We start from the raw sequence: 135,173 nt of genomic DNA on the forward strand, positions 1-135,173 counted from the left end.
GCGGAGAGTTACCAAACAACAATGAGTTAGAGCATGTGCAGTAGATGTTTCCGAAGAAATTACGATCGAACGTTGCCATTAAAAAAAATGCACAGAATTAATGTTAAAAATGAGGATTTGAAGTACCATCGTGTTTGTTTTAGAAATATTATATATACATGTATATATATTTTTTTTTTAATAAGAACTGTTTCTCTTGAATCAACCAAGGAGGCAGAATGGAGGAGTTACGTAATAATATTTCAGAAACGGCACAGCCCTTTAATTTTTACAGTGTAATCTGATGATTTAATGTATTCTAATAGACAATCAACAAATATACTTTTTGGAATGCACTTTTCTTTATGTATTAATCTGTTTATCTCATTCAGTGTTAAACACATATCCAGTGTACATTTGGGATTGCATCATTCTTGTACATGTTCTAATCTGAATTTCATTTATTTTGAAATAAAAACATATTTTTATATTTTTTTTTATACATTTTTGATTGCACTATACTAATGCATTTATCTGATAATCTGAATCATTCAAAAAGACTCCCATCCCATAGGCGTAAGAAGCGCGGGGGAGGGGAGGGGGGCTGGGGGGCCTCCTCCACTTTTTTTTGCAAAGTTATACATAACCATGACCAGAGACCTTTTATCATTATTTTTTTTTTTTTTTGCTTCTCAAGATATTTTTTTATCAGTCTAGCCCCCCCCCCCCCACTTAAAATTTGCTTTCGACGCCACTACATCCAATATACATTTTGAAATGATATCCACAATCCTTCATGAACATGTATTAATTTGATAATCTTATTGACACACAATATATATATATATATATATTATGGAATGCACCAACTTTCACAATGATTAACTGTTTTCAGATGTGTGTTAGAAGATAAAGCTTCAGGTCAAAAGAGTTATTACTTTCATCTCTTTTTAGCATCAAACGACAAACTCTGCTTGTAAGATATATTACCACGGCCATGACCGACATTTTCTGAACTCTTTGTTTTAAGTTTTTTGTTGTTGATTTGAAGTATTATTTGTCGTTGCTACTTCAGTAACTAACATGAGAATAATTTTGATTGAAAAAGGTTAAACGTATATATATATATAATAGATTATATCACTCCTTACAAGGTCGTTAGTTTAAATAAAATAGATGTACGCGATCAATCGAAATTGACACATTGTGTCCACAAATTCATGCACATCACATGTATTTACAGTAGCTTTCTTTATCAATGGAAGACTTTGTTAACTGGTGGCATTAAAAGGGAAACACTTTGCTCATAGAACAGGACAATGAATTATCAATCTCTATCAACAGCAAAAGTGTCGCTGCTAATGAATCTCATAGTGTCATCCCCTGCCTCAACTAACGACATGGATCTGCTAGAAACCTAAGTCTCATTACAGAATAAGACAAATATAATGCGAAGTAATTATAATAGCAAAAGTTAATTTTATCAATTAAAAAATAAGAGCCAAAATAAATAAGTATTTATATTTATATAAAGGTTAAATAAGTTTGAACCATGGTTTAATAAAAGTTGTAAAACGGCACGAAGAAAATTCCATTTAGCAAAGAAAATCCACAATAAATATAAGTCCGATGAAACCAATGCTTCTCTCAGGGTAGAAAGCAAAGAATACAAGACAACTCTAGACCGATGTATTAAAGATTACAAGGCCAATTTATCACAGAAATTAAAAAATCTTCGCAGTAAAAAATAGTAGGGACTTCTGGAAAATTTTAAATCAATCGGATCAAGTTAGTAAATGCTCTGTCAATATTGATGATATGTATCATTTCTTGCGTAGTATGAATGAAACTGAACGCACCGAGAGTTATAATATGGAGCAACCAAGTTTTGAGTGTGAGAAAACTAGTTGTGAGTTTCTTGATAGTACTATTACCGAGAAAAGAAATCCTCTCCGCAGTTAAAAAGTTAAAAAATAATAAATCTCCGAGTTGTGATCAAGTATTGAATGAACATATTGTATCAACTATTGTTATATTTTTTCCTCTATATGTGATGTTGTTTAATATTATTTACGATACAGGAATAGTACCTGATGAATGGTTAATTGGTATAGTTAAACCAGTGTATGAAAAATAAAGGTGACCCAACACAACCGGAGAATTACAGACCTATCACTTTGTTAAGCTGTCTTGGAAAACTTTTTACAAGCGTTTTAAGCAGTCGACTTGAAATGTATTCTGATGATTTAAACTTAATTAGTGGTTGTCAGTCTGGATTTAGGAAAGGATATTCTACTCTTGATAACATTATATTATTGCATTTTTTGTCACATACTTTAATGCATTGTAAAAAGAAACTGTTTTGTGCTTTTATTGATTTTAAGCAAGCATTTGACACTGTGTGGCGTGAGGGTTTATGGTTTAAAATTCATAAAAGTGGTATAACTGGCAAATGCCTTACATTCTTAAAAAACATGTACAACGGTATCAAGTCAAAAGTAAAATTGAATGATGAAACTTCCCCTTTTTTCTTTTGTAACCTTGGCATACGTCAAGGAGAAAATTTATCACCTTTTCTATTTTCCATGTATATCAACGATATAAAAACTTTATGAATGAGAGAAATGTCAATGGGTTAAGTAGTATCACAAATGGTTTTGAAGAAGAGTTGCTTGTTTACAGTAAGATTTTTATTTTGTTTTATGCTGACGACACTGTCATACTAACAGAGTCGGCTCAAGATTTACAACATGCGCTTGACGAATTTTGTATATATTGTAAATACTGGAAACTTACAGTTAATGTGAAAAAAACCAAAGTTATGATATTCTCCAAAGGACCTGCTCCTAAGTGCTCATTTATGTACAAAAATGATAAATTAGAAGTAGTTAAAGAGTATAACTACCTAGGAATATCATTTTCCCGATCTGGCTCTTTTTGTAAAGCCAAGAAACACTTGTGTACTCAATCCCAGAAAGCTATGTATGGTATTATTAGAAAAATAAGATATTTTGACATGTCCTTTGATATTCAATTAGACTTATTTGACAAGGTTGTTTTACCAGTTTTACTATACTCTTGTGAAATATGGGTTTACGAAAATATTAATGTTATCGAGCGTGTACATTTAAGGTTTCTTAAACACATACTTAACTTGAAAAGTAGTACCCCCAGTTTTATGGTTAATGGGGAGAAAGGTCGTTTTCCATTATATATAACAATTTATACGAGAATGATTGGATTTTGGGCAAAGATGATGTTATGCCAGGAGAATAAGTTATGTAAAACTATGTATATGTATCTTTACAATTGTTACATTAGAGGTGAAATCAATAATAAGTGGCTAGTTTGTATAAAAAACATTCTTGATAGATGTGGCTTATCCTTTGTATGGCACCAGCTAAATCCTGTTAGCGTAAAATGGTTAGAAAATATTGTCAAACAAAATCTTAAAGATCAATTTGTCCAAAAATGGAATAGTGAATTAGATAGTTCGTCAAAAGGTGCTATATATCGTATTTTTAAATGTAATTTTTGTTGTGAAGACTATTTATTAATACTTTCACGAAAATTAAGAAACTTGTTTGTTAAATATAGAACTACAAACCATCACCTCCCTATAGAAATTGGTAGGTGGAACAATACTCCACGTGAAGACCGCAAATGCGGCTTATGTGAAGTCAATCAAATTGGCGATGAATTTCATTATGTTTTAGAATGTAGTGCACTGTCACATGTAAGAAAAAAAAATTAGTAATTATTATCTTAAAAACCCAAACACCTTAAAATTTAGAACACTTATGACATCTTCAAATCATGTAATACTTATGAAAATGCGTACTTTAATTAGAAAAATATTTGATTTGGTCGGTCATCCTACGTAACAACTATAACTAATTCATTGTTTACTTTATTATGTTTCTTTTTGTAAATCCTGCTTTTCTTATACTTTTGTATATAATTCTTTTGCACCTCATGTAACATTTTATGTTATGAGTGAAATAAATGAACTTTAACTTGAACTATTAATGTTATATCATTGAAGAAATCAAATTTATCTATATTAAACATTAATGGCAATAATCGATTAATAACCTAAGAGAGAGAGAGAGAGAGAGAGAGAGAGAGAGAGAGAGAGAGAGAGATGCTAATATATACATTTAGCACTATAAGCAATAGTCTAAGAGTAAAGTGAAACTTTTGAAAGTGATGATTAAATTCCTTTCTGTACAAACAGGATCGGTATATTTCTTGCTTGAGAATTTATACAAATCTTTTCACATTTTCTGTTGCAGACATCTCACACGCATCTTCACGCAAAGAATAATTTATTGTTCAGTATATCCTATTACTCAAAACCTGTTACTTTTCAATAACCTTTCTGTAACCTACCATAGCTCTTAGACTGACATGTCAGAGAGTCTTATATTTGTATTTTACGCTTCATTTCTAAGTTTAAATCATCATCTGTGACTTCTTGGACGGTAAACCCCGCTTTTATAATTTGATGTTTAAAAAAAATAATTTATGGAAATTAAATTGGGGTGGGGGTGAGGGGGGGGGGTAGGGGTGGGTAGGCGATTTCAAAATTTGACAAAATTAAAATTTTCTTTTTTTTCACCATGGGGAAATCACTCTTTAAAAAATTTTAAGGTGCAAAATGACCGGCTTCTTAAATGTTGTCAGTTATGTGAATTTGGTTTATTTAATTATTATCTAGTAAAACATATTTAATTAGTTTTATAATTAAAATGATTCAAAATTGTTCAATATCCCATCATTACACATTGAATACCTTAAGGTGATGTATCGTAACAAAATAATGTTTGAATGGATTAATCAATGTATTTCAAGTAAAGATGTCTTCTATGAGCAGAATGTAAAGTAACAGATTAATGGAATGAAGATGATTCTGTTGTTGAAGAACTGCTAGGGCTTATACCGATTGTTAAATGATATGTAACGGTTTATTCCCACTTAGCCAACATTCGGAAATTCTTAATTCCCACCTGGCCAACATTTTAATTCTCACACCTGAGTGATCAGGGGGCTATAGTCTTTTATCACATGTAAATGTATTTGTTATCATTTACCTGAGAATAGTTTGAAGAAAGCAAATAAACGCGATAGCATTTTTAAAAATATTTGAATAGGATGCATTGAATTATTTAGAGATTTACTGGCAGTACTGAATATAATATTACATAAAATATTCTTTTAATGCCAAATTAAACATAAATCTTCTTTAAATTTGTTATGTTATTTATTAAAAAACCGTTTATTTTGCCTATATCAGTAAAAATAAATAAAAATACCAATAGAATATTTTGAAATAAATACAGATGATTACATAAAATCTTGTGTATGAATCAACCAATACGCGTACACGCATGATTAAAGCATTCAAGTAAATAATTATAAACTGTTTAATTGTATGTATAATCAATTAAATGAGATCAATCAGCAGTATTAAAAGAATATAGACTAGATAGATAAGCTAATTATGGTTTTAAGTTTACAGAATCAAAAGCCTGAAAAATATAAGATAGTAACTGTTTTAGTTGAAAGATATTAAAAATTCAAATCAAAATGGGTTAAATGGCCTATCTTCAGGTTCAAGTCAACTTTCTACAGAACGCAGAGGAAGATTTTATCTTCTTAACTAATTATTAGTTTATTACTCAATATAACTTTAGAATCCATAGAATATTGCAGAAAAAATTAACAAAAATAACATTTTATTTGGAAATACTTCAATAAAAAAAATATACTGGGACACAATCATATTTATTCCTCTGAAGGCAAACTCATTTTGTCCTCCCTGTTTATGTGAAAACAGACTATAGCTTACCTGTAATTAAATTCTTTTGTTCTCAATCTGCACCCCATTCCCAACACAGATCTACCTGTATTTTTTTCAAAATGTTGGCTAAGTGGGAAGACACCGTCACATCCACCTACTTTTCGTGTTATTTATCCTCCCGTCTGTAACTTGCAATTTCACTGTGTAAAGACAACACAACAGTCATAGCCGCAGGTTTCGCATTTTACTTCTGATTCTTATGTACCTAACATATGGGGCCTACATATTGCATATTGATTTCAACAAGAGACATCCCTCTAAGTAATGATAATCATTAAAAATCATTTCATGAATTTTAGCAACACTCATAAGCCTTCAAGTACAGCAATTCTCTATTTTACCCAAATATTGATGGTACTTTATCCAAAACTGTCCCTTGCTACCTAAGCTTCCATGATTTGAAAAAAACCCCGTAGACACTAGAGTCTGTCCCAATTTTAGGTTACCGTAACCATCTTTTCCTGATAATTCTAACGAAAATACACATACCTGTGAAAGAAGCCCTGTTGAAATTGGTGTTAGGGGGAAAATCTTAGGTTTCTTCATTGACATGTCTTTTCTTTCGACGATCTTTCAAGATTTCTTACAGAGATTTGGAAATCCGGCAATTTTTTCAGTTTTGAAGCCCCGCACAATTTTTCAGAGTCATCTTTACGGGCACTTTCACGTCGTTACAACTCAAAATCTCCGTAGACATTTTTTTTTTAAATTTTACAGAGGGGGTATTTCAGAAGATAAATCTTTGGATTTTGTTTTTCATTCTGGTAAATAAATATCGTTTTAACCCCTAGGTATTTATGAATATCGATTTAAGAAAGTGTGCTGCATAAACAAGACGCTACAGACGCTAGCTGTTTGGAACTGTGACAGCATTGTAATAAAATACAATACGCCTAATTGAAAATAACTTTTGAGCAGCAATGCTTGTACAGGTAACGGGACATTTGATCGACATCTGAAGGAGGACACGCCTTTGAATTATATTCTTTGATTACAGATCAAATAGTTTTGTTCATTTAATATCAAAACAAAGCCAAACTCTTGATATGCCAAAGACTATTTACACAATCTGTACGAAATAACAAAGTTGCAGAGAGTATTTACAAGGAAGACAAGCTGGATTTGCTGGATGTGCTTTTCTACTCGGGAGAGAAAGACACCAACATAACCCTAGTGGAACAACATTCATCGATCAAAAACTGTTTGATTAAAAATCAGCAGGCACGTTCACGAAACTTTCATAACATATGAACTAAGTGTGTTCCTAAGATATGACTAAGGAAAAAAGTTAAGAACATCCTAAGATCAACTTAGGACACGTCTTAAGATGTAGCTCGACGGTAACTTAGGAGCATCTGAAGTTAAGATATCCTATCCTTCTACAACCATTCTTATTTTTTAAATTTATTCATACACATCGAATTTGATAAACTTTTTTTTTTTTAGGAAATATCATTAAACATTTTGCCAGAGAAAATTGTACGTGTCCGTAGTTACCACGATATGCTTAAAACCAGTAATTTTAATGTGGAAAATTTTTATTTTAAAAAATACAAATACTTAAATATATATCAGTGTCCAATAACAATTTCGTTAAAAAAAAAACACCAAACAAACAAAACAAAACAAAAAGAAAATTTACCCCCCCCCCCAAAAAACCCAAATGACTGCTATTTCTTTTTAAGGAAAATATGTATCCAGACACATAATTATTTAAGCAGCACGTGTGCATTCTTTGACTGTGTGAATTTACCTTTGATAATCTTTATCATCAAAGTACATGTACGTACATGTAGCCTAATACATAAACACGCGCTTAGAATTTAACGTTACAATCATGTAGAAACACACACGTATAAACACAACCAATTCCCCTTTAATCTACAAAATATAGAATACACGAATATATTAGATACAAAATAAGTGGTACATGTAATGCATCTCGAAAATACATAAATACGAAATTTTTAAAGATTATTTTTTTTTTTGTCAGAATGAAGTGATAAAAATTCAGAATGATCACGCATTGCTTTCATAAACGGATGTAAAGGACTATATATGATAAAGGCCTAAAATGGCCCCCTAAAATGAACATCATCATTTTACTATCATTCTTTGTTTTCTTAGTACAGATATGTATGTGATGTGTTTACATAATATTCATTTTGGTTCAAGTGCCCACAATTTAGAAATATGACATTGTAAAGACAACCTTTTCCCGCCATTTTTGCATTTTTAGCGTAAAACAGCTTGTTTTCAAGCAGTTTTTCCTTCCGAAAACATGGAGCGCATTCTTGAAAAAATAAAATATTTTAATCAGAGATGTATCTAGCCAAGACTAATAAGTGACAAACAAATTTTCCTTGTTCAAGCATGCGCTCTTTATTTCCCATTCGTAAATAGATAAGAAAAATGTCAATTTTTGGCTGATTTTGTTTGAATTATAGAAATGGCGTCACTTCTGACGTTATATACTGCCAGTGAGTGCAAATAAATCAAATAAATAGATGAAAAATATATTTTATATCAACTCTTCTAAAAAATTAGTTAACATTTTATTGTTCCTGAAACACTTAAAAAATGGCGAATTATGGGGGCCAAAATTAACTCTTATCATATATAGTTCTTTACTTGTTAGCCAAGGGCAATTTCTACAATGTGAATATTAAAAATAAGTGAATAAATTTTTTTCGCCAAACAAAGACAGTATTTGCAATAAAAAAAAAATGCTTAATTTTTCAGATTCCAGGCAGGCCGAAGAAGGGGGTGAGAGTTTGGGGTCTATCTTCACATAATTTTGTTAAATGATGGAATAAATGACTAACCACCCCCCCCCCCCTCCCCTTTCCGGATTAGTAATTTGAGGTTTTTCGGAAATGCTGGAACTGAAGAAAATTTTGCTTTATTTTAGATAACGGTCCTAAGAAGCTTCACAACAGTCCCAGTATCTCCTAAAACGTGATTTTACAGCATTAGGATGGTCTTAGGACAAGGTAAGCGATGTCCTAAAGTTAGGACAAAGTTATGGCGGTTCCTAGATTTAGGAGAGCTTCGAGAAACAGACATAAGACTAAGACGTATCCTAAGATGTACTTAGGACACACCATAGTCCTAAGATAGCTTTATGAACATGCTTGCAGGTCCAAACCAAACACAGATTTACATATGTAGTTCATACAGACATTCTATACCAACAAAAATCCCGTTGACCCTAGGGATATGGTATGGAACTTTCTGTCTTTGCAAATGGTTTGTTCCTGCGTGACAAAATTTTGAATCAGAAGGCCATTGACGCATGACAGTATTTTTTTACAGTGGGCACCATTAACTATTTGGAGCGGTTTCGTGGCAAAGACCAATGCAAAATGCAACGAAGAAATTTTACAAGCTCAGTGTGGAGCTAGTTTTCTTTGCAGCATTTCATGGAATTGCATCACCTTCTATTTTCTGTCAAGTGTTACAACAAGTGTGAATCTAAATGCAGATTATTTTTCCAATACATGATTTTATGAGTATATCGAAAGTTGTAAATAAAAACTAAGCATTCTTTGTAGTGAAGATTTTAGGATCTTGCAGTGAAGTGCTAAATTTTCAATTTCAGAATCTACTCTTGTGTCAAAATTTTGCCTTGCTTATCGTAATTTGGTAGCTAAGTTTTAGTTGTTATTCTAAGATAATACCTAAACGGTATACAAAGGCTTTTCTTTATTAAAACATTAAAATCACACCTTTCATTGCTTATTCCAGCATGAATATGTAGTGAGTGTGGTTACATGTAGTCACAATATAGGAAAATCAAGTGCATCCTCTATTCCTCTATTCATGTACGCTGACGAAACAAAACAAATGACGAACTGTCAAGAAAAACAACAATCACTATCTTTGTGTTTTCTGGTGAGTTCAGAGTATTGGTTAGGTACTCGACACAAAATCGCTCAACAGCTTATGTATTCAGTACTCCAATGATTAATGTATATATCTTTTTCCGTTTGGCATGCAATATAAGAAGTCGGTTTCATATGACTTCGCCTTTATTGAATATACTGCGAGAAAGTATTAAATGTTAAACTTCAGCTTACAGTCTACTGTTTACAGTATCAGAAGATAAACCACCCCTTTTATTGGTACTGTACATGAATTTCATCAAAAGTAATCAAAACAGATTTCTTTTGTATCTTCATAAGATATTTCACTGAGACAAATCCAACTTCATCCAAACCAAGCTTCAGTCTCTTTATTATATATTTACAAAAGCATTTGGAAATTTGGAATTTCAATGAATCTTTATTTTTGATCCGTGAACACTTTTGAAGCCGGGTTTTATATCGGATGTGTTCGTCACGTGTTAGTTCTTTTGAATGTCTTCCTGTTCTAAACATACGTTTTCTCTCGCAAACGTATAGCGAGGGAAATTAAAATTATTAGAGCATTCATTTCCTTATTAGAGAATGGTGGGAGATATATTTTGTGAAGTTTTCTAGAATGTTGATTACTGTAGGGAGACTTGCTCTGATCTTTCTTTTAGCAACGATGATTGATAATGGTAAGTTCATATAGATGTGTTCTGTTTGTTTTGTTTTTACAGTTTGATTTGAATATATATAATATGTTGCACTCGGACATTTTTTACGACTAAGATAAAACTAGCTATGATTTTGCACGTTCACATGCTATTAAAAGCAACAATAAAAAGATCTATTTTACATTTTGAGCTTTTAAAAATATATCAAAGTGAGTTTTTATACTACAAAAATTGTATCCTTAATAGCCTACAAGATAGGCCAGTTAAAGCGTTTACTGTTTAAATGTAAAGAAGATGGGTGGATAAGGCGTGTAAAATGCCCATACACGGTCGGACAAGCCACTGAAAAATAAAATATCAATAAATCTGATATTGTTTAAAAAAATCATTTAAAACAATATATATTTAACATATTATTAATTTTTAACCTGTAAATATGTTCAATACTTGGAATATGTTGACTCAAATAGGCGTATACATATCAAAACCTGCAAATACTGTCATTTTTCAGAACTTCAAGGCATTTTCTTTTATAGAGTGGGTCTGTGCTCCATATTTTCTCACAGTCTAAATAAGGTCTAATGGAAAACAAGACGATTTCAATCAACAAAAACGTGGAGAGATGACCCACTATGCATAAAAAATATCATTTCGTATCCAAACAATTGAACGTTTTGAAAAAATAATACAAGTCCGTAAATTCGTGGCCAGTCATACATAATATATAAACAGCCTACTTTGTTGTGTCTGAAATGGCTCAGTGGTATCTGACATAAGCTAACCTTATACAGCTAGGGTTTTTATGTTATGGATTCGATACCACCAAAATTTCAGGCTATATGTGTTTTTCTTATCTTTTGTTAAATATATAAAAAAAACTGGATATGATAGTTAGAAATTGTGCTCTTGCAAACTTGTATTATAATATATTTGAAAAGATTTAATTGGGAATAAATAAATTCAAAATTGTATTTTACGACTAAACCGAATGGGCATTTGTGCCATCTTATTCCCCCATCTTCTTTACACTTTACTTTTAATCTCTTATAAATTATTCAGTGGCGTCGGAGGCAAATAAAAAGGTGAGGGGGGGGGGGGGGGGCTAGACTTATCAAATACCTTGACAAGCCAAAAAAGTCTTTGGTTATGGTTGTATGGTTGTGTATACCTTTGCGAAAAAGTAGGCCCCCGGTTTATTATGTAACTCATCCAAAGGTGAGTAAAACTACTTGAAGCAACATTATCGACGTTACATGTGCATGAATAAATTTTTCCACGCATGGAAATAATTGTATCTTTTTGGAAGCTGAGGTCCGTCCTTGCAGTCTCTGCTCTCAATATAAAGAATACAGTATAATATAAAATTAGAGTAAATATATATATATATTAGTAGGGTGTGTGTGATCATAAACAACGCTTTGGATAATAGTTTAACGTCTCCGTGACTTTAAAGTGCTATATACACGTAGCATTGGCGATTGACGCAGAATAGCCGTGCGTTAAGTGTATATATTTCAGGTCCTTGTTTCTATTTATTTCGACTAAACACAATCCAAGCATTTTCTATTCTGATCAATAAATTTTACAATAAATTATTTATAGATTTTAGGATAAATTTGGATCCATTTTAGAAAAATACACAAGGAAAAACATGGAGAACCTTGTTACTTTCCTGATTACAAACATGGAATAACTGCATATTTTTGTGAATGTTTATTTAATCACGCACTTATTTATTTAAAGGCACACAATGTTCCAATATTGCTCGCATTCAGTTCAAATTTTATATAATTATGTATATATGGTTACGTGATAACAATAAACAGGTCAGGTTCAAAGGTCCAGGTCTTGTAATTTTTGACAGAGTTAAGCCCCTTGAACTTAGAAAAACAAACAAAATCAGTTTCTGCGCTCTAACTTTTAAATGGATGTTTATATAAGGTAAAAATTGCATATACATATATTTTACTATACAATACAGTTCAAGTTTGAATTTGATCCAGGTCCATTGATTTTTGACGGAGTTGTGACCCTTGAACATAGAAAAAAAACTAAGAAATTTTCTATTTTCGGTCTTTAACTTCTGAAGGGATGTTTAACATATTAAACTGAAATTGCATATACAAATATTTTATCAGGAAATACACTCAGGTAGAGTTCGTATTTGGTCCAGGTCCAATTTTAACTTTAGGGGGAAAAAGTCCTCTGTGCAAATAAATGTAAAAGTATGGCATTTGTTTTGGCTGCCAGTGAAGGCAATCGTGGCGTTACGATACATATATACATTATATTGTACTCTGTCCCAAGAGATCCTCGATTCACATTTTGCTTAATTGCTCAATATTTGCAAATACCTCAGGGTTCCAATGATGTTCGTTCAAAAGAATGATTAATTTCCAAGAGTTCTCCTTTGAAATGCCCCCGCTAGCTTATTAAGTTTTAATACACGGCTAAAAATGTGAAGTCTACGGGGATTCGGTATTGTTACTGACCCGGATGATAACGTTGAAAAGTTATGCGAGGTATTCCGAGTGACTTCCCAATGGAGAAAAATGTCAACATTCCTCATTATAAATCTCCATAAGAAATCAGTTTGCGTTCCTGTGTCTTTTTCAAGTGGAAAATAATAATGTTTGAATGGAATTACCTTGTATATTATTCCCTTTCATCAATTTCAATTGCATTTCTTTCACAGGTGTGTGCATTTTTATAAAAAATCTCCCAAATGTGCTTCATAAATTTCATTGGACAAACTATAGTTTACTATTTTGTGTACGTTGACTAAGATCAATATGTGGACTTTGTCTTATATCATTTCTTGGAAGTATATGTCACGGTTTGATTTTCAGATAATTTGAAAACCTTTTTATAATCTGTTTCTGGAATATGCTTAATATAAAACTAAATTTTTTTCTGTTGGCTTAGAATAATAGCTATCGTTTTAATATTTATTTATAAGTATTATCTAAAACTCCCTTTTTTATTTGATGAATAACGCTGATTTTCAAACTATGACGTCAACTTCCTGTGAAATGACAACTTTGTTTATTTTTAGCCAACATTTTCAAACAAATTTTTGTCAAAGAATTCTCAGTAACTGTTTATCGCAGATGCTTGAAATTTTTACACAGTATTTGTATAGGCTTGCCATATCGGGGGATATATTTTTTTGTACCAATCAGACGTCAACTTCCTGTTAAATGACGACTTTGTTTATTTTTAGCCAAAACTTTCAAACAAATTTTTGTCGAAGAATTCTCAGCAACTATTTATCGTAGATGCTTGCAATTTTTACACAGTATTTGTATAGGCATGCCATATCGTGGGATATATTTTTGTACCAATCAGACGTCAACTTCCTGTTAAATGACGACTTTGTTTATTTTTAGCCAAAACTTTCAAACAAATTTTTGTCAAAGAATTCTCAGCAACTGTTTATCGCAAATGCTTGAAATTCTTACACAGTATTTGTATAGGCATGCCATATCGTGGGATATATTTTTGTACCAATCAGACGTCAACTTCCTGTTTAATGAGTACTTTGTTTATTTTTAGCCAAAATTTTCAAACAAATTTCCGTCAAAGATTTCTCAGCAACAATTTATTGCAGATGCTTGAAATTTTAACACACTATTTATTTTGGCATGCCATATTGTGGGATATATTTTTGTATCAATCGGATGTCAACTTCCTGTCAAATGACGACTTTGTTTATTTTTAGCCAAAATTTTCAAACATATTTTCGTCAAAGATTTCTCAGCAGCTATTTATCGCAGATGCTTGAAATTTTTACACAGTGTTTTTTAAGGCATGCCATATTGTGGGATATATTTCTGTACCAATCGGATGCCGGCTTTCTGTTAAATGTCGACTTTGCTTATTTTGCATATTCACATCAGAGCGGGGGTATCACTAGTGAGCATTGGCTCACAGATACCTTGTTTATACTGCTTTACATTGTATGGGTGTGTACGTGCGATTTTGGAGGGGATGGTCAGATAAGTGAAGTGTTTTAAAATGAAATAGAATGTGTAGAATAAAAGTTATATTAAATATTGTTACAGGTTTTTCAGGTTACATTGCCAAGCAAGTCAAAGAAGAAGTCGGACAGATTACGTCCCCGATGAAAAACTGCATCCTTGGGATCGATATAAGGGCCAGGGAAATTCTAATATGGCCATCTGGTTTTGAGATTAAACTTCAATCAAGTACTGATAATTTACGCAAGTTCTCTGTGATACCTTCATATTTTGCACCATGTTCATACAGAATATAATGAACCGCTTAATTCTTTTAATTCTAAATTTCAAAGATTTCACGGGGTCAATTTTCTTATTTATTCAAGAGATAAGAAATTATTCTTTGAGTATTCTGAAGCTATCAGATACGGTTGTGCGTGACCAAATCCAATAAAGACCACAGGACCTGATGACAAATTTGATCACGACAGACTATATTTGATAACCTCACAATATTCAACAGTTATTCCTTATAACGTATATTTATATAAGTTTTAGTTGTTGATCAATTAAATATTTTTACCTTATTTTTATTTTTGTATAAGTATGCAAATGTCCTTTTTGATATATTTCATTTTATCAAATCAAATATACAACATGACTACTTTATGTTGTATATTTGATTTGATAAAATGAAAAATATCAAAAAGGACACAAACCCCGTCTTTCGCCCGAACTGCGTCATTGATGAAATATATCGACTTTACGTTTCAAAATCGATTCGAGGTTTTATCACAAAGACACTGGAAATTGTAAATATATTGGCATGGTCATATGTCGAAGAAAAAAAAGTTTAAAAATATCAGTGTATGCAGAATTGTGATGCACTGATACATAGACATGTACTTGAATATGTAAAATTAAAAGACATACGCATATTTTTCTCGCGAAAATATCTTTTATGGCTTCACCATAATTCATTTTTAGCTCACATATTTGATATTCTACTGCAACATCCATTAAACTTAGCAAACAATCATGCTCTTCTAAGTTCAAAATTTTCATGAATGGTAAACATTTTTAAAAGCGAAAATGAAGATGTATGCCGACTCATTCATTGATTTTCTTTCTTCAGACAGTGTTTTTGTCGTCAAGTTTTGGGCAAAGGAAAAAGACAAATTTTTTCAATTTTTATGTTCAGATGGCGAAAACGTTTCAGGTTTGTATTTGTCTTCAAAATATACATGAACATATTGATAATAGTGTCAATAAAGAATATTTAATTGATAATCATTGATTATACTTACATGTATTTCGTCTAACTAATTGAAATTTGATTTTGTTAATTGTAGCGAGCTTACTAGAAGTGAACTATACTTCCATCAATAATTCTTGTTCAAAATCTAAAGAACCGGTGCAGAATGATGTCAAATACTGGATCGATGATAGTAATTACTTTTTTAAGAAATGTTCTCGTATAAAATTTTGCAAAGTTTGTTTTTACTTTGAATGATTCTCTTTCATCTATTTATTATACTACATGTATGTCTATTGTAGACTCTACAGTTCGAATACGGTTTATGGACAACAGCTTCACAAACTGCGATTTTTTTTACGAAATAAATGAAGGTAATAGTTGTTTTTAACGTGCAAATTTGGAATTTTTTTAAACCATAAATTAATCCGAGAATTTCATTTTAGGTAGTGAAGCTTTGACGTTTACATGTAGCTTGCAAGGTAAGCATAAATGGCAAGGAATTTTAAATTCAATGTTTGGTTGAGCATATACATTAAGTTGAATATATAATCATGTTAGACTTTTTAAAAAGTGTTTAAAAAAATACAAATTGAATAACGCGCTAGCGCGTTATGAAAATTTGTATGCACACACCGCTGCCGTTATGAGACTAGGCCTATATCTTTCAAAAAATAATGATTTAATGCTTATATTTACATTTTTTAAAAACTTCTTTTCTTGTCTGCAAATGTGATTTTTACGTCAAAATTTCTGTTTTATCCTAAGGGTAAGTTAAAATTAATGGAAGAGCCACTGTAACAGCCACAAGCGTGAACTTTGGTTCTCGCTTGTGACGTTGCATTTTACAGCGTTCAACGTTTGTGACGTCATAATAAAACTAGTCATTCTAACCTTTGAGTACTCTGTGTGTGTTACAGTCTTATAACTGCAGTATCTTTTCACACAATTTACATGCAAAAAATAATATTTACATTCTACTGTGTTTTTCCATTAAATTCCGTGATGTTTAAATGCCTCTAATTGCAACACCTATTCACTGCGTATGAATTTACGAGTAATTTACATAAGTAGTTCTCAAACAGTGATTTCTATGTTATCGGTTAAAAAATGTATTTCATGAATGTTGTCAAAACACCATGTTTTATAATTATTCAACAAAAAAGTTGACTTTATTGTTAAAAGCAACATTTAAAGAGTTATTTATCATGGATTATATTTTCATGTTCGTCGATCTCATCTCAACAGTCTATGTGAAAACCAGTTTAAACCGGTTTTACAAAACAGCTGTTCTTGCTGTTACTTATTCACTCCCTCTGTGACCTGCACTTTATATAGATTTATTTAAGTAAACAATTGATTTCTTCAGTAAGGGAATGTAAATATAAGCATAAAATGATTTATTTTTGACGTCCTCATGTCAATAACTGCCGCGCGTTATTCAATTTGTCTGCTCACCTGACGGCAGTTATTGACACGACGACGTCAAAAATAAATCATTCAATGCTATATCAGGCGACCGTTTCACCAACAATTCGTAGATCGTAAACGTACGAGTACACCTACGATTTCCAGACGTGCATGTATCCGAGCGTTTCACTAAACATATCGTAAACGTAGCCCTTACGATTTGCGAGTTACGTCCAACTTAGAGGAACTCTTCAGTCAACGGAGGTTTTCGGTTTGCATAGCAGACGATTTGTTTACATTGGATTCTTATCGACCTCGTGACAGATAAGGAGCGTTGGTCGATGATTAGAGGGAAGTTCGGTCTCACACTCACCGTCCAAACTAAGCACAGCGCTTGGTTGGAAGTTGCAGAGAGGTATGAAACGGGTTGTATCTCCAATGATTTTTATCGCGTATATCATCTGGGGTTGTTAAATATTTTAACAGTATAAAGTACAATGTTAAAAAGGTATGTCTTAAGACGTTTTATTTTTATTAAACAATTAAAAGTGTTAGGTAGCAACAGACATTACTTTGGCGTTCATGTCAAATGAAAAGACAAAATGGTTAAAAATCTCTATATATTTCTAATAATGATGACGATACAATTAAATACAAGTAAGCTTTTTCATCCGTGGGTTTCCTCTAAAATACATAAGGATCAGTTGTAAATGTCTTTTTTTCTTTAGCTCAAACAAAATCGGAAGACCTCATTAGTTTGTACTGTGGAGAATCGCTAAGAAAATTTCTGAATCCAGAGTCGATTTTACCTAAATCAACGGTAACATCATCAACGGGAACATCATTAGAAACGACTACAGCATCAAACTTTGTAACAGAAGAATTATCATCAGAGCAACCTACAACAACAAATAAAACGCCAAATGTTCCGGTACAAACAACCACGGAAAGGCCGGCAACAGAGAAAGTAGTGATCATAACAAGCGGTAATGTGACAACCGAACCCGAATTGATACCTGAAAAAGGCACAACAATGAAACTTACAACAACCCAAAGCACAATGAAACCCTCAATTACCAAAACCACAACGAAACCCTCAGATATCAAAACCACAGAAGAAACCAAAAGAACAATGAAACCTACAACTACCCAAACCACAATGAAATCTACAACAGCCCAAACCACAATGAAATCCTCAACAGCCCAAACTAGAATGAAATCTACAACAACCAAAACCACAATGAAATCTACAACAACCAAAACCACAATGAAATCTACAACAACCAAAACCACAATGAAACCTGCCACAACTCAAACCACAACAGCCGAACAAAATACAGTAACAACATCAAATGGAACTATATCAATCCATAGTAATAATCTATCGAAAGCTAAAATATCTACCTCTCCCGCTACCAGCAGCTCAACCTCCTCTTACCGGTTTTCTCCACACCAGTTACAGCACACATAGTTCCTTATACTTCTTCTCCAGACAAAGAGGCATTTTGTAAGTATACAGTTTGAATGCGTCTAAAGGCTGTTTTCAATTTACTTTTTCCTGAAAGCATGGCAATAATTGATCACTCATATTTTGAATATATTTACAGAGGCTCAAACTAATATTCCGATGCATTTTTGAAGTAATATTTATTATTACATGTACTTTAATAATGCATAAGAAACACAAAGAAACCAAACAAACAAACAAAACAAAAACATATTTTGAATGTTAAATGAAGGTCATATACTTTTACAATAATATCACAACTTTCTTAATTTTAAAAATCAAATAGACAGACTTAGCCAACATTCTGAAATTCTTAATTCCCACCTGGCCAACATTTTAATTCTCACACCTGAGTGATCAGGGGGCTATATTCTTTAAATACTGCTGATCGATCTCATTTAATTGATTATACATCCAATTAAACGGTTTATAATTATTTACTTGACTGTTTTAATCAGGTTTATTCCCACTTAGCCAACATTCTGAAATTCTCAATTCCAACTTATTTTTAATTTCAAGGTTTATCAACCTGGTTTGTAAGTGACCAGGGTCAACTCACGATGCGTTCATGTTTTCAAACTCCGCACTGAAAACCCATATGGAAACAAGGTATGGAATTAAATCTGAACAAAATGAATAAAATAAATAAATTTTATCAATTTGCACGTATATGTTATAAATTTCGAATTTACCGGGTGGCGGTAAATACAAAATCAATTGTCTTGTTGTAAATTCTGTTTTTACTGCCACACGATAAATTAAAAATGTACTTTATTTTAACCATGTCGAAGGCTCGTTGGATAAAAACCCTATACCATAGCAAATCATAAGAGATCTTATATTTCCATCTTTCCACAGAGTTGACGGTTGGCCCGAGCAGCCAGGCAGAGGAAAAGTACAACTATGACCACAGCAAATCAAGGGTTGTTGTTGAACGGGCTCTTTGTGTTTGCAAATCCAGATTTAGGTAATGATTACTCATGAACAACGATGACCTCTCGGGATTTAAAAATATCCAAACATTTTTTCCCTTATACAATCATACGATTTTCAAACGGGGTCAAACCCATGAATCAGCGAGGAAACTTAATTTTTTGTTTACTTTCAGGTGCATACATAAATCTGGAGGGATGCTTTTATTTACACCTGCCAAAAGTGTTCAAATAATCACAGCTGTGTTCAAGCTGCACAACCTGTGTATGGACATCAAGATGCCAGTAGATGTCATGGAGCTCAATTTCCATCCAGATCAGGGGGTTCCTGAGCCTGGAGCAAATGCTGACACTGCTGGACAGACTGTCCGACAAAGGCTCATCCAGAGATTTGCTATATAATTAGTTTATTTTATTTACAGTCCACTTGCCAGAAAAAAAAATGACAAGATTCTTCTATTTGTGATATCAATGAATTAATTAAACTACTGTTAATAAATAATAAACACATACGCATGTTCAAAACATGAACATTTAACAAATATGTATTTTTCATTTGTGATTAGTGTCAATTAAATAATCTATTAAATTGAACAAATATACATTTACATACATGTAACATGGACTTTTGACAAATATGTAATATAAATACATTTCTTTTAAAACAAAATGTCTACAAAAACCTGTAAATGAAAATAAGTATGGATATGCCAACAATTATATATCATTCTTTATATTTAACAGAAATCATGTATACGGAATTGCACATAATTATGCAAATATGTATCAATTCAGACTTTTGGCTAGTGTCAGTTTTATAAATTAGTATATTTTATATAAGTACGACTGTATTTTGAGTAAATTTTAAAAACATTCTTAATAATGAATATCTTTATAATATGTCAAACAAATAACAACAAATGAATACATTATCAATACATGTAAATATGATGTGATGTTGTACATATGATTCTTTAACAAAACATCCCAACTATGAAGCACATGAAAAAAAAATGGTAATACAAAGTTAAATTGTTACATAGTGCTTTTGTTCTAACTTATGAAAATACATGCGCACAGTTTGATTGAAATTGACCCAGTGCTTCTAGAAAAGAAGTAAACATTTGAAAAATTTGCAGACAGACATACAAATGCCAGACAAAGTGTGATCAGTTAAATTCATATTGGCTCATGTTGGCTTCAGCCAAGGGGAGCTTAACTTGCAACAAATCAATATATTTTAGGTTTGAGAATACATAAAAACAAAATGAATATGAAATGTAGATAATGGAAACCTACTTTGAAATATCATATCCCAATGTCAACTGACAAATCTCTCTATCATAGGTATGATTAACACTGAACCCTTATTCCACTATTGGAACAATTGTATCAATTTAAAAAATCTAGTTCTTGAGAAGAAAATTTTTAAAAGACCCCCCTCCCACCATGTTTTTTCATATTGCTTGAACCCCTCCTGTGGCCTTGGTGATGATTAAAGGGTAAAATAAGAAGGGTAATTTTGGTCCAGTGGTTCTGGAGAAGAAGTAAAACTGTGAGAAGTTTACAGACAGACATACAAAAGGGCATTAAACAGTTGTATCAATATAGTTTTGGGTCATGTTATAAACTTTGAACATACAGGATGGGCGTATATACAATGTGTTCACAATCTGTGTATATTTTCCCTAATGTTTCCATCAGAAATCAGTGACGCTCCATTTTCTATAAAAAGTCAAATCTGATCACAGCATATACACATACATGTACGCACAAGTAAACGCCGTCATAGGTTTTTAAGAGATTAATTAAATCATTATTCCAAGATGAAATAAAATTATATTCAAACTTACGTAGCCAAATTGATATATACTTTTGAAAAAGAATTTTACTGGCAAAGTTCCGTCTGTCCTATAACAAATCAGGCCGTGCAGACAAATTGAATACAGCGTGGTATTCAATTTGTCTGCATAGCCTGGTGTGTTAGGTAGAATCAACGATATCCAAAAATATGCATTCAATGCTTAAATAAGACCACATTGTAAATGTTGTATTTACACCCACCCAATTATGAATATATACTTAAAATTTAAAATATGGCAGACATTTTTGGTTTAAATATTTAAAATCAAGATGTAAAAAGTCCTCTTATGACTGGTGACACTGATGGTGTACTGTCTGCCCTTGACTACATCCTCCATGAGCTCCCGCTTGCGCTTCTCAACTTGCAAATTGCATCTCATGACTTCCAACCTTTCCTCCTCAATCTGTACTGCTACGTGGCTAAGTGGGAATGGGGTGCAGGTTGCAATTGAGAACAAAAGAATTTAATTACAGGTAAGCTATAATCTGTTTTCACATAAACAGGGAGGAAAATACATGTTCGCCTTCAGAAGAATGAATATGATTTGAGCTTCTGTCCCAGTATATTTTTTTTATCTAATTAATTCCAATGTAAATGTTATTTTCAAATTATGATTTTTAAGTAATTAACTATTATATATTTCCCCTCACTGTATGCTTTAAATTGAGCTATATATGTATATCTTGGATTGTCTATTTTCATCATATTTTGAATTAAATTGTATATAAGTTGAGTTAACTTATACTTAGCCTTGAAAAGTAATGTAATTATAAAAATCCCGTTTGAAATTATAGCTATGAATCATATGGGTTTTATTTCAGTTTTTTCTTCAATATTCTATGGTTTCATAATTTTTAGTATTTGAGTATTTCCAATCTACACAATATATGAAAGATTTACAAAAATCACTGAACTTTTTTTTCTGAATATTGTGATCTGTGGAAACTTCATGTAAACATTGAAAAGACTAAAGTATTAATCCTTTCCAAAGGTCGTGTTACATTAAAAAGAATTTTTTTTTATACAGAGATGTTACAGTACCTCTTGAAATTGTGAATGAATTTAAATATCTTAGTGTTATTATGTCTCGTAGTGGATCTTTTAAAAGTACGAAAAAACATTTAACTGAGCAAGCCTCAAAAGCTATGTATGGTGTATTTAGAAAAATAAGATATTTTTATTTACCAATCGACTGTCAATTTGATCTGTTTAATAGTGTTATTAGCCCAATCTTATTTTATGGTTGGGAAGTGTGGGGCTATGAAAACACAGATATTTTAGAGAAAGTTCATTTAAAATTTTTGAAATTTGTACTGCATATTAAGTCCAGTACCCCAAATTGTATGGTTTATGGGGAAACGGCGCAATATCCTTTGATAATCTTTATTAAGGTACGGATAATAACTTACTGAGCTAAACTTTTAGTGGCGCATGATTGTAAACTTCCGCATATAATGTATCATTATTTTTAAAAATGTTTACCTGAAGATTCGTTTATGCACCCATGGTTGAAATACGTTAGAGATATTATTCTTAACTCATGTCTGGATTATTCAAATTTTTTCTAGTACCAAATGGCTAAAATCTATTGTTAAAGAGACACTCATAAATCAGTTTTTACAATATTGGTACAGGAGAGTAGAAAATTCACCCAAATGTTTCAATTACAGAATCTTTAAGAAAAGCTTTGGACAGGAAATTTATCTTATGAAACTTCCAAATGATCTAAGATTCATATTTACAAAATTTAGAACCTGTAATCTTAAATTACCTATTGAAACTGGGAGATGGAATAACATAGGAAGATGTCATAGAATTTGTTCATTATGTAATAAAAACACTTTGGGTGACGAATACCACTATGTTTTGGAATGCAAGGCATTTTTTTTTATTCCGCAACAAATTAATTGAAGAAAAATATTCAACAACTGTTAATATTTATAAATTTGGGAACCTTATGAATACCAATGACATTGACTCATTAAAATAATTGTCAATATTTGATAAAAAAATATTAGCACAATTTATTTAACTCTGTACTCTTCCTAACTTGACCCTGCAAATATTATTGTTTTTAGCTCACCTGAGCTAAAAGCTCAAGTGAGCTATTCTGATCACATTTTGTCTGTCGTCCGTCTGTCCGTAAACTTTTCACATTTTCAACATCTTCTCAAGAACTACTGGGCCAATTTCAACCAAACTTGGCACAAATCATTCTTAGGCAAAGGGGATTCAAAGTTGTGAAAATTAAGGGCCACACCCGTTTTCAAGGGGAGATAATTAGAAATTAATGAAAAATTTCGAGAAATTTTCAAAAATCTTCTTCTCTAGAACCAAAAAACCAGGAAAGCTGAAACTTGTGTGGAAGCATTCTCAGGTAGTGTAGATTCAAAGTTGTGAAATTCATGACCCCCGGGGGTAGGGTGGGGCCACAATGGGGGATTGAAGTTTTACATAAGAATATATAGAGTTAATCTTTAAAAATCTTCTTCTCAGAAAGTAATCAGCCAGGAAAGCTGAAACTTGTGTGGAAGCATCCTCAAGAAGTGTAGATTCAAAGTTGTAAAAATCATGACCCCTGGATGTAGGGTGGGGCCACAATGGGGGGGGGGGGGTCGAAGTTTTACATAGGAATATATAGAGTAAATCTTTAAAAATCTTCTTTTCAGAAACTAATCAGCCAGATGACTCCTTCTAATTGTTAAGACTTTGGCGTCAGGACAATTCTTCGGCCTCACAAGAAGGTTCAGAGTTTGATGTAGCTTTATATCCCATATATAAACAATTTTTCAGGATCTTTTTGAGAACTGCAATACTCAACATGTGATATGACTATAAAATCATCCTGTTAGAAAAGGGGCTAATGATTATAAACCTAAGAATATCCAGGGTGAAAATGGATTTTATTTATACAGGATCTACATGTGTTATTGTTCATTGTCCAGATAGTTTGTATTATGACTCCATAAGCTGATTTGATCATACCTATTGTTCCTCAGGTGAGCGATGTGGCCCATGGGCCTCTTGTTTGTACCTCATGTACCATTGATATGGTTTGAGAGAAATAAACATTCATTCAACCAACAGTCCATAAAACGGTGACCCATAAAACAGTTAAGAACTTATAATTTTGAGGCTTTCGATTTTGTAAACTAATAACAATAATTATGCTTATCTATCTAGTCTACATTCTTTAAATACTGCTGATTGATCTCATCAATGTAATTATACATCCAATTTAAACAGTTTAAAATTATCTAATTAATGTTTTATCATGCATTTACGTGTATTGGTTAATTCATACAAAAGGTTTAATGTAATCATCTTGCAGAGATTTGCTTATCTATATATATATATTTTAAAAATATTTTTTTAGTTATTTTTATCTATTTTGCTGATATGGGCGAAATACTGCTTTTTATTGCATAAATAACATAACAGATTTAAAGAAGATTTATGTTTCATTTGGTATTAAAAGTATATTATATATATTATATTTAGTATTACCAGTATTTCCCTAAATGATTTTAAGCATTCTATTTTATTATTTATAAAATGCTATCGTTAATTTGTTTTTAAAACTATTCTCAGGTAATTGATAACAAATACATTTACATGTGAAAACAGACTATAGCCCCCTGATCACTCAGGTGGAAAATCAAAATGTTGGCCAAGTGGAAATTGAGAATTTCAGAATGTTGGCTAAGTGGGAATAAACCCTGTAATACTGTAGCAAAAATTGTGAACTTTTGGTAAAAGGAGACCCGCATGCCTTTAATGGTCAATGGTCAAGCGATATTCAGTTCCTTTGTTCATTTATCATGCACACACATACATACAGCTTATATTTCAACAAACGTACAATGCACAGGAAATTTGTCATGCCTCCTCCCAAAATAAGAAGTCTCAACTTCTGCCCCATTTAAGAACAAGACAGTATAAACAAAATAACAACAATGCAATAAGTTTATATCCCACGACTGTGATAGTACAGAAGATAATGTTATTTAATCAATACATTTTCACTACTAGTGTGTGCCCATATTTGACCCGCCCTAGGGCTTGAACCCCTTATCCCGAGCATCACGAATTTCACAATGTATGTAGAGGGCTTCATGAACATCATAACCCTGTATTCAGTTTATCTCTCACAATTGTGAAAGGTACATTTTTACTTTATGGACATAATTCGTGTAGCCTCGCCCTAATGCCTAAACCTTTGACACAGGGACCATTATTTTCGCAAGGTGTGTTCCCGTTTTGCACACATTTGATAATTGGGTATAGAACAATATGTGTGAAATGTTTTGTGATAGCAATTATAATCTGCTTTCAAACCAAGATTTTACCCGAAGTTTTACCTGTGTTTTATCCGCGCATAACGACGAAACAAGAAGAATATAGATACATGTATTTTGATGTGTGTTTTAGGATTAATTACTATCAGCAATTTTTCATTTGATAAAATAAAAATAATGATATTTTTATTCGTAGATATTCGCTCATTGATAAGAAAAATAATGATAATTGATTTAATTTAACTTTTACATTTTTTGTCCATTTACGTTGAATAAAAAAATGAATGAATTGATGAAAATTGTCGGCCCAATGAATGATCATATAATGAAGACAGTTATTTAGGGTACGCCGAATCTCTTTTTACAACTTAGTTGCAAAATATATAAAACGCATGTCTATAATTGGTTGTTATATATCAACAAAAAGGAGATAATATAAGGATACAAGCGTCTGTCACAAAATATTTCAATTTTTGAAGTAGCGTCTTTGACTATCGTTCTTATGACATCACTTTTTTGTATATTGCGGGTCACTTTTCAAATCAGTCAAATTTCAAATCAGTAGATAAACTGGCACAAAACACTCGGACAAAAAAAATAGTTTTGATTTTGATTCAATAGACAACAAACTGAAGAGGGTTGAAAATAAACGAATTCAAAAAAATCTTCACAGTTCTTGAAGCATATATAATATATAATTGCCGATTTATCATCATACAGTTTGTCAATTTTCTTCGATTATTGAGGACATAGGATAAAGAAAAATATCAAAAGCATTTTCAATTGACAAATGTCCTACATTAATGTCCGCAAAAAATTTAAATATTAACGTATGATATTCTGTTCTAACCTGTAACAGATAACTTATGGCTTTCGGGTAGTTTCATTTTTTAATGTTTTGTACATTGCATAGCGACACTTCAAACGGCCGAAAACAAGAAAACAAGAAACGCGATGCGATTCAATACCCACAAGATTATATCTCATTGAAGATTACTCTTCATCCAAGCTCGACATATTATCTTGTATAGAATGGCTATCCAAATGTAAATTATCATCATTTTTCATATTTTGCATCAAGTATTAAGGTGGCTACATTCTGAAGTATTAAAGCACTACATGTATCAAAGTTTTGCAGTAATCTTCATTGTTTAAAGAAATAAATGAAAATGTTTAAGACCAATTTGATGTTTGAAATTAAATTCAAGAATATAGGTTTCAATTACTAAGTAAATGGGTTTTTATGCAACTTTTATATCTCACATCAAACGCACACTACTTACATCCTTAAATTCCGATAAAATTCCGTAAATACTCTCCAAACTGAACTTTTATTCTGCAGCCACATCAACTTCTGACCAGACCGGCCATTGTGATAGAAAATGTTTAAACTCAGTTTCATTGGTTAATATTCCTGATGGTCCAATCAGAATCAGTCTTTCTCGAAGACGTCAAAATGGCCGGGCTGGTCAGAAGGATGTAAGTAGCATGCGTTTGATGTGAGATTTTAAAAGATTAGTGCGAATTTTTCTCGACATGTTGCATTACTGCTGCTGTCATAGGCAAAATCCCATCGTGAGCCCTGGACCGGTAAATGTCCGAGTAAAAATAAACTGGCGACTTCGAGAGAATAATGACGTATATCTCCGCTATTTTAAGACCCATCAACTTGAAATTCGGCATGAGTGTATCTTAGACATTACTTTTCTGAAAAATATATGCATATTGCAAGTGTTGTAAAAAATAATTGATTTATTAGGCTTTTGAAGCGAGCTGGTAGTTTTTTATCTGGGTCGGAGTTCGACCCCTTTCTTTATTTATGGTTACATTGAAATTAATGTTAAAACGGGCTTGGCCCCTGTGCCCAAAACAAAAAATCAAACATTCGCGACGTTATTGCTTTTGACAAGGTAAATAATAATTAGAAGGGAATGTTTTTGTACATATTAACCTCGACCTGGCCTTAATGAAAATTAAAACAATCAAAAATTAAAATGATACTATCATTTTGTAATATTTTGGCAATATTTCCTGTTTGATTTTGGAAATTAATGAATTTCTCAATATAAAAAGTATTTCTGATAACGGAAAGACTCCTTCCTTGAAATATCAAATATGTGTTGTACCAGGAACTATTTGGATTTGGTTAATAATTTATTTTTGTTCAAATGCTAGTCATTGCATAATCTAGTGTTTAACTTATTCAAATTTTGACAATAACGGTAGACCCAATTGTTGCTTTGCAAGAGCTTTGTAATCGTAAATGTTATTTTTCCAGTTACATTTCGATACAGGCGATTATCGAAAACTATCCAACCGATTCTGATCATTTTTCAGGTATGTTCAGAAATTATTTGCATTTGATAGGATTTTTAAATTCTTAACACTTGTTCAACAAAATGTGTTTGAAACATATAAAGAAAGTTCTTTTAAACATTTTTACCCATAGAGTGTACCTCTTAATGTTAAATTATATACTTTTTCCAGGGATTTGTTACTGATTAACTACTACTTTGACAAGATTTCTTGCAAAAAAGGAGTACCTTACCAGGCATTTGTGCGAGGTATACAAGAGTATAATATAATTTTCTTTGTAATCGTTTTAAAATTACTTTATCTCCAATCGTAGATGAGCACAGAAAGGGGCATAATCAAATATAATATTTAAAACCAATTTTTGTTAAAATCAGGATTATTTTTATTGGAACTCTTTATTACGAGGAGATAAAAAAAGATGCTCGAGGAACTTAAGGTATCCCACTCCTCAATGTTGTTGTATCAAGATTTTCTTGAGAAGTATATCATTAAAAACTGTAGACAAAACAAACTTAAAAAATACAAAGATAATGGGGGATCAGTATCCATCCCTCTGAGTTATGGCCCATTTAATTTGACCTTTTTGCACCTAAAATGCAATTTCATCCTGATTAGGATTTGTTGTCAGAATTTTTGATTAAGCAAACTTATTTCTTCAAATATTGTTTTTAATTACGCACAATGGTCACACTGAATAGAGGGATTACGAAAAAAAATTTGTACAAAGCTGCATAAATTTTTTTGTGACCTTTTTGCACTGAAAATAACAATTTCTATAATAGTTACAATTTGATTTGAAATAAAAACTTTTTGAATATCAAGAATTTTATAAGATTAATCCAGTTTGCCTAAATATGTATTCAGTATCATTTTGACATAATATAACATGGGGGTCAGTGATGTCAAATTTTAGATATAGGGCTTCAAAGGTAAAATTCTCGCAAAATTTGGGTTTAAAAAATTCAGACATGTTCTATATATATGCATGATTTTATGCTAAACGGCTATCACATTCTCAAGATTTGATTTTGTACATGTCACACAGAACCTACATGTATAAAATATGTTACAAACCTATCAAATGTTAAAAATGTGAATAATGAATAAAGTATAATAAAAAGAAAAGTATATTGAAAATTCATAAAATTGCTTGTTTCTGTCATTTTCGTCTAAAAAGCCTTCTGCACGAAAAAATACTTCCCCAAAAAACTTGCTTGTTTCTTGAAATCAAATGGATTTTCTTTATGAATGTTGTGTAATTATGAAATAATAATCTATCTGTGATGATTAAATAAATAAAATCATATTCATTTTAACTATAATGATCATCTGCGCAATGAAATCAAAACATGAGGAGTGAGATACCTTAAATGATAAATATTTTGTTACACATTATTGAGGAGAAGTTATTCACATATATTTGAAATTTGTGTAGCTTGACCCACCCGTTGTTCACAACGAGATTGCATCTAGTCGTCCAAGTGTGTTTGCGATAAATATTTCGTGTTAACAAAATGAAAAAAAGACTTAGTCAACGGTCAATTCTTGGTGCAAATATGCATTCCAGGTAAAACTTGCTTTTGGCGGCTCCTTTTTTCTTGAACTTCGTCTACTAAACTGATTTACATAGTTTAAGATATTATAATCAATGTTGAATTGACGTGTTAGATAGATATATTCAAGATACCAGTGCAAACTCGTGGTTTGTGTTAAGAGACACCTTTTATAGAAGTTGACTGTGATGATACTGATGACTACATTGTGCAACCGATCGCGAGTCATCAATATTGTAAAAGGTTTGTCTACCATATTTTCATTTATCTCTATTGTGTCTGGGATGATCTTGTGATAAAATTGTTTCTGGTACCCAATTTGGAATAAAAAAGCTGAATATAGTATATGAGATATATTTCTCTATTCAATAATAAGCTTAAAAGGAAGCTCCTGTTAAAATTACTATACAAGAGCGGAAACCGGGAGGAACAAGCACTATAAATAAGAGTTCTTCCGATACAATGCACCAGTTAAGCTTTAATTTGTCAGTACAATGGCATCGCTTCATCTGAAGCCATGGACAATAAACAAAGCTTTGATTTGGCACGCGGTGGTAATTAGCACGCGCTTCAGAAAAAAAGATAGAGTCTGAAAACATTTAATTGACATTTTGCAAAATAAGAGAACAAAATATTTTCATCAAAATATATTTTAGAAGCTCATAAAAATAACAGAAAAAGTAACAAGGAATGTCTTCACAGATTTGCTCCCCATAGGGTAATGGTGACTTCATTATTGTTTTCACTGGCAAAGTGAGTCGTTGATTTTATTGTTCTCGCATTGCATTTCTAGCCCTTGTATTGGTTCCAAGTTTAATTACTACCTTTTGAGCCCTTTCCATTCTATCTATCTCTTTCAAAAGCACATCAATGAGATTTTCTTTTGTATCTGAAAGAAATAACTGGCTATTAATCACATGTTGTTTGGTACAGGTTTAACATGTAGATATTTCTATTCAGGTCCTACTTGAATCATCAATTCATTATGTGTTTAGTATGCCCTGTTGTTTATTAGTCCCCTTCCGGTTTTCACCGGAGGGGACTATAGCTTTCCTCTGCGTCCGTCAGTCCGTCTGTCCGTCTGTCTGTCCGTCTGTCTGTCCTACTTCAGTTTTCCACACTTTTTTTCTTTATGCGTTTGAGGAATAATATGAAATTTGCTGAACAGCTTCAAAATATCAAACTACAGTTCAAGTTTACACTTTTATAGCATCTGGTTGACATATTTTCGAGAACATTAATTTTTTATATTCCAATTTTTTAATGTTCGGGTTCGATATTCTGCATAACAGTGCATTGTTTTCACAATATTTCCACAAACCGGTAGGGGACGTGTATTGCTAATGCAATACTCTCAGAATGCTTGTTATTTTTGCTATACATGCAGCAATCGGATATCGCCACGCCCTATGTAACCTATTTTACATTAATACTAGAATCCAGATGGAAAAACACGCCCAAACATGCATGAACATGTCATAATTATGTACATAATTATTATATACAACCTAGGATTAGTTCTCTTTGGTTTTACCTGTACGTGCATATTGTTTATACTTATTGCACTGATAATTAAGTTGTACAGCTTAAAGTTGATTAAGAACTGAACTGGTTATACATTTTAAATTATATATTACACTTATGACACGGATTGGTAAGATTAAAGCTATTGGTTTTTTATATAGGCCTATAAAAAGTGGCTGAAGCTTTTACACCTCTTATCCAGCACACATGCATGCACAAGCATCCATAACATCTAAATTGGATATTCTTCAATATTTTGAGATATCTTGATTCACACATGATTTAACCAAGTAGGTTTCTTTTTCTATCTATATTTTCCGGATTGCGTCACTCTTGCAGACCCTAATAGCGAGTGCATGTACCAACAACAAACAACAACTGAGTCAAAACACGGGGGATTCCATATTCTTAACCAGAACTTACCGTCATACAAAAGATGCTTGCAATTTTCACTGACGTAACGGAGATGGTTTTCGTCAGTGGTCACTTGTGACAGTATATAATCCATTTCTTCCCTAAACTGTTTTATTTGTTCCGCCAGTTGCTGGTTGTTCAACCCTGCAAAAAGTTCGTGCATCGATCGTAAAGTTCGCAGTGGAGCTGCAAATTCTCCCATAAAATATTTCACGTATTCTCTAGGTTCTTTGGAATAAGTTTTCTGAAAGACAAAATATTGCTGAAGTTATTAAAAATGAAAATAAAAATTGATAAAGAGGTGAAATTTTGTAAAAAAGAATCATTTTGGGATTAAATTCAAGAGTGTAGTCTGAAGCATAATTCCTAGCTGTCAAGAAAACGACAAAACACATCAGTACCTTGTAGATTCCATACATATTCACATCGAATTTTCGCAAGACGCCAGACACCATCAATTCTATTGGTCCGACAGATCCGAAGTTTTCTATGCCGTATTTAGACGTTTCTATTTCATCCAACTTATTAATTGTTTTTCCAGACATCGGTATGAATTCAAACAAAGTAGCAAGACATTTCCTGGGGTCTGCACTGATTTGTTTCAATTTGGCTTCACTTCTGTTTCTGAGATCTTTAAGGAGAAACGGCAGTATTATATATATTAATGACAATTATTAATGGAGTTCAATTAAACAGATTGGCTAAAAATATAAACACCAATCTTTATAAGTAAAAAAAATTCCAATACACTTGTACGATTAACTAGATCAAATAACGTAATATTCACAACATTGGTTTGCTGCTAAGTATATGGAATTTTGTTTTCTGCAATGGCTAGTTTGGTTACAACAACTGTCATGTTACTTTCGTGGTTCAAAGCTTAAAATTTGATACTCCTCGATTAATGTGATTTTCTTTTGGCGCAAGACTTGCAAATTTTTTATTCAATAATGATCAAATTAATTAATAGCTTTTTTTTTTTTTTTTTTTTTTTACATGCATGCATGTTGCTGTCTCATATACCTTGATTAGAAAATAAAGTGTTTTCTTAGTCCTCTGTCTCTATAATTTATGAATATAAATTTCAAATAATCGTAAGAATCATTTTCCAACATGCACCTTCCAAATTGCATGTTCTTAACAGTCTGTTGATATCTGACCCAAAGTTTTTAAAACAAAGTTATTCGACTTGTTCGTTGGATTTTATTTAGCTCTCCTGCTTATAATATACAGTAGCATATACGCATGAACTCGCACACATTCAAATGTAAAGAGCCAAACCTGTTAACGCGTGCTTCAAGTAATTCATGAAGAAAGCCCAAGCCAGACCGTAGGCAACATTACCAACCGGGGATAATGCTTTCATCGAAATTGCCTTTCCTACAGAAAAACAAATAAACATGTAGTACATGTATTAAAAGTCAGAAGCAAAATTAAAGTGGGGAGGGGGGGTTATATCTATGAAATATGTAGGCAAGCTATAAAATACGATTTAGTTATGCGCCAATGTGAACGATTTTAAACAAGGATTCTTTTAAATGAATGCGTCTTGATACATTTATCAGGAAATCCTTCTATATAATGCCGAAAGTAAAATATGCTCTAATGCTCATAATATACGTAAAATACATGTAGTAAACTGCACTGTTTTGTTATTTTTCAAAATAGCATGGAAAGAATTAACATTACTTCTAGTAGGCTAAGTGTACTTCAGAATGAAATTCTTAAGCACGTTTGGAAAAAAATGTGGTTCGTATTGTTTATAAATGCTAGAGTCCCGAGGCAAATGCATCACACAACTCGAAACCAAAAAACCATTAAAAAGATTTAAATGTTGCCGGTAGTCTCAAATGATATAACTGTGATCAGCCGAAGCCGATCAAAAGAACGCAATGAACAGAACGGATTTGACTGAATTACCATTAATGATATCCAGAATCCTGTCTTGATATCCATCCTCCTCGACACTGATGTACGTCACCCAGCGTATGAAGTCCGGTATTCCACTTGGGTTGGCGTCTATTAACACGGGTATGACGCGTAGCTCGTTGTCTTCAAGGCTAACGCTCAGCAAGTTGGCCATCCACAGGGGCATGCACTCTGACTTGGACATGGACATAGCATTGGTCGACATAAAGAGCACCACCCACGCTGATGACGCCACCCTCTGTTCGGTCTCGTGGAGACTCTGGTCAGGCAGCTCCACTTTTGCGACTCTTTTCCCTTTGCTTTGTAAAGCTACTCTAACATTAAAGGCATATTTTGAATCGCATTCAGCGTACAACAGACACACGTCATTTTTGATGTTCTTCTTTTCCAGTTTTGGTGTTGGTGGCAACTGTAAGAGAAAAAAAAAAACCCATGGCGAGTTTCTTTCTACTGCTTTAAATATCAACAAGTACATGTTGTGAAATTAAGTTACGAATAATCAAATTGTAATAGACGTTGAGTATTGAAAACAATATAATCTACATGTTTGTGAACATAATAACGTGAAATTTTTCTTCTCGGGAAAAATTCAATCACTGAATCATTCAAATAATTGTGACGACCATGTGTGAACATGACCGTCAGTTTCTGACGATGGTTTATGCATGCACATCGATTGAATGTAAAGGCAGCATTTAACATATACCAATTATTTTCAATTGTTCGTATTAAATTATTCATGAATAGTAGAAACTGTATGAATATTTTGATGTTTCATATATAAAAATAGTTGTTTTAGAAGGTCAATATTGCAAAATATACATGAATACGTGATTGGCTGGCCAATACGGTTCAAAGAATTAAACAGTAGAAATTTAGAGTTGTAGACATTTGAATTCGCCGATTCTTACGTCGGAAGTGGCGCCTGTTCTGGAGAAGCGCTTGAGAAGCTGATGGGACGCCGTGGCGCTGTCATCTTTTGTCTCATCTGTTATTGAAGAAGGAAGCAAAGTGAAACAGAAATCAACCCGACAAGTAAATTATTTCATAAAGATAAGTAAGTACATTGTACATGCCTAAATATCAGCTATCTCATTACGTAATACGTTGGCTAAAAGGTTTAAAAGGAATTAGTATTACAATAACATCAAACCAGCATTCGTTTATTTATCCCACTCCTGAATCTACAAATTAAGGTACATGTACTTATAAGTTACAAAAAAATAAACTTATGAGACATAGACATAGGAGAACATTCTTAATTAGAAAACCCGTAACCTCCTACAATTTAGGTTATTTTTCCTGTCCAAATTTGAAATAAACTGATTGCAATCGATATAAGTATTCAATAGTAAGGAACAAGTAGAGAAGAGAAGATGCAATAACCATGCTGTGGAGGATATTTTTTACTTGCCGTCATACAAGATGACTTCCACTGTATCACCAAGCCTGTCATTCAGTTGGTAGTTCAATATTTCTTGTAGTTTGTAGTAGAATCGCTCGACTTCATTCGCTCTCTGTTGAGGCGTAATGTGTTCTAAAATTTCTTCAAACACTTTACCAATCGTGTCAAACGCACTCGGGATTTCTGCACAACAGAAATGGTGCTGGAATTGAAAATAATTCGGACGTTATCATTTTTCAGCAACTGTAATTACTGTGACGTGTAACTCAGTTATTAATACTAGTAATTAAATTTTTAAACAGAAAAGGAAACGTATGCTCTAAGGTGTTGCTCATTTATTCAATATCTAACAAGCTTTAACAAAAGTATTACGAAATCAGTATAAACATGTTCCTTACGCAATTTTGAAGGAATATTATTTCTGTTTAAGGGGGATATCCGGCCATTTTGAATAGTTGAGGATAAAAAATTTAACATTTCTTGAACTGACTTTGCGATTTTTCAATTTCTTCCTACATTACGGGCAAATGGGAGGTGTTTTAACTGTGATGAAGGCCTGTCCCGAAACACAGTTAGATAATTTTAACTAAGCAGAGTGTAGTGAAATTATTAGCATTATTGTAGGCTTCAAGCTAGGTTATGTAAATGTCAACAATACGGTGTGTCGATGTATCTATTTCGTAAATGTCCGATATCATATACACCGTCTCGAAGTAGGTCAAAGTGGGTCAAAGAAAGAAATCATCAGTCGGCACGAAATATATTTGTCCGTGTTTATGGAGGTACACTGAAGTTATATTTTCACTGAAAAATGTGAATATTTTTTATTTAAAACAATTAATTTTTTAGACCCCTAACCCACTTCCTACATAAAAATCTGAAAAAAATCTTGGGGCTGGTATAGAAATGTCTGTCATATTTACACACATATTGGTTTGAATTGACATATTATATTTTTTTCTATGAAATTTGGTTGTAGAGTGAATACGAATGACAACTTTTCATACTTTTCATATTTTAAAAGCATTTCTGGGAGTTGATTTTAATCAACTCTCCTATGCAGTTACTCAGACAAACCGAAAGTGAAACAGTGTTTGGATCTCAGCACAAATTATCGCTGCTGACAAGACTTAGTTCTTGAAAATAATTGATAAATTCGATGTAATGTATGCTAAAGTATTGTTTTCCAAGGAAACTTATTTATAAATACCTTGAAAACAGATTTTAAATGGTACGAACAATTTAGATATTTTTTGTAGTCGTATGTATTTCTACGCCAGAGTTCCAAATAGTCTCGTTCAACTCGACGCTCGACTGTCTCCGTAAATCTCCGACAAACAGAGTCTCTTTGCTTGTCGGAGATTTTTTTTTATCTTTAAATATTATTTAACACGATTCATATGAGGGTTTCTCGTCATTTTGTCGAAAAATCCATATTATAAAAATGTGCGTAATTCAAATACAAATTAGAAACTACGTGTACTTATCATGCAAAATAACATATCATTGATTTTAAATTAATAAACATCGACAAAATCAACTCCCGTCAGTTCTTCAGTACTTTGATTTAAGGTTGATATTGTTGTGCAGTTCTCAGTAATTAACAAATGCATTGTTCTGTTCTTGCGTAAGCAATAAATTACTTGCGGGTAAAAAAAAAAGAGGCCCATGGGGCCACATAGCTCACCTGAGCAACAATGGCTTTATATGGGTGTTCAAAGGATATTGTGCCAAATGGCCCCTCGGTAGAAAAACAAAAAAAGAATACCATAAAATAAACTGTATCAAAATTTTACACTTATTTTCCGACACTTAATCTATGACATTATACCCTTATGAAATACCATTTTTACCAAAAATAAGATCCTCTGCAAGATAGAAAACAAAATTTTGTAGGGGTAAACTCTTAACTTCCAATTCTCTTTATTTTAGTTCTGCCCCCTCACTTTATCAAACGATCAAATTATATATGAGAATAATTTATGCATATAGGTACATATTCATCTTCAACTACATTGTACTAGCTAGTTAAGTATTTTATTTAAAAAGTTTCCTATATGTGAAAGAAAGAAAATTGGACCTCAAGGTGCTCAAATTAAAAACATTCAAATATTTAATTGGTCTTCCACATTATAAACGATTGTTGTTTACCAGGCGTGAACTCGTGCTACGTTTTATAACCTTACTCACTTGATCGATGAATACACTCGAATGAAAAATGTTGTCCTGAATATGTTAAAGAGCTATTACATGTATAATAAATGCATAGGCGTCGGAACTGGGTGGAGGGGGAGGGGTCCCCCCCCCCCCCACTTTTTTTTGCAAAGTTAGACATAGCCATACTCAAAATCTTTTTTTTTTTTGCTTGTCAGTCTACCCCCCCCCCCCCTCTATTTTACTAAGGCCCAGACTTTATTTTCATCTTTATTCAAAATCAACGTTAAAAAATGGCTACAAATCAAGATGATTTTTCGCTGTAATTTTTTGTTAAAGCTGCTTGGTCCGATTTTATATCAAATTTTATGCACGCTTTTAAACGATGGCTATGCTTAGTATATGTATAATAATAGACATTGTAGAAGTTTTACCCGTCAATTATGCCAAATTTCAATGAAGAAAAATACGTACAAAATTTGCTTACAAAACAACGACATTAAAAGGTACCGCGTTATTTCGCCTCATGTTAAATTTTACCCCTGATGACGAGACGGGTATGGTTGTATTACGACTTTGACATCGCTTTAAATAAAAGTCGAAATGATCAGACAAATTACAAATAAACATGTGTACGTTTTGTTCGCTATTATTTCCACAGTCTGTTTTCTTTACAATCGATGCATAGCATGCGGGTTGAATAACCCCAATTATTCGGGGGACGAAACCAAGCGGTTTCCTTTTCTAAACATTCACGTGATGCATTTTGGTTTGTTTTTTCGTTTGCCCAAAGAGAAATTATTTTTATTTACTTTGAATATTTCTAACTTTGAAAGGAGACTGATTCTGCTGGTGTAAATAGGAGAAAGTCCATAACTTTCTAAGATAAATGATTTGTATGGAAAAAAAAATGATACAGTAACTGTAATTACAAAAAAAAAATCGGATCAAGCAGCTTTAAGAATAGCGATAATAAATTTATCCCCGTAACAGTAATGTTTTAAACTGTTTTAAAGAGGTCGTTTTAATTTAATTAATATTGTGTCTGAAAAAACCATCAGAGTTGGTGTAAATTCATCGTATAAGGAGGGGGCCCCAAAAAGTTGTTATAGCATATCATCCTTTTAATTTTTCTGTACAAGTATTTAAGGTTTAGTGAGACATTTCTTGTGATAAATCAAAATTTCAGCGTCAATCGTAGAATTAAAAGCAAGATACAGAACTCACAATTCTGCCTAGTTTGAGTCAACTTTTTTTTCACAAGAGTTAATTACATTCAACTTAAGATTTTTAAACTTGTTATTTCCTATTCAGAATGAACAAAAGCATGGCCTCAGTTCTGGGAGCAAAGCTCAGTATCTTGCTTATAATTCGAAACTTGACTCAGCTGAAAATGATTAGTAAAGAGAAAATTGTAAATAAACAATTAAAACAGAAAAAACATGCACTAAAACAAAGAAAGAGCACAATCTATTTTTCATAATATACATATAACTATATATTTCTAGCAGCAAAAACAATCTCCGTTTAGACTGAAAATGCAGAGCATCTTAACAAAACACGTTGCATTATAATCAACCATAACGTATAGATCGTACCGAATTACCAATAAAATGTATAGTATTTATAATATGATATGCTGTTAGTGCATCAGATTATGCTAATTTTGCGCAGGTAAAATATTAACTGTCTGATTTACCGAAGTCATTATTTGATTCGATACGTAAAAATCCCAAAATACAGGCAATATTTCCTCTCAAGTTAAAAAGCATAAACGAAATTCAAAACAACCTAAAACCACGGTCATGAGTGAAACGGTCAACGCATCGAAAGATTGAATCTCAATTGTTTCAAGTATCCCTCCGTATGTAAACTGTTGCACAACAAGCAAAATCAACTTTGTCAGTTTTACCCGTTTGCCATGCTTCAACATTCAAACTTGGCTGCCTTACACAATGAACTTTCGTTTTCGATATAGAATACCGAACCCGAAGTTATAAACTGATTGACAGCGATTATCTCTTTATTTTTATTTTCGTTAATTACTCAAAATTGAAACAGAGTTCGCCAATAATTTTTGCAATTTATGTTCTCCTTTCCAAAAGGATTATTTCTGCAAAATTACGTTGAATTTGACTGAATAGTTCTTGAGAAGAAGATTTTTTAAAATGCACCCCCGTTTTTCTACAGTTTCGAAGTTTACTCCGTTTTAAATAAAGATCGGTCTTTTATTTCTGCAATTTATAATCACCTTTCTATAGGAATGCTTTGTACCAAATTTGGTTGAAATTGGCGAAGAGGTTTTAGAGAAGAAGTTTAAAATGTGAAAAGTTTACAGACGGGCGGACGGACAGACGGATGACGGACAAAAGGTGATCAGAAAAGCTCACTTGAGCTTTCAGCTCAGGTGAGCTAAAAACATGTAAAACACATCTTTATTGGTTTTGTATCTCTTGACAACAGTTTCGGTCAGTTTTTGGCAAAAACAAGTCATTTTCAGAAATGAAATGCTTATATTTTGGTGCACAAGATGGCCGAACACACCCCCTCTACATCTTCAGGAGTTATAGTACTTTAATTTTATAAGATATGTCTGTGAGAGAGCAACGGCTTACCTGTCCGTTGTCGGCCGATATTCTATAAACCACGGGCGAGTATCTCCTCGGCGCGCCATTCACGGTCTTCTTCAGTAACAATTCTTCGTCTTCCTTGGAAATCCTCGTGTCTTCTGTCAGAGGGAAAGCTCTGCCAGACCTTGGAACCAGGATGAAGAACTTCTCCACAAACCGGCCCGGATTTTCTCTGTACGTCTTGGACTCGCGGATGAGTCGGGGTATATCTGCATGTACGAATTATCGATATGTATCTTACCCATAACATTGTTCTTTGATATATATAGTCTGTCTACCTTTTTAACCTATCCTTTAAATATTATTGTAGCAATATCTAACTACTTAAACTTTCCTATAGGCTATTTTAGGCTGTATAATCATAGGCGTCGGATCGGGGGGGGGGGGGGGGGGGTTGAGGGGGGGGGGGGGGTTGAGGGGGGATAGGGCTAATGAATGCTTAGACCCCCAACTTTTTTGGCAAAGTTGTACATTACCATAATCTTGTCTTTTTTTGTCATTTTTTTTGCTTGTCAATATACCGATATGTCTCCCCCCCCCCAACTTTAAATTTGCTTCCGACGTCACTGATTTTAAAAGGAATAAATTTATCAATTATATCAAGTCTGATGATATGTTTCAATATATACAAAAGCTAAATATAAAACGTATATAGTTATTTCACATTTTAGGAAAAATGTGGAAACAGATTCTAAAGAGGATCAATACCAGGAAGGATTATTTTTAGATAGCCGGTGAAGTGGCTCCAAGCCAAGCCTGTCGCGAAATTTCCTGCTGGAATCACGCTCTTCAGCGTAACATCCTGCTCTGGGAAGTAAAAAAAAAAGGTCAAGATATACATATAAAAATGAAGACAATCAACATTTAAAATGAATAGAATATATATATATATACATATCTATCTCTTTCTCCCCTAACCTTTTATATGTTTAACGACAGCCTCCAAACAAATCTCTTGACGATTATAATCCAGCTCTACAATGGTTGCGTTCTGCAGCATGGGAATGTGCGCAATGTTCGTGCGTTCGAATCCACGGAGTGTCAAAATGGTCAGACAAAGCTGATCGTGTTTGACACATTTCTCCAAAGCAAGGAAAGTTTCAAGCGAGAATTTAGCGTTGTTACTATTCTGGGAGAGGATAAGCAGTACTTTCTTGGCATTCTCTATGGCTTTGCTCGTGGATGGCATCACATTTCCCCCCGGGTACTCAATCTGCGGTAAGGCGTACGTCAGACCATGGGAATCAAAGTACTGAAGCACCGTTTTGAAAACCTCGTACTCATCGTCCTGTTCGTACACTACCAGGGCGTCACATTCCCTGATCCTCTCCAGCCACGAGTCCAACCCGCCTTCGTCATCTGAATCTCGAGAGCGTCCGTAGGCCATTTAACGTCATAGATTGTCTCAAATGAAAGCCTGGTTACATATCCCTAAAATGGTATTCACCATTCGTAAAATCCTTTAACAAGGGTTTCACGAAAAAAACTTATTTCTTTTGTAAATACTGATATAATCAGCATTCTAAGTATATTTTTTGATACAAAATAATAGTGTTAGATTTCTGCATTTTTAATCTCGTAATTTTCCTATTATATACATGTTTAAGTATCGTCAACATTAAAAAGAACGTTCGTATGGAGTGGTAAACAAAAGGACGGGAACAATAGGTATATAAACATCGATGGTACCAATAAACTAGTATTTAAATTGATTAACAATTAGTAAATTCATTTGAATATACCTTTTAATGGTTGTCAGTTCAGGTATTCCTTTATAAATCTTCAACAAGTACATGAATGTATCCTAAGAACTTTTTCGCTATTTTTAAGAAAATTTTCACAATCCCAAAATATTATCAAAAACGAAAGTAGACATATTATGACAAGGTAAATCAATTTTACAAAACAATACTGTATTATTCATTCAATTTTACAAATTAATTATTTAAAGATTTATTATCATTGTATTAAATGTAAATACTGGTACCTCATCATCGCTTACATTTTCGCTGGATTCAGTTGGACATTCAACGGATGTGTGACATAAGTTACAAACTGTATTTAACTATATATATCTCCACCTTTTCCTGGTTATTCCGTGTACATATATGTTACTTTCGGTTTGATCGTTCGTGAATATATTTATCGAATTGAACTGTACCGATCTATTTATAGCACTCTCACTACATTATAATTTTCAGAACATCTAACTATTTTGGAGTATTTCTCCATAATTTTTCCAAAGCACACATCCATGTATTTAGGACCTGTGGGAGAATTGTAGGTTTTTTGAAGTATTTTAGCATCCATGGACCTGTTTCTACATGTACTGTAATATTATTCACACAGAGAATCAGAATACTACTACTGATATCATACATATAGTCGGCCATGGTATGCATGGTATGAGTGGCTGTGAGGCACGATGTAGTTGGTTTGGGTGGGTCCTAGGCTGTTTCTATGCACTGCTTCTTTTGGGGCTATGTTCTGCAATAAAAATAATGCGTAAATTATGTACTACATTATTTCTATGATTACTTAAGTTAAATTATCATAAATGTAATTGCTTGATTTACACCTTTTTCGTAAAGTACTTTGCATTTTGTATTGTATATTTATTTATTAATGAGTATTATGAAGTGAGCATTATGGTCGAGGCGCAATCAACTCATATAAAAAAAAAATGATTCCTCATTACTTATATTTGTATAATTTTACGATTTAATATCATTCGTTACATTATTTCATTTCCTATAATTATGAAACGTTGACCCCGCTTGCGCCCCAACATTGCGTCATTAATGAAATTATACTAATATTGTATATCGTTAAATGATTCGGAATGTTACCCTCTCCCATTTTTATGATAATCATTAAAAAAAGAAAACTTTAAAAAATATCCAAATAAAATAAAACACAAGTATGCATATGTTTGGTTGTTGAAACATGTCATGAGACTTCCGGTCCTTCTAAATCATTTATTTGATAATCAATGGGTCCAAGATTTTAGACTTCCGATGAGTAACATTTAATTCGTCAGTTACCACGAATTACTTTCCAAAGGCAGACACATTCTATAAATCACAATGGAATATCTAAGTTTGGAAGACATGGGTTTTATTTGTTTAGATGACAGTGATTTCTCCTTATTAGTAAATATATAGCAATTGCGCATCATCTGCGCAACTGTGGCAGTGCAATCTACCACAAATTATAATAATTTTACATAATGCACAGTGGATATTTTACAGATTTGTTATTTGTATTTAAAATATGTGGAACTTGACAGTCGCATAACATAACTCATAGCTAGTGTCGAGTGCATGCCCTTACATACGGTATCATTTGTGGCATTTAAAAGCGTGCCGTGTTTTTATGGTTACTGTGATAAAGAGTGGACAGCTTGTTTTACAGGGGATTATGAAGTTTACAAATGCAGTGCTGTTTCTGTTCATCCTCTGTCCGCTTTCACGTGCGGCCCAGGATTACATTCCCGTGTCACTGTGTCCCCCGGGAGCCAGGGAATGGCAGATTGAAGCAGACAGGAAAAACTGCCAAGAACCCACACCCAATTACCTGTGTGCAGCCATTGAAAACTTGCCGGGACATTTCGGATCAATCTGTACCCAAATCGGACTCTCACCGTCAGGTATAACCAATGAAAATAAAATGTTCATTGAATGTACATGTATAAAATAAGTTTGCTTGCTGAAATAATACTATTAAACATATTGAAAGTTTTAACCTAGTTTTCAGATTGGCCTGTGGGACATTCTTTCATATATGGTAGGCCAGAAATGTCACTTTTAGAGGACAGCGAGTTCAACTTTCGTTTTGATAAATAACATATCTCATATCAGCTCTCAAAACAAGTGAACAAGTGAATATTGATCTCTTTGGTGTAGACTTTTATACGTTTATCATGAATTTGAGCGCCTTTGAAAGAGGAAATGGTAGCTGAACTACATGTATGAGCGGCAGTCTCAGTCAAATAAAATATCTGAGTTTTTGTTAATCGTGAACTGTGAAAACTGTATCTTGTGCAAAGTTTTTGACTTTTCCTCTAATATATTTTACCGATGGTGAACAAATCCATATGATTTAATACTTCAAAATCAATGAATATTGGTGTTTTTTTTAATGGAAACTTGATTTGTTCACTTAATAATATCCAACAATATTAAATACACCGTTAATTCTTTTACTGAAAAACTTTTGCTCTGTTATGTTGATAAGTGGTTTAATTTTTAAAGTGAATCTCAATTTTTCATTTTAAGATAATATTTTTAGGAATGTGTGCTGTTTTGAATAGCCAGACACACAATTTGGATTCTGTGCCCTGTAAAGCCAAAGAAGGATGTCCAGACAAGCCATATAGTCCAAGGGAACTGTACAAATGTAAGTGTCCACAGGAATAGTATACTAGTATCACATAGTTGGAGATAAAAATCTTGCTGACATCTACAAATTGTCTTAATGTTTGACTGCTGTTGATTTAACACTAGTAAAGCTATATAATATTTATATTTCGGTCGTAAAACATATTAATATTTATACACACTGCGATAAACTTTTATTAGCATGATTAATTTTGTATAGCATACATCTACGTACTATGCCATAAAATTTATGAACATACAATTGTTTTCACCCATAAAACCCCCCGACTACTCTCAGCTTGAACTAGCGTGATTAAATAGATTATCGGATACATATGTATGAGTCCGACGCTTTAAAGGAACGTATGGTTATGACCAAGACTGAATGATTTCTAATCCTGCAAATCATCGACAATTGCAGTCTGATTAAAATCAAATCTTCCACTAGTTCCTTTTATTTTGATAAAGGAGCTAGTGGAAGGTTTGATTTTTATCAGACTGTAACAATTACCGCCATTATAAAAATAAAAAAAGGGGGGGGGGTCGACATTTTTTTTGGTATAAATAGTCGTATTAATATTTCATCAGCTCTTGCACAATATTACATGATTTTACACTTTTCTTGAAATCCTTTATACATATGTAATATCAATCATAGTTGCTAAGAAAAGTGCACCACAACAACAGGGCATCGAGTTCATGGCAGACATGACTGCAATTACAATATGTAGTTGAGTTGATTTTAAGACAACGTTAATGTTGTACCAGAGTAAAACACTATTAATTTGTCCTTAAATAGTGGTTTTCGACATAGAAACGTTACAGGAACCGGCTTGTATAAAACTTTGAAATTTCCCAAGATGTTTTTTGTCTTCAAAAAATCTTGTGAGCAAGCCTTCTAGTTACATGTTTGTCTGATGATACTTTTATTTCACTTTAAACGCGCCTTACATTTCTTTTTTTTTTTTTTTATAATCGCAGGGCCAATTTGTTTTGGAAATTTCTATGGAAGTGAAAGGTAATTCAGCATTTTACTATGCCACATATATATTTACACGTGGGGAATAAATCTATACGTGACTGCATGCATGTATACACATTAGTTACTTTGTTTTGTTTTATGATATGTAGATCTACAATTGGTAAGATATTTTTATAATAATATAAGTATAATTAAAATCATTTTGTGATTAATTTTGGCTTGCATTTTCTTTCAATTCCATAAATCATATCACAAATATTCCCATCAACACGTACGAATTTCTCTTTTATCATAAGGACAACACATATAAACCTGTGTTGCATTGTTCATTAGAAGACACAATACAGAGTTGATGCGTTTACAAATGGTTAAAATTTTTGCGTTCTGTTTGTGTGTGTAGGACACATACTGACAAAAAATTGATAAGAAACAAGTTCTGGCAAATTACAAGCTCTTGTACACTGCACAAACTCACAGAACTATTGCCATGGAAAGCACGAAGAGTTGCGCTTTGTTACTTAAAAAATGCACTTGTACCAAACATAAAGTTGGTCAACTTGTAGAATAGTTTTCATCTTCCTCCGTCTTATTTTATCATGCTTCAGAGTTCAGAATAAAGATATAGACATTACAAATAACAATCGCAACTTCTCGGGCCTTTCCGGCAAGCTCGGAAAAACACCTCGAATGTATTACTTAGGCGTCCATGACAACCCCCTTTTTATAAAACTTGATATAAATACAACACATTTTACAATCTGTTGAGATGTGAGCTAAACTTTATTAAAGTAAACGATATACACTAAATTATAACACAGAAGCGACATACAAGACTGTCTAGCCGATACTTATTTTAATGGGAAGCGACTCCATTTTGTATAAAATTCTAACATCCGGTGATGTTAATACATTCGAGGTGTTTTTCCGAGCTTGCCGGAAAGGCCCGAGAAGTTCCGATTGTACAAATAAGAGTTATTAAGGAGGCTGGATGGCCACCAAATTAACCACCAGATCTACCTCAAATTTTAAGCTATGATCTGTTTAGCTATAAACTATCATTTAAAAAAGAAAAGTTCCATTTATTATAGCTTTTAATTTTGAGTGCATTACTATATCTTTATATAGAGCTCTTCTTTTCAAGGAGATCATTAAGGATTAAAAATTGTCACGACTATCTAGCCGTTTTAATGAAGCAATCAGTAATTTACACAGATTGTTGTTAATTTATGAATACATGTATACTATCAAAGTTTCGATAAAAAGCATGGAAAAATTTTCTTTCAGAAGAAATACAGTCTTGTATTTGCACACTGTTAAAGATTAATTAAATTGTTTTTTTTTTAAAAAAAGGTCAATAATGTGTTGTCTAATATTGATATATAATTTTTGTTATATTTAAATAAATGCAAAGCATTATATAACACATTGTCAAATTGTTTATGAAGGACGAAGTGAATATTTTATGCTACATATGTAATTGAGTATGATTATTTGTACAACTTAAAAAGAACATTGTTGCTACAATGAACATGTTCTAATGATGTGACGATAATACAATATTTTTACATGTAGCCTACATGTTGAAATGTAATGGCAGTTTTAACCAAGCGGGAATTTATATGTAGCCTGTATAATAGCATCGCTCAATAATCTATCAATTTCAGAACTACATCATCCCCGAAAACAACAGTAGGGGATGAACATGTAAACACAACGGCAATGCTGTAAGTATTATCATTTTAGTAAAATTATTAAATATATTGACGCACAATATGTTATATTTTATTATGATTATAATAATAATTAAAATAATAATCTCTCTCTTTTTCTTTCTAACATTATATATATATATCGGATAGTAACGTCTTGCATCAATGAAGACACGTTCAATTTTATGCTTTGCATCTGATAAAAAAATATCTTGTGTTCAGTGAAGCAGTGGCAGAGTCTGGGGATCCTGGGCTGTTAGCTGGTATCATTATATTTATTGTGATAACTCTCGTCCTCATTGGCTCGCTGGTGATTGTCTACATCCTGGATAAGCGGTTCAATTGGGGACTCAGGGATTCATTACGAACACGTACAAGAGGTTGGTTGCAGCAACGTCATGAAACGCTTGAAATACGTAGCATCGATCACTATGTATTTCAAGCGATTCATTACGTTGATGAAATTTGTTAGTCAGGATAAAAATTTAACAGTTACCCTTTGTGCGTCAAAATGTACACGAACCAACGTCCTTTTCTCTGAATTCATCTTTTGTACAAATGCAATGACAATATTTAGCTGTATAATATCAGTCAATAAGCCATGTCTATACGAAATAGTTATACATGTATACTTAAATTTTAACTCTTCAATCAAAATGTCATAAAAACAATAAATATTAAACTTTCTATTTTTCTTAAACTTCGGATTTTTTGCCTACTTTTGATCCTAGCGCCGTAGCGGGAACATTTCATGCTTTTACAGTTTGTTAGTTGCAATTACGTGTAATTTTACATGCAATCATTATGGATGACTGTGTTCGTTTTTACGTGAACAAGTATATTATTTCATTTTAAACAGCTGTCTACAATGGAATGAACAAACGAATCAGAAGTTTAAGAAACGACAGAAGTGATCGTGGTACAGGTAAATAAACCGTTTTCTTTCCTCTTAAATCAGACTGTTATACATGGTGTTAAAATAATCCAACCAACCTTAGGTATTCATAAGTTGAGTTCTTACTTCAATAAAATTCCATCGATTATGAACTTTGCTGAAAGCTGAGAAGAAAGGTTTTTTGTTTTCAGTGGGTGTGCAAAATTGATAAGCTTTCTAGTTTAATTCATGAAAATAATTAAAAAGATAAAAGTTCAGAAGTTATGGACTTTTATGCTTTTTTTTAAATGATAAAGGTTAGATGGCTCAGAAATACTGGTACATGCACAGGACAGACATGTGTACTATACACGTACTTAATTTAGCAGATATCATGTTTTTGCAGTATTTCTTGGCCTCATATCAAAGAAAGAATTATTATCTAATTCAAATAGATAATGTGAAACCAAAATTCGAACCCTAATTAAAAAAAAAATACTTGTATCGATTCAGAAAGGGAACACCGCATAAAATTTCCTCTTCGCAAATATATGATTGTGCACGGTGTCCTTTGCTGTTCAAACTGTTAAACTGTTGATACATGTATATTCAACTCACTACCAAAATGTTTCTATAAACGTTAGCGAATAATACTAATTACAACTATAACGGCAAAGCATGCAAATGCAAATCATGATGCTTTAATCACTGTAAGTTTATTTTCCTCTTGTTCTTAATTAATATCTACTTGACCAACCATTTTGTGATTAAAGAGGTAGCAAATAAAAGTATATCTAGCAATATGCAGTGGGTCCGTTTATTGTTTGCTTTTGATGTACAGCGTTAATATATGAGACAAGAAGTAAATGTGTACATGTAAGTATTTGCGGCTAAATTAATAAGCAATGCTTAATTATATTTCAGTTGGAAAGAAAGACGATAACGAAGATAGTGCTCTAATGAATGTAACAACAGGTAATTGGTTAACTTATTTTGTATTATTTGATTTTCATTTCCAATTAGATAAATTATATATGTATATTATCATTAATACATAACAAAACGTATTGTTGTCCTTAGTCATTCTCTGAACGTCAGTCTTTTTTAACTGTCTATATGGTTGTAAGATTAAAATAGCATCCAGGACAAGACACATTTTGGCGAATCACAATCTAGACAGTGCTTGAAGTCAGTAAACATCAGAATTTCCAGCTTATTTGCTCATTGAACTAACAATGATGAATAGAAAAGTGTTATGAGTTGAGCAACGGGAAATTAGCCCAATAGGCAAGACTTTTGCGAGAGTTTAAGCTTCAAATGATGTTTAAATAGTATTTCCGTTTTATCATTATGGCTTAAACAATATTTTCAATGACTTTTGCAAGGCACAATTATTCATGTAAAAAAAATTCATACAGAAGTAGTTCCAATTCCAATACTAATGCATGTAACTTGTCTTTAATAGACAGACAGACTCCTGTGGTATGCCCCATACACACATCTATTGTTGTTTGCCTCATAGTTATTATCAGTAGCAGTTTAAAATGTTATAAGAAATTGTTTAACTACCTAGGTTAATAATGTTTTATGGAACATAACTCGGTGTATGAACACTGGGTGAAAATAGATGTTTAGAGAAGTAGCTTTGTAAGAGATACCTGAATTATTGGTCTTTGTCTTTTATCTTAAACATCCGCCATTAGAGATGATAATACAGCAGTTTCTGTGAAATAAGTGGACAAAGAACGAACGAAATTTACGGTTTTAATTTTGGAAATTTATTATTTTAATGACATAAAAGTCAGTTTTATGTGAAACTTTTATGAATTATATCATAGACATTAGTCATTTCAAAAGAAAGTTAAGGGAACTTTTGTGGTTTTAAACAAACTTAAATTATCACAATTGTATCTTAACAAGACTCAAAAAATTATGCAGGAACCAGAACTATTTCTCTCAAAAAAAAATATGATGTGTGTAATAAATGATGTTTTTATGATTTAAGATTCAAATCAACAGTGTAACCTCATTTTATGCAGATTTTGATTATCATTTAGGTACAGATGGAGGTTCTGCATTTGAGGCTAATGGTAAGGGTTCACGTGATTGTTTTGATCTTTTGATTATTAAGATTACCCGATTGCATTGCTATTTGTTTCATTCATTACATAGATACATGTAGTTTGTTTTGGTGAATAACAATATTACATCTTGTGAAAATTGAACTTCACTGATTGACAATTCTTTAGTACTAGGATTTGGGGTATGGCTTTACATTGATGGATATATCATTTTCCTGATCTTAACGCACTTTTAGCCCATGTATGATCCCTGAACTAATTTAAATGGGATACTAGACAACTTACATTGATAAAATGTATTCCCTGTTGATTGCATTTATTTAGTATAGTTATGAGTATATCGATGATAATTCTTTTGAGGAAATAAATGACAAGTAAAACAATAACTATTTTGTAATACAAAATGTTTGCGTTTTGAAAAAGTTATAATAGTTTAAAAATATTTTTAAACGACATTTATTCTTTCACATGTACGATGGAAATTGTACAGGAATCCACTGAATGAAAGTGGAGTAGAGATGGCGTATTATCTCCTCGCAAGTTTTGGAAAAGTAATTCATACCAGTCATTTTGTAAACCATCCCCATGTAACCGTCCAAATAATTTTATAATTTAAAAACAGTCATGATAGCGTGTGCCAATATCAGAAATCCATGCTAATGTTTACATTGTGTGCATCATGGTTTTATTGGATTTATGGCAGAACTTTGTATATGCCACCTTAATTTTTTTTACATGTTTATATTAAGGGAGATCACCCTGCCATTGTTGTTGACTATTTTTGTTTATATATATTTGTTCAGGTGTTTTTTAACTAATAAGGGAGATCCCACAGTACCTGTTACATAAGTCATTTTAATAAGTTTAAGTATTGACTTTGTCAGGGATCTCCCTGTTTGTGATGTGGTTTATTTGTACAAATTTTTGATTTGTCATTAATAAATGACATTATTTCGTCAATGACTATTTAGTTGTTTTTTAAGGTAAAAAATTAACAAGCTGCAGTTCATAGATGGAACGAAAGATTTAAGTCTATTAATGGAATAAGCTTTATTGGTAACTGTTAAGATCAATGTATGGGCATAAAAGTCATTTTGTAATTGCATTACTTCCTAAAATGTAGACAAAAAATGTATATAAATACCATATTTTTTTTGTCTTTGACATTGTGTGTTTTTAATCCTTTATCTAAACCTTTGTCTGGAATATCAGAGCCGATGCTTTTTTTCTTTTCTGCAGAATTCTGATTTTATGCAACTGATTTTTTTGCTTCATAAAAGATAAAAAGTCTGTTGAACTTTTTCAGAATTTGATAATACATGTACTTAGAAAAAAAAGAAACAAGTCATTTTAAAATTAATCATTTTTAATGCCATACATAGTTGTTCAAAATACAATTTTCAAAAGAATTTTTTTTCATATCCGAGTTTTGGTTGTTTTAGATACCTACATGGAACCCTTTCACAGAGTTCAAGTACTGAATGGTAAGGATTTATTCTTTTACTTTTAAGAAATTTAGATATTATAAGAACCAAATTTTCTATCAATATAAAACTGCTACGCGCATAAAGGTTTTTTAAATTTTAATTTACACAAAAGAGCCAAAAATGTTAAGATTAAAAATAAGTTTTTATTCCCCTCCTCCTCTACCATTCATAAAAAAACCCGCTATTGGCTAGTTGTTGTAGCAAATCTCTATTAATGATACTGATCTTTTATGAGCACGAAGACAACAGTCATTTGCTAAACCCTTTTCAAGGAAAATATTTCAATATGAGAGGAAAAAATGTTATATAAAGAAACCGTGGTAATCATTGATTGATTGATTGATTGATTGAAAACAAAACCATGCCCCTGACCATAGATCATTGATATTGAAAGTCACAAAATCAAACTATTTATTAGATGTAAAACACAATTTTCATTATATTAAACCATCATACTAAATTAATAAAATGTTGCTACTGTTTTCAGAACAATTCTCATGGAACAATAAGGATGTGGTCTGGAAATTGACGGCTTTAAGATACTACCTTATGGTAACTTTAAAGCACTACATTGGAATTGATGAACTTAAAGATGTCAAAGTTTTATTCAAAAAATCTCTTCTCCAACATTTTAAAGAATCAATATTAAAAGAATTATACGATATAAACTCTTGGGATGACTACGCAAAACTGGATATATCCCTCGTGTACAACCTCCTTCGTAATGTTTGCAAACATATACCTTCACCTACTCGAGGCTGGGGGTATGACCCTCCTTCTGATGATGTGAATCTTGGTGCTGATATTGAAAGAATCCGTTCAATATGGAATAGATACTGTGATTCAGAGACTGAATTTATGCACTTAGACGACATATTTGTTAGAATGTTTGATAGATTTGGAAGAATATCTGAAGATGTTGAAGTACAAGACTCTGGTAGTGAAAAAATAATGAGTAAGTGTATTGTATTTATAATTTCCATATTCACGTATCTTTTGTACTAACACGTATTGTCAAGTAAATTGACATTTCATATGAACTTATTTCTGTCTCTTTACAGGTGTTGAGCTAAAACCTGAATGTTCTGTAAATGACAGGGTTGTTGTAACAAAGGCCATAAAACTTGTTCTAAGCAGTCTTAAGAAAGAAACCTTTGTAATAGTTAAAGGAGCTATAGGGTCAGGAAAAACAACTTGTTTGAAATACGTTGATGAACACTACAGAGGAAATCAATGGGAGGTGAAGTGGAAGGAAGAGATTATAACCTCGAGCGACCTTTATGTGCAAGAAAACAAAAAACTTCTTTTATGTTGTGATAACCTCTTTGGTGCGTATAATAGAGGCCAGTTTGCTTCAACCTCTGAAATCATAAAAGCTTTGGAAAATCTAGAAAAGGGAGGTTATGGGGAATTGAAAGTTGTCTTAGCTATACATGATCATGTATATGACGAGTTACAGAAATGTCCAAATGTCAAAGCTCTGCAAAACAAGCGTGTTGTCGTTGACTTCAACGAATTCTCAGATGCAGAAATGTTGCTGATTTTTAATGACCAAAGGAAACAAGGGCATTGTACAAGAGACCGAAGATGTCCGTTTAGAAATGTTGACTTTCGATCTATTCAGGACACTCTCAAAGTGAATTCAGGACAAATAGGGGACCCGCTTCTTACCTTGTTATATTCCAACTTACATGATTTATTTAACAAAAAAGAAGCAACGCAAAATATAGTGAGGGAACTGTGTATTATATATCAGAATATGTCAGAAGAAAGCCCTGAACTTTTTCACATATTATTTTATATAATGATGGTGGGAATTCACAAACTTAAAAACCAATTGCCAGATTGGGCATTTGAACTTGTAGGAATCAGCAATGAAAAGGTGGAACAAAATGTCTGCCATCTGGACGCGTTTCTGGTCGGTCGCATAGACGGACAAGGATTACAAATGAAACATGATCTCTTTAATTTTGCTTTATTTAAATTCTGTGCCGATCATACGAAGTACCAATCTATTCTCCTGCAGCACTGTCAATTTCAAATGATTGAGGAGATAATGCGACCAGTTTCCTCTTCAACACAGAGCGATTTTTGTGTAGTCTTAAAGGAAGAAATGATCCCAGTTCTTGTTTCAAGGGTTGTAGGACAAAACCTGCATATGTACATGAAAAGTCATCCACTAATGTATCAGTCTGAATTTACAGATGATTTAAGAAATAAGACTCTACCTAATGTGTGGAAAAAGATCACAAATTAATTATGTCTAAAGTTACATTTTTTCATTTTTGTTCTACTTCTTTTTTTTCTTCAAATCATTAATGTTACCTGCATCCAAACTTGTGTTTATATGATATGGTATCTTATCATTTTTTTGTTTATACGTCCCTTTATTACAAATTTTTAAAGGTAAATGTTATAAAAATGAAATAAATAAGTTGAAGTTAAAATAGGAAGTTTTGGCTGTAAATATGTTTCAATGTACAACCTTTGCATGTAACGTCAACCATCATGGTACATGTAATTTAGCCTCCAACAAAGCATTTACTAGAATCTGAAATAAAGAGTTATCATGTTCTAATTTATTTTGCGTGATAATCATACATGTATATAATATATTGTCAAATTCATTAATTGAGAAGTCTGAAGTCTAATTTTAAAAAAAACCTCATAAATTTCTTCAATAAGAGCATTGCCACAAACCCCACAAAAGATCATCACTTGCATTTGACTACATATACTTGTAATGATTTTATAGCTGCACAAATTAATCTTAATGGAATCATTATATTTCTCATATTTTTTTTTTATTTTTTTTAATTTTTTCTATATATATATGAGCAGTGCTGCAGAATTTGCAAACAAACGGGTCATTTTCCGGGATCGCCAAAATGTAGGCTATACGTCTCTGAGCAGGATGATATCGTCTGCTTCTCTGGAAAAGACAACCCTCTATCAAATTTTTTTCCATCGGATCTCAAAGTCTTCGGACAGACGTTTCCCTTAGCTGAACTTGCTTTCCAGCATGTGAAATCGCTAAGGTCAGGAGACCTTAGCCGTGCGGAGGCTATACGCAAATCGGAAACCGCTTTGGACGCCAAACGCTTGGGAAGCCAGGTACTAGAATCTGATGCTTGGATTTCGTCTAAGGATACTGTGATGCGTGAAATTCTGGAAGCGAAACTACAGCAGTGTGCCAAATTTAAAGATGCGTTAGCTAATGTTAAAAAAACCGACATCCTAGTGGAATCCACGTGGGACAGCTACTGGGGTAGCGGTCTCAACCTCACCGGAACATCCAATACCGTGATGCAACACTGGCCGGGACAGAATAGGCTCGGACGCTTACTCGCTGGCATTGCATCCCAGTTGCAGCGCACGGAACCCACGTCTGACCCTAAGTCAGGACCAAGCAACAGCTCCAGGACATCGGCGAGGAAAAACAAAAAGAACTGAGCTATAGTAAGCTTTAGCAGTATGCTTCTTTTAACGTAATGGACAAGCTTAACTGTTTATCTGTTAACTGCAGAGGGATAAATACTGCAGAAAAGCGTCTAAAATTTTATACCTGGATAAATGATAGTAATTTTGATATCATATTTATACAAGAAACACACTATACCGAAAATAACATTGTAAATTATGATGCACGATGGTCGGGTATATCTGTGCACTGTTTTTCAGACTCCCCTTTTAGCAGGGGTGTTTCAATTTTATTTAGAAATAACTTGTCATGTAAAATTATTAATACTCATAAAACAAACGATGGTAGAAAGCTTATGGTAAATATAGAGTTTGACCAAAAAATTATTACAATTGTAAATATATATGCACCAAACGATGTAAATAATAGATGCGATTTTTTAAAGAAAACTTTAGACTGGATAAAAAAATATGCTCAGAGTTTTGATAATATTTTGATATGCGGAGACTTTAACTGCTTATCAGATAATCTAAATCCAGATAAAAGTGTACATCTGTTTAGATCTTTGTTGAACAAACTCGATTTATGTGATTTATGGAAATATATGAAAGGAAACAAGCAAGGTTATACGTGGTGTAATGGGGCAAATGTCCCAGCAAGTAGAATTGACTATATTCTAAAATCTAATGCTTTTTGTTATGCGTGTGAAAGTATAAGAATTCAAAACATTCCAGGGTCTCATTCAAATGGTACGAGAATGTCCGATCATAAATGTTTAATTTTTTCTCTAACTACAAATGAAAATTTAAGAGGACCAGGATATTGGAAATTCAATACTTCGTTACTTGAAAACAAAAACTTCATAGGTGAAATGAATATTCTCCTTAAGCAATTTGCCTTTGATAAAGAAAAGCCTCTCGATTCATGGGATATCTTGAAAAGAAGGATAAAAACTTTCTGTATAAATTTCTCAAAAAAGTTATCTAAATCATATAAAAGCAAAATAAGCTCAATCCAAAAAGAAATGAATATTATTGAAAACTTGCCTTATGAAAATATTGATATGAATAGAAAAAGAGAATTAAAAACAGAATTGTCAGAGTTGATAACTAAAAAAGCAAAAGGTGCTCAAATAAGGTCGAGAGCAAACTGGATAGAAAATGGAGAGAAAAATACCGCTTACTTCTTAAGTTTAGAAAAGAAAAGACAATTATCAAATGTGATTAAATCTTTAAGAAACGGAAATGATTATATATCTGATGAAGACCAAATTTTACAATCTCTTTGCGAATTTTATGAGAAATTATATAAATCATGCAACACAAACAACAGTACAGTAGATGAATATCTCGAAAATCTAAATTTAGAATATATATTAAACGACAAAGACAGAATAGAACTAGACAACTTTCCAACGATTTCGGAATGTACAGAAGCTATACTAAGTATGAAAAAAAATAAGTCCCCGGGACTTGATGGATTACCATCAGAATTTTACCAAACATTTTGGGAAAGCTTAAAAGAAAATTATTATTGTACTATTCAAGAAATTTATGGAAAGGAAACTATGGCATATTCGCAGAGGCTCTCTCTAATCACTCTATTATTTAAAAAAGGAGATCCACAAAACTTAAATAATTATAGACCTATTAGCCTGACAAACACCGATTATAAAATTATTGCTTTTATTTTTGCTAACAGACTTCAAAATATACTTGATAAAACAATACATATAAATCAATCAGCTTATATTAAAGGACGAAATATAGCGTTAAACGCAAGATTAATTGTTGATATTTTTGATTATTATGAGGAGAATGACTTGGAATCAATTTTGTTGTTCCTTGACTTTCAAAAAGCGTTTGATTCTGTAGAGTGGAATTTTATGTTAAAAGTTCTTAAAAAATTCAATTTTGGAGAAAACTTTTTAAAATGGATTAACATATTGTATAACAAACCTATATTCAGAATAAAAAACAATGGGTGGATATCTAAGACATGTAGTATGTATAGAGGCATAAGACAGGGGTGTCCGGTATCAGCAATATTATTTCTTTTTGTTGTTGAAATTCTAGCAATCGTCATAAGGTCTAATCCAAATATAATAGGCTTTCAAAAACCTGGAATGGTTCAGAGTATAAAGATTATACAACATGCAGATGACTGTACTCTCCCTTTAAAAGACGAAGCTTCATTGAAAAATTGCCTAGAGATAATACAAAGTTTTTGTAATGTATCAGGTATGAAATTAAATATGTCTAAAACAGAATGTCTCTTAACAGGTCCCTGGAAAAATGTTTTACAAGAAATAGAAAATGTAAGAGTAAACAAGACATGTATAAAAACTCTTGGAATCTTTATAGGTCAAAACAAAGAGATGTGTTACAATAAAAATTGGACAAAAATTGTTGACGATTTAGAAAAACTATTTGAGTCATGGAAAACAAGAAAATTAACAATATTTGGTAAAGTTTGTGTAATAAATAGTTTGGCAATACCAAAATTCTTATACACTGGATCAATTTTAAACCTCCCAGATGAAGGTATACTGAACAAAATACAGAGTATTTTATATAATTTTATTTGGAATAAAAAAGACAGAATCAAAAGAAATACTGAGATAGGAAAAATTGAAGATGGAGGCATAGGTATTGTTGATATACTGATGAAACTTAAATCAATAAAAGTGTCCTGGATAAATCACATTTCCAAAAAAAAACAGTTCCTTATCACTTTTTGTAGACAGTCTGTGTAAAGAAATGTTTTTTGATTTTGAGTATCTCTGTAAAACCAATGTAACATGTTTACATGATTATCAAATGATAAAACATTTTCCCCTGTTTTACAAAGAAATTTTTGTCTTTTTTAACGAATGTAAAAAATCTAAATCAGACATGAGTCTAAACGCACTATTAAAAGAACCGCTATGGTGTAATAAAATTTTTGTGTTAAAAAACAAACCAGTATTTTTTAAAGAGTGGTTAAAAAGTGGTATTAAGTACTTAAACGATATTGTAAACGAAAATGGTTTGAAACCTGCAGAATGGTTTAATGACCATCTTGTCTGTAAAAGAAACTGGATATGTGAATATGTAATTATAAAAACGATCTTTTCAAAATGTTTTCAAAAATATGATTGTTCAGATATTCAATATGAAAACATTGTATTCGGAAAAACGTCTTTTGAACTGTGTTTTAAAAACCATGTATACATCTGTGATATTAATTCAAAGCTAATTTATGACATTTTTCGTCAAAAACAATTTGTAGCACCATTACATCAACTTTACTATAAAAATGTTTTTGAAATTTCCAAGGAATCATGGAAATCTATTTATGAACAAAAAATCTTAGCCATTAAAGACAAAAAAATATCTGACTTTAATTACAGACTACTTAACAATTTATTATGTAATAGAGAAATGATGAAAAGATGGAAAATTGTTGAAAATGATATGTGTGTCTTTTGTAAAGATGTAAAGGAAAACAACGAGCATCTCATTCTGAGATGTAAGAATGTAAGTCAAATATGGGACACTGTTCAAAAATGTTTAAATTTTGATGTATCATGGAAAACAGTAGTAATAGGTTTTTATTTTGAAAAGAATGAGAAAACACTATTTCTTAACAGTTTGATTTCTTTGATTGCCTGTAAGATATATAAGTATAAAATGTATTGTAGAATTGAAAACAAAGAGGAAAAACCTCAAGAAATATGTAATCATATAAAATATGTACTAACTTTTTTCTCTGAGGTCTACAAATCGTTGTCACAAAGGAGTTTTGCAATCCTTTTAAAACGTATTAGAAGCAATTTATAATTCATATAATAGGATACATAATTTATTTTTATTTTATATATATTTATATATCTTTTCTATATCTGTATTTTTATACAAATAGGCGCCAACAGGTCCACATACCAGGTGTGGTCGCTGTCTTGCTAACATGGGGCATTAGAGACTTGTAGTTAGTAGATTGTGGCCCTTCATGTTAGCATAGGCAATATCTTGCTGTACTAAAAGTGAAATATACATGTATGTTTGAACAATTCTGAAACCTTTTATCGTTACCTTTTTGTCAATCATTTTTTTTATGTTTTTTTTTTCAAATATCTTTTTTTACTTATAAGACCTACGTCGAATACTCTGTATGAAAATGTGCATATCTACTTATATTTAAAGATCCTATACATCTATGTTGAAAAATTATGTAGTAAGTACTTTTGCTATTGTATTAAGAACAAATGTAAATAAACAATAAAAACTTCAAAAAAAAAAAAAAAAATGGAATCATTTTTGACAAATATATTAAACATAATTATGGTTTTGAATTCTGGTATTTTAGCATTATTGCTTGCATTGAGACACAATTCATTTGAACTCACATTTCTAATTTAAGAACGGATTTGCATGATATATTTACGATTGTACTTGTAAATTGTTATCTAAGCACTTGTCAGTTTACGTAATATGTATAATAACGTAAATGATGCATGATAAAGTACTTTGTTCAACATCATAATAATTTCGAATCTAAGCAACCAAACCAGACTATAAGAAGATCCTGGAGAAACAATGGGAAAAACCGATGAACACTTCTTGAGTGTGTTAAAATTAAGAGTTTTTTTTATGTATTGAAGAACGTGAATACAAAATCCTTAATAAAGTCTAAATCTACGGCATATTTAGACAAATAGAGATACTTTGCTTAATACATGCATGTGGATGTATATATGTGTGAGATTATGTTTTTAATCATCACTTTGCATTTTAAATGTAAAGTGTTAGTATGTAGAAGAAATACATGTATTACATGTAAAATGCAGAAATACTCCATTAAAACGATGTACATGTACAAATAGTAAAAATGAATATGAATTCTCTCTTTTCTGATTTGTTTTGAATTGAATGCTTCTGATTTGCATTTGTTTCCTTAATCATGCTAAATATGCTGCATACACTTTTATAAGGCAATTGCCAAATACATGTAGTCAGAGTTTTGTTAATTAGTTACATGTAACTAAATTAAAATCAACATGACACGTGAGACTGCAAAAATCTGATTGATATCTACAGTTTGCTCATAAATTCGTTAGACACACACATTGATATAGATTCAATTGTTTGTCATTGTTGTTTAACCTTTTTACTTGAATGTTATTTTTAACTCGGCAGTCTATATATGTATAAAAAGAAATACGAAGAACGACCCTAAAATAGCTTTTCTTACAGAAGGAGTTGTTGAATGTATTACTCTTATTGAATCATTGAATTTGTCAACTGATATTCATCTTATTTGTAAATTGGTTAACATTTGAAAACGATCGTTTCAAATCATATTCATGCAGCTTAAGACTAAGAGGTTCTGACTTTGTGTCAAGGAATTTTTAATCCGAGTCAATTGTTACTTTCTTGTTCTAAGGGAAAGGGCAGAGAAGTAACGAAATTATTTTTCGAAATTTAATGAAATCAGAGACATTTTCTTTCTTTTTCTTTTGCCAAAAAATCTTTCAGACGTGCCATGATATAACACATAATAAAAAAAATTATATTAAGCTTTTGGTGATATCGAACAAAAACCGTGGATTTTATTATTTAATTAAACACAAAAATACCATCAACGATTATCATGAAATTATTACATATCCAACTTGCAGGATAGCAACAAACTTTAAAACATCAGATTCATTCAATGATACTACTTCTCTCAGTCTACTTGGCGTGAATAGCTGTACATTTATCGGAAAATTTCGTAAATTCTAAAAAAGTAATTAAGGTTTTCAAAATGATTAATAGGTTTTGAAGTGTAAGAATACACTTGTATTTTTTTTAATCGAATTGGTTTGATTTTTACAGTTTAGAAGATTTATAGCTGAGTACATGTATTAGCTTTTAGTGTAAATTCAATGATTTGAATATTATGTGACAAAAGAGTCGGAAACTTCGATATTTTTGTCGATAATTCTAACTCATATTTTTAAATGACACTCATATAAAACATATATCAGAGAATCCCATTTTAAAAAAGGAATTTGAATAAAAAAAAAGTACAAAATTTGAAGAAAAAAAATAATTTTATTGTAAGTAAAAACATTTTCGGCAACAAATTTTGTAATAATATTCTTGTGTGTGTTTTATTAATATCTCTTTGTAAGTCAAGCTTTTTAAATAATAATAATTTATTGTGCATATGAAGGGAATTTATTGACAACCATGGCCAAATACTTTGTCATGTTACAGATGGTAATTTCCATTTGTGCACAGCAGGGTCACTGGGGGTTAGGTTTCAAGGTTGTTAAACATAACATAATAGATCAATTAACATGTTCAGCATCGAATCATCCAATTTTTTGATGAACTTTGTTCTACCCACCAATTGAAATATAAAAGGAAATATTTAAAAAAACAATTCTAAACCGAAATCAACATAAGTCATAGGGAACAGTCATAAAACTTTGTTATTTGGATATTTTTGTAAAACCTACTGCTACCGGTTTTAGTCCAAGTTACCACATCGTTTCTACAAATTTGATTGCTATTAAAAAAACAACCAAAAAATGTGTACAAGAGAGCAGCTGTATTGCTATTGATTTTCTGAATACACGTTTTCTGTTTGGTCAAAACAATAGTTCACAACAGTTCAAAACCTTTGTAATCTTACTGGATGGGGCAATTGTGAACCCGCATATGTTTTGTGTGTACTGTTAAGAATTATGTAGCGCTGTGCGGATTATAAAAATCCTTAAATTAGGAATTACTAGTAAGCATATGTAAGCTATGGGATCTTTCATTTGTAATTTTAAAAAACCCAACAAAATTCACATACACGTGAAATACTACAAAAATTATTAATATACAATTAGCATAGCTTTCTTAAGTTTTTAAGTTAGGAAATTTTCAGGAATACTTATTGTCAGACATTTCGGTGATGAAATAATTTATTTTTGGTGCTTTAGATAATCATATGGTTTTGAAAGTTTGATAAGGGTATTCTTATTTTTTTTTTTTTTATATCTTAATGAAATTTGTGTGTACAATATATTATTATTATATTTTATTTATTTATTCAGTAATGCTGTCAGTGAGAAAGGATTCATAAAACATGAATTATTAAAGTTAGAGCAACTATATAGAAATTCCAGAATTTTTTTTTTATACTCCAATGATATGATTCCTCGATATTTTGAGAGTTAAATGCAAGAAAAAGTACAATATTAATGTCTCAATCAATTATCATCCCTTATCATATGTCATTTTAAGTATAAAATCGGATATGCAGTGCAATATAAGTACATTGGGGAACGTTTATAATTTCTGTAGAAAGTATCTTGTGATGTTAACGTTCAAATCATTCTCCGTTGATTTCTGAATGAATCATTAACTTTGATAAAAGTTTATTTTCTTAATCTGCTGATGCTCTTTTCTCTACATTATTATTGCGCTTTAAGGTGCTCGTATCTCACCTGTCGTAAATTGGGAATTCCAATTACTCAAACTGAAAGTTGCGATAGGATTACAGGGCAAGTTTCGATACTCGACACGGTCATCATTGACTAAGATATAATGTAACGTTCTCCAATTATTTCTCAAAGATATCTTTGTAAATATGAAACAAGGCTTTGAGTTATATTTATAATATTGTCTTTTACTAATTAACAATTTTTAATTGTCAATGAGTCCATGACTAATTATAATTAGTCATGGACTCATTGACAATTTAAAATTGTTAATTAGTAAAAGACAATATTACAAATATAAAATATTTTCGCTTTTTTGTTTTATTGACTATTTGTTATTTGAATCTTAAGGTTTACCACACACCGAGCCGATATTTTAGGTGTAGACTCTTATTTACTATATAAAATATACGATACGCTTTCATTAACTATGATTTATGTTTCTTTTCTTATGAAGTGTAAAGTCGACTAAGTGTCATATGACTTAAATGCGAAAAGCCTCTGACATGACATACCCTCAAAATAAAAGAAATGCGTCAGAAAATGCCATGGAAAACACATGTTGTTTTGCCGTTGTGATGGCCAATTTTTTCATAGCTCTCAAATGATTAAAACGATGTTGCGATCTTCACAGGTTGCAAAACGAGACCTTATCCTGTGTGAATATGACTTTCGTTAAATATTTCTCCTAGACCTTTCGGATTTTCCTTGGTTGCCGATGAAAAAGGTATTTCACTTTTTGCAGAGGAAAATTTTCTTAATTATAACTTTTTATACATATTGCGAAGTAATTAGAGCAAGAAAAAATTACCACCAAATTAAAGGTAAGTATATCCTATCGTAAGAACACCGGTAAACATTACGAAGGCTCTTTCTGCAATAGTTAATATGACCATTTCATGTATTTTACATTGGAGACTGTTACTAAAGAACAATATTATCAATCTCAAAACAAAGCACGTGCTGCACAATACAGAAATCGTGTTTTTAGGGTTTTGTCACGGGTAAATGATTTCAATCTTTTTTTTGTGACATGTAAATGTTACCTTTGCTATTCTTAAAAAGACACATCGTTTATAAATCTGGTAAATGTTATTATACTATTCATTACAATTGTACATCGCAATTATTTTTAAAATGTTATTATTATCATTTCATTTTTTTTTAATAAGGTTAAATAATTAGAAGTTTTGTTATGTGTACATCTTTTTATTTGATATCAAATTCTAAAATTATAATATTAAATTTTAAAATACTGCCATTTGAATATTGTATGAAAAATTAGAATTTTAAAGACTACACGCCTGAATGTCAAGTATGTTTTTATCATTCCTAGTCGCATATTGTATAAGCAAATATAGTTTTAAACACTATGATTCTTTGAATAATTTTCTAAAAAAAACTGGTTAAATTGACCTCGTTTTCTATAATACGTACATGTACATCACTATCGTATATTTGAATACTAGTAGATATTTTATGATATCTTCATTTGAAAACCATAATCAATACATAATAGTAACTTATCATAAACTATGAATTTTTTCTTCTGATCATATTATTTCTTTTAAAATTATTAGTTAAATTCTCTTTTATTAAAAAGTAAACTTGATATGCACAATTTAGTCCACGTAGCAGATGTAATACAGGATGAACCTCTGCCATTCAGTCAACTGAAATGTGGCTGAATGGAATACAATGTAGCTATGCCATTCAGTCACCTTTCCAGACCATTCAGTTAACATTCGGTTGACTGAATGGCAGAGCTTCATCCTGTGCAATTTACACTTATTTGTGTGCATTGTATAAACGATTTATGTTTGAAATGCACAGCAAACACAATGGCACTGACAGTCATTAAATAATTGTTCGATTCAAGTCTGGAATAAACGCCTCGATGATTTTTCTCTTAAAGTTGGAGACAATTGTAAAGTGGCTTAGAAATAAATAATCAAATATTTTTCCCTTATTATTCAATTTTCTCTCCATTGAAAATTGTGCGTGACTTTTCTCACAAACATTGTTGCAATTAGCTGAAATCTTGACCTGGGTTCTAAAAGTCACAAAAGATGTTTCGAGATTTCACATTTTCTCTCTAAATTGGTAATCTACAGTTCTTCTTTCGAGTGCTATATGATTTAACTGGTATCACAAACAAGATATTTATAATGATAAAAACATAAACTGTATACATGTATATACAGAGCTCATTTGTTTTATACTTTCATGTTGATAGAATATATACAAATGCAATTGGTATTTTAAGTAAGTCTATACCAATTTTACCGATTTTAGTGCGCGACACTAAATGTTGATTGAAAAAAAACCCGGTTGACTATGTCATAAATATGATTTTTTACATCTTTGTACACGTTGTTAGTCTTTGATTTGTTATTGATGACAATCATCATACGAATCTACATGTATCTGTTTTTCCAATCAAACAAAATTTTCGCAAATTGAACAAGCTGGATAAATAGAAGGAAATTAGGAGAGTGATATTGTTTAGCTTTGTCTTAGTTTTTTTTTGTTTGGTTTAACTTTAAATGGAACATTTTTCAATCGTTGAATTTGGCATGCTTACTAACATATACAAAAAAAAAAAATTCTTATTTTTCTGAAATTATAACAAATTATACAATACAGTACTGATCAGACCTAACATAACAGAAAATAAACCCAAAGTAAACCCAGTGTTTACATTCTAGGTTTATTTTGAGTTTACTAGAGTGGACCCTGAAAAAAAATATAATTGCAAAGTAAACACAGAATGGACACGGAGAGTAAACCCCGATTAGATGCATACCCCTTAAACAGGCGCTACACGTGTATTAGGAATATACAATGGACAGGAAGTACAGGCAGTAAGATAGTAAGATAAAACACAGGTCTGCTTAACACTTCAGTGCATACAGTTGACGCAAAAAGCGATTCCCAAGTAAACCAAAAGTAAAACCCCGAGTTTACCCGAAGTAAACACTAAAAGGAAAACCCTGGGTTTAGTGTGGGTTTACTTTGGTGTTAGGTTGGGTCTGATCGGTACTGTATAGCAAAAAAGAAAGAAACTGGAGATTCTGGTTAAAATAGCCTCTTAACGCCTTTGTGCATATTTGATATATAGCCTCTAAAATTTTAGGTATTTTTTTTTTGAATGTGCTGTTACGCTTCAAAGAATATTATGTATAAAGGTAAAAACGATATCTGTAACACGATTCAAGTTTAGATAACAATTGCATTCTTTAAGATACAATTGGGTTCTCCATTTTTCAAAAGATGGCGTATTACAATATAGTGCTGTTTCTGTCCATCCTCTGTCCATTGATACGGGCGGCCCAGGATTACATCCCCGTGTCCGTGTGTCCCCCAGGAGCCAGGGAGTGGCAGATTGAAGCAGGGAGGAAAAAATGTCAACAGCCCTCGCCCGATTACCTGTGTGCAGCAATTGAAAACTGGCCAGGACATTTCGGCGAAATCTGCACTAAATTTGGACTATCACCCTCAGGTATCTATATTAACAATCAAAATATCATTAAAAGAGTTAAAGGGGCATGATCACGATTTTGGTCAAATTCAATTATACTATTTATCTTATTCGCAATGCTTTAGGTATGTATTTCTAATGATCAAGTGAAATTTGAGATTTAGTCGTAAAGTAATGAGCAAGATACGAGGCTCACAACTCTTTGTCCTGTATGTACACAAGGCTCGTGCCTTGTTTTTGTTTACATAGGTTGAATATACCAGTAAAAAATATTTTTTAAGCTGAGGTGTCGAACTTTTTATTCATTTGTAGCATAAATAAACAGTTTCTAACGTTTGACACATTCATTTTAGGTCTAAAACTGGAATTTTCACCTCAACATTCAAGATTTGTTTACATAGCAAGAATTATAAGCTCTGTGACTCGCTTAAAACTCAACAAATGATACTCAAATTTTGGTTGCCTATCAAAAATGACTTACCGAAGCATAGTAAACATTAAAATCGGAAAAAAATTGTTTGACCAAAATCGTAACCTGGCATGCCCCTTTAATATGTAGGTCCTAGATAAAGTATTTATATTAAATTAAATGGACTTCATATGTGTAGGAGACCAGAAGCATCAACACCTTTAAAATAATACAGATGATACTACGCTATATATATACATTTTCTTTCAATTACATCTCTGCCTTTCCGTCTGCTTGTCGGCTGTATCGTTTAGGCTGTCCCTCGAACAACGTCATCAGAGTTTAAAAAAAGCAAGATTAAATTATTGAATTTTATTTTGAACGATAGTGCGTCACAAAATTAAAGAGTACTTTTACTTATTCATTCTATTGCATATCCATTTATCCAAGTATTCAATCACTGAATTATTTTTAGGAACATGCGTAATCCTAAATAACCTGACCCATAACGTTGATTCAGTGCCCTGTAAGGCTCAAGAAGGATGTCCAGATAAGCCATACAGTCCAAGGGAATTGTACAATTGTAAGTTTATATGTTCATAACAAAATCATAAGTACTGTCTCGTAATCTTATTTGATATTTAATTTACACTTTTCTTGCTTTATTCTTTAGGGCCTGTTTGTTATGGTGATTTTTACGGAAAGGACAGGTACATATTTATTTTTTTGCTGACACATGCTTACCGCCTTTGGATTGAAAAACGTAATTCACTAACTCACCCCTGCGAACGTTAATGTAATTTAAATTTAGATCACGTGGTTTTATTTGACCCTTTCAGTTTCGCAGTAAACATCATGCCTCGTGTTTATAGTCTGTTTCCTAGAATCTAGGTACTTGTAGTCAAATATAAAATCTAGACATTTATTGATTTTAAACTTTATCTCCATTTATTGGTGGATAAAATGTGTTTTAGAAATAAATGTGACAATAGAAAATATAGGTTTTTTTGTTCTTGCAACAATTAAAATGCTTAGTAACGATACCCCCTAAAGTTTAATGTTCGATCCACGCCTGAGATAGTAATAGCATCAATAGTGAAAAAGTAAATACTATTTTATGCAGAATGTTCCTTGAAATTGGCTCGATATAATAAGTTTTAATTCAAAACAGACACCCATTCAGTTTTTTAAAGCATGGTAATGCACACCAAAAATATCAAACATGGCTTTGTTTTTATTAAACAACCCGATGTTTTTATTTTCAACTACGTGCAGAGTGGTTGAACACGAACGATAACTCTGTTCTGAATATCATCGTTTAGTTTATATAACGGCTAAATGATGGAATACGACATATATCTTATTATATGTCTATGTTTTAACATAAATCAAAGCAGGATATGGTATGAAAAAAGAACAGTACTTACTTATTATGAGAATATTATCCGAACACTAATACTTCTGTTCGCATGAACTAAACAAATCTCGGGGAAGTGTCGTGAACTTTCATTCGAGCACCTCTGGATTTATAACACACTTAGGACTGATAAAGAAACCATTCCGAACACATTAGCAGGGGTGTAGCTTGTATAATCGTGTTATAACCTACTTTTAACCGGGTTTTCCAACGGAAAAATCCGGTTATAAAAATGGTGAAAATGGCGGGCGGGCGGGCGGCTGCCAAAAGGGTACCCTCATTGTACGGATAACTCCTCCTACAGTTTTCAAGATAGGAAGTTGTTCTTTTGCAGATCAATTGTACATATATCAGAGGTGTGCATATTGCTAGGATTTAGATTTCCGATAACCTATGAAAAAAAGCAGCTTTTGAACTTAGTCATTTTTTGGCAAAAATATTGCATATAGGGTACCCTCATTGTACGGATAACTCCTCCTACAGTTTTCAAGATACGAAGTTGTTCTTTTGCAGATCAATTGTACATATATCAGAGGTGTGCATATTGCTAGGATTTAGATTTCCGATAATTTATGAAAAAAATACCAGCTTTTGAACTTAGTCATTTTTTGACAAAAATATTGCATATAGGGTACCCTCATTGTACGGATAACTCCTCCTACAGTTTTCAAGATAAAAGTTGTTCTTTTGCAGATCAATTGTAGATATATTAGAGGTGTGCATATTGCTAGGATTTGGATTTCCGATAATTTATGAAAAAATACCAGCTTTTGAACTTAGTCATTTATTGGCAAAATATTGCATATAGGGTAACCTCATTGTACGGATAACTCCTCCTACAGTTTTCAAGATAGGAAGTTGTTCTTTTGCAGATCAATTGTACATATATTAGAAGTGTGCATATTGCTAGGATTTTGATTTCTAATTATTTATGAAAAAAATACCAGCTTTTGAACTTAGTCATTTTTAAGCAAAATATTGCATATAGGATACCCTTTCACCTTATCCATTTCACTGGATACGGGTTGACATGGATTATGGATACAGTTCACATAAAAGAAAACCCTGTTTGCTGTCACATTGACAGCTTTTCACTTGTTAAACATTGTTCGGGTTACAATATATTATATTTATGAAGTTTGTACAAGATTATCTACATCAGTTTCATCAGAAATGAGTAATTCATCATTTTAAATTTCAAGGGAATGAACTTTTGTAACTATTCTTTCATGCAATATAATTTAATAATTAACAATCCGAGGTCAAAAATTGGTGAATTGGTGGGATTAACGTAAATATTTCTTAATGTCATTCTGTTGTTCTGATCAGAAACTTTAACGATAACATTTCTAAAAATAAATGATGTGGCACTAATTGAAAAAATCTGACTGAGATGACAAATGCAAAAATATTTAATTTTTCATAGTTTCATTTTTTTTTTAAATCAATATTTATATTACCTTTACGCTTGTACAGTCATTATCAATATTATTTTCTTTAAGAAGCACATCAACCCAGATAAAGACAAATGTGCAAGAAAATACGACATTGATTTTGTTGTAAGTATCATAAAGACAACATCGATTATTTTGTTAGTATCATAAATACAACATCGATTATTTTAAAGTATTATTAATAAAACATCGATTATTTTGCAAATATCATAAATATAACATCAATTACTTTGTTAGTATGATAAAATCCACATCAATTATTTTGTAATTATTATAAATGCAACATTGATTATTTTATAAGTATCATAAAATAGTTAAATATAGACTATGCAGAATTTGAAGTGTTTTAATGCATCCAAAAGGTCCTAGTCACTTTGCTGCGATTTTTCTGCGAACTTTCTCCTTGCGTATGGCTTACCTTGGGGGCAACCACAATACAAGCCGCAGACAAACTTTAATGTCAAAAACTAAAGTTAGAAATTACAGATTTTAAGTGTTTTAGGTAAGAAACATATTGTCTCTTTCAAAAGATGGCGACCAAGGAAATAAACATATAGATACAACAACTATTAGGAGCTATTGCTATTTGACTTACATCATTCCTTAATGTATTGAATAGAAAGCCAAATAAGTAGAAAGCTGAACATGCTAAGAGAAGTGTTTGTTCGCTGAATTCAAACCGTATTGTGTTTATTGCATCAATTTTGAACATGAATATTTAAAACAAATTATAGTATACTAGTACATGGAATGCGTTTGTGAAATTTTGTTGGTAACGGCCACAACTGATGTTCGCTATTTAAACAGGAGCAAAGGTGGAAGGAGTAAGAGATGTCAAATATGTGTAATATGATTTTAAAAACATTGATGGTTTCTTTTGTTCATCAATATTGTAAGCATTCTTTTTATTTTCGGCCTATTTTAAACTCATATTATTGTGTCCAGTGAACCAGACGCGGAACCTGGGGATTCCGGATTGATAATTGGTGTTGTTTTGGCGATTTCTCTTATCCTCATTTGCTCGCTGGTTGTTGTGTTCATCTTGGATAAACGATTCAAATGGGAACTAACGACACGACTATGGTCTTGTGTACCAGGTAAGCACATTGCTTATTTTAAGGATACACGTGCAACGCCTTTGTTTCCCAAAATATCGGTATGCATCATAACTCTATAAATCTGACTTGATGACGTGTAACAGGGATTTTTAACTTATTTTGATAATTATCTGTCCTGAAAAAGATTAATGATAACTCGCTTAAACTTTAATTTACAATTTTTCTAATTCAACCAACTAATACTATCTCTGATGTATACGAAGTTAACTATTCTAAGTTTAAAAAAAAACCTAATAAGACGCAGGATATGACTGTATATTTGGGTAACGGATGTTTAGATATCTCGATCATTTTAATAAATACGAGGGTTGTCAGAAAAGTGACTGTCATTTGAAAATTAGTATGCAAAAGTCATATGAATTTGCCTTAATAAAAAGAGGAAAGATTATTACCTTGCATGAATTGGATTTACGAAGCACTATTTGTTATTTCAACGACGTCAGGTGACGTCAAACAATCCTGTTACTATTTCAGTTCCACACACTTTTCAAGTCATTTAATCCATTTTAAACCATTTATATAATGCACGTTCATATCATTATCTGTCAAGTTTTTGTACAATGTCGTTTGTGGTATATCGTAGATCATTTAGGTCCAAAAATCTTTGTCCACACAGTTTAGACTTTAGATTTAAGGGAAAATATCGAAATCCATTAGTGCATGATCCGGGTTGTAAGGGGGTTGGTCTGCTGCAAGAGCTCAAAATATCAGTCCTCCCATCTTTAAACGTATGTGATTCTAAGTGTAAACCTTTGTTCTAAAAAACAAATAACAGCATCTAAGAACCTTTTGGTCTCCATCATTCCTGCGTGCACACATAACTAAATGAAGTCCCGGTGCTCCAAGATGTCCATTAACGTAAACGTTTTTAACAAATTTTTCAAGCTTTGGTCGCCCAAAGTCGGCGATAAAATGGTCCGAAATTCTTCCATTTAATTAAAACTTTTACAAAATAACCTTCAGAATTCATTGTAATGTCATATAAAATATCGTTTATTTTAATGCGCTTAAACGGTACATTTTCTTGATAAGGACATCAATTGCGAACAAAATATAAGAAATAAAAATCTGACATGCTCCGGGAAGCATAACTATCTTATCAAAATAATAAAGCTGTATATTTTTATGGTGCATTTAAAACATACAAATCTTGACATATTTCTTTGAAAATACGCCTGAAAAGTTTCGCTGGTATCATGCAAATAGTCCGCTCACAATCGAAATTGTCCGCTAATATTTCTAACAACGTTAACTCTCGTAGATGTTAAAGAGTTAGTACGTATTGCAGTATCTCAACTCGCGATCGGGGCTAGGTTGAAGACCTTGTCAAATATATTAATATGTTCTTTAAGTGAACGAACTACTCGGCCTTGTTATAGGTTTCCCGTTTTAAAACAGAAATGCTTCATAGTCATGATTGAATTGATTGTTAACAAAAATAAAAATATCGTTTAATAAAACTAGCACTTACTTTTAGTTTCCTATAGCAAAAGATAATGTTCCGCCATATATAATTCAAGATCCCTATTCTGTCTGTGTGCTACACTTTCGTTTCGAGACGATATCTTAAAAAGCCCTCAAGCTTTTGCAATTGAATTTTAATATCACAACTCCTATTGGCCTTGAATTGACCACTATTGATTTTAAGAGGAAAACGTTGAACATTATGGATAAAATCTCACCCCAACGTCCCCGTCCCTTTTCCATATCGCTTTGCCTTAAGCTATACATGTTTAGATATATTCATACTTAAGTATTTTCTCAAAAATAATTTCAGGTAGATGATTGTTTTCGCGCATTAAACTTGTATGGATATTAAACATTTTTTTTCTCATTTTTAAATACATGTAGATTAATGCACGTATGTATAGCTAGATAAAAGTGATATAAACCAAATTCACACGAATTATACTTTGTAAGAAACTAGTCATTTTGCAACGTTTTGAAAAGATATCTTTCTTTGCTTAAAAACGAAAAATCTAAAATGAATGCACCGAAAGTCAGCTTTTCTTTTTAAGTCGTCAGCAAAATTGGCATGAAAAATCTTTTCAAATGTTTTATTAGAAAAAAAATTGAATTGAAAATACTAATATGACTGCTGAGGTTTTTACCAAATATTTTAATTTACTGTGCAAATAATAGTACATTTGTTAAAATCTTTTAGAATTTTACATAATTAAAACTGCCCATTTTTAACAGGCATAAACCATTCCAGTACCGAACAAACAAGGAATAGAGGTAAAGATTTCAGAAGAAATATCTATCATGTTGGTAATGTATTTACTTTTTTAAGTCTCTTTGGTTTAACATGGTTTGTTTGCAAAACTTTGAATAAACGTTGTGAAAAAACACTTCGCCAAATAAAACACCATAATATAACACACCATTATGCCGCTCCTACAAAACATTGTTGCGTTATCACTACGCCATTACGCAACAAAAAGTTCATACATTATTACACCACTCGCTACGAAAGTTATTGGGTATATAGGAATCACCATGTCCGTCCGTGTGTGCAATCGTGTCCAGTCCATATATTTCTCTTGGAGACACATTGGAAGTTCTTACTTCAAACAAAGATTGCTTATGACCTGAGGTTGTTTTTTGGCCAAAGGTCATGTGAGCAAGTCACTGGAAAGAAAAAGTTAATAAATCATACTCGGTCTAATCCTATTGAGAAACAGTATATGTTCCTTCTCTACATAAAGATTTCCTATGAACCGAGGGTGTGTCATGATTTTGACCCAAGGTCATTTGGACAAGTTGAATGTACACAAAGATTGCCTATGATTCGAGGTTTTGGTCACGATTTTGACCATAGCTCTTTCTGATGGAGAAACATTGGACGTTCTTACTTCATATTAAGACTGCATATGACCTAAGGGTGTGGCATGAATTTGACCAGGTTGAGTTGGGGTCAAGATCATTGTTTAAAAATGCATAATTCCTGTATAGGTCACATCTTGTAACGGAAATTAAAATGATTAGAGGGTAACATTTAACATAAAGATGCTTGTGATCTATAAATATGTCCCTGGCTTTGGTCATATTTGCAAGTTCAAGGTCACTATAAGAATGTAGAGCATCCGTCATTTTCCAGTAGAAAAATACCGGGTACCTGTAGTTGAATTATCATATTTTCTTAGTGGGGGAGAGGGATCATTTTAGAGCTTGTTCACAGTACCTCTAGTAAAATCACTGTTGCACTTCGGCGTGCTAACAACACTTCATATGATGTTCGATTGCGTTCCCACAACATCATACATCATCGCCATAAGACAGCTTTATAAAAATCTCCATGTCGTCGCACGTCATTGAGAAAAAAAAGACAGCTGGACGACGCAGTGACATATTTTGTTAATGGGAGTAAGTTTGTTTTTAATAATGTTGCGAATTTTATTTTGGTTTTTATTTTACAATTGTTTTACTCAAAGGATTGTGCAAAAGTGAGAGAAAATAGGATTTTTTTTAGAACTGCTATACAAATAGCATGATGACGTGTTGTGCGACGGAATATTTCTTTTTAAAACGCTGTCGGGATTTTTGCAACTAGAGCAATCCCGATAGAAAGCATGAAGTTTTAAATATCATACATGGTTTTTGTACATTAAGACAGTTAATTTTCCATATAACTTTATACCTGATACAGGGGTCAAAATTAATAAAAGATAAGTTCTAATTTTTGTTAAATTGCTTCTAACTTGTTGCATTATTATCAAATTGAACACATGATAAGTTAAATGCACCTTAATAAACGCAAACAATAATCATAAAACAAAATACGCCGTCTTTTATACTAGAAGCAATCCAGAGGTTAAAATATATTGACGACGAACATTAATAATCAAATTTTATTTTGTTTTATCACAGAGAGACAAGAAGATGATACGGAGAATTCTTTGCTAGACACGACAGGTTAGTTCTTAAATTTAACTTTTAACGCTTAGTCAAATTGCTCTAAAATGTTTATATCGCATAAAGAATGTTGTTTTTTTTTAATTATAAGATAAGCGTTTAAAACGTATAAATCTGCTGATCTTTTCATGTGTAACCTTTCTTGTTAAAATAATTATCAATTACGGATAATTACGTGACATAAAAAAAAATAACCGTTTTTATCTGACTTAAATAGATTGCCATGACAACGCTTTTCAATTATATATGACATAACGCTGTGTTTTTGGGCAATTCAATGTTTTAGTATTTCTTAGATAGTACACGTTGTGTAGAAAATTTGAGATGACAAGAACGAGTAGGACCGATGGAAACATTTCACTGCATTTCTATAATATTTCTTTTAAAGGCATAAGCATACTGACAAAATATGTCAGTATGAAAAACAATTAATGAGACATGTAACTCTCTTAAACTTTAATTTACAATTTTTCTCACTCATCCAACCAACAACTATCTCTGGTACATACGGGATTAACTATTCTAAGTACTAAAAACTAATAAAACACGGGACATGACTGTGTATTTGGGCAACGAATGTTTAGATTTCTGAATCAGTTTAATAAATACGAGGGTTGTCAGAAGAGTTCGCGAACAAATTAAAGTGATTTACGACAAAATTACTGTGTACTTTAAAAGATGGCGTACGTTTTATTGAATGACTATCAATTGAAAATAAGTATAAATAAGATAATCGATATATATATTCTAAACAAATCATATAAATTTGATTTAAAAAAAAAGATACAGTTATTATTACTTTGCATGAATAAAATTTACGGAGCACCATTTCATACTTCCACGACGTTAGGTGACGTCAAACAACTGAAAGTCAAACCTGTTACTCTTTTTTAAAGTAAACACCTTTCAGTTCCAAACACTTTTCAAGTCAATTATCCCATTTATAAGACGCAGGTTCATATCATCATTTGTCAATTTTTTGTACTTTGTCTTTTGTGGTATATCGTAGATCATTTAGGTCCAAAAATCTTTGTCCACGCAGTTTCGACTTTATATTTTAGAAAAAAGCGAAATCCATGGGTGCAAGATCCGGTTTGTAAGGGTAGGTCTGCCGCAAGAGCTCAAAATATATCAGTTTTTCCATTTTTAAACGTATATGATTCTAAGTGTAAACCTATGTTCTAAAAAACATAACAGCATCTCATAACTTTTTGGTCTCCATCGGAGATTTTTCTGCGTGCACAAAATTAAATGAAGGCCCGGTGCTTGTTTTGACGGATTTTTCAAGCTTTGTTCGCCTAAAGTCAGTGATAAAATGGTCTGAAATTCTTCAATTTTATTAAATATTTTACAAAATGACCTTCAGAAGTCATTGTAATGTCATATGAAATATCGTTTATTTTTATGCACTTAAACGGTACATTATCTTAGTAAGGACAAATGCGTATACAAAATATAAAAAAATAATAATCTGACATGATCTGGGAAGCAGAATAATTAAGCTGTATATTTTTATGGTGCATTTAAACCATACAAATCTTAACATATATCTTAGAAAATACGTCAAGCTTTAATCTGAAAAGTTTTGCTGGTATCATGCGAATAGTCCGCTCACAATCGAAATTTTCCGCAAACTTTTCTAACAACTCTCATAGATGGCAGAGTTAGTAAGCATTGCATTTATCTCAACCCGCGATCGTGGCTAGGTTGAGGACCTAGTCAAATATATTTATATGTTTTCGAAGTGAACGTACTGCTCGGCCTTGTTATAGGTCTCCCGTTCTAAAAAAGAAATGCTTCATAGTCATGATTGAATTGATTGTTTACAAAACGTCAATTACTAAAATTATCGTTTAATAAAACTACATGTAGCACTTACTGTTTGCTTCCTATAGCAAGAGATTATGTTCCGCCATATATAATTCAAGATCCCTATTCTGTTTGCGTGCTACACTTTCGTTTCAATGCGATATCTTAAAAAGCCTTCAAGTTTTTGCAATTGAATTTTAATATCAAAACTCTTATTGGCCTTGAATTGACCACTATTGATTTTGAGAGGAAAAAGCTGAACATTATGGATAAAATCTCACCGCAACGTTCCCGTCCCTTTCCCTAACGCTTTGCCTAAAGCTATATTTATTTTAAATATTTTCATACTTGAGTAGATCATCAATTTCAGAAATAATTTTCGGTAGATAATTGTTTTTGCGCATTCAATTTGTATGGATATTAAACATTTTTTAATCATTTTTAAGTTCATGTAGATTAATGCATGTATGTGTAGCTAGATAAAAAGGAAATAAACCAAATTCACAGGAATTATACTTTATAAGAAACTAGTCATTTCGCAATGTTTTGAAAAGATATCTTTCTATGCTTAAAAACGAAAAATCTAAAATGAATGCACCGAAAGTCAGCTTTTCTTTTAAAGGGAAAGGTCAGGTATAACACATCTCTAGTGAAATAGATAAACAAAAGTTTGTTTAAAACATCCACCATAAACTTTATCTCATGATCTCATCTTAAGCCATCAAACTTGGTTTAATTATCTGGTCAGTGTTAAATCTCCTGCAAGCGCATGGAGGCTGCCATGATAGCATCTCTGTGACGTCAGCATACCACTTCGATAAACTGACCCACTTATTGTATAACATAACTCTGCAAGAATGGCGCAAGAAAATATATTTGGGATAGTACCTTATGCATTTAAACCTGAAACTACTGAAGAAGTTGAAAATCTGCCTGCCAAAAATAAATCATTAAGTCCAATTTATTCCAATATTAGAGGAATGGTGTTCCTGTAGACAGTTTGAGGTCATTCCCACTGCCGAGGAATGCATGTGTTGTAAACATTGCGATTATACAATAGGAAATATGGGAGATATAGGTTGTATAACTGACCATGACCAATTTGATCTTCTAATTCTTAATCCAGATGTTCTTTCCATTACTATTATTCAATTTATGATGTTTAAGAAACAACAAGGATGTGTAACTTCCCTAGACACTGACCACACATGTGAACTGATAAGAACTGTGAATGGGGTATGCTGACATCACAGAACATTTGGAAGTTATCGGGATGCTGGGATAAAACCCGATGATAAGCCACAACATATTTAACTCTAAACAGTGGAGAGCATCAAAATGGCAGCTCCCATGACTTTGTCAAACTTTGATATTCAATCAGTGATTGTTGCTGAATTATGATCATGCTAAGAAGAATTTAGTGGTTGACATTATTTTTATGGTAAATATAAATATTTTAACTCTTGTTTACTTTTGCCTGACCTTTCCCTTTAAGTCGTCAGCAAAATTGGCATGAATTTTTTTTCATATGTATTACTAGATTAAAAATTGAATTGAAAATACTAACATGACTGACTGCTGAGGTTTTTACCTAATATTTTAATTTATTTTGCAAATAATAGTACATTTGTTAAGAATTTTACATAATTAAAACTGCCCATTTTTAACAGGCATAAACCATTCCAGTACCGAACAAACAAGGAATAGAGGTAAAGATTTCAGAAGAAATATCTATCATGTTGGTAATGTATTTACTTTTTTAGCTCACCTGAGCCAAAGGCTCAAGTGAGCTTTTCTGATCACAATTTGTCCGTTGTCTGTCGTTGTCGTCGTTGTCGTTGTCGTCGTTGTTAACTTTTCACATTTTCATCTTCTTCTCAAGAACCACTGGACAGATTTCAACCAAATTTGGCACAAAGCACCACTAGGTGAAGAGGATTCAAGTTTGTCCAAATGAAGTGCCACGCCCTTTTTAAAGGGGAGATAATTGAGAATTATTAAAAATTTGTTGGTATTTTTCAAAAATCTTCTTCTCAAAAACTATTCAGCTGGAAAAGCTTAAACTTGTGTGGAGGCATCCTCAGGTAGTGTAGATTCAAAATTGTTCAAATCATGGTCCCCGGGGGTAGGGAGGGGCCACAAGAGGGGGATCAAGTTTTACATAGGAATATATAGAGAAAATCTTCAAAAATCTTCTTCTCAAAAACTATCAGGCCAGAAAAGCTCAAATTTAAATGGGAGCATCCTCAGGTAGTGTAGATTCAAGTTTGTTCAAATCATGGTTCCCGGGGGTAGGGTGGGGCCACAATTGGGGGATCAAGTTTTCCATAGAAATATATGGAGAAAATCTCTAAAAATCTTCTTCTCAAAACGTATTAGGCCAGAAAAGCTCAAATTTAAATGGAAGCATCCTCAGGAAGTGTAGATTCAAAATTGTTCAAATCATGGTCCCCGGGGGTAGGGTGGGGCCACAATTGGGGGATCAAGTTGTACATAGGAATATATGGAGAAAATCTTTAAAAATCTTCTTCTCAAAAACTATTAGGCCAGAAAAGCTCAAATTTGAATGGAAGCATCCTCAGGAAGTGTAGATTCAAAATTGTTCAAATCATGGTCCCCGGGGGTAAGATGGGGCCACAATTGGTGGATCAAGTTGTACATAGGAATATATGGAGAAAATCTTTAAAAATCTTTTTCTCAAAAACTATTAGACCAGATAAGCTCAAATTAAAATGGAAGCATCCTCAGGTAGTGTAGATTTAAGTCTGTTCAAATCATGATCCCCGGGGGTAGGGTGGGGCCACAATTGGGGGATCAAGTTTTACATTGAAATATATATAGAGAAAATCTTTAAAAATCTTATTCTCAAAATCTATTATGCCAGATAAGCTCAAATTAAAATGGAAGCATCCTCAGGTAGTGTAGATTCACGTTTCTTCAAATCATAGTCCCCAAGGGGTAGGGTGGGGCCACAATTGGGGGATCAAGTTTTACATTGAAATATATATAGAGAAAATCTTTAAAAATCTTATTCTCAAAATCTATTATGCCAGATAAGCTCAAATTAAAATGGAAGCATCCTCAGGTAGTGTAGATTCACGTTTCTTCAAATCATAGTCCCCAAGGGGTAGGGTGGGGCCACAATTGGGGGATCTATTTTTACATAAGAGTATATAGAGAAAATCTTTTAAAAAATTTCTTTTAATAACTATTTGGCCAAGAAATCTTAAATTGGCGTGTAACCATCCTCAGATAATGTAGATTCAAGTTTGTTCAAATCATGGTCCCTGGGGGTAGGGCGGGGCCACAATGGGGGATACATTTTTATATATAGAGAAAATCTTTAAAAGTCTTCTTCTCAAAAGTATTAGGCCAGGAAAGCCCAAATTTGAGTGGAGGCATCCCCAGATCATATAGATTCAAGTTTGTTTAAATAATAGTCCAGGGGTAGGGTGAGGCCACAATGGGGGATGAAATTTTACTTAGGAATGTATAGAGAAAATCTATCAAAATCTTCTTTTTAAAGACTATTTGGCCAGAAAAGCTTAAACTTGTGTAGAGGCATCCTCGGAAAGTGTAAATTCAAGTTTGCAAAATCACAGTCCCTAGTGGTAGGGCGGGACCTTGATGGCGGTTTGAATTTTTACATAGATATATATAGAGAAAATCTTTAAAAATATTCTGGGAAAGTTTTTGGTCCAAAACTCAGTACTTAGTGTGAAAGCACAGGTTATGAGATTAAAGTTAGATTTAAGTTTGATGAAACCATGATTCCCTAGAGAATAGTAGGGCCACGAAATGGGGGGGGGGGTAAATAGGAATAGAGAAAAATCTTAGAGGTACAACAACAAAAGGGGCTTGGTATTTACCAGAAAATAACAGGTGGATAAAAATTGGCAGATTTTCAATTTTTTTTTAGCAAGATCTACTGTACTCAGTTGTCAAGATATTTTGATACTGTAATGCTAATTTGATCAGAAATAAGGCAATTGTTGCTCAGGTGAGCGATGTGGCCCCTGGGCCTCTTGTTAAGTCTCTTTGGTTTAACATGGTTTGTTTGCAAAACTTTGAATAAACGTTGTGAAAAAACACTTCACCAAATAAAACACCATAATGTAACACACCATAATATGCCGCTCCTACAAAACATTGTTGCGTTATCACTACGCCATTACGCAACAAAAAGTTCATACATTATTACACCACTCGCTACGAAACAACAATTATGTTAATAATTGTATTTATGTGTTGAATGCTATAATTTTATTTGCTTATTTATTGTATTTTTCATGTTTATGTTTGATTAGATAAGTTGCATTTCTTTCCCAGGCCTTGTAGAGGTCGTTGGCCATATTATGTAATTTCCCTGCAGTGGTCACTGTCCATGTCTATTTTTAGCTCAAATTCCTTGTCTAAAAACCTCCCAGTGACCTATTATGTAATTGTTAAAAATTTCATGGTGTAATTCTCCCCAAATTTAAATTAATAGCCAATCAAATTAAGCGATACGGTCACGTGGTTTGATGCGGTCAGTATATGACCAGTGAGAGTAGGGTCATTCTGTCTTCATCTCTGAGAGTGTTAGCACGAGTAATGTTTCGTCATTTTTAATAAATGACATATTTCATCATGCACAAGTGTTGAGTTCATTTATCAGACAGCAAAAACGGAGCTGCGGTGAGGTTGTGCAGCATGAGAAAACATAAAAGTTTTTGGGTATATAGGAATCACCATGACCGTCAGTGTGTGCAATCGTGTCCAGTCCATATATTTCTCTTGGAGACACATTGGAAGTTCTTACTTCAAAAAAAGATTGCTTATGACCTGAGGATGTTTTTTGGCCAAAGGTCATGTGAGCAAGTCACTGGAAAGAAAAAGTTCATAAATCATACTCGGTCTAATCCCTCCTTATTGAGAAACATTATATGTTCCTCCTCTACATAAAGATTTCCTATGAACCGAGGGTGTGTCATGATTTTGACCCAAGGTCATTTGGACAAGTTGAATTTACACAAAGATTGCCTATGATTCGAGGTTTTGTCACGATTTTGACCATAGCTCTTTCTGATGGAGAAACATTGGACGTTCTTACTTCATATTAAGACTTCATGTGACCTAAGGGTGTGGCATGAATTTGACCAGGTTTAGTTGGGGTCAAGATCATTGTTTAAAAATGCATAATTCCTGTATAGGTCACATCTTGTAACGGAAATTCAAATGATTAGAGGGTAACATTTAACATAAAGATGCTTGTGATCTATAAATATGTCCCTGGCTTTGGTCATATTTGCAAGTTCAAGGTCACTATAAGAATGTAGAGCATCCATTATTTTCCAGTAGAGAAATACCTGTACTTGAATTATTATATTTTCTTAGTGGGGGAGAGGGATCATTTGAGAGCTTGTTCACAGTACCTCTAGTGATATCACTGTTGCACTTCGGCGTGCTAACAACACTTCATATAATGTTCGATTGCGTTCCCACAACATCATACATCGTCGCCATAAGACAGCTTTATAAAAATCTCCATGTCGTCGCACGTCATTGAGAAAAAAAAGACAGCTGGACGACGCGGTGACATATTTTGTTAATGGGAGTAAGTTTGTTTTTAATAATGTTGCGAATTTTATTTTGGTTTTTTTTACAATTGTTTTACTCAAAGGATTGTGCAAAAGTGAGAGAAAATAGGATTTTTTTTAGAACTGCTATACAAATAGCATGATGACGTGTTTTGCGAAGGAATATTTCTTTTTAAAACGCTGTCGGGATTTTTGCAACTAGAGCAATTCCGATAGAAAGCATGAAGTTTTAAATATCATACATGGTTTTTGTACCTTAAGACAGTTAATTTTCCATATAACTTTATACCTGATACAGGGGTCAAAATTAATAAAAGATAAGTTCTAATTTTTGTTAAATTGCTTCTAACTTGTTGTATTATTATCAAATTTAACAAATGATAAGTTAAATGCACCTGAATAAACGCAAACCATAATCATAAAACAAAATACACCGTCTATTATACTAGAAGCAGTCCAGAGGTTAAAATATTTTGACGACGAACATTAATAATCAAATTTAATTTTGTTTTTATCACAGAGAGACAAGAAGATGATACGGAGAATTCTTTGCTAGACACGAACGGTTAGTTCTTAAATTAAACTTTTAACGCTTAGTCAAATTGCTCTAAAATGTATATATCTCATAAAAAATGTTTTTTTTTTAATTATAAGGTAAGCGTTTAAAACGTATGAATCTGCTGATCTTTTCATGTGTAACCTTTCTTGTTTAAATAATTATCAATTACTGATAATTAAGTGATATAAAAAAGAATGACCGTTTTATCTTACTTAAATAGATTGCCATGACAACGCTTTTCATTTATATATGTCATAACGCTGTGTTTTGCGGTCATTGCATTATTTTACAATGAAATGCCTTATTATTTCTTAGATAGTACACCTTGTGTAAAATAAAAGAATTGAAATGACTAGAACGAATAGGACCGATGAAAAAATTTCACTGCATTTCTAAAATGTTTTTTTTAAAAGCATGAGCATGCTGACAAAATATGTCCATAATTTTGAAATTGGCAAAGAAACTTCCATTCGTTCCTAGAGTACTAGAGTCATTTTATCTCACAATAGCGATAATTTTGAGACGATAGACACGATCAATGATAAGCCACCTTAATATATTCTTGCAGTGTATTATGCAAGGATGTTTTGCAGCGTGTTATTAAAAGCCATTTTACAACTGGTGCAAGAACACTTTACAACAATTTGCGATCAGAATGTTTCAGTTTTGCTCGAGCTTTCGCTTATGTTTCTTGATGTTTCGCATTCGTTGCACGCGTTTTATTGGTCACATCAAGTCTCTTTAGAAAATGGGCATACACACTATTCATCAACAGGTCAGACGCGACCGAATGCAAACCACGTTTTTTTTAATTTATAAAATACAACATACGAACATCAGTACATTGTACAAAAGTCCTACAATGTTCTGTGTAATACACGATTTTTAAAAGGTAGTTTGATAAATCGCAGTTGTCTCTGTCTTTGTTTTGCAACCATGAAACTGTTGCTTAAAAATCCCCTTTCACAATTTGCGCACGAACAGAAGCGACAAAACATTCATGAACATTAGATATGGTTCGTAAATTGTTGTCAAAATAAATGCATATGAAAACGTAAAAGTACGAAACTCGCACGATTCAGAGCGACCTTCGCGCGATGTAAACCCATTAAATCTTGCGATATATTTTGAATCTATATGCGACTGTTGTACAATTTAAGCTTGTGTTGTAAGATATTGCGATAGGATAGTACGAAAAACCAGATGATCGGACGGTTGATCGTGCACCAATGCGACTGGATGAGCGACACTGTTTTACTGTTCGTACGAGTCAGAGGTGATACACATGTATATTCCGCCCGTACGGACACTCTTCAGTAGACATAGTTGAATGCAAGAGAAGATACCACCCAGGAAGATGAGAAAAGCAAAAACCAAAATCAGGATTATTTGTGGCCTGAAACAAGTTTTAACGGGATGTTTCGCACCTAAACATGTTTCGCCTTGAGATGTTTTGTTCCTATTCTCATTCGTCCTTAGATGGTTCGCACCGCAATGTTTGGCATCGATTACATGCGTAAATATGAATGGTGTATGAAACATATACAAGTAAATTTGAAGTAAAGGATCCAAAACCCGTTTGTGTTTTATTTTGATTTTAAAATAGGCTTGTCGGCATTTTGTTTATGGTCAACTGCAAATGTTAATTATGTTAACTGCAATTAAACAACACTTGACTTTTAACTGATCTACTACCGCACAATTATGGTTTGTAATACACATAAAAAGACTGGACATTTAGGTCCGAGATGTTAGCTGCACAGTAATAGCTATTACATATAAGTAAGTTAGTAATTTGGACAAAGTTTACACTTTTTAATGAAATGATTGTTTGAGATAACAATGCACGCATTAATGTCTATTTTGATGATAAAAATGTATACAAAATAGTACTTTCAATTGTAACTTTCCCTTTCCGGCAGGCTAAGGCAAAGCTAGATATGACAAACCAAATGTTAACGTTGGCGCATTTTGTACATGTATTACTTTTCTTTTTACTCGGTGGAAGTAAATGCAAACTTTACCATATTTAGAAGACATGTACGAGTTTAAACATATTATTTATAATTAATAATTAGTCATATTTAATGAATATATAGGAAGAGAGATAATATTAAACCCCACTTAACCATAAGAATAAAATCGTGGTTGAATGGTGGATGCACAGGGGTAAAGTAAAGTTTAAGCAGATACTTTATGTAATTAAATAAGCTACACCATGCCAACTACAGTAAAACACGGTTATAACGAAGTCGCAGGGACGGGCAATTTAACTTCGTTATAAGCGTAATTCGTTATATCCGTCAAGTTTACAACATGAAATAGAGACTTGGGGGAATGTAATTTTTATGCCCCCCTTCGAAGAAGGGAGGGCATATTGCTTTGCTGCTGTCTGTCTGTCGGTCGGTCCATCAACAATCTCCGTTCATTGTCTTCGCAGAAGATGAACATATTGAAATGAAATTTGCTATTCAAGTTTATCATGATAATATCTAGGTCAAGTTCGATATTGGGTACGATCGAGCCATTTTCGACAGAGTTATACCCCTTGTACGTAAAAAAAATTCCAGTTATTTGCAGTTTCCACTCATTTTCTTTCCAGAGGATGAACATATTGAAATGAAATTTGGTATACAGGTTTATCATGATAATATCTAGGTCAATTTCGATATTGGGTACGATCGAGCCATTTTTGAAATAAGTTATGCCCCTTGGACATAGAAAAAATCCAGTTATTTGCAGTTCCGCTCATTTTCTTTCCAGAGGATAAACATATTGAAATTGAATTTGGTACTCAGGTTTATCATAATAATATCTAGGTCAAGTTCGATATTGCTAGGTCAAGTTCGATATTGGGTACGATCGAGCCATTTTCGACAGAGATTTACAGGTAAATCCCTTGGACATAGAAAAATTCCAGTTACTTGCAGTTTCTACTCATTTTCTCAGCAGAGGATGAACATATTAAAATGAAATTTGCTATTCAAGTTTATCATAATAATATCTAGGTCAAGTTTGATATTGGGTACGATCGAGCCATTTTCGACAGAGTTATGCCCCTTGGATATAGAAAAATTCCACTTATTTGCAGTATCCGCTCATTTTCTTCGCAGAGGATGGACATATTGAAATGAAATTTGGTATACAAGTTTATCATGATAATATTAGGTCATTTTTGATATTAGGTACGTACGATCGAGCCATTTTTGACATAAGTTATGCCCCTTGGACATAGAAAAATTCCAGTTATTTGCAGTTTCCGCCCATTTTCTTCGCAGAGGATGAACATATTGAACTGAAATTTGGTATACAGGTTTATTATGATAATATCTAGGTCAAGTTCGATATTGGGTACGATCAAGCCATTTTCGACATAGTTATGCCCCATGGACGTAGAAAAAATTCTAAATATTTGCAGTTTATGTTTATTGTCTTTGTGGATGTTCTCCAGGGAGGGGAGCATAAGTGTTTCACAAACATCTCTTGTTCATAAAAAAAATACAGGTAAATCTCAAGTGAATAACAGGCTATAATTGTTATCACAACACAATTTATATCTCTTTTTATAAACCTAATAAAACGACATGCATATATATGGCTATGGCTTCATAAAATGGATAAATAAACATTCCAAAGAACCAAGCACGCTATCGTGCATTGTCGGAACTAATGCTATCTTTACGGTTCATGTTTAAAGCAAACACTGCTTCAATATATATATATATATATATATATATATATATATATATATATATATATATATATATATATATATATATATATATATATATATACAAACATTTTTAAATCCTAATATTGGTGATAATTAATTTCACAGGATTAATTACACGAGGAAAATATTTAAATAGAGCGAGATGTTTTGCTCCGAGGCAGTAAGAAACATCGAAGTACGAACCATCTTAGGACAAAACAGAATAGGTGCAAACCATCAAAGATTCAAACATACTTACACAGTGTATACTGTAAAAGTGAACTATTCGTTCCTTTATTTTCAATCTTTTTGCTCCTTGTATCAGTTAGCGAATAAAGAAGATTAAGCAGTTTCCAGTGTCTCACATTTTCTCACGTCTATGACAACATTGCTGGGGCGAATTTAAAACGAGGTAAAACCGTTAGTAAAAGCGGAAATATCATGGGGCGAAAATTACCCTGTATCCAGTATATACTAGTGACAAATCATGGAAACTGAAACCGCTAAATCTTGCAATGGTAGTGAAAAGTTGCAAGATTACATGAGACAGGTTAACTACATGTAACAGTGTCATGATCGTACAACACACGCTTAAACAGCTGTGATTTATCTTACGACCTTTAAGAATCGTGCATGGCCACTATTTTGAAGATACTTGATACAACAACAATAATGCATGCTAAGAATGCGAAAGCTCGTGTTACGTATCTCGTGCGTTGCCAAAAGAATTCCGATCGCAAAGTGTTTTAAGTGCTTGTGTGACGATTGTGAAAGAAGCTTAATATGTAATTCTCATGTAATTATCGTACAACGTTTTATATCATTGCCCGATTAACCAGGCAGGCCTTGGACCTCCTCTTGCTTCTGGATATTCCTTCTACGGTTTATCACCTTGTCTTTGGCTGGTATTCTGTCATCTTTTTGTGCGGAATCTTCTCTCGTATTCAAATTCATCTACTGAAGAAGGACTCGAACGAGCATTCATACCATTGAACGTCTAATTGCACTAGCGCAGCACGTCCAATCGCATTGGCTCATGTTCATTGTCCGATTACCTAATCACTCACCCGACCCTATCGCATTATACCTTACAAGACTTGCTTTCATTGTGCAACAGTCGCATATACCTGCAAAATATATCAAAGGATTGAATATTTTTGCATCATACAACGGTCGGTTAAGATCGTATGGGTACTTTTTTTTAATTTTTCTTGCGACTATTTTAGCAATATTTTCCGATCCAAATCAAAATTTTTGATCGCACTAATATTTAGTCGTTTCTATTCGTGCGCTAATTTTGAAAAGGATCTAAAAATGCCTTCAAAATGCAAAGAAAAAACTCCTCAGTATGGTTTTATACAAAATTAGTCTAATATATTTTTTTTCAAGTATTAAAGACCCGATAAAGTTCCTATACAATGTTTTTTTTTCCTTTCAGATACATATCTCGAACCTTATAGCACTCTTCAGATTGGTAAGATGAAAATAAGACAGTATCTTAGAAAGAAACATCCAAATGTTTTCCAAAAAAACCTGACAAAAATATTTAAAACGCAACGAATAATAGATTTGATTAAACTGGTGGAATGTTTCGGACAGTTTGATCACCATAAGATAGCACTACTTATATACAATCCTCTATTTAGTAGTATCACTTAGTTGACCAATTGGATTTTAAACTTCTTCCTGAAAACTGCATGACCAATTGTTTGGCCCGAAGCATCTCTATGATTAAAGGAATCCAAATTGTGAAAATCATTACTTTACCAACCCTGGGGCTTTATGGCCGGAGCCAAATATGAAAAAACTCACATTTTCAAATCTTTTCTCTATTCCAAAACATGTTAAAAAACTACATGCATGGTTGTGATGCCCATGAAAGCTTCAAACAAAATTTTTACGTTCATAGCCTCTTGTTCTGTGGTTCAGGCCCTAGGGTTATCGCAGTATGGTCATATAATGAACATGTTTCAAATCATAGGAAATTTAAATCTGCTTTATCCCCATATACATTGTATGATTTGAAAAAAACCCATCTATATGCTTGTTTATACTGTCCGTGAACACGTCTACTAGAAATCTAAAATTTATGGCCTCTCTATCAGGAGGACAGGCCATAAGGCGGTGCCAATTTGATTGTTAGTGAAATGCCCTAAGACGGTGCCAATATAATTGATAGTGAAATGCCCTAAGGCGGTGCCAATATGACTGATAGTGAAATGCCCTAAGGCGGTGCCAAATTGATTGTTAGTGAATGCCGTATAGATCTTAGAACATCTTCTCTACTCCAATATACTTAAGGAAATCTAAATGCGTGGTCATGAAGCCCTCTACCAAGATTGTGAAATTGATAACCCCTGCGTCAGGGGTATAGGCCCTAGGGCAGACCAATATGGCGACATAGTGAACATGTATTAAAACACCGTATTTGCTAAATTTGGCCCCTTGGTCAGGGATTCAGGCCCTATAGGTAGGAACAATACAGCAACATAGTAAAACTTATTAAAATTTTAATCGCACTGTATTTTTCAGTACTTTTAAAGGCATTGTTATTATGTTCATAATTTCTTCTATTTCAAAAATCAAGCTTTACTTCCCATGGGGCAGGATTTGAGGAATTTTATTTGTTTTATTTGAAGAGGTTTAAGTAACAATGAGGCTATATGGTAAAAATATATTATTTTAGTTGTAGTTATTTTAGGAAATCTACTGTAATTTACTGTGCATTGTGTGCTTGTATCTCTTTTAAATGCAACTGTGATTATCATAAAGAACGACCATCTAATGCATATTACCATATGTTTACAATATTTGGCCATCGACGCAAGAGTTTTGGTAATCAGATGTTTTCTCCCCAACCCCAATGTATAAATGCTTTTAAAATACAAATTTATAAATGGCAGCGGTAACAGTCAGAGACGTTTTGGATAAGGGTTTATATTCCCTCTGGGATCCCGAAATGCAAATATGACACCCTCTGACATGTCAGTCTACGTGTTATGGTACTCAGGAGACAACCAAGGCCGGTAACATCTTGTTTTCAAAAATAACTACATTCAATGTACTTGTTCAGTGCATAAACAATATGTTTTAATGATTTAAGCAAAAGAATCTTTGGATTAAAATCTCATTTATATCTTCATAGGTAGTTCACGAAGCAAGGTAATACAATGTAATTGGGAAAAAAACTATGACCTAAAGGATTCATATACCATTTAAAAAGTTCAAGATACAAATATGAAATATATTGTATTTGGGTCTTTTATGTTTAGATATTTTTGCCCATCATTAAGCATATTAAAACGATGATATTGCAACGGCATTTTTACATATCTTCTCGCTTCTGTGTTTTAAACACCTTATATACGAATAGAAAACATGAACTGTTCTTTTTTTTCATCTTTTCTTTTTATTTCAATAGTTACAACCGCATGCTTTTTTATTTTTTGATATTTCTTCCCAAAAGTCAACTTACAGCGAAACGTTTCTTACATTCATTCTGTATATATCTTAAAAATGTTGAAGTAAGTTTGTATGTAAAAAGTACTTGATATTTAGACCCCTTTTATTAATTCTAGTTAAATAATCAGTAAATAAATTCACGGAAGCTTTCGAACCATTTCCATCGTGTAGTTTTTTAAACCAATATCTTGACCAGGAAAGGTCTTTTCCGAAATTCCCACCAATTTGATGTATTTTCGATGCGCAGCCTTCACATCAAAATATCATAAACAGTCGCAGTCAGAATTCTGTTGTTTGGTACATATTTTCAAACTCTCCGTCGTTTTTCAAATCGAACAGTAGTGAAACGCATAAAGGTTTGCCTCAATGAATAACAAAATAAACATACATAATTTGATTTTTTTTATATAATTCATTGCAGATCTACCAACATCTCAAATGTAGATCTTTAAAGTTGTTTAAACTCCGAGTTTGGACTGCTCCGGGTACCCCGACCACCGACTTGTTTATGTACTGTCGTAAACAAACTATTATTTTTTATATAACTTTGCTCAATCATTTGTTAAGGCTTTATTAATGTTTATGCCAATATTCACTAACATTTGTTAATAAGGAAGGGGAATTTTGTGTTGATAAGGCTTACTTAGTGATTCTGAACATTTTTATGATCCATGATCTAGGATATAAAGTCAATTTTCCTCTTATTAGTTTTAGGATAAAAAACGTATTAAGACCTTGTCCCAAAGTGTTTGTTTGACGCAATAATGAGCATTATAGTAAACTAATTTTTAAATGGGTTTACATTTGGATTAATGTGATAAATAGTAAATACACAAGGCTAATAACTCTACATAGTTATCATTTTACATAAATTCTCTGTAAATACCAAAATATTACTATAGGGTCATTGCACACACCATCTCAGATTTTCATGAAACTTTCTCGAGTGATTGATACTCATTAATTATGATATTACCCACCATCAAAAAAATGCCTTTTACCTTGGTTGCCATGGTAATCAATTTCATTCATTTAGGGCCAAAATACACAGTTTTTAAGTTGGAAAATAAGGTAAACTCAAAGTCACAGGACAGGCTTATTTGTAAATATTCAATATTTCACACATAATATACATAGTACAAATATAGATGTACATGATGTAAGAGAGAAACAATCTCAATGTCATTCTTTATTTTAAAGCTGGTAGCTCAAAATTTTTAAATTGTGATATTTAAATTTTCACCCTGTATATTTGAAAGTCTCTCAAAAATTGCAGGGAGAGAAAAAATAAATCATTTGTAAATTTTAAAACATCATTTTTATATAAAATATTATTTATAAAAACCAGAGCGAGTATCTTTTTCGTTTTTGTTTATTTTACTTCCAAAATTTGGTAATTTGACACCTTCCCATCCCCCTTAAAAAAATTATAAAATATTTTTTTTTACAATAAGTTGATCATAAAACACCTATAAAAATGTTTTTTCTGCATAAGTAGATGAGAAACTGATTAAATATTTCAAAATAGTTTAAATTCAATGTATCAGTATAATTTAATTTGGCTTTATAAGAATTGTTTCTATAGATTTTTGCAAAGTGCAGATAACTCGAAGCAAGAAAACCCTATCAAATAAGTCTTAACAAATAATGATAGCATGAAATTCTGGTTTTAGATATTTTCCATTAATGAAATAAGTCAACTGCTTGAATAAATAACAACATTAATGATTTTTACCACTTTAAGAAGGCTTGAATTGATTTTTTTGTATGATAAGGGTAGATAACTCCAAATATCAGCACAAGGGGAAAATGATATATTTTTTAAATGCGACTCCAGGAATAAAAATCAACACTTATAAACTAGCTAATAAATAATTCTTCAAATAAATTCAAAATATATTCCAAATCATGAAAATAAAATAAAAATACACAAGAAAGTGACAATTAATTGATGTTGAATTGCTCAATATTTTAGCGAATTCAGTTTGTTCATTATTTGTTCATCTAGCATTGTATGTCTGACTGTCTTGCTTGTCTAGGTATTAACTGGACTGTTGTCATTGTCCTCAACACTCTGCAATGTTGAAAAAGTAATATATTACATGTATGGATTATTAAATAAAATCATTTACATGTACTTATTTCGCATAGAATGCCTCAACAGGCATGTTCAAATGTGACTGAATGTTGGTTTTTTTTTTCAAAGTAGAAACAGAATTCTGATGTGTTTATGTTAACATGTACAAAATTTTAAAAGTGAAAAAGAGGAAATGGCTTTTAATTAATATCTCAAGTTATACTGATTATTGTTATTTTCACTTGGAGTATTAGTCTATAGCTGCATGCACTAATTAACAGCTGTAACTGAATTAGATATAGCATAAGAGGGCTCAACATTAGCTAAAATAGTAACCTGTTCTTCGGGAAAGTTGCTTACCTGTGTAAATGCTATTATCAATTGTAATTTCTCTTGAAAGGTATGGACAATTATGAATGGCATTTTAAATAAATGATAGAAATTGATAAGAGTATGATTGGTCTCCACATTTTTTATTGTCGAAAAATATTTAATCAAAAATTATCTTAATTGTTGTTGTTATCAATTACAGTGTTTATCAGTACTGGGTCAGTATAAAAAAATCTTCTAAATATTAAAAATATCTTACTATTGTATATAACTCCAGAAAGAATATTCTACCCAATCTACCGGTGTGTTCTAGTGATATGACACTGACAAGTAGATTTAGTACATTTATTTTAGTAACTTAGCTACTATATAGTTTGGATATAAGTTTTCAACGTTCTCTGAAATTGCATAATTTTTTTATACATAAAATTTGATTTGAAAGTTTGATCTTCTTTCTGTTCCATTTCTGTACAGTGAAAAAAAATGTTAAATTTTTCAAGATATTGTATGAGGTCTATCATCATAATGATATCACAATTGTTCGAGAAAAATTAATTGTAAACTAGACAAGTGTTTATGTAGATTGACTTGTCCAATCGGCTGGACACAGCAACTGGACAAGTGTTACTGTTGAGCCCTGCATAATAGATTAAATATAATATCAGCTGATTGGAATATCTACATGTGACACCACTTTTTGATTAAATTTGTTTAAAATCATCAACTTACATTTTCTGTTCAATCTATGTCTTCGTTTCGACTCTGTTGTGATGATAAAAGCCACATTTTTATATTTCTGCAGCATACACATAATCCTAAAATTGTATTTTAATATATTTACAGCAAATTTATAACAGAATGAATCATTTTCAACTTTCCCAAATTACCTTTACATTTACTTTAATGCTGTTAACTTTACATGTATATTATTTTGATTACATAATCGAAATAAGCAGTAGTATTTCCATCACTGTTTGCTTAATTAAGATGGCTCAAATCAGCAAAGAAATTAAATAAAACAACTTGGGTATGAAATATAACATGATGCAAAAAAAGTATACAAATCAAAAAGGTGAAAAACATTTTTTCTAGGGGGGTGGTGGTTATTTTCTATTACTTTAAGTATCAATATACAGATAACCTAAAATTGTCAATTAAAAAAATAATAACCACTGAGATTTCGCTTTGCATGAAGGACCTGGATATACTGTCAATTGGAGAGGACTTTCTTTTTTTTTTTTTGGGGGGGGGGGGGTGATGCCTGATTTTTAAAATTTACTCAGTACATTTAGACCTGAGGTGTATTCATTGGGAAAATCAACAAGCGACGGAAGCTGGAACAGACTATAAGATTGGTTGAAAATTATTTGATTTCGATGTGAATATACATACCTTGGCCAATTGGAATAAGGACTGCTTTGGATTGCTTGAACATCTCATCGACTGCCTTTTTATGATCATATTTTACATTGTTCATGAGGGTTCTCAAAATTAGTAAATCCTACATAATGGGGATATAGGTCTGGTATTTTATAAACATATATACCAGTATTCCAGAAAATTTGGGTCAATTTAAATTAAACCACATCACTGACACCAGATCTGACTTCCACATAAAATGCACCGCAATGATGGATTTCTGTGGGTACGAAAAAGTATATCCTCGGAACTATGCTCAGTGCTCAGGCCATTGCAAGTATTTTCTTTGTTTAGCGTCCACCCAAAACTCAAAAACCTATCTTTCTATTAGGAAAAAAAACCTTAGATAAAACACACAACTTTAAAGGTTCAACAAAATAAAATTTATTATATATTTTGAAATATTTTCTTCATTTTGTAACAAAAATAACAAATAATATAATAAAAAAAAATCCATATCTTTTGCACAAAACTTCATATAAGAAATAAAAAAAAAAAAATTCCCTGCATTATAGTATAATTGACTCTTTGCATTTTGAATGTTGTTTATATATATTTATTTTCCGATCCCGATTTAAAAATGCGATCCCGAGCCCAATATACAAAACATACACCCCAACAAACCCGATCGAATTGTATGAACAACCATTGTGGTGGTTTTTTTATTTTTATTTTAACATCTGAAAACCAATCCGTCCGCGGACGCTAAACATAAAAAAACTTGGAATGGCCTCATCATGGGTTGACACTCTGGAAGAGTACACACTGGAAGAGTACACACTGCGATTCTTTCCATCTTCCACACCATCATTCCGGGGTGGGGGTGTTTAGTTGTGTAACGGGATGGGAGAAATAATGACGGACCAGACCGGGATTCGAACCCAGGCCCCCTGAAACACTAGTCATGTGCTCTACCAACTGAGCTATCTGGCGCCGGTATTCGAACCGGGCTGGCCGTCACAGTTGTATTGCATTCTTATATAAGTGTTGCAGGTTGGTACATGTAGCTCAATAGCTTCCTTGGTTGAGTGCTGGATTCGTATGTCAGATTACCGAAACTTAAGTAGAGGAAATCTCTGTCTGTATCATTTGATCAAGATTGTTTTATTTGTACAAGACAGTCACATGTTTACAAAAGGTTTGAATACAGCACAGGCCGGTAATTAAGCTAATCCCAATAGAGCATGGCTCATTTCATATTCACCAATTCATTAGAGACTTACTCTAAATACACCAAAATTTAAATCACTTTTTTGTCCACTCAATTTTATTTATGTTTTTCAACGTCTGCTTTTGCCATGTTGTTGTGACGTCTTTTTTGTACTTCAATACAGAAGAGTCAACAAAGGGAAGTAACTTTAAGTTGGATTTTATGGAAAAGCGATAACTTCAAATAGTTGTATATGAAAGCCAGTGAATATACCCAAGCTAATTTTGGTTGTATTTATTAGAAAAAAATATTTATTCCAACTTTCAATTGCCTGCTTAAAATTAAATTGATATAATTTAATGTGCCTGTTTTTCACTATTTTATAAGCTAAATCTATGAAACACAAACCGATGGTATTGTTATCTGTACATTTCACTGAAACCAATGTATGTGTACAAGTACATTGATTACTTGCTTATAAAATTAAACCAATGTTATGATCAAACCTTCATGCGTTTAGGGAGCATACGAGTTACTTATATAATAGTACTCTATATGTCATTTTGGCCAGAAGCAAAATGTTTTAATGTCGTTGCTATGGAAACTGAGTATGAACTGTCAAAAATATACCCACAGAGAGTCTTCATATGTAACATTCTTTCAAGTCAGAGAGATAAAATTCAATTCCATGATAGCGCGTGGCCACGTATTTTGGGTATTTACAGAGAATTGATGTTAAAACAATGATACGTTTGTCTAATGTTTTGGGTTTTGTTTTGACTTTTTTTTACTGTTTATTTTTATCAACTCTCTTATGCAGTTACTCTTGATATAGCAAACTGGAAGTGAAACCTAGTCAAAAAAATAGTCATACTTATAGATTAAGGCATTTTGCAAAAAAACTATAAAATGATTACAACTCGCGATCGTGTGAAGTGATGTCAGTAAGCTATGATTGAAGTTGAAATGATAAGTAAATATTATGTTATTTATCAAAACCTACTTTCATTTTTGATAAACAAGAAATATAGCAAAAATGAGAATGATGTGGTGGACACGTTTTAACGTATCCAAGTCAGGGGTAGTTATCATTAATATATATACTTGCAATGAAATGATTTTACATGATACTGTAAAGAACGAATATATTTACTGGCAACTAATTTAAAGTTTACAAAGAAGTTAAGATTTGATAAATGTTGAACAAACATTTCTTGAATGCGTGGTTTTAGTTTTGATGGATAAAACGCTTGCGAAGCACGACTCCTGGTTACATGTAGGTGGAATTTCATTATCCCACACGATTTTATAATGAATGATTATTTTTCTCGCATTATGTTACCTTAAAAAATGATGTTTGACAACTTTCTGTTATGACGTTCAAAAGATTACTTGCAGTTTATCCCTTCGCGTGCTTCAAATAGTGCAAGTCAAAATGAGAGCATTCGACAGTTTTTTAAATTAAAAATATGATAAATTGTAATTATTAAGCAACACAACTACTTAATAGATAATCTACTTGCACCATTTTGCATTTCCCTACAGCAGACAACGTTTAAATTTGTTTACTTTTTATAACGGCGTAGTAATACAAAGTGTAAGACAGAAAAATCTCACACTGCTGTCTCAAACCGGACAAACCGATCTCACACCGGTGATAATGCGAGAAAAAAATTTCCAGAACGGGTTAGCCAAGTACGCCTGTTGACTGGCTAATTAACATAATGGCGAAAAGTTTAGAACGAGTTCATCATGCATCGCGAATATATACCTTGGGTCGGACATCTAAATCACTGGTTATACAGAAAAAGTTAATAAGGAAATGATATAATTTAAAACCATTTTAGTTTTGATGGAAAAAAAACATTAATTTCACTTCAGATTTTCCACCCTTGCCCGCTCCCTAAATATCGAGCAATGCAGCTAATTTTTTGTTTATTATGTTTAAACTCAAGGGAATCATATCCAATCTAAATAAAGATTGCAGATCTGCAGCTCTGTTTTGCTGCTATATACTTAGATTAAGAAAAAACCATGGCTTGTTGGAAGAACATTTATTAAAAATGCCAGATTTAGTTATAATGATTATTAACGTGAAAATGTGAGACTTCATATATATATCTTTAGTAATTTACCAAAAATGCAGTAGAAGGTGGGCCCAAAAATATACCATAAATTTACCAAAAGAAAACTATGCATTCAACTCAAACATACATATACTGTGGAATCATCATTGTTCGTGGGTGACCAATGTTCGTGGCATTCGTAGATAATCCTTGTCCACGAATTAACAGCCCCAAGAACAATCATTTGTTTAATAATAATTAAGAATTTTTCCGATTATATTACCAACGAAATTCCTTTCCTATGAACCTGGAAAATTTTGGCTACCCACGAACATTGACGAATTAAAATGATTTCACAGTAATTAATTGTAAGGAGGATAGAAGAGGTGGGCAAAACTTGCATAGCACACCGTTATGTAGCCAAATTAGATATATTGATGATCAGGATAATAGCCTTCAAACGCTCCTAGTGCGAATAATGTTAATAAAAACAAAAAGACCCTCGAAGTCTACATACCATCATAATGAGTAATTAGTAAAAACATAACTACGCGATACATAATACCTGTAAGCACATGAAATTCCTTTATATACATGTACATGCACATAAATATCATAGGGATATGTTGATTTTAATACAAATGGCAGAATGAAGTTTGATCACAAGAGATTGCAATTTTTTTTCAAATTATTATAAATAAATGAGTTGCAAACAATTAAAAATCGTACGAGCGAGCTTTGCAAGCTTAGTGACGAAAACTATTTGCAATCTTGATACAGGAAAGTACATGTGTATTACTAGGAACAGAAATTTTGTTCGCCATGCTCGCGAACCATTATGAATGTGTCTCATTCATTTACAACCGTGGTTTGATGACGTTAACTCTATTTTTAGACACACGATAAGACCCGTCTTTAGCTCAAAATGTTTGTAAAAAAAAAACCCGAGAATTTATATTGGATTAAAATGTTTGAAAAAATTATAACATAACTGAAAAAACTATTTCCGAACAAAAATACATATAAATGTTATCGTTGATTTCAATAGCCTATAGTTTATGGAAATGATATTTTCATACTATATATATGTTACACGTACATGTAACATTTGTTGAAATCATCACTAGTGAAAAAGATGCCTTATAACGTTCAGCTCTTTTTGCAAATTTCAAGTTTCATGCTGACATATAATTCCTTTCTCACCAAAATAAAAAAAACCCAAAATTTCTATAGTTTATTGCGTTAACTGAATTCTCCTTTGTGTTTTTCCATATTATTTTGAGTGCATTTATTTATTCAATACCATATGCATTAACCTTATTATTAAAGACAACGAAAGTAAATAAAGTTATATATTAGTTTATTGTTGGCAAGAGAGGCCACGGCCTCAATTTGGACCACCTTACACAGAAGGATGGTCCCATTACATTATAGTTATGAATTACATTACATTATATTTCAATAAAATAGTTAAATGAATGTAAATCGTTGAACATTCATTATCATTATAAAACATTACATTACATTAATTGTCCATAACATTACATTAAATTGTTCGTGAGGACTAATCCAAATATTAGACCTCCATTAAACATTATGTCTTTCAGATTTGCCCAAAGCAAATCTTTCATTATCATTAAATGACATGACATTACATAACATTACATTACATTGTACATGGCCTTGTATTCTTAGATTTGCTGGTACTGGGTGAACAGATACTCAGCAAAATCTTGTTTTAATAGTATGAAGCAACGCAATATTCGCCACATGGTTGGACATAAATTCTTAAGACTTTTATGGACAACCACCGCCAATAAAATTGGGGGAGCGTTGCTTCAGGCCATGGGCGTGGCCCACTCTCGCCAAACATTATTTTTGTTCAATAAATTATCTAAATGACATTGTGCAAAAATAAATCATTCCCAAGCTGAGACAGATGTAAACCATCCTTCATAAAGAGATTTTTTCGAATTCCATAAAATTTGTTGATGTTGGATGAAACTATCCCAATTGACCATGAATAGGTTACACATGTAGTTGTTTATTCTTTTCACGGCATAATTCATAGCTTTAGTGTTTTTACTATATCTCCAATTTGTTTCTGGCAGAATGCTTGACCAACAAAACCAAGTGTTTGGTAACATACTCTTTAGCCTGTAGTATGTTAATTTCATAGTTTCTCTAAGATCTTTAATTTTGATTTTCCCGATGTCATTTCCCCCACAATGCATTATTAAGATGTTTGGAGTTTGTTCGTATTTTGATCTAAAATAAAAGATAAATCAAAAATTCAATTTCTAATGTAACGCTTATAAACTTCCGAATTCCACCTACCCTTTCTTTTAATTTCTAATTCTGAAATTCCCATATTAAAACTGTCTGAAGCTGCCCCAATTTTAAAAGAATGAGACTTATTAGTGGATTTAGGCAAACCAACTAATTTCAAAATTTTGTTTAATACTGAAACACATTGATAACGCGTGAGGGGACTGGTATCAACATGTATAAAAAATTGACCGTTTGCTTTTGGACGAACTGCCATGTACGAGTATGTTGCAATAAGATTAACAGTGCAGTCTGTACAATAAACAGTTTGCAACCCTTGCCCAGTTGTTCAACTTTAGAGCTTGGTATAGTTAACTCAATAGCCATTTCCTTTGATTTACTACACTTGGTAAGCTTAATATCATGTAAAGAAATGATGTGATGCGATTGATTAACGTTGCTATAAGTAAATTCACCAACTCTCAAAAAAGCATAATAAGCTAAAGAAAATGACGCCGAAAACAAACTGGCTTCAAAATCGGTATTATTGCAAACTGCCGACGTTGTAGTAATAATTTTACATAACAAATCTTTTGTAATCGGAAGCCGCCAGTCTTCTTTCCCTTTAGTTCTTTTGATACCTTTCAGCATTTTTCTCAATAAAAAAATTGTGTTGTGTCCATTACATCCATTAATTTACACTGAAAACCCACAGCAGATAAATAACAAGAAACTGTACTGTGAGATGAATTTCCAAGAGACAAATGAGCAACAAATGAACATAATTGGTCAATAGGGGGAGGCCAAATTGACTCTAAATTATATTGATTTCTAAAATTGTTAAACGCATTCAAACCGTTTGAATACACCAGCTTTGTATTAGGGGCTATGGAACTGAGTGTTAAGTGCTCAATTTCAGCTCGGATACAATCTCTAGAAAATCTTTTGGAATTGTCAACGGGTTTACGTCTGCTTCCGGAACAAGTGTCCAAAACCTTTCCCACTGTTTTCGAGAAATAGAATCTGCTATTGAATTCTTATAACCTTCAATGTGAAATGCTTTGAAATGAGTTTTGTTTAGCATTGCCATTAAAATTAAAGGGCGAACCAATTGCATCACCTGTTTTGATTTTGAAGAATTTCAATCAGTGTGAAAAAGTATTTTCTTATCACAAAATTGTGTTTTAAAAAGGCACATAGCTAAACCTATAGGCACTAGCTCTAAGAAAGTAATATCAGTCATTAGAGAAGAACTCTGCCACTTTTCTGGCCAACCAAAGTAAGCCCAGTGGCCTTGTAAATAAACACCGCAACCTAGATTTTTATTACCCGTACTATCTGTATATAAATGTAGATCCTCATTCGAAGACCAGTTTAATTCCATAAATTTTAATGTTCCATTGAACTGTTCTATGAAATTCAACCAAACTCTTATGTCACTCTTTTCCTAACAGGATGCAAATCTGACAGTACATAAACTATACTAACGGCGGACGATATGACGTCACAAATAAGTTTGATTGACGTCACATATACTATGGTGCATAATTTTTTTTTCCCGAAGTTTTTAACACTGATCTTAAGGAGTGGATTCAGGGTAAATGCGGTGTGAGCCGTTACTTTAATAATCGGATTTATTCTGTACGTGAATAAATCCTATTAACTGCACAGTAGGCGATTATTTAACTCCTTGAACCAGAAGTTTTTTTAATTCCTCACTTCTGAATAAAATTCAACTCTCGTCAGTACTTTCAAATCTTTGATTTATATATCTTTCTTGTTGTTTCCTTTCAGCGTTTCATACAAAAGATCTGACTTGGAATTTGGCTGCTTTAAAGCACTATCTTGTAGTTATTTTAAAGCAGGAAAGCAAAAAGGAGGATCTGAAACATGTCACAGTTCTTTTCAAAACAACTATTATTGAACACTTTGGTGAAGCGTTGCTAAAGTCCTTTTGTAATCTAAATTCATTGGATGACAATCAAAACCTGGACATATCTCTTGTGTACAACCTTCTAAGGAACGTGTGCAAAAATGTAACTCCCCCAAAACGGGGCTGGGGTTATGAACCTTCTGATGATGATGCAAGTCTGGGTGCTGATATTGAAAGAATCCGTTCAATATGGAATAGATATTGCGATGAAGACACGGAATTTTTGTACCTTAGAGAGATATTTGTCAGAATGGTTAATCGATATGGAAATATTTCCGATGAAGTTAAACTTCAAGACACTGATAAGAAAAAAATATTGAGTAAGTGCATAATTTGTGAAATAAAAATGTGTATTTTTCATATTTATAACAAAATTTAATTTACGTTACATTTTTTTTATAATGCGCGAACTAATTATGTATCCATTAACAGGTTTTGAGCTGAATCCTGAATGTCAAATAGAGGATGGGGTTGTTTTGACAAAAGCGATAAAATCAGTTCTAGAAATTCTGGGAAGAGAACATATTGTTGTGGTTATAGGGGCATTAGGAACTGGAAAATCAACATGTCTGAAGTACATTGAAAACCACTACAGAAGAAATCAATGGGAAGTATGTAGGAAGGAAAAGAGTATAACCCATTTGGACTTAAATGTTGATGGAATAAAAAAGCTTTTTTGCTGCGATAACCTCTTTGGGGTGTATAATAGAGGTAACTTTGCTGAAACCGATGAAATTATTAAAGTCCTGGAAAATATAGAACAGAAAGTAAATCATGAACTGAAAGTTGTCTTTGCTATACATGACCATGTATATGAAGAGTTGCAAAAAATCCATCCTATCAGAGTTTTCAAAAACAAACGTGTTGTCGTAGACTTTAACGAACTTTCAGACGCAGAAATGTTACTGATCTTGAATGACCAAAGAGAGCATGGACATTGCGCAAATGACCCAACATGTTGGTTTCGAAACGTTGATTTTGAATTGGTAAAGAATACTCTCCAAGAAAATCCAGGAAAATTAGGAGATCCAATTCTTACTCTTTTATATTCAAATCGTCATGATATTTTTATCAAAAGAGAGGCCACACATAATATAGTTAAGGAATTGTGCACTATATTTCAAAAAATGTTGGAGAACACCCCTGATATGTTCAACGTATTGCTGTATGTTATGTTCGTCAAAACTCACAGCTTGGATAAAAACGTGGAAGAATGGGCGTCTGAACTTGGAGGTCTCAACTCCATAACGGTGAAGAAGAATGTCAGCCAACTTGATGCATTTCTTTTCGTTGAAGCTGATGGAAGCAGAATAGAGATAAAACATGAATTATTAAGTTTTGCGTTATTTAAGTGTTGTGCCAGTAGTATGAAGTATGTGTTTCTTCTTCTAAAGCACTGTCGATTCGAAATGATTGAGGAAATCATACGACCGGTTTCCACTACCAACCCCGGTGAATTTTGTGTCATTCTAGAAAGAGAAATGAACGATTGTCTTTCTTCTAGGATTATAGAAGAGAATTTATTTGAGCACTTAAAAGAACACCCACTATTGAAGGAAAAAACCCATTTCAGGTATATATTCTTTTCAATGTCGAATGAAATTGGTCGGAAAGTTAGAGCTGTTAAAAGGAAGAATTTCAAAGACATATTTTCGACGTAAAAATTAAAAAGCTGCTATCACATAAAATTCGAATTTTACTTTTATATTTTATATGATATTCAAATGTATGAACATTCTTCTTACGTCGCTGTGTCACTAGGTCGCGATGAAATCAAAGGGTTTTTTGTACTTTTTAAAGTCACGTTTTAAGAAACAGTGCTGCTACGTGCATGGAGTTTTTATTTTTTTTTTATTTCAATTTTATAACTTAAATAAAAGATTTCATGATACTTACATGTAGTGTTTAATTTTTATTTTACTTTTTTTGCTTTATGATCCGTTTTGTCAAATACCACATATTCATGTAAAAACGTACATTCATTATAGATGTATTATATTTTGTAAATGCCAATCAAATTTTTTTTAGTTTTTGTTTTTTGTTTTCTGTTTTGGTATTACATGACTGTAGATACTAGTATACACTCCTAGGATAGGTTTAAATATTATTTACAAAATTCTAATCTAATGTTCGTTCAAATTAATTTTTTTACCAAATGTCACTGTTAAATTTGGATGTTTTCTTTTCTCAGTGTGTTAATAAAATGGTTCTAAAACATAGTGATTAAATTTAAACCAATACGGGATTGATTCCGATGGAGCGTTTTCTTTTATAGCATTACAGAATATTGATTTATGATAAAAATAATTTTTTTATTAAGAAAATGATTTTCAAAAGTTAATTCAATATTCCTTAGTATTAATTTACGAATCAAATGCCGTTAATTTACAGTAACTGTCATTTTGGATATTTTAAAATTTTGACTCACCCAGCGTTTTGCTGAATGCGTTGTACAAACCACCAATAAATGAAAGTATCCAACAGTCATCATCAGTAATTAATAAGATTTTTTCATTCAAAATTTTAAGGAGGTAATGAAATAATTTAATTTATGTACTCGCTATCCCCCGTAAAGGAAATTTGCTTGGTAAAAACGCTGTTCAATGTTTAACAATTACGTTGAGCCTTAATAATCAAAGGAAATAAAGTAGTAATAAGTCGTTTAACTTAAGAAATATAACGTTCAAATATATTATTTTCAATAAAATTATTTCAAATTATTTCAAGAATGTATAGCTTGTAAGTGAAATGAAAAACAGATTTACATGTTATATGGCATGCATAAAGATAGCAAGATTCTAGGCCTTTCCAATATTTCCAAGTAAAGGACTCTGAAAACAAGAATATAAACCCAATGAAAACTGCATGCATGGTATGCTCCAAAGTACTAATATTCAATTTGTATGAAAGATCTCTCACACGTTCCTATTTTAGACTCGTCCACTATAATGGTGCGTAAAAAAATATGAATGAGATATTCTGGCGAGAAGTCCAGTTTTACCTTTCGTATTTATTTAATAAAATCTCCATTGGTAAGAATGGATTCTTTCATTGGTGGTGGGGGAAGTCAAATCAATTCAATCGTTCTAAGTTTTGAATATATAAGATCGAATGCTAAAGAAAGGATTTTTAAATCAAACAGACACTTTTATTTTTTAATCGGCTGAAGTGTAAGTGTGTAAATTTAATAAGATACGCAAGGTAAACATTATTTAATGAAATCGTCCAGCAGATTGAGAAAACTTGGCTTATGAAACAAAATACAATGGCAGATCTTCCTGTTAACATTCTAGGACATATGTCAATCTTAACTTGTGATATATTTTTATTAAAAATAATTCAACAGCAACTATTAACAATGTACATTCTACCATAGTACAAAATAAGTACCATCTTGTTCCGATGATCCCCTTATAATATCTATTTTTGAATCAGGATTACACACGTGCATGCGTATGGCAGAAGACAAGCTATATGTAGAACTCGATGTAAACTATAAGCTACTGATATTTTCTCTTTGAAAATGGATTTGTTACTTTATAAGTAGTAACTGATAATTGTGAAAGCCATAGAAGAATGCGTGACTTGTGCATAAGAACTATAGATACTATATTTCTTTTTTCAAGTGTGCATTTGGCCTATGATAATAGGACAATATGAAAGTTGGGACTGAAAATTTTACATTTTCTGTAACCTCTTTTTCAACAAATAAAACAAACAATCATTCAAATTTGACAACATTATCAAAAACTAAACTTTCAAAACAAATAAACTACAAATTCATTCTACAACCGCAATATTGCCTTTTCGATCTTTGTAATTAATGTTGATACATATTTAATTTTACCATGATTAGAATATCTTAACACTATTTCTAAAATTATGCGAAGGATGACGTTTAATCAGAATGAAAAAAAAGTCCACTGATGATAATAAAAAACCATTTATAGCATGTTATATACCTTTGATTATAGTGTTATTTCTTACTTTCAAAACAGTGGGTCAATGACCTACATTTTGAGTCAATGGCCATTGAATTTTTTTTTTTGAAAAATTATGGAAAATCACATAGAATTTTTCACTACGATTGAGTTTTTCTTGATTGTAAAAATATTACAAAAAATAAAACATTTTAAAAATGAAGTACATTTTATGAATGGAAATGGCACTAAAAAGATATAAGGCATTAAAATTCAGCGCAATTTAAAAAAAATATTTCTGTTCGAATTTCCTCTATCAGTTTTTAAATCTATCTATTTTTTATCCAATTTTAATTTTAAAAAAAATGAATGATGATAATACCAAAACATTTATATCATTAAACTTCTTATATTGACCTTATTCTGTTGGTATAAAATCTATATGAGGTCAATGATCAAAGTTTTGAGATTTGATGTCTTTTATCATTTTTAAGAATTTTTCATTATTTTTTGCAATTCATGCCATACGATTATTTAATAAATAAGTGAGGTAAAATCAACAGAAAACATGCCAAATTATATAGATTAAAATATAAAATCTTAACATTTGATATTATAGTACTGCATAATATGTATAAGTGGAAAACAAAATTTGCAAAATTTAGTTCGAATTTCCTCTGTTTGGTTAAAAGTCTATTTTTGTTTAAGCCTAATTCCATAATAAAGTAAAAATATCGAATGTTATGTCAATAATATTTTATTTCATAATTACCTTTTGTGTTTAGAACAAATTTTACTTATTAAATTCAACTTTATCACAATCCGAATTGGAGAACTCAAATCCCGAGTAAACAACACCTTTATAAATGTATACTTGTATACGCAAGACTTATGCTCATTTAGACTTGCCTGGTCAACTTGTCGTATCTTTAGTCTAAGCATCTTTTTACGAGATAGAGAGAGAGAGAGAGAGAGAGAGAGAGGTTCTCTGTGCATTTTACATTGATATAACAGCATCGATAACACTGAAAAATGTGACCGATGTCTAGCTTTTTTAAATAGGAAAATCCTCACTGTTGTACAAACATGCCTCATTGAAACAAAGTTAATTTGAAATAATCAATAAGAGCCATACAATTTCCTGAATATTACAATTACTTTCATACGTTTATGCAGGTGGCCGAATACTCACCGAGACCAATTGGTTGATATTTTTAATATAAAATTTAGTTGCATTAAAAGGTTATACCGGTATTCCGATAAGAAAATGCTTAATGTTGAAATATGTGCCTATTTTTGTTTTAACATAACAGACCCACACACAGACATCTGACATTATATATTTTTCTCATAATAAAAGTATTACACTATACCTAATACAAGGTACACATCACCGCCATCTTGCATTTATTTAAAACTGTCACATCAGCTCATCACCTGGAGGTTTTGCTTGAAACTCATCGGAAATATTATTTTGCGATCCTTTGCGTCTTCCGATCAGTTCTTCAACATTTATGGCTAACCGATTTAATCAAATTAGCGCATCACATTTGTCTATATTAAATACCCCCCCCCCCCCCATCAGCATCTACATATACTGCGTCATACTTTGGGTATTCCCTCTAAATATAGCACTGATATGCTTATTTAAAAGTCGTCGATTTTTAATTCGATCACCATACAAGTTAAAACTATGGACGTGGATAATATATACTGTCAATTGAACTTTTTACACGAAGTTTAAACATAAACATGTTTATAAATGCATATATTTTGAAATGTGGACACAAACACCCAGTGCAGAGAAATGTTATTTACATAAAGGTAACAACTTCCGTCTACTCTACAGACATTTAAAACATATCTAAGGCAAAAGATGCAAATTAAAGGGTGATTTTATAATAATGACAGGTATAATACTCGTTTTGGTTGAATCCGTTGTAAGGCAATTTGTTTAAGGACCGATGTGAAGACAGAGAGGATCGTAAAATAATTTTACCGTTGTGTTTGAAGCAAACATTTCAGCCGATGTGACAGTTAAATAGTTATAGTTATTATCACGAGAAAAATATATGATGTCAGGTTCCTGTGCCACTGTATAAATATAGTCGTTTATTGTCGCTATGTGATTCTGTCTGTATTTAGACAATCATGATGGTTAAAATTTTTCCGTAAAATAAACTGCAGATGCAAAAATTTTATGCGGAGAATTAAATAACCACTTTTTAAAAATCTCTATTCGCTTATAGTGTATAGTGCACTTAGTTGAAATGTTCTTTCTATATAAACGCCTTAGTAGAAGAAGTGAATAAAATAAGTACGATGTTCTTCTTTCAAAAAACGGGGGAGGGGGGGGGGTTCAGAAGTTAGACAATGTCTATACAGTAGGGCCTGATATCCGGACCCCAGATAACGCTTCAGCTTACGCCGATTTGATTTGGGTACAGATTATTTTATACGTAATTTTGTTTCATTTATCCAGAATTCCGCGTTCCGTATCCGGACGGTCTGTTTTACCACAGAACACAGTTTTACTATCAATCGTGCTTCATTTAACCGAACGGAAAAATTCGATGATATCCCGCTTAATACAATATCCTCACAGCACGTGGCTATGGGTATTTTTACATTTGCGCCTCTCAGGTGTCATCGCTTTTTTAAACATTCTTTTATTACAAATAAATAATGTGCTTATTAAATAAAGATAACTAGAAAGTCTTAAATAGTTTTGTGGTTTATCTATCGTTTTCAATAGTTATTTAAAACGAATTGTGCTTTGTTAGATTAGGTCAAAACCAGAAGTACAGGTAGAAAACAAAACGAAGCATGCATGTCAACTCATGTGAGCCTAGCAATTTTCTGATGTTAATTTTAACAATAAAATTGAATTTCCTTTAAGAATAAAAAATTAATTTTTGAAATTAACCAATTATTAGGGAAATTGACATTAGGGAATTGAGCTCTATTCTGTTATTATTTTCCAGTAAATATCTCCTGACAAAATAACATATAAAGCCGGGTTCTTTATATTTGAAAACCTACATTTAAACGGACAACTCTTATGTTTAGCTGTTTAGTATTGAAAGCCATGAAAACAGTATCCGGAGGCCATTATAAACAAATACATTATCATTATTGACAACAATAGACACATTTTAGATATTCGGACGCTTCAGCTATCCGGATGATTGGACATTGGAACAAAAACGTCCGGGGGTTCCACTGTAGTAGTAATACAAGAAAAAGACATAATAAAGAGATTTAGATCCAATCAAGTGATGTTGCTTTAGAATTAAACAAAATGGTACCGATATGTTTACACATTATATACGATGAACACAATGAATTACATTTTTCAGCATGTATCGCTAAAGAGTAAGATACTGTGGAATCATATAATTTCGCCGGGACAATTTTCGGGGAATATTTGCTTACTCGTTTGAATGTAATTTCATGGATGCGTCGGTTTTCAGTTTCAGTAGGGATCTAAATCTTTTATAATTAGTTTTCATCGAGGATGTTAATTTGTGGTTCAGGGCTACCCGCGAATACCACGAAAATTGAGCCTTCACAAATTCTAGTGATTCGACAGTAGTTGCGCGAAAAAAACGACCGATAAAAGTTTTATTTAATTAAAAGTTCCAGACAACCCCCAAACAATGGATAACAATGATTAAATAAGCCTTAAAAGGTAACAGTCCTGGGTACAAGACATTATTTTCATCCAATCAAAAACTAAAAGTACATGTATTACGCTTTATGCACAATAAGGAATATAGTAAAAACTATATGATAGTATATCAAATAACCTTAATGTACAATCATCACAACTTGGCTCGAGAGTAATTGTATTTCACAATCAAATCATCATTAAACAAGTTAAACTCTTATGTATATCGAAAGCATTTGTCTCTTTTACTAAGAGTCTATACATCTAACATTGTATCGTGGTCAGGTTATCAATTTTGTATCACGTCAAGAGAATGACGCAGCTACAACGGAAAACCTAATCGTTGATTTGCAAAGAGCTTGTCTCTAGTTTTATTTTTTATCAAGCGTGGGAGGATTTTTTTTACAGTTCTTTGATCTGTAAAAAAGGTTTATTAATAGTGATTTCATGTTTAAAATTCATAATGATGAAAATGACTTCTTAATAAACTTCTCACTGGTAAGGTTTTATGAGTTTCTACTTACTTCTTCTGTAACATGAAGATTTAATTTTCATGGTTTTGCATACCTTAAGAATCTTAATTTTTTTATAATTTTTTTTTTATATCTAACAAGTTCTAATTTTTGTTGAATTGCATTTTAATTGTTGTACTATTGTCAATTTAAACACAGTATAAGTGAAAAACTCCTGGATAAAACGTTAACAAGTAATCATAAAACCATATACACAGTCTTTTTTATTATAGCTGTATCACAAAGGTTTAAATTGACGGGTAACATTAATAGTATAAATAAATTATGATTTTGCTGCAGAGAGACAGGAAGAATATACAGAGATTTTTTTTCTAAACTCACAAGGTTCTGGTAGCATTTTATTCAAACTCCGAAGGCTTAATAAGAATGGCTGTAGAAATATGATTATATTGCATAAAGAATGTTGCTTTTTTCACAATGAGATTAACGTTTAAAACTTATTAACCCGCTTGACTTTTCATGTGTAAACTTTCTCATTTTAATAACTGATCCTGTGACTGTCAAGATTTTTTATTTTAGTTTATATCTTACATTTTGTTTTGGTGTGCAAAGGACTATATATGGTTTGAGCCTAAAATGGCCCCCTTAAATGAACGTTGTCATTTTACTGCAATTCTTTGTTTTATTTGTACACATATACATTTGAAGTTTTTTCATAATTTTCATTTTGAATTTAGTGCCCACAATTTAAAAATATGACATCATAAAATTTACCTTTTCCCGCCATTTTCTCATTTTTAGCATAAAACGGCTTGTTTTGAGGCAGTTTTTCTTTAAGGAACCATTGAGCGACTACTTGAACAAACAAAATATTTTCATTAAAGATGTGTCTTTCTACGAAAGCCCATTGAGCTCATTTTCGTAGGTAAAAAAAATATTTTTTTCGCGAATAAACGCGTAACTTTCGCGAATATACGCGAAACTTTCGCGATATAACGCGTTACTTTCGCGAATAAACGCGAAACTTTCGCGAATAAACGCGTAACTTTCGCGAATAAACGCGAAACTTTCGCGATATAACGCGTAATTTTCGCGATATAACATTAAACTTTCGCGATATAACGCAAAACTTTCGCGAATAAACGCGTTACTTCCGCGAATAAACGCGTTACTTTCGCGAATAAACGCGTTACTTTCGCGAATAAACGCGTAACTTTCGCGAATAAACGCGAACCTTTCGCGATATAACGCGTAACTTTCGCGAATAAACGCGTAACTTTCGCGATATAACGCGTTACTTTCGCGAATACACGCGTAACTTTCGTGATATAACGCGTACGATAAATATATATTTTCTATTCTCAAACAGGATCCTTTAATCAGAAAAAAATGAACGAAGACTTCGATCTTTTTAAATTCATTTGCGACGTTTCTTCAGATGAAGTTGCATATAAACTTGTACGGGAAAAGGTATAACAAGACTTTATTAACTGTTTTGTGGTTTAGATATAATTTTTTGAATTTCTTCTTAGTTTTATTTGTTGCATATAATGTACACATTTGAGGTTAATTTAACAAAATTATAATTCTTCTTCTAATATAATTTATTGAACATATGGAGACAACAACCACATCGGCGTTTTTGGTAGACACTCAGCTTATTCTGATTTATTACATACTTAGTTAAAAATACAAGTATTTTTGCATATGTGATACAGGTGACAATACAAATCTCGTATCGGCCTCCGGGGCTGATACAGGTTATCAGCCCTCTAGGGCTGATGCAGATCCGTATCACACCCCTTGCGGAACTCCTCTGCCATTTTTCGTTTTGGCATTAGTGCATGTTTACAGAAGAAAATAAAACATTTGTAGCAGTCGTCATTTTTTAAGTGCAGTTGAAAACTTCATATGCTAACAAATGTTTTGGAGCAGTTATTAAAACCTAAGGAAATTGCTGGTCCTGTAGCTACATGACTGTTTGTTAAAACCTCATTTTTTTATTCAATACATGTACAAAATACTTTCAAATAATATTTAAAATCAATTTGTTCAAGTCGGTGGTTTTTTTAAATTTTATTACCAAGTATGTAATAAATATAATAATAAATACCCGTTTTCCATATCACAGCCTGTGTCAGCCCTCGACCAATTTCATCCCTTTGGCCTTCAGCCCTCGGGCTGATATTGAAGTCTCTGGCTGTGATATGGAAAAGGGAATGTGCTGTTCTCTATTTATTGTTCAACATATTGAATTTAAGTTTATTTGCGGAGTTCATTTCATAAATAATAGGACATGTATTTAGATATGATATTGCTAATAAGTAAATAAAAGAATTCTAAAATCGTTATAAACACATAAGCAATAATGCACTACAGCTAAGCAAAAAAAAAAAAGAAAAAAAAGAAGAGAAAAACTGTATGGCATGCGTTTAGGTGATAATGTTCTTAAAACCATCCTTTATAGGCATGTAGCATTGGGAGGGGGCACCACCCACTTTTGCTCAACATTCACAATGACATTTTTCTTAAATATATTAAAGAGCTGCTTCTCCCTTTTGGGGGGAACATGTAAAAAAAATGATGTTATAGTTACTCGTATTCTACGCTAACCCCGTCCTCCACGGATTAGGATTGATTTTTTTCTGTCTCTTTGCTCGTCAAGATTTTTTTATGAGTCCCCCCCCCCCCCCCCCCGACTTTAAAAACAATTCTATATTTGCCTGTTTCACTTTTTAAATTGTAAACCAATTAAGAAATGCACGCAAAGCAATATACACATACATATATATAATCACACGACAAGCATATCGAAGGCCATTTGGTTGTAATTATTTGCTCATATTTGATTTAACTTATTATCATTTTAGATTGGACCAGATTTAATAGCTCTGATGACGGACGAGGAACTAACTAAATATGTTCCTCTGCACGGGGATAGACTGCGAATCAGAAAATTTCTGAGAGATCGGGAGACTTCAAAGAAAAGAGGGAGACGATCCACTATCTTTCAAGCTCTCCGTGAAAAAATAGAAAGCAGAGAATCTTCAGGGTCAACAGACGGGGAAGGTAGTAGTAAAGGAAAGGATATGAGGGAGTCAAACAGAAGATTCGGCAATAAAAATGCAGAGAAAGAGAGAAGAAGAATCGAGTTGGGATGGATACACAAATGTGGCAGTAAAAGTGTTCAGATTAGAAGCAAAAAGGGAGGGGGACACGAAAATTGACTCTTAAGCAAAGACGCAACAAAAAAAGATCTGTTAGATATTGGGATAATGCTATTCTTTCCGAATGGACAATCGTCTAAAGGTAGTCAGAACGATTTCGAATTTGATGTTTGGGATTACCAAGATAGGAGTATGGATGAAAACTCAACAGTTGGCCAAATGTATAAAGACACAAACATGTCCATCCTTCGATTTTATTTAGCATCGATAGAAAACGAAGATGACGGAGCAAGTCCACAACTAAGTGGTGATATGGATACAGATTCACTTCCCAAACTCAATATTTCATCCATACAACCAACATCTCCGAAAATTTCAGAAGAAACCCCTTTTAATGATATATTATCAGAGGCTATACAAATAGCAGGAATTGAAAACGATCAGGAATATGGACTTGACGATTTACCTGATTTACTCGACACCCATGCCGAAAACTTAAATCATTCATTTGGATTGGTTGATAACCACGCAAACACTACAAATGATGATACGGTAAATTTTCAACCCACAGAACATCTGCTGAAATTACACAGAGGTCAAGTAATGAGAGAAATGATCGAAGCTTTCGTAACAGAAAGTTACACACTGAATAGCGTGATCAAGCCTCAGATGATAATGCCAAATGGGGAAATGGCGGTAGCGGAAGATGCTGGGGGAGTAACCAGGGATGTATTAACTGAGTTTTGGACCTCGTTTTACACATAATGCACTCTTGGCAATGCGAAAAAGGTTCCATGTTTGAGGCACGATTTTGGTGAAGAACAGTGGAAAGCTGTAGCCAAAATTATCATTTTTGGTTGGAAAACTGTCAGTTATTTTCCGGTTCAAATTTCTCCTGTTTTTATGCATGTTTGGATCAAGTGAAGATGACTTATTAGACGCTTTTATGCAGTACATTCCCAAAACTGATGCAGAAACGCTGCAAGCAGCAATAAAGGATGTCAATTCGGTGGATCAATCAGACCTGGATGATATTTTTACCCAGCATGAGCTTAAGCGAGTACCAAGGCAGGCGAATATGGAACGCATATTAAGGGAAATGGCCCATAAGGAGTTGGTACAGGCTGCGATGTTTGTAATTGACTGCTGGAGTCCTATCTTGAAAGAGATGCATTTGCCATTGGCTAAAATGCAGTCGCTGTACAAAGACTTAATACCGACTCCAAGACGTGTAATAAGCCTTCTTAAATTTCCTGAAAATATGTGCGAGGATACCACATCCACATCACACCACCTGAAACGATTCATAAGAGAGATGGATTCTGATCTCCTGACACGCTTTCTGAGATTCTGCCATGTTGAACTAAAATCTGAAATCTGTTTTAAAATCAGACGATGCATTGCAGAGTTATTGGGGATTAAAAATCGATTTTTCCCAAAAATTTTGATTCCGCGCTCTAGGTTTAAAAAATAGCGTAAATTAACTCGTACCAAAATTAATTAGATTTTTGTTTAGTATTACTTGCAGAAGGATAAAACGTACGCTCAACTAGGACCTTAGGTCACCCGAAAATAGTTCTCCAAATTGAGTGTATTAATGAGCACTTATAGAACTCTTTTACAAGTAAAGATATGAATGTAAATCTACTTTCTTTTTTTCTATATCCATAGGGAGACCACAGGTCACCTTACGTCCTAAAACAATGTCGTAATCATTTTGTTAATCAATACGGAAACAAAAGTTACCTAACATCTGCCTAGTGTCAGTTTTACAATATTGAGATTCATCAGAAGTGATCCTCTGTAGGGAGACCAGGGGTCACCTAATGTGTAATATCAATGGGGAGATATCATCCGGTTATCTTATGACAATTTACAAGATTAATATTTACTGGAAGTCAGTCATTTTAGAGAGACCGGGGGTTAAATTTAGTGGAATGTTCGTTTGAGACCAGAGGTTACCTTAGGTCCTAAATATGAAGAGAGAAACATAATTTTTGTAATTAATAGAGCAGGTGTCACTTTAGGTGAAACATTCATAATATGCCTAGATGTCATATTATATTAGGACCTATTAATCTATAGGGATATTAGAGGCCCAGGCACGTAGCATCCCCCCTAGTCCCCCACGGATTAGGATTTTGAAGACTTTGGGTAATTTTTTTTTGCTTGTCACGATTTTCAAGATTTTTTGGATGAGTCTGCCCCCCCCCCCCACTTTCAAAAACGATGCTACGTGCCTAAGGTCACCTTTATAGATTTTTAAGGATACAGATTCACCAGAAGCCATTCACTGTAGAGAAACAAGGGATCATTATAAATACAATATCAATAGAGATCACCTTAGGTCCTGAATCAAGTGTTGTTATAATTTTGGTAATATATAAGTTCACTAAATGCCATTTTTAAAGATGGATAATCACTAAAAGTTCGCCACTGTAGGAGACTACCTTAACCATAAGTGGAACTTCAATAAGGAGACCCAACGTCACCTAACGTCCTAAATCAATGAAATGAAACTGTTTATGTATGCTTAAATATTGAACCTATGTAAACAAAAACAGGGCACGGGCGTTGTTAACATTACAAAGAATTATCAGCTCTATATCTTGCTTTCAACTCCACGAATGACTCTCAAATTTCAGTTTATCATTGGAAATGCATGTCTAAAGCATTCTAAAAAATAAAAATAGAATTTGACCAAAGTCGTGACCATCCCCCTTTAATTGAAATATGCCTAGGGGGACCAGAGGTAACCTAAGTTTTTTTTATCACTGTTGTATTAATTCTTTATATCAATACGGAGACCTCGTGTCACCTTATGTCATTTACAGGATGGAGAGTCACCAGTTATCCACTGCAGAGTGCCCACAGGTCACCTTATATCATTTTACACAATGGAGAGTCACTCACCGGTTACCCGCTGTAGGGTGACTAGGGGTCCCCGTATGTCGTTTTACACAATGAATAATTGAAATATGCCTGGGGGGACCAGAGGTAACCTAAGTTTTTTTTATCGCTGTTGTATTAATTCTTTATATCAATACGGAGACCTCCGGTCATATAACAGGATGGAGAGTCACCAGTAATCCACTGCAGGGTGCCCACAGGTCATCTTATAACATTTTACACAATGGAGAGTGAACGGTCAACCACTGTAGGGTGACCAGGGGTCCCCGTATGTCAATTTACACAATGAATAATTGAAATATGCCTAGTGGGACCAGAGGTAACCTAAGTTGTTTTATTTACTGTTGTTTTAATTCTTTATATCAATACGGAGTTCTCGGGTCACCTTATGTCATATAACAGGATGGAGAGTCACCAGTTATCCACTTTAGGGTGCCAACAGGTCACCTTATATCATTTTACACAATGGAGAGTCACTCACCGGTCAACCACTGTAGGGTCATTTTACACAATGAATAATTGAAATATGCCTAGGAGGACCAGAGGTAACATAAGTTTATTTATCACTGTTGTATTAATTCTTTATATCAATACGAAGATCTCGGGTTACCTATGTCATATAACAGGATGGAGGGTCACCAGTTATCCATTGAAAGGTGCCCACAGGTCACCTTATATTATTTTTGGAGGGTCACCGGTCAACCACTGTAGGGTGACCAGGGGTCCCCGTATATCATTTTACACAATGGAGAGTCACTGATCATCCTCAAGAGGATGACCGATGACTCTCCATGGCGTAAAATGACATAAGGTGACAACTGGTCATCCTACAGAGGATGACCGGTGACTCTCCATCGTGTAAAATGACATAAGGTGACCCCTGTTCACCTTACAGTGGATGACCAGTGTTTTTCCATCGTGTAAAATGACATAAGATGACCCACGGGCACTCTCCAGTGGATGAATGGTGACTCTCCATCATGTAAAATGACATACGGGGACCCCTGGTCACCCTACAAAGGATGACCGATGACTCTGCATCGTGTTAAATGACATACGGAGACCCCTGGTCATCCTGCAGTGGATGACCGTTGACTCTCCATTGTGTAAAATGACATAAGGTGACCCCTGGTCACCTTACAAAGGATGAACGGTGACTTTCCTTCGTGATATATGATATAAGGTTACTCTTGGTCACCCTACAGAGGATGACCGGTGACTCTTCATTGTGTAAAATGACATAAGGTGACCCCTGGACACCTACAGTGAATTACCGGTGACTCTCAACCGTGTAAAATGACATACGGGGACCCCTGGTCACTCTGCAGTGGATGACCGGTGACTCTCAACCGTGTAAAATGACATACGGGGACCCCTGGTCACTCTGCAGTGGATGACCGGTGACTCTCCAACGTGTTAAATGATAAGGTGACCCCTGGTCATCCTACAGTGAATGACCGGTGACTGTCCATCGTGTAAAATGATATACGGGGACCCCTGGTCACCATACAGAGGATGACCGGTGACTCTCCAAAATGATATAAGGTGACCTGTGAGCACCCTACTGTGGATTACTGGTAACTCTCCATCATGTTATATGACATAAGGTGAGAGTCACCGGTCATCTACTCTAGGGTGACCAGGGGTTACCTTATGTCACTTTACAGGATGGTGAGTCGTTAGTCATCCACTGAAATCGAAGGCTGTCCACGGGTCACTTTATGTCATTTTGCACAATGGAGAGTTACCGGTCTTCCACAGAAGGGTGACCAGGGGTCACCTTATGTCATTTTACACTATGGGGAGTTGTCGGTCTTCCACAGTAGGGTGACCAGGGGTCACCTTAATAGAAATATCATGAGAGAAAGAGAAGTCACCTCCTTACATGTATTTCCCACACAAATGTCGTTATGATTATGTGAACCTTATGTCATTTTACACGATGGAGAGGGACCGGTCATCCACTGTAGGGTGACTAGGGGTCCCCTTATGTCATTTTACAATATAGAGATTCACCGGTCATTTACTGTAGGGTGACCAGGGGTCACCTTATGTCATTTTACAGAAGTCACCAGTCGTCCATTGAAGGGTGCCCATGGGTCACCTTATGTTATTTTGCACAATGGAGAGTTACCGTTTATCCACTGTAGGGTGGCCAGGGGTCTACTTATGTCATTTTACACTATTGGGAGTTACCGGTCATTCACTATTGGATGATCAGGGGTCACCTTAACAGAAATATCATGAGAGAAAGAGAAGTCACCTCCTTACATGTATTTCCCACACAAATGTCGTTATAATTTTGTGAAACTTATGTCATTTTACACGATGGAAAGTGACCGGTCATCCACTGTAGGGTGACCAGGGGTCACCTTAAGTGGAATATCATGAGAGAAAGAGAAGTCACCTCCTTACATGTATTTCCTACGCAAATGTCGTGATGATTTTGTAAATCAATATATATGGAAACTGGAAGTCGGCTGATGCATTTTGCAGATGGAGATTAATCAGTCTTCATCCATTCTTTGACTACCTGGTGTTACCTCTGATCATTTCACAAGATGAAGATTCACTAAAGTTATTTACTGTAGGATCACTGTATTACATCATTGTGAAAAATGACATACGGGGACCCCTGGTCACCCTACAGTGGTTGACCGGTGACTGACCATTGCGTAAAATGACAAAAGGTGACCTGTGGGCACCCTGCAGTGGATAACTGGTGACTCTCCATCCTGTTATATGACATAAGGTGACCTGAGGTCTCCGTATTGATATAAAGAATTAATAAAACAGTGTTAAAAAAAACTTAGGTTACCTCTGGTCCCCCTAGGCATATTTCAATTATTCATTGTGTAAAATGACATACGGGGACCCCTGGTCACCCTACAGTAGTTGACCGGTGAGTGACTCTCCATTGTTTAAAATGATATAAGGTGACCTGTGGGCCCCCTGCAGTGGATAACTGGTGACTCTCCATCCTGTAATATTACATAAGATGACCCGAGATCTCCGTATTGATATAAAGAATTAATACAACAGTGAATAAAACAACCTAAGTTACCTCTGGTCCCCCTAGGCATATTTCAATTATTCATTGTGTAAAATGACATACGGGTACCCCTGGTCACCCTACAGTGGTTGACCGTTGACTCTCCATTGTGTAAAATGATATAAGGTGACCTGTGGGCACCCTGCAGTGGATTACTGGTGACTCTCCATCCTGTAATATGACATAAGATGACCCAAGATCTCCGTATTGATATAAAGATTTAATACAATAGTGAATAAAACAACCTAAGTTACCTCTGGTCCCCGTAGGCATATTTCAATTATTCATTGTGTAAAATGACATACGGGGACCCCTGGTCACCCTACAGTGGTTGACCGTTGACTCTCCATTGCGTAAAATGATATAAGGTGACCTGTGAGCACCCTACTGTGGATTACTGGTAACTCTCCATCATGTTATATGACATAAGGTGAGAGTCACCGGTCATCTACTCTAGGGTGACCAGGGGTTACCTTATGTCACTTTACAGGATGGTGAGTCGTTAGTCATCCACTGAAATCGAAGGCTGTCCACGGGTCACTTTATGTCAACTTGCACAATGGAGAGTTACCGGTCTTCCACAGAAGGGTGACCAGGGGTCACCTTATGTCATTTTACACTATGGGGAGTTGTCGGTCTTCCACAGTAGGGTGACCAGGGGTCACCTTAATAGAAATATCATGAGAGAAAGAGAAGTCACCTCCTTACATGTATTTCCCACATAAATGTCGTTATGATTATGTGAACCTTATGTCATTTTACACGATGGAGAGGGACCGGTCATCCACTGTAGGGTGACTAGGGGTCCCCTTATGTCATTTTACAATATAGAGATTCACCGGTCATTTACTGTAGGGTGACCAGGGGTCACCTTATGTCATTTTACAGAAGTCACCAGTCGTCCATTGAAGGGTGCCCATGGGTCACCTTATGTTATTTTGCACAATGGAGAGTTACCGTTTATCCACTGTAGGGTGGCCAGGGGTCTACTTATGTCATTTTACACTATTGGGAGTTACCGGTCATTCACTGTAGGATGATCAGGGGTCACCTTAACAGAAATATCATGAGAGAAAGAGAAGTCACCTCCTTACATGTATTTCCCACACAAATGTCGTTATAATTTTGTGAAACTTATGTCATTTTACACGATCGAAAGTGACCGGTCATCCACTGTAGGGTGACCAGGGGTCACCTTAAGTGGAATATCATGAGAGAAAGAGAAGTCACCTCCTTACATGTATTTCCTACGCAAATGTCGTGATGATTTTGTAAATCAATATATATGGAAACTGGAAGTCGGCTGATGCATTTTGCAGATGGAGATTAATCAGTCTTCATCCATTCTTTGACTACCTGGTGTTACCTCTGATCATTTCACAAGATGAAGATTCACTAAAGTTATTTACTGTAGGATCACTGTATTACATCATTGTGAAAAATGACATACGGGGACCCCTGGTCACCCTACAGTGGTTGACCGGTGACTGACCATTGCGTAAAATGACAAAAGGTGACCTGTGGGCACCCTGCAGTGGATAACTGGTGACTCTCCATCCTGTTATATGACATAAGGTGACCTGAGGTCTCCGTATTGATATAAAGAATTAATAAAACAGTGTTAAAAAAACTTAGGTTACCTCTGGTCCCCCTAGGCATATTTCAATTATTCATTGTGTAAAATGACATACGGGGACCCCTGGTCACCCTACAGTAGTTGACCGGTGAGTGACTCTCCATTGTTTAAAATGATATAAGGTGACCTGTGGGCCCCCTGCAGTGGATAACTGGTGACTCTCCATCCTGTAATATTACATAAGATGACCCGAGATCTCCGTATTGATATAAAGAATTAATACAACAGTGAATAAAACAACCTAAGTTACCTTTGGTCCCCCTAGGCATATTTCAATTATTCATTGTGTAAAATGACATACGGGGACCCCTGGTCACCCTACAGTGGTTGACCGTTGACTCTCCATTGTGTAAAATGACAAAAGGTGACCTGTGGGCACCCTTCAGTGGATTACTGGTGACTCTCCATCCTGTAATATGACATAAGATGACCCAAGATCTCCGTATTGATATAAAGATTTAATACAATAGTGAATAAAACAACCTAAGTTCCCTCTGGTCCCCCTAGACATATTTCAATTATTCATTGTGTAAAATGACATACGGGGACCCCTGGTCACCCTACAGTGGTTGACCGTTGACTCTCCATTGCGTAAAATGATATAAGGTGACCTGTGGGCACCCTGCAGTGGATTACTGGTCACTCTCGATCCTGTAATATGACATAAGGTGACCCGAGGTCTCCATATTGATATAAAGAATAAATACAATAGTGATTAAAAAAACCGTAGGTTACCTCTGGTCCCCCTAGGCATATTTCAATTATTCATTGTGTAAAATGACATACGGGGACCCCTGGTCACCCTACAGTGGTTGACCGTTGACTCTCCATTGTGTAAAATGATATAAGGTGACCTGTGGGCACCCTTCAGTGGATTACTGGTGACTTTCCATCCTCTAATATGACATAAGATGACCCAAGATCTCCGTATTGATATAAAGATTTAATACAATAGTGAATAAAACAACCTAAGTTACCTGTGGTCCCCCTAGGCATATTTCAATTATTCATTGTGTAAAATGACATACGGGGACCCCTGGTCACCCTACAGTGGTTGACCGTTGACTCTCCATTGCGTAAAATGATATAAGGTGACCTGTGGGCACCCTGCAGTGGATTACTGGTCACTCTCGATCCTGTAATATGACATAAGGTGACCCGAGGTCTCCATATTGATATAAAGAATAAATACAATAGTGATTAAAAAAAACCGTAGGTTACCTCTGGTCCCCCTAGGCATATTTCAATTATTCATTGTGTAAAATGACATACGGGGACCCCTGGTCACCCTACAGTGGTTGACCGGTGACTTTCTATTGTGTAAAATGATATAAGGTGACCTGTGGGCACCCTTCAGTGGATTACTGGTGACTCTCCATCCTGTTATATGACATAAGGTGACCCGAGATCTCCGTAATGATATAAATAATTAATACAACAGTGATAAAATAGCTTAGGTTACCTCAGGTCCCCCTAGGCATATTTCAATTATTCATTGTGTAAAATGACATACGGGGACCCCTGGTCACCCTACAGTGGTTGACCGTTGGCTCTCCATTGTGTAAAATGATATAAGGTGACCTGTGGGCACCCTGCAGTGGATTACTGGTGACTCTCCATCCTGTAATATGACATAAGATGACCCAAGATCTCCGTATTGATATAAAGATTTAATACAATAGTGAATAAAACAACCTAAGTTACCTCTGGTCCCCCTAGGCATATTTCAATTATTCATTGTGTAAAATGACATACGGGGACCCCTGGTCACCCTACAGTGGTTGACCGTTGACTCTCCATTGCGTAAAATGATATACGGTAACTCTCCATTGTGCAAAATAACATAGGGTGACCCGTGGGTACCATTCAATGGATGACTGGTGACTCCCCATTCTGTAAAATGACATAAAGTGACCCACGGTCACCCTACAGTAAATGACCGGTGACTCTCTATATTTTAAAATGACATACGGGGACCCTAGTCAGTTTACACGATGGAGAGTCACCGTTCATCCTTTGAAGGTAACCAGGGGTCCCCGTATGTCATTTAACATGATGGAGAGTCACCAGCCATTCACTGTAGGATGACCAGGGGTTACCTTATATTATTTTACACAATGGAGAGTCATCGGTTATCCTCTGCAGGGTGGCCAGGAGTCACTTTATGTCATTTTACACTTTGGAGAGTCACCGGCCGTCCACTGCAGGGTGACAAGTGGTCACCTTATGTCATTTTACACAATGGAGATTCAACGGTCATCCACTGCAGGGTGACCAGGGGTCTCCGTATGTCATTTAACACGATGCAGAGTCACTGGTCATCCTTTATAGGGTGACCAGGGGTCCCCGTATGTCATTTTACAATATAGAGAGTCACCGGTCATTACTGTAGGATGACCAGGGGTCACCTTATGTCGTTTTACATGATAGAGAGTCACCAGTCATCCACTGAAGGGTGCCCAGGTGTCACCTTATGTCATTTTACACGATGGAGAGTGAACGGTTATCCATTGTAGGGTGACTAGGGGTCCCCTAATGTCATTTTACAATATAGAGAGTCACCAGTCATCCACTGAAGGGTGACCACGGGTCACCTTATGTTATTTTACACTATGGAGAGTCATTGGTCATCCATTGTAGGGTGACCAGGGGTCCACTTATGTCATTTTACAAGATTGAGAGCTACCGGTCATCCACTGTAGTTATTGAAATATCATGAGAGAAAGAGAAGTCACCTCCTTACATGTATTTCCTACACAAATGTCGTAGTGATTTTGTAAATCAATACGGAGACTGGAGGTCGGCAGATGCATTTTGCAGATGGAGATTAATCAGTCTTTATCCATTCTTTGACTACCTGGTGTTACCTCTGATCATTTCACAAGATGGAGATTCACTAAGGTTATTCACGGTAGGGTGACCAGGGGTCACCTTAAGTAAAAAATCGACATGGGGACCAGAGGTCACCACTAGTTTTAGATTGACGTTGCAATTCTTTGATTCAATATGGAGACCTGAGTTTTAACAAAATATCAATATACAAGGTAAAGATTTACCAAAACCATCTACAGTGGGAAGACTAGGGATCACCCTTAGTGAATATCTAAAAGGTTACCAGACGTCAACCTAGGTCTAAAGACAATGTAGTTTTAATTTTCTTAAAATGACATGAAGTCCAGACGTCAACGTATGTCATTTACAGAAACACCCATAAGGAGACCAGAGGTCATTTCATGTCCCCTATTGATTATTTTCCTTATCTATAGGGAGACCAGAGGTCACCTTATGTCATTTACATGATAGGTACTCAGCCATGGTAGGGAGATCAGGGGTCACCTGAAGTGAAAATATGCACAAGGAGACCAGAGGTCACCTCAGGTCCTTCATCAATAAAATAATTTTAATATAGAAACGGTCAGCTTATGTCATAACAAGATGGATATCCCTAGAAGCCATCCACTAAAGGTCAACTTTGGAAATCGATGTCTGTCGTTATAATTTTGTCCATTAATAACGGAAATCAGGGGTCACCTAATGTCATTTTACAAGATGTAGATTCAAATAAGTCATTTACAGTAGGGAGAGCAGAGGTCACATTTAGTAAAATATCCATGAGGAGCCCTGAGGTCCCCTTATGTCCTACAATAATGTAGCAATAATTTTGTTTATCAATAGGAGACTAGAGGTCCCCAAATGTCATTAAACAAGATGTATACTCACTAGATGTCATCAATTTGTTAGATCATGGGTCAGCTTGAATGGAATTTCAAGATGATAGATCCCGATATGTCCTAAATCAATGTAATAGTTTGTTGATAAATACGAACACCAGATGTCACCTTCTTTTCCAAGATAGACATTTACCTGACGTCATTTACTGTAGAGAAACCAAGTGGTAATTATAAGAGTACTATCTAAAAGGAATTTAGAGGTCACCTTAGCTTCAAAAAGGTTTAGATTTAATTCAAAGATTAATACGTTAACTAGAGGTCAGAAAATGTCATTTTAAAAGATGGAGATTCCCAACAAGCCATCCACTGTAGGAAAACCAAAGGTCACCTTTGGTATTCGATCAATGTCGTTATATTTTTGTTAACTAATAACGAAGACCAGAGGTTACTTAATGTCATTTTACAAGATGGAGATTCAAAAAAGTCATCTACTGTAGGTGACCCAAGGGTTACCTTAAGTGAAATATCCAAAAGGAGACCATAGGTCACCTTATGATCTAAATTGATGTAGTAATTATTAATTCTGTAAATTAATACGGTGATCAAAGATCCGTTAATGTTATTTTACAAGATGAAGAATCATAAAATATCATCTATTGTAGGTAAACCATAGTTTGTTTTAGGTCTCGGATATGTGTCGTAATAATTTTGTTAATTAAGAAGGAGATCAGAGGTCACCTTATTTCATTTTATAAGGTGGAGATACAAAAGTAATCCACTGCATGTAGAGAGACCAAAGTAATCCACGGTAGAGAGACTAGGGATAAAATTTTATGAATTATCAATAAGGAGATGAGAGGTCACCTTTAGACCTAAATTATTGTAGTAAATTGTTCATCAATACAAAGACCAGATGCCACTTTCTTTTACAAGATGGAGAATTACCATGCAGAATTCATCCACTGTAAAGAAACCAATGTCTATTAGGAGACCAGAGGTCAACTTAGCTTCTAAATCAATGTAATATTTTGAAAATCAATACGGATACCAGAGGTTATCTTATGGCTTTTTAAAAGACGAAAATCATGCACTATATTTATATTGTTTATTAGGAAGAACATAATTGTTAGAGGGAACAGGTGTCACATAAAGATGATTATAAATACGTAAACCAGAGTTCGCCATATATTGTACATCATTGGGGAGACCAGAGATTGCATAACTTATAAGGAGACAACAAGTTAAAAATGTGGTGTGTGAAAAATTATACTCTAATCTACTGAACACAAAAGTTCAGACTTTAATTGATTTTATAAATAAGCAAAAACGGTACACATTTCGATCACATTTATTCCTTATTTTTTGTCGTCAAAGGAAGTTAGGGGGGGTTAAAGGGGTGACGATTTGCTCGTCTTCATTTTTTTCTCAGATGCAATTCACAGTAGGTGAATCAGACTGTCTCAGGTAAATCAACAATGAAATTCAATAGCAGTGTTGTAAGTACGATGTATGCCGAAAACAGCTCTGTATGGAAAAAAAAATATCACACAGTTCTCATCACTAACGGGCTCGAAAATGTCAGATATTTTTTTTTATACAAAACTGTTTTGGCATGCATCCATTGCGGAAACCAGAGGTCATCTAATGTAAATTATTATCAAATCATTTTACCATTATATTAAAGTATCAGTTAAAAGTCTATGGGTGGGTGGCTGGGGGGGGGGGGGGGGGGGGGGGCGGCAAAACTACATCTTTCTACAGGCTAAACCTACGTATACAGAGTAAGAAGGTGAAGTACTTTGATATTTTAATGAGGAGGATTTTGTGTTACATTTAACTTATATATCCTGAGGGGGACCACAGGTCACCTTATGTCTATATAACGTATATCATATATCTTTCAAATAACAGTCAATGTTGAATTTTTTATCCTCTATAGTGCATTTCCAATACTTAGAGGGTTATTCTTTTAAAAAAAAATACATTTCTGCCTGTTGTATATTATTTCTAAAGGCTAAGTAGTGGTACTAGTTATTTTACTTTCACTTTGCGGTTGTAATGCACTACATTTTGTAGCGGAGTGCACAGATTTGGTAGTTGTGAATAAGCAGGTGACCTGGGGTCCTAGTTGAGCGTACGTTTTATCCTCCTGCGTATTACTTTGACACATTCAGATTTTTTTGTTAAGTCGTTCTTGAAATCGTAAAAGTTTTTGTTTATTCGTACTCAGAATCATTCGCATTTTGTTAAGTCGTACCAACGATTATTCCGGTTTTTTTTAATTTTTATTTTGTTTAAGTTACCCTTTTTATTTGTTTAAGAACTCTGCTTCTTTCAGGAATATCTAGCTTTACTCTCAACATTAACCGTAGACCCACTTGTTGCTTTGCAACGAGCTTTGCTCTAATTAGCTATTCTTATTATAATTACGAATTCATTAAACAGCTCTAACGAATAACGGATATAGCGAAGTAAATCCATTGTTCCCTACGAGTTCGCTATAACCGAGTTTTACTGTATGTATGATACAGTAGTGTGAGAGAATATTAGATTTAACTTGAATTTAAAAAGAAATTAAAGTGCATTAGAAAATAAAATTAATATCAATTAGCCATGCACATTAAAACCCTGAGTTAGAAAAATGGAATGAACTATTTAAATATAAACATGAAAGGTGTCGATCAAAATTGTACCGCAACCTTAAATGAAAACAGGCAAATCATATCACTGCGAAAATTTACTCAAAAGTTAGGTTGTAAATGGGTTTTTTTCCATTATCACTTACCATAATGATGAAATTGGATTTAGTCATTTATTAATGTAAATGAAATCTATCAAGAGGGAGTATAGTGATCCGCCAATGGTCAGTGCAGGTATGGTGCCTACTTTATATATGCCTACTGATAAAGTGAAATATTCTTTTTAGAGCTGTATAGACAAAATCTTCTTTTTGTTTATTATAGCTTTGCCTGTCCACTTCTTTGGATAAACGATGTACACATGTCAGCGGTGCTCTCCTGAAATCACGCACAAAATGATTATAGTAGATGCTACAGTTAAACTCGCTTGTCAACTCTCTCTAATGTTTATTTGTAGTATTACAGGATCTTTTAATTGCACAATGAACTTTTAACATTGCCATCAACAACCGATTTAACAAAACTAATAGTTAATCATTCATTATAACGATCGAGTGTGGGTTAGTGAAATTCCACTGAGGGGACAAGATTCACGGTCTAGAACGGTCGAGGCTTTGCCAAGTTCTGACCGTGAGTCTTAGCCCCAAGTTTGGCGGGTATCTAGTACATTTTGACACGATGCGTTTATTCTGCGGCACTTAGATGTAGTCAGATGATAGGGATAAGTAATATGATCATATTCCAACCTAGATTTCGTTTAATATTTTGTATACACTATATGTATGTAATACCGATAAGCCCATTGGCTCGAAGTTCAAATAAATTATTTGAGACAATGTTTTAAAATTATAACAAATATAACATAAAGATCAAATTTAAGGAAAAAGACACGACGCAATACCCCCCCCCCCCCCATTTGGAGATCAAAGCCTTATGCATGTGCGTGTCATTAAGGGTTAATACAATAAATAATGCCCAAAAATTAATATTTCCAGTTGCAATAATAAACTGTTTACCCTGTGCAATTGGCAATGTTTTTTTTCATTGAAGATCCTTAAACAAAGACTTATGTATCCGCTATATTAAATAATGCTTTATTATTTTATATGGGTTTTTGTTGGGGTTTTTTTTGGGGATGGGGGGGGGTCTCCTTTTTCTTGGAAAATAGTCGTTAGCATAAATAGTTCACTAATAGATTGCAATCGTTTGAAATAAGCTTTCAATATTTTTGATAATGTTTTTGTGTACACAATACTAATGAAGTTCATCTTATATTACGTGTTTACTTTCTATTGTTTTCTTTATCCAAAAAAACAACAACCCCGAAGGACATGTGCATTGTGTACATTATTATAATAACAAGTATTAAACAAACACCACCACTGTTGCTTAATAATACATTCCACGTTATTTATCATTTGTCAATAACTTAAATCATGTTGATTCTCGCTCAACTTTTATTAATTACTTTTGTAATATTGAAAATCAAAATACAAAATCGAAAGTAGATGCTAATTGATTTGGAAAACACCACTGATGAAAAGATGAATGGTCAGTTCAAAAATCATAATAAAAATCCTATTTTCTATTGAAATCAAAGTACTGAAGAACTGACGGGAGTTGATTTTGTCGATGTTTATTTATTTTAAAATCAATGATATGTTATTTTGCATGACAAGTACATGTATACGTAGTTTCTAATTTGAATTACGCATATTTTTATAATACGAATTTTTGAACTTTTTCGACTAAAATGTCGAGAAACCTCCATATGAATCATGTTAAATAATATTTAAAGATAAAATTAATTAAATCAAACTATGTATCAGTGGTAGAAATATTTCTCGAAAATTGTATGGATCCAAGCAATTATTTTTAATTATATTGAACTCTAGTCTCGTTCAACCAAACGCTCGGCAGAGACCGTAAATCTCCGACAAGGGTTTACGGAGACAGCCGAGCGTCGAGTTGAACGAGACTATATTGAACTCTGGCGTAGGAATACACACGACTACAAAAAATATTTAAATTGTTCGTACCATTTAAAATCTGACTATTTTTAAGGTATTTAAAATAGGTTTCCTTGAAAAACAATGCTTTAGCATACATTACATCGAATTCATCAATTATTTTGAAGAACTAAGTCTTGTCAGGAGCAATGATTTGTGCTGAGGTCCAAACACTGTTTCACTTTCGGTTTGTCCGCGTGACTGCATAGGAGAGTTGATTAAAAATCAACTCCCAAAAAGCAATTGCTTTTCAGGATATCTAAATTGCAATAACTGAATAAAACACGAAAAAATAGCGATATTTGGTGTCTTGGTTTACAATGACTTGTTAACTATTGCATTTACCTAATGCATATCTTGCAATATTGTATGAACACTTCATATGATATCCATAATCCAGATATTTGCATTCAAAATTGATATGAACTCAGTTCGGAACTTCAAGAAATTTTCATATTGTGTTGGCAATTCCAACAAAGATGAACAAGTGTGGGCTATAGGACGACGTGCAAGGCCTTCGACTTTTACAAACGAAACTTCAATACATTTTTCGGTTAGAAGATCGGCACCGGTGCAGAATCTCAGAAAGCGTGTCAGGAGATCAGAATCCATCTCTCTTATGAATCGTTTCAGGTGGTGTGATGTGGATGTGGTATCCTCGCACATATTTTCAGGAAATTTAAGAAGGCTTATTACACGTCTTGGAGTCGGTATTAAGTCTTTGTACAGCGACTGCATTTTAGCCAATGGCAAATGCATCTCTTTCAAGATAGAACTCCAGCAGTCAATTACAAACATCGCAGCCTGTACCAACTCCTTATGGGCCATTTCCCTTAATATGCGTTCCATATTCGCCTGCCTTGGTACTCGCTTAAGCTCATGCTGGGTAAAAATATCATCCAGGTCTGATTGATCCACCGAATTGACATCCTTTATTGCTGCTTGGAGCGTTTCTGCATCAGTTTTGGGAATGTACTGCATAAAAGCGTCTAATAAGTCATCTTCACTTGATCCAAACATGCATAAAAACAGGAGAAATTTGAACCGGAAAATAACTGACAGTTTTCCAACCAAAAATGATAATTTTGGCTACAGCTTTCCACTGTTCTTCACCAAAATCGTGCCTCAAACATGGAACCTTTTTCGCATTGCCAAGAGTGCATTATTTGTAAAACGAGGTCCAAAACTCAGTTAATACATCCCTGGTTACTCCCCCAGCATCTTCCGCTACCGCCATTTCCCCATTTGGCATTATCATCTGAGGCTTGATCACGCTATTCAGTGTGTAACTTTCTGTTACGAAAGCTTCGATCATTTCTCTCATTACTTGACCTCTGTGTAATTTCAGCAGATGTTCTGTGGGTTGAAAATTTACCGTATCATCATTTGTAGTGTTTGCGTGGTTATCAACCAATCCAAATGAATGATTTAAGTTTTCGGCATGGGTGTCGAGTAAATCAGGTAAATCGTCAAGTCCATATTCCTGATCGTTTTCAATTCCTGCTATTTGTATAGCCTCTGATAATATATCATTAAAAGGGGTTTCTTCTGAAATTTTCGGAGATGTTGGTTGTATGGATGAAATATTGAGTTTGGGAAGTGAATCTGTATCCATATCACCACTTAGTTGTGGACTTGCTCCGTCATCTTCGTTTTCTATCGATGCTAAATAAAATCGAAGGATGGACATGTTTGTGTCTTTATACATTTGGCCAACTGTTGAGTTTTCATCCATACTCCTATCTTGGTAATCCCAAACATCAAATTCGAAATCGTTCTGACTACCTTTAGACGATTGTCCATTCGGAAAGAATAGCATTATCCCAATATCTAACAGATCTTTTTTTGTTGCGTCTTTGCTTAAGAGTCAATTTTCGTGTCCCCCTCCCTTTTTGCTTCTAATCTGAACACTTTTACTGCCACATTTGTGTATCCATCCCAACTCGATTCTTCTTCTCTCTTTCTCTGCATTTTTATTGCCGAATCTTCTGTTTGACTCCCTCATATCCTTTCCTTTACTACTACCTTCCCCGTCTGTTGACCCTGAAGATTCTCTGCTTTCTATTTTTTCACGGAGAACTTGAAAGATAGTGGATCGTCTCCCTCTTTTCTTTGAAGTCTCCCGATCTCTCAGAAATTTTCTGATTCGCAGTCTATCCCCGTGCAAATTTTTGGAAAAATCGATTTTTAATCCCCAATAACTCTGCAATGCATCGTCCGATTTTAAAACAGATTTCAGATTTTAGTTCACCATGGCAAATTCTATAACACTCACATTGACTTCTGACAGGGACAGGCATTTTGAGGTCTTCGAGAAAGACTGATTGGACCATCAGGAATCTTAACCCATGAAATTGAGTTTAACATTAGCTATCATAATGGCTGGTCTGGTCAGAAGTTAAGGCGGTTGCAGAATAAAAGTTCAGTATGGAGAGTATTTAAGGAATTTTATCGGAATTTAAAGATGTAAGTAGCGTGCGTTTGATGTAATATTTTAAAAAATAAGTGCAATTGTTTCTCGACTTGTTGCAATAATGCTGTTGTCATAGGTAGAATCCCATCTTGATCCCTGGACCGGTAAATGACCGAGTAAAAATAAACTGGCGACTTCCAGAGAATAATGACATATATCTCCGTTTTTTTTAAAACCCATCAACTTGAAATTTGGCATGAGAGTATCACAGACATTACTCTTCTGCAAAACACATGCATATTGCGAGTGTTTAAAAAATTAATTGATTTATTAGGCTTTTGAAGCGACCTGGTAGTTTTTTATCTGGGTCAGAAGTTAAGGCCCCTTTATTTATTTATGGTTACATTGAAATTAATGTTAAAACGGGGTTGGCCCCTGGGCCCTGTATAAGTATCTCTGTTTCAGAACAAAGTTTACAATATACATTTATTGCATGATGGTGAGGGAAAGACATGTATGAAGATTTATTCCCTCAAGAAAAAATCAATCTTCCCGAGGGATTCGCCCGAGAGAAATTTGTTTTCGGCAACAATTGACGATTCATGTCTAATTTTTTCGGCCGCACGAATATTTGGTCGCTTCTGCTCGTACGCCAATTGTGAAAGGAGCTTTAATTGTTGCCAAAGTAATCGCATATGAAAAAAGTATTCGTACGAATTTCGCACGATCTAAGCGAGCATTGTGCGATGTAAATACATTGAATCTTGCGAGATATTTTGCGTCTGTATGCGACTGTTGTACAATGAAAGCAACTGTTGAAAGATAATACGATAGGAACGCGCGAGAGACTAAATGATCCGACGATTGAACGTGCGCCAATGTGATTATGTGCGATTATGCGTTCCATGGTACGAATGATCGTGCAAGTCAGAGGGTATATACACCGCCCATATTCAGTAGACATAGTTGAAAACGAGAAAAGATGCCACCCAAGAAGATACAGATACATGTATGAAGCAGGATTTATTATTACACCTCAATATGATTATTCTAACATATCTGATTGGTCTAGAAAGTCACGTGATAGTGCGATGTCATAGGAAAGAAAAAGCTGATATGAGCATACGATGTAAACAAATATAATTAAATCAAAAATATTTTATCATTATGATTCTCTTTATATTTCAGAACCAACTTAACTATCTATGATTTATGAAAGAAAAGTGAGACAATTACATAAGAAATCAAACAATCACGACGTTAATGTTGCGACTGTTGAAAAGTCAAACATTAGAAATCAACGTATTTTATGTAATCATATGTTGCTTGGTATAATAAAACGTTAATTGCATTAATGTTCAGGGAATATGAAGATTTATTCTCCAGAAAAAACAAATTTCACTTGGGCGAAGCCCTTGGGAAATATGATTTTTCTTGAGGGAATAAATCTTTATGCATGTATTTCCCTCATCATCATGCAATAAATGTATATTGTAAATTTTGTTCTGAAACATAAATACTTATACAGGGTATATATACTAGTAGCAATACATGGCATATTAAGGCTGATAAGTCGTGCAATGATCGATAGTAAAACGTTGCAAGATTACATGAGACCCGTTGAGCAACAGTCTCACGGTCGCAAAACAGACGCATAAACACCAGCGATTTATCTTACGATCTTTATAAATCGGGTATCACTCTTGCGAGTACACAAAACGTTGTAAAACGTTCGTACTAATGTCCATGCGTTGCACTGCGATAACTTGGATCGCGTTCGGTCGCGTCTGGATAGTGTGCATGTCCACTATTCAGAGGAGACTTGATGCGACCAGTAAAACGTATGCAACGAATGCGAGAGCTCATGCAACGTAAGCGAGAGGACGTGCGAAGCGAAGCTAAAACATTTCGATCGCAAAGTGGTGTAAAGTGGTCGTGCGCCACTTGTGAAAGGGGCACTCAAGTCTACGACAGTACTTAAGTAGGACTTAGGTACATTCTTAGAGGTAAGTCCATTACTGGAAGAGCTATAACAATTTACCAAAAACTTAGACCGCCGATAGAGGTCACTTAAAAAAGTAAATGATTCCATAGTGTAATTTTGGTGCTAGAACCATAATGGCGTCATAATTGATTTGAAGAATTTTTCCCCGTTCTTAACGGCTTTAAAGAAATTATGTAGAAAAGTAAATTGCATTGTTTCTTGATTTTCTATATTAAACCATGGGAAAAGTAATCCCGATACCTATATTCAATTTGGCATCATTTTAAAGAGGAGGTCAAGAGCTTATTTAATTCTGTTTTTGGAGAGAATGTAGGCATTTTAGGTATATTCTATTAGTCGAAAATGAACAAAACTCTGAATTTTATTCCTTATTTTCTTCATATTGCATTGAAAATGACAGTAAAAAACATGATTTTTCATTGTGTTTACCAACATTTTAAGCCCCGGTACACTATATCAAACAAAGCTATTGTTATGAGGCATCATTGAAAGAATTTATATCATAAATCTTATAAACCTGTAGGCACCTTTCATTTACTAGATCTTGACCTTAAGTTTTGTTTGCACACAAGTTTTATTGTTAATCATTGCAATTTAGCAATACATTGTATTAATCACACAATTTAACACAAAATTCATATCTTTTTATTCACCAATATCAAATATTTGGTTTAATTGATGTAGATATCTACAATGGTCGTAATGAGCTGTTTTATATATTTTACATAGTATGCAAGTAGGCTATTGAATAGATTGTAAACACTTAATACTCAGTTTACAAGAAGTACTTGTGACTATATTTTTTTACAAGAAGTAACTATGCATGTAAACTCGCATGTATGTAAAAGTTGAGAAAATTAAAGAAGGGCGTTTAGATACAGAAAATCCCTCAATGATTTTGAAGATATCGACTTGATGAAGAAATTATGGTAAATGTTACTCCGCCATAATCCTTTTTATGATCCTACTTAATTCAAAATCTTAGCATGCTTTAAGTTATGAGACCCGGATCACTCGCGCGATCTTATCGCATTATCTTAAAAGACTCGCTTTCATTGTACAACAGTCACATAAAGATATTTCGCAGAATTTAATGGGTTTGCGTCGCACAACGGTGAACAGTTTTCGGTCTCACGAATGTTTTGTCGTTTCTGCTCCTGCGTAAATTGTAAAAGCAACTTGAAAAATGGAGAAGGCAATGTTCCTCTGTATGTAGTATTATTCATTATTCGGCGAATATTCTATTTATTTGGGATTAAAAATCCGATAAAGTTCTTATAAAATGTTATCTTTTTTTAGATACATAATTATATTGAACTTTCTAGCAGACTACAGATTATTGATGGTTAGATGAAAATAAGACAGTATCTTTAAAAAGTAAAACAAAAATCAAATGTTTCCCAAAATGAACTCCGAAAGGAGTTTATCTGAAAAAAACCTTTGAAACAAAACGAACATTAATTTTATTTAACTGATGGTATCTTTTAAACGGTTTTGTTCACAATAGGATAGCAATGCTTAAATGCATCCCTCCATCTAGTAGTATGTGCGTCAAATTTTGTGCTGTCTTTTCGAGAAGCATTTCTTGACTTCCAAGAAACAAAAGCCCAAATGTACCTCTAAGGTGGAATAACCTTCTGATGAGAGAAACACGTTCAGTAGAAAAAAGTCCTCCTTTGGTTTTGTTATCTCAGAGTTTATCGCAAGTATGTGGCAACATTGAGGGTGGAGCTCGACCCAAATATATTTTTAAAAAAGCTACATTTTCTCAAATTTACATATCTAGTGATTGCTGTGCTCTCGATTATTGATTGAATACCGAATTGCCCATGGTGTTTTCTCTGTTTTTCCCGATTATGATATTTTCCCCAAATTACGACATTTTCCCCGATAATTACATGTTTACCGATATAACATTGGGCGCATGGCGGATGTGACCGGTCAGCAGAGGACACTTATTCCTCCTAGGCACCTGGGGCTCGTAACATAAAGGGTACTTAAGTTTTAGACAGTGCTTAAGCAGGACTTATGTTCATTCCTAGACTTAAGTCCATACCTAAAAGAGTGCTTAGCTAGCTATAGGACAATTTACCTAAAACTTAGTCGGCCGGTATTTAGGCGGTCATTGCATTAAGGTTTTATTTTATTAATATAGCTTTATACTTACTAAACATGTTTCTAATCCCCGAAAATATCGACTAACTTTAAGAAAAATCAACAATAATTGCAGATTTCACTTTGAGTACAAAAAGGTCACACGTACTAAACTACAATGTTTTGGTAAAAAAAATGCAAATTGTTCACAAAATATCAACTTTAAATAAAGTTCAAAGTATTTACTTCTGGCTATAATAACTGTAAAATCATTTACCGCATGTAACTAAATTGGTGTCATGTTGAACAACCCACCCCCCCCCCCCTTTTCATTAACATTTCAAATTCAGAATATCTTATCTATATGCATTTAAATTTGCCCCAAAAAATCAATATATGCATAAAAAAGTTATATAATCATAAAATTGATTGCTGGCGAATTCAAATTATCTACTGATTATCCAGTGACCTTGACCTGATCTACAAATATCAATAAATATCAATACATTTTCATGATTATATCAGGACAATTTGAGCAAATTTCTAGAAAACAAAGGTTTTGTTTGTGCAAACTTCTATATGCATGACAGGGGTTTGGATAAAACTTAAACAAGCGTACAATGCTTGGTGACAAAACATACAAATTAGGTAGATTACGAGTATATATTCCCCATATTTCTTACTGATATTTCCAAGTTTCCGTATTTCTATCAAACAAGGTAGATGATGGAAGGCTTACACATTTAATACAGCGCAAATGTTTTATCTTGTCATTTGCAAAATTTAGAGGATAAATATATAAAGAAGATTAATGTTATTACATGTAAAATCAAATAAACATACTTGTATTTCAAAAACAGTTTTAACAATTACCATTATTCCATCCTCAATAATAATACAATTTCTTCAATATATTTCAAACGTTTGCATGAAGTCAACTTATGAACAATTGAAACTTGAGATACCACTGCGCATTAAAATGCTGCGTATAAGTGATCGGGTATCGGGGCACAATATCCAGGTTAGAAAAGGTAAATGTATTTTAAAATTTATATTTTTATCGCTTACACTCTTTCAGCAATAGTAGTTCATCCTTTCTTGTCCTTTTCTACCAAAACAATGATAAAAATTTAATTAATTTATAATCTAGTAGGGTTAGTTTGTATGATTTCAAGTTGAATGCAATGCACAATGTTTCCTTTAGCACGTTTCTCTTGAAAACGATAAGTACGGGAAAATTAAATTAAAAAGAAATACCTTAAAAAGAGTTACATGTATTGTAATTTATATCACTCTCTGTATTCCTGCAATTTAAATAGAAATTAGACAATATCATCGCTATATATTCGGCTAAATTTGGTTCGTTAAGGCCATTGTAAGTTTTTTCTTTGTTTAGCGTCCACCCAATACTCAAAAACCTATCTTTCTATCAGGAAAAAAACACAAACCT

At 33.2% G+C, this 135,173-nt stretch overlaps 3 protein-coding genes, 2 long non-coding RNA genes and 2 pseudogenes across 15 annotated transcripts; 5 read left to right on the forward strand and 2 right to left on the reverse strand.

The window, feature by feature from the left end:
- Positions 1-10,210: 10,210 nt before the first annotated feature.
- On the forward strand, positions 10,211-15,986 carry LOC117692807 (uncharacterized). The gene is made up of 5 exons (XR_010711787.1): positions 10,211-10,385; positions 14,429-14,572; positions 15,459-15,542; positions 15,676-15,771; positions 15,881-15,986. It is a non-coding gene; the product is annotated as an uncharacterized lncRNA (long non-coding RNA).
- A 66-nt stretch (positions 15,987-16,052) lies between these two features.
- Positions 16,053-19,949, forward strand: LOC136273621 (uncharacterized). Of its 2 annotated transcripts, XR_010711789.1 has the most exons (5): positions 16,062-17,403; positions 17,717-18,495; positions 19,015-19,104; positions 19,354-19,462; positions 19,604-19,949. It is a non-coding gene; the product is annotated as an uncharacterized lncRNA (long non-coding RNA). The 2 variants fall into 2 exon arrangements; XR_010711788.1 differs by having other exon boundaries at positions 16,053-18,495.
- A 10,094-nt stretch (positions 19,950-30,043) lies between these two features.
- LOC117692804 (uncharacterized) lies at positions 30,044-41,661 on the reverse strand. Of its 3 annotated transcripts, XM_034481894.2 has the most exons (12): positions 41,502-41,578; positions 41,257-41,333; positions 40,433-40,945; positions 40,223-40,321; positions 39,500-39,723; positions 34,740-34,932; positions 34,237-34,313; positions 33,317-33,734; positions 32,678-32,776; positions 31,798-32,027; positions 31,406-31,640; positions 30,044-30,347 (listed from the first exon to the last, which is right to left on the reverse strand). In XM_034481894.2, exons 3-12 carry the CDS (start codon positions 40,899-40,901, stop codon positions 30,226-30,228), a joined length of 2,166 nt encoding a protein of 721 aa, XP_034337785.2. In that variant the 5' UTR covers positions 40,902-40,945; positions 41,257-41,333; positions 41,502-41,578; the 3' UTR covers positions 30,044-30,225. The 3 variants fall into 3 exon arrangements, with proteins under 3 accessions (XP_034337785.2, XP_034337786.2, XP_034337784.2); XM_034481895.2 differs by lacking the exon at positions 41,257-41,333 and having other exon boundaries at positions 41,517-41,661; XM_034481893.2 differs by lacking the exon at positions 41,257-41,333 and having other exon boundaries at positions 41,502-41,654.
- A 1,019-nt stretch (positions 41,662-42,680) lies between these two features.
- Positions 42,681-53,806, forward strand: LOC105324422 (uncharacterized). Of its 2 annotated transcripts, XM_034481879.2 has the most exons (11): positions 42,682-43,163; positions 43,805-43,912; positions 44,875-44,911; positions 46,540-46,599; positions 46,807-46,964; positions 47,444-47,509; positions 48,383-48,433; positions 49,516-49,548; positions 50,982-51,023; positions 51,514-51,981; positions 52,088-53,806. In XM_034481879.2, exons 1-11 carry the CDS (start codon positions 42,890-42,892, stop codon positions 53,281-53,283), a joined length of 2,493 nt encoding a protein of 830 aa, XP_034337770.2. In that variant the 5' UTR covers positions 42,682-42,889; the 3' UTR covers positions 53,284-53,806. The 2 variants fall into 2 exon arrangements, with proteins under 2 accessions (XP_034337772.2, XP_034337770.2); XM_034481881.2 differs by lacking the exon at positions 49,516-49,548 and having other exon boundaries at positions 42,681-43,163.
- Positions 53,807-65,124: 11,318 nt separating this feature from the next.
- On the forward strand, positions 65,125-102,056 carry LOC117692803 (uncharacterized). Of its 7 annotated transcripts, none has more exons than XM_066078455.1 (12): positions 65,125-65,408; positions 66,272-66,379; positions 66,470-66,506; positions 68,719-68,772; positions 69,613-69,764; positions 71,985-72,056; positions 73,656-73,700; positions 77,180-77,251; positions 81,609-81,653; positions 86,798-86,833; positions 99,926-100,384; positions 100,497-102,056. In XM_066078455.1, the coding sequence occupies exons 1-12, from the start codon at positions 65,180-65,182 to the stop codon at positions 101,723-101,725; spliced, it is 2,538 nt and encodes an 845-aa protein (XP_065934527.1). In that variant the 5' UTR covers positions 65,125-65,179; the 3' UTR covers positions 101,726-102,056. The 7 variants fall into 7 exon arrangements, with proteins under 7 accessions (XP_065934527.1, XP_065934526.1, XP_065934528.1 ...); XM_066078454.1 differs by having other exon boundaries at positions 65,126-65,408; positions 68,716-68,772; XM_066078456.1 differs by having other exon boundaries at positions 65,126-65,408; positions 68,716-68,772; positions 77,180-77,218.
- An 8,044-nt stretch (positions 102,057-110,100) lies between these two features.
- Positions 110,101-112,768, forward strand: LOC136273296 (uncharacterized; annotated as a pseudogene).
- A 14,821-nt stretch (positions 112,769-127,589) lies between these two features.
- Positions 127,590-129,370, reverse strand: LOC136273623 (uncharacterized; annotated as a pseudogene).
- Between the last annotated feature and the right edge of the window lie 5,803 nt (positions 129,371-135,173).

Source organism: Magallana gigas, chromosome 3 (genome assembly GCF_963853765.1).
Source record: "Magallana gigas chromosome 3, xbMagGiga1.1, whole genome shotgun sequence".
Lineage (NCBI taxonomy): Eukaryota > Metazoa > Mollusca > Bivalvia > Ostreida > Ostreidae > Magallana > Magallana gigas.

What these genes read in the sequence shown, in the direction of transcription:
- LOC117692803 (XM_066078454.1), top strand. Translation starts at nt 65,180, where the DNA reads ATGGCGTATTACAATATAGTGCTGTTTCTGTCCATCCTCTGTCCATTG. An exon ending in GATTTTTACGGAAAGGACAG is followed by an intron (nt 66,507 to 68,715) that starts GTACATATTTAT and finishes ATTTTCTTTAAG; the next exon opens with AAGCACATCAACCCAGATAA. An exon ending in AAGAAATATCTATCATGTTG is followed by an intron (nt 72,057 to 73,655) that starts GTAATGTATTTA and finishes GTTTTATCACAG; the next exon opens with AGAGACAAGAAGATGATACG.
- LOC117692804 (XM_034481895.2), bottom strand. Translation starts at nt 40,901, where the DNA reads ATGGCCTACGGACGCTCTCGAGATTCAGATGACGAAGGCGGGTTGGAC. An exon ending in TGTCGTTAAACATATAAAAG is followed by an intron (nt 40,322 to 40,432) that starts GTTAGGGGAGAA and finishes TTTACTTCCCAG; the next exon opens with AGCAGGATGTTACGCTGAAG. An exon ending in TATCGGCCGACAACGGACAG is followed by an intron (nt 34,933 to 39,499) that starts GTAAGCCGTTGC and finishes TTTCAATTCCAG; the next exon opens with CACCATTTCTGTTGTGCAGA.
- LOC105324422 (XM_034481879.2), top strand. Translation starts at nt 42,890, where the DNA reads ATGGTTACTGTGATAAAGAGTGGACAGCTTGTTTTACAGGGGATTATG. An exon ending in AATTTCTATGGAAGTGAAAG is followed by an intron (nt 44,912 to 46,539) that starts GTAATTCAGCAT and finishes TATCAATTTCAG; the next exon opens with AACTACATCATCCCCGAAAA. An exon ending in TGGTAGTGAAAAAATAATGA is followed by an intron (nt 51,982 to 52,087) that starts GTAAGTGTATTG and finishes GTCTCTTTACAG; the next exon opens with GTGTTGAGCTAAAACCTGAA.